The sequence below is a fragment of the Neofelis nebulosa genome, chromosome 13, assembly GCF_028018385.1.
Source record: "Neofelis nebulosa isolate mNeoNeb1 chromosome 13, mNeoNeb1.pri, whole genome shotgun sequence".
NCBI lineage: Eukaryota > Metazoa > Chordata > Mammalia > Carnivora > Felidae > Neofelis > Neofelis nebulosa.
This window is the reverse complement of record NC_080794.1, coordinates 50,815,573-50,942,619: the sequence shown is the minus strand read 5'-3', so window position 1 is coordinate 50,942,619 and position 127,047 is coordinate 50,815,573. Positions and strand designations below refer to the sequence as shown.

At 38.2% G+C, this 127,047-nt stretch overlaps 1 protein-coding gene across 6 annotated transcripts; it reads right to left on the bottom strand.

Annotated features, from left to right (window-relative positions):
* Window positions 1-11,211: 11,211 nt before the first annotated feature.
* On the bottom strand, window positions 11,212-110,256 carry MAPK8 (mitogen-activated protein kinase 8). 6 transcript variants are annotated; one of them, XM_058696978.1, is made up of 13 exons: window positions 110,096-110,256; window positions 108,580-108,733; window positions 52,628-52,798; window positions 47,832-47,961; window positions 41,930-41,988; window positions 41,702-41,840; window positions 27,158-27,323; window positions 22,521-22,592; window positions 20,965-21,147; window positions 20,507-20,631; window positions 19,911-19,974; window positions 16,079-16,156; window positions 11,212-12,233 (listed from the first exon to the last, which is right to left on the bottom strand). In XM_058696978.1, exons 3-13 carry the CDS (start codon window positions 52,747-52,749, stop codon window positions 12,088-12,090), a joined length of 1,284 nt encoding a protein of 427 aa, XP_058552961.1. In that variant the 5' UTR covers window positions 52,750-52,798; window positions 108,580-108,733; window positions 110,096-110,256; the 3' UTR covers window positions 11,212-12,087. The 6 variants fall into 6 exon arrangements, with proteins under 6 accessions (XP_058552961.1, XP_058552960.1, XP_058552959.1 ...); XM_058696977.1 differs by lacking the exons at window positions 22,521-22,592; window positions 108,580-108,733 and adding an exon at window positions 22,969-23,040; XM_058696976.1 differs by lacking the exon at window positions 108,580-108,733.
* Between the last annotated feature and the right edge of the window lie 16,791 nt (window positions 110,257-127,047).

The following is a 127,047-nucleotide window of genomic DNA, read 5'->3' as shown; positions in this document are numbered from 1 at the left end:
CAACCACCCATCTACCTAGAGTCAGGTATAAACTATTGCATGGAGGCTCTAAATGCCAGGGTCTTGGTGTTCCCGAGAAGAGCTCACTTCATACCATGAGATGCAAGCCCACAGGTCCAAGTTAGCTGGTAATTCCTACCGTGGTGAGGCAGGTTGACCACAGGCCGGCTGGGCTGCCCAGGGCCTCACCAGCCAGGAACCCAGGTGCCTGCCAAGGGCACTCAGCAGCATCGGTAGTCAACGAGTTCTCTTGGGGGGACGGGATGCCTGGGTGGCTCAGTCAAGCATCTGACTCTTGGTTTTGGCTCAGGTCATGATCTCGTGGTTTCCTGGGTTTGAGCCCCGCGTCAGGCTCTGCACTGACGTGTGGAGCCTGCTTGGGATTCTCTCCCTCTCTCTCTGCCCCACTCGCACTCACATTGTCTCTGTCTCTCCAGAGACATAAATACATAAACTTTTTAAAAAGTTCTCACGGAACTCTGAGGAGGGCGGGGAGGAGGGGGCAGTCAGTGGACAGCAACACCCGTATCTACTTTCAGGCAATCTACAGCAGATGATCGGGTGACCAGCTTCCCAAGAAGGTAAAATATTGCTCTCCTCCCTATTCAAGGAGAAAGAAAAAAGAAACTGAAGTGATTGATTCCTCAACAAGATAGGAATTGGCCCCATGCTCGGGAAACTGAAGCTAAGAAGAAAGGTGAGAATACCAGTGTATTCTTAGGGTTCTGGGTTCCCTTGCCACAGTTCCTGGAATTCTGCCAACTTTGACTTGAAGAGAAAAACACCACCAGGCTATCAAAGGAGCAGGGAAGACCAAAAGGGCTTCACATGATGAAAAGGGAGGTTGTCTGTCTTCTCTTAACCATTCCTACTGGCAAAGGCTCAGCTTCCGGCCAAGTCCTGGCCAAAACCAGCTCATGAACCCCATCTGCCACCTGCTGGCAAAACTAGGATCTGCAGGTGCAATTTTTCTCTGAGAATTAGTTGGCAATATTAGTTCTGCCCTCCCATTTCCATTGAGCCAGCACTCCTCATTGTGTCTGTAAAACACAGGGACTTCTGCCTGTAAAGTAGGCCAAGCAACAAGGCTGTGGGGGGCTTTGGCCTCTAGTACCCTGTCCCTGTCCACTTAGGTTCTCCCCAAATGAGTTACATTTACAGAACCTATTCTCAAACGTGGATTCAAATTGTACTTATTATTGTAATGACATCATTTAATATTAAGCAAACCGATAAATTATGAATGTGAAAAGATAGAACATTAATGTTTTGAAAACCTTTGATTTTTTAAATGATTTAGAAAGAATAAAGGCAAGTTGCTAACAAAATGGTTAAATTATGGATAAATCAACCAGGCAATAGTGGAAAATCGGCAAAATTCTAGGATTCTGCTCTCAGATTGCTTCAGAAGTGTTATAAATTTGTGTCTGACTTTAAAGTAAAAAGCGGAAATTCTAAGTCTCATATTAAAAAACAAAAAAGGAATTGGCTTAATAAAGACTGACAAGTGTCCTTTTTAAAAAAAAATAGAGTTTTTAGGGTGAGAGAGAGAGAGGCATTCCTTGTTTTACCTGGGTATTGAAAGACAGACTGGGCACGACCACTCCCACTACATACATACTCCACACTGTAAAAGTGCTTCGGATGGAGTCCACATATCCATGTTCCCAGGCCTGTGTGCAAAAAAATGGAGTCAGTAACAATAACATGTCTCGCTGACTCCCCCTCCTTTAGATGCAGGGCCCCAGCCTCCTGGCGAGTTCTCCCTATATCCTACATGTCAGGAAGGGACAGTTTGTCATGTATACGAGCTCATAGCTGAGTTGATAGGACAGTGCTGCTGTGTCTCGTGCCCATGCATTCGCCAAACGCCACCACCTTTGTCAGAAATTGCCACCCTTCCTACCAGCCACGTTGCTGCTACATCCGTGCTCCCCAAGCCCTGTGACAGGTGGACCAGTGAGGTGCCAGGATTGTGTTGTGGTTGGTAAGACAGAAGAGATTCGGCCACAGAAAGCTTGTTGGCACAAAGACCTTGGGCCCGTGCCACCAGAGGACCACAGGGAAGTGAAGCTCTGCGGGTCTGTGCTCCCTCGTGCCCACAATGAGGGTGACCTCAGAGCCCTTGCTGTGTCGGCAGGTCTAAGAACCTCACATGTCATTAGGGGACCTTACTCTCTGCACTTTACAGTCAAGGACTTGGGAAGCACAGAGTACTTGTTCAGGACCTGGCCCACGACCGTACACGAGTCAGGGAAGGAGTCAGGCTTCTGTCCCAGGGAGTCTTAATTAAGGGCCTGTATTCTTATGAGTCGTCTAAGTTCAAAAGATGCTGGCTTGATAGCTTTATAACATCCCCCCAATCATGTTTTGATGAGGTTTGTGCACAGGATGCAAAATGAATGCTGGAAGAGACCTCTAAATCCGATGGAGGGCCGAGGTGAGGGAAGGCACATCCTGTTTTGTATGCTGATGTGTATGCTTTTGCTAGAGCAAAAGGGGTGTATGTGAAACAGAGCGGGGGTGTGGGGGTGCTGTGGGGAGGATGGAGGGCTAGAGAAGGTAGCGAGGATCTGGTCATGGAGGGTGGGATATAAGGTTAGCCTTTACGCTTTAGGAGAAGGCTGCCCCACGGTATATTATGTCCACTGTAGAGATCCACAGGCATTTCATTCGCGTGGGCCTAGAGGGAACAAAACCTAGGTCATGGCTTTCATAGATTTTCTAGTGGGGCAAGGTAGACCGTAAGGAAAGGTTAGGTCCCAAAAGACAGTAGGTCCCAAATGGAGTCACTTATACTAATCCACGTATCACTGAACCAAGACTTACTTACAGTTTGGATTCTCCCAGAGATGGAATCTTAAGCCAGTCCATCGGTAATCACCTGGTCAGTACTAGGTAGGTCATCTGCCTGATAGACTCCAGCCATACTCTGCAGGAAAGTAAGTTTACAATAACCAACCTGCTCTTAGTATAGAGCAGTATACTAGTATAATTTCCTAGTATAATTTCCTGCTCCCTTCTGCTTATAAAAATTTTTCATTTTGTACAGCTCCTCAGAGCTCCTGTCTGCTAGATTTAGGATACTGCCCAATTCATGAATCACTGAATAAAGCCATTAAGATTTAAATTTACTCAGGTGAATTGTGTGTGTGTGTGTGTGTGTGTGTGTGTGTGTGTTAAACAGAAGCACACATAAACAAGATATTCAGGTTGTAATAAGTGCTCTGAAAAAGGTGATCCCAGGGGCCTGTTTTAGACAAGTTGGTCAGGAAGTCCTCTCTGAGGAGGTCAATTTGAACTAAAGACTGAAGGACGGACAGGGCAGCCATGCAACCAGAGAGCTGCAGGCAGAAGGAAAGAGCTGTAGACGTTTGCACGAGTGCCAATGCCACTGTTGGCATGGTGGGTGCCAGGGTAAGAGCCAGGCAAGGCCAGACACTGTAGGGCCCGGTCACCCAAGGTAAAGGTACTTTAAGGGATATAGAAAAGCATTTGAGGGCTTTAAATCAATGGACATGGATTGGCTTGTATTTCAGCAAGGTTCTTGTGGCCACTGGTGGAGGGTGGGTAAATTTGGTGGCAGTGACGGGGAATGGCTGCAGGGAAGCTAGTGCAGGAACTGTGCTCCAGACCAAGTGTAGTAGAGTGACAGGCCAGAAACTAGACAGGAATGGTCTGGAGACTGAATGAGAAGGGAAGGGAAGAAAAACATCACGCCCAGGCCAATCTTTACAGAAGTCCTGACGTGAATGGGAGCAGAGAAATAAAGAGGGTTGCAAGGTGGAAGGGGGTAAGAGAGAGCTTTTTTTAAACATGGAAATTACTAGAGCATGTTTGTATGCTGCTAAGAATGGTTCAGTAGAGGGGGAGAGGCTGGTAATGAAATGAGGGCAGTAACGAGGAGAGAAGTCCAGAAAAAGATGAAAGGCAGTGGAAGGGTTGGCTTCCAAGAAGTTAGGGAGACAGAGCACACCGACAGTTGTGGATAGGTTTGTGGAAACGCATACTGAGGTCTATAAGCAAGTCCTGAAAAATGATGAACATGCTCACAGTTAAGGAGCAGCCCCCTAACTTACTTGAACACAAAAGCCTATGTGCACATAAAACGTCGCAGGCAGAACACCATGTTTAGGAAGGGTGGGGGCATGACATTCACTTTGTACCATCTGCCCTTCCTCCACTTCCTCATCCCTTTCTGTCTTCCCTGAGCAGTGCCCTGGTATCTTTCTGGTTCCCTTCTCTCACAGTAACCACCTGGGGCTTGGCATGCCTCATTCCTGACGCACCCTGCACCCCATCTGTCACTGCTCTCGGTGGAGAGTTGGGTATTTATTTAGGTCTCTAAGGCAGCTGATCACGGATGGAGGGGGGCAGGTCAGAACCGTCTTGGGAAGCTTCTAAGAAAACTATCTCCCTCATGGTTCTAATTCTGTATGAGAATCACCTTCTGCCTCTAACCTCTTCTGAGGAAACAGAGCCGCAGAGAGTTGAGGCAACTTGCTGTAGGTGAGGCAACCAATGTGAAGCCAGGATTCTACTTTAGACATCTGGTATCAGAGCCCATGCTCACATTACTAATCCCGTAGTGCTGTACAGTTTCATTAGGACACAGTTGGAAGGCCATGAATATTGCATTTCAGAGGACAGAAAGGGTATAGATGATGAGTCCTAGTCATTAGCTTATCCAGCCCAACATTTATCAAATGCCTACCTCCCAGGCACGAACTAGGCAGGTATAAGACACTTTCTTCTATCCAAACGTTCCAGAGCGAAGCATCTAGAAGAGAAGACTCACAGAACAACGTGAAGAGGCACACACCACGCTGCTGTCTTACCTCCATGGAACACAGTGAGCAGATGATGGGAGTTAGCGAGTACACTCTGGGTTTGTGAAAGGAAAAGTCATCGCAGCGAAGGCTCATCAGAGAAGTGTTTGAGCTGGATCTTAAGCAATGAGGATTTAAAACAGGCAAACGCAGGAGTAAGCAACCAAAGCATGTGCACAAAGATGTAAGGTATATGCCAGGGAGGAGGTTCATTTGGAATGAATGGTGAGAATGTTGTATGAAATAGAACCAAAATGTTTTAACTGTTCAAATTCTTAAAAAAAAAAAAAAATCAAATCTTGAGTTTGAGCCATTTCTCTCCAATGAGGAATTATTCTTACCAACCAGAGTGGGACTATTCAGGATGGAAAAAATGACTTGAAGGTCAGAGGGTACAGAAGTTCTAAGGTGGGAGACCATGCAAAATTCCTCCTTTGCTCTTTAACATTTCTCCACGTCACACCATTTCTATTCCTTTCCAACGTTAAAGTCTGCAATTACATTTGCTTGCAGACTATTTTTATAAAACTACACTAAATAGTTCATAAGAAAACATGCCATCATCATGGCAGCCCGATAAGAGACTATCTCCCATGCTCACGTAACATAGTGCAAGGCTCAGCAAAATTAAGACCTGTCCAAGATTACCCAAACTCTCCATCTTGAGGTCAGGCTAACCTGGATCCATAGGATTCAATAGATCCCACCCTCTCCAGGACCCTGTCAAGGCACACGTGCTTTTAGTTTCTCCCTTTTAATCTGTGCTGACCCCTCAGTCTTTTTTTTTTTCTTTCTCGACAGTCAGGATTCTTTTATTTCCTGCCAACTTTTCCAAAGCACTCTTTATTGCTGCTTCACCACTCACTCAATCCTTACTAAGCAGAACTATGCTCCCACACCTGTCCAGGGAACGCTAAGTCTTAAATATGTTACACCCAAGAATCCCCTTTTTCTTCTGTCCACAAAATGACACTAATGGAATTGGTGTAAGAGCCATGCAAGCAGATGACACAGACCTCACAATGGAAGAGACTGGAGAGGTGACCGGCAGTAAGGGAGAAATTATTCCTTTCCTCCCTCGCTGAAACATTTAAGTGGCAAGCTGATGCCATACCTGACATGTGTTCTGTCCCGGACTCTTCAATCTGTGATGTACAAACTGGAAAATACCTTGGACGTGTTTTCCCTGCACAACACCTCCTGTGCTGCCCAATCACTAGGGCTCAGCCCCAAATGCTAATTTCAGCTATTTCGCGTAGTTAATGGCAACCTGAGTCTTCTCTCTTCCATTCTCATTGTGCAAATAATGACCTCAGCTCTCAGCTGTGTATCTTTGGCTTCCCAGTCACCAATCTCCACAGCTCCAGTCTAACCAGCTTGCTCCCACTACCAGTGTCCCTCCTAAAAGCAAGGTCTGGTCACATTACTCTTTCTCACAAACTGTAAGTTCCTACTGCCTTTAAAATGAAGACAATTCCTCCAAATGTTTCAGTTCTGATCCCCAGCTTTTCAGACTTCTCTCATTATATTCTCTCCACACCCACTCTCATGTCAGGCCATTCCACATTCCTTGCCCATGCACACACTTTTAAGCCTCCTTGCTTTTCCCTTACCCGGGAATACCATTCCTTATACCAAAGCTCAAAAAATGCCTCTTCTGCAAAACCCTCATTTCCTGACCAATCCCTCCATGTCCCTTCAGCATGGTTCTTGCCCCTCTACACAACAGTATTTCAATCAGGTTGACCAGACCGTCGTCCCATTTGTTATCTTTCCTTACCCCCAGCTTCCAACATAGGACCGTAGACATATATGCATTCGCGAACTGATTATATGTTAGAAGTCTAAAATTAGAAAAGCATATTTGACGTGTTTCAGTTAAAATGAAGTCCAAAGACATATCAGTGTTTAAGCTGTAAAAGCTAAAAAAATTTTAAACCACAAAACTAGTACAAATCAATGTTCATTTACATGAAGTCAATCGACCTTCTAAGGTACAACACTAAAATAGACATAGTACCTAGACTAATAAGGGCGAACTACCCCCTTTCATTTGGTGTCACCAGGGTATCACAACTGGGCAGAAATTACATGGACTCAAAACTTTGATGTCTGCTTTTGCCACCCAGTCTCTCACTGGAGATCTAACGACCGTGACAGAGCAGAGCGCATGCACCAGGCCAGCGACCCTGTAGGCCGATGGAGCTGCAGTGATCAGGTAAAGACTGACCCCATCTCGTCCTTTCCTCAGAGCAGGGAAGTCTGAGTGCAGGTGAATGGGGAAAGCATGGAGAAGATGGTTTTCTGGAGTAAGAGTTGAGCAAGAGAGGGAGTGACCTCATACAGAGGCTGGACGTATACAGTGGGCAACCCTGATACCCATGTAGCAGCCTGCCCAGTTCGGCAAAGAGAAGAGAAGCATGGCAAAGTTGAAAACACACTCAAAACCGAAATCCCCAGTTCGTTTTGAAATAGATCCTTTTAAAATTAAACTTGTTTTTGCCAAGTGGCCGCGATGGCTGCTCTCTTACATGGCTACTGAGAACTAGGTTAAGGGCACTGAAGAAAATTCCTTTTAGATACAGTTCTCCAGAGATTTCAAATACAAGAAAAGCAAGACTAGATAAACCAGAAAAGCAGAGTGGTACTTTAGGCTCTTCACAATCTGTATAAATCCAAATCTAAGAAAGCTGCCCTAGTCCTACTACCCCTTTAATACCAATCCACAGGGAATCTTAAAATTGCCCATAAAAACTTTTTTAGCACAAATTTATATTTCGTTTTCAATGAAAAAACTCTTAATTTCATATTTTTCATACCACTTTTTTCTTTTTTATTTAAAATATTATAACCAATTAACATACTAGGTAACAATGTTTACATTCCAGTGGTGCATGTTTAATGACTAGGGCATGAATGATTAAAAACCACAATAATTATCTCAGCATTCCCTACAAAGTGCCCCATTTTGTTTTGTCTAGAGGAGAGGAGAGGGAATGGAACACAGGGAAGGAACAGGTATGAAGAAGGAATGGCATCATATAGGGAGAAAAGCAAATGTCAATTATCATATGTAGGTTTTCAGGTTTTAAACCTGTTGAACAGGATAAACTGTAATGAGAAAATAGATGTCACAGTCCAAGTAGACAGCTAGTTCAGTTTAACTTCATCATTCAGCTAAAAGATTAAGAGCTTCTCAAAAATATACCAAATATCGGGCCTACAAAAGTAATTTATTTCTTCGTAAAATTTACTAAGATTTATTCCTTTTGTAAAATGTAAAGAATGGACTGATATCACGAGCAGGTTTCTACTTATAAAAACAGACAGTAATAATGTCCAACGAACACATCTAACACAATTTTCCAAGATACACAGTGAAAGATTTTACGCATGAGTCTCTCTTACTGATGCAAGGTATATATTTTACATACTTACTGGTATTGTGTCAACATTGGCTATAAAGTATTTAACACACATTTATAATTCACACTCAGTAAAGAGCTTACAGTAAGGGCAATAGCTTACTTGGGAAAGCATAGAAAATTAGTGTGAGGTAGTTCAATAAAAACCTAGTTTAATTTGTAAATTATTGTGAGAATAGAACATTGTGCAAAACTAATCCACAGATTTCTCAAAAGTCTCAGTAATGAAGAGAATCTAAACTAGAAATGGCCAGAAATTGTTACTCTTACTAGACTCTCCTTAAGAGCACTTAACTAAGAGCAGTTAGTTTGAAATTAATTCGGATTTTTGTTTTCCTTGCGAGTTTTCTAATCGTACCCCAAACTATACATTTCTGCTTCAATGCCCTTTACCTCTTCATCTTGCTATTAAGGAAAAAGTAGTTTCCTCTGATTCAGGAAAAACCTAAGAGAGATCATAGAAACACAATGTACGCTAACACGTAAAGGATATGAAGGCAACATTTAAGAGGGCTGCTAATGACAGAACAGTGGTGTTTGGTTTTTCTACTGGTAAGAGAAGTTTACTGGGGTCATGGGGCTTCATGCATTCACTCTACAGCTAATGTGTGACTAATGAACAACACTCACAAACAAACTACAACAGTATTTTTGAAAATAGACTATGTCTTTACCTCCAAGTGTGGTGCAGGCTTGTGCCTAGGCAACACTGAGTAGTTAAGTCTTCATATGTGTAGCACATACTGGCCGACAGTGTAAACCAAGTCTTATCTGTAACCCTGAAACAGCTTCACGTGCCCTCTTCTGATTTCACTATCAGACACTTACGTCCTTTTCACCTTCATCTTTTTAGACAAAACAGCAGGGTTAACAAGGAACAGAATAATGAAAAGTACAGGCAAGTCTGCTGCTTTGCATACCACCAAGCTTCTCTGTACCGTGAAGGGGGTTGTGTGGTGGCCTCCTCATTTAAAGGCTGGCATTTCTCTTAGTATGTGTGGGGTGAAGCACTGTGCCTTTACCGACCTGGAAGGGTGCATACCAGGAACACCAGCAGCTGAGGGTGTGTGACAAAATGAGAACTGTTCGGCAAGCAGCGTCAAGGAGTTGAGATGCTCTATTCACGTATATTGTAACGAAGCAATCCCAACAACACAATCATTTTACAAATGGTCAGTATACATCAGAGAGTAACAGAGTAGGAAATCAGGAAGAACTATGAGAAAAGAATTAGTGTCTCTTTCCCGTAAAGGTGAATAAAATAATATAAATGTGAACAATAAACCTTAGTCAAAATAATTTTTTGACGGTAAGATGATGGATATATTAAATATATATGAAGTTGAAAAACCAAAGCTCTAAGAGAAGCAAGGTGGCTTTACGGAAGTACTGCTGGACAGAAATCTTACTTGTAATTTCTCTTAAAACACACACAAATGTTTAAGATGTCTTAAAGGTTCAAAAAAGCTGTAAAACAAAAACAATCAGTACTTCTCTAACTTCACAGATTTAAGGGACGAGGGAAAGTTGTATTTAGATATCGCATTTTAAAAACGTAGGGCACACAACATTTAACAAGCAAACTTTGTTTTCAGGATATAGTTTGCCAAGTATTTTAGTCTACATTAATGAATAAGAATTCCTTTTCTCTGAATCAACTGAAACATGCTGGCTGGCAAGGGGGAGCTGGCATTTACAACAGATGATACAGGAAGAACACCTGGTTTTCCTTGCTTAATCAAAATCTGTATCAACAGAGATGGCTTATTAGCAATCAAACATAAAATATGGGGAACTTCTGAAAGCATGTCAGTTGTTAAAGTGCAATAGTGAAATAATCTATCCTAGGGAAAATAAAGTTAATTAACTGCCAAACTAATATAAACTAAGAACACACTCATGCTCAAATTTCTGCTAACATCGTAAATCCAATCCTGTTTCTGCCACTCTAGAGGTGTTACAGTCTCAAAACTCCAATTTGCTTAACAAAATTAATGCACCATGTCGTAGGAGTAGAAAAGGGACTGATAAAAAGGCTGACAACCTCCAGAGGCTAGATATCATGACATAAAACCATCAAAACCAAACTTGCTATTTCAAAGCATATTAAAAAGGCTAATGTATTTTAATCCTGAATATTGCACATTAACAATAACCTAAAATAAGTAACTCAAAAGGCATCTTGCACTAAATACACGAATCACAGGCCAAGCGAACTTTCAGACACTGAATGTTGAGATGCACCAGTTCTTGCTCTTACTGGTCAGTAATTCCCATGGGCTTCCTGCCTAGAACCTTGTCACTGATTTATGTATGCATTTCCCAGTTCATGATATAAAATCCGTCTTGTTCCAAAAATAACAAAAGGTGCCTGGGGCCGTACAGATGATGTATTTCAGAGAAGATGAGACTTCAATGACATTTACTTACGAAAAATTCAGTTGTGGAGAAATAATTCCGCAGATAGAAAATGTAAACAGTTAACATACACTTGTCAGGAGCAGCACCATTCTTACCCTACTCAACATCCACATTGCATGTTTTATTGAAAATCAGGTATAAAAAAAACAAAGACTCAGACTGAATAACCACCACTTATGCCTGCTCTGCTCAATGTGAAGAAACAGTCCTTAGAAAACGATATCCTATATATGGCTGTGTGCTACTATTTTCAGATGAACGGTATATTGCTCATTTGATACATCACCTACAGAAATTGAAGTAGGCTTCGGAACCTCCTGACAGCTAGTATAAATAGATTATGCTACAGGTAGAATCAAATGGCCAGAAACGCCTTGAGAACTGGTGCTCAACTGACTGATATCATGCTAGGAAACCAGAAAGGTCCCAGGTCCAAGGGCCTGAGGCTGCAGGAAAGGGAAAGACCAGACTCTAGACCACAGCTGGGACCTACAGCCTGAGTAGATTAACTCAGTGTATACAAAAACAGGCTCATAGCTAGTAGAAGTGAACCATCTGTTTATTTGCATTGAAATGTATTATTCATGAAGTATCCTCTTGACTTTATGTGATCATAATCTTTGAGCATGCCACAAATTTGCAGAAAATACCATACTCTTTTTACTTGGCTTCTGTTGTGTGGGGTGGGGGGGTGCGGGGAATAGGAGGGTGGTGGTAGACGCCCAGCATCTTCAAAGACATGCTCTGAGTTATTCTGTCATTTAGATGATGGGGCTTTTGCCAAAAAACAATGTAGGATGTAGGATTACCTACCAATTGTTGAAATTAAATTAAGATTGGCAAGTAGCAAATATTGGAGGTTTTTTAACACGTTCATCATTTACAGTAGTTATTCCTGAATACAACTGGCTACAGGTTATTTTCCCTCACTCCTCTGGGGTTATTTCATTGATAAGCACATAACCCTGAAGGATAGCATCATGAACAAAACATTTGAAATAAAATTCTAATAAAAAAAACCTATAAAAATCTTAAATAATTCATGATATAGGCAAGTCACCACATAATAGTTGCTTTGATAAACAAAATCTTACAAATTCAGTAAAAAAAAAAATCAGCAGCATAAGATAAAGCAAATATGCAAAAATTTTAAACCATGATAAAATAATTAGGTTTACATTATACAGTTAATTACAGCAAAAATACAATAGTTTTGTTGCTGTTTTAAAACACAACTTAAGTTTTAAATTACATCACTTGAAATTAAAAAAAATAAACTACTTTACTACAAAATGAATTCTACATTTTTGAAAAATCACTCAAAAATAAGACCACTGAATTGTTTTCAAAGTAGTTCTATCAATGACTAAACGACTCCCCATCCCCCCACCCCCCTGCCAAGGCCCAAGTAGTCATCTACAACAGCCCAGAGGTCCAGCTGATGCTTCCAGACTGCTATCTGTATCTGAGGCCAAAGTCGGATCTGTTGACATTGAAGACACATCATTGACAGACGATGATGACGATGGATGCTGAGAGCCATTGATCACTGCTGCACCTGTGCTATGAGAAACAAAACAGCAAATCAGTTGCAGACAGAGTTGCACACTGAGCTACCTGTACTGTACTGGCTACCTCTAGTAATCAATCATTTTTTTTCTCTTGGCTTTAAAAGGTTTAAAAGTTGTGTGTGTGATAATACATGCAATACTGTCTGTACTGCATTTTTTTTGGACAGAGGTTCCAAAGGGATATGTAACTCAAAAAGTTAAAAACCACCGCCCTAATAAAAATGGCTTATGTTATCTTCTCACTATAAACTCCAAGCAGTATTCTGGCACATCTTGTTTTAAAGAAAAAGCCAAGACAAAGACTAAAATCATTCTCAATGGAAGGGTCCTTAGTTCAACTGTCCCAGTTTAGGTTATAGGACTTGCCAGGGTCACTCAAGAACCCTATTTGGGTAAACTCATGTTCTTGTTATTTTTACTCTAATAAATACTTCATAAATGCTAGCATGGATTTATTAAACAGATAAAGTAGGGGAAGACTGTTTCCTTTACTGAAAGTATAGGTAACAAGCATTTCTTGGATTTTAAAAAGGAACAGGAATACATAACCAATAGTGAAATCCTTTCAAGGGGGCTGGGTTAGGAAAGGGGAAGGAATGTCACTTGGGGGGTGGGAAATATGTTAACGGTGATTCACATTCTTAGGTAAGTACTTCTGAACTATGGGATTACTAAATAAGGGCCATTCCAAACTTGAGCCTATTAAATAATGCAAGTTATACAAACGTTCTTAAGAACTCATTTATGGAATAAAAGCAGTGGTTTCCAAATTGAGCAGTAAGAATTTCTAGGGCTGAGTTTTCAGGCACTCAAAGGATGCTAAAACAAAGCAGGTTGAAAACCACTACTCCAGAACCCAGCATCTCAGTGCTTGAAATCATCCTACCATTCTAATGATGAACCATAAAACACTTTAGAATACAAAAGGTCCTCTGAGAGCTTGTCTTCAAATCTAACAATGAAATAGCCAGGGGAGTGGGGATAGGCAAATCTTTAGGGTGTTGGGCTGGACTGGTCCATTAGGTTCCTAGCCAGAGTGAACCGAAGACATTATATTTTAAATTCAATCCATAGGACACTACAGAATGCACCTGTTCTGACTGAAGAGTACACAATACCACAGCTAGCTTCAAAGACTTGTACCGAAATATTCAAATCATAAAAGGGTTCCAACAAATATACATTTTATGCCTCTATTTTGTAACCCAAACTTCATTTTTATCCAAACTGCTTAATTTGATAAAAATTAACTTTTATTTTCTAATTAAAAAAATTTTTTTTAAGTAATCTCTACACCCAACGTGGAGCTTAAATTTACAACCCTGAGATCAAGAATCATTATGTTCTACCGACTGAGCCAGCCAGGTGCCCCCAAAATTAACTTTTAAATGCATTAAATAGTTAACTTTAAGTGTTGGGTTTTTAAAAATTTTTTAATGTTTGTTTTATTTTTGAGAGACAGAGAGCACAAGCAGGGGAGGGGCAGAGAGACAGGGAGACACAGAATCTGAAGCAGACTCCAGGTTCTGAGCTGTTAGCACAGAGCCCGATGCAGGGCTCGAACTCACAAACCATGAGATCATGACCTGAGCCGAAGTCCGGCACCTACAACTGAGCCACACCCAGGCAACCCTAAATAGTTAACTTTTAAATCTGAAAATCAAATACCTAAGAAAAGTACTTTTTTTCCCCTGAACTTTAAAGCAATCTAGTAAATTCTCAAATATCTGAATTGGCAATAATAGGGAAAATCCTTCATTTTAGGTAGCTGAGTCATTTCCCCCTAAGGTGAGTCTCTACACCCTCAAAGGCATGCAAACTTAGCCAAACCAAAATAAAGATAGGAAAAGTGGGAAAAATAATATATTTAATTTCCAAAATTCAAGGTGAAATGATATTGTGATTATCTGATAGTTTAATCTGTCAAAGACTTTCTTCTCTTTTTCCATATAATCAAGAACTGAATATTTTTATAATGGGTTGAGTTATTAACACTCTTCTCCCTAAGCTATACCTGAGAATCCAGAAAATGTCTAGAAACCTGCAGTCCTGTCCTTACCACTGACTTATTTTATAACCATAGTCAAGTGCTGTTTAAGATCCAGTTTCTTTAAATAAGTTAAAAACAGATAAAACTGCTCTATCTCATGAACTTAAGTTTACTAAAGTATCTGACACTTCCGATGTACCACTCACTAGGAGAGCATTCTGAAATATAAGTCTCCCACATAGTGGATTTTTCAAATCCCACTCAAAGCTCCATCATGAACTAAATTTATTTATAACTACTACTGTACATCAATACAAAGCTAATTAACTCAGCTATTAAAGCATTTATAATATAGCTTTTGTTACAACTAAATTGTAGGTAAAAGCTGTCAAAATCATTTTATGTATTTTTAAAAATTTTTTTTTTTACATTTATTTATTTTTGAGAGACAGAGAGAGAGAGCGTGAGCAGGGGAGGGGCAGAGAGAGACAGACACAGAATCAGAAGCAGGCTCCAGGCTCCGAGCTGTCAGCATAGAGCCCGATGCGGGGCTTGAACTCACGAACCGTGAGATCATGACCTGAGCTGAAGTCAGAAGCTCAACCGACTGAGCCACCCAGGTGCCCCCATTTTCTATTTTCAACAGGATCTATATTATAATTTGTAAGACTGTATTCCTGATCAAGGATTTAAAAAATAAAAAATTTCAAAAACTCACAAATATAACCAAAAGTGCTACAGAAAGCCACAGAAACTAAACAAATATATGTTTATAGTATAACAAAATGGGCATTTGAAACTATAGTTAAAAATCTTACTCATATAATATTTTTATTTTTATTTTTTTTAGAACGTAGAAGAGTTTTAAAGGGATGGTTAAAATGGCATAGTCTTACTCAAATTCAAGACCTATCTCTTAAAACACTACTCAGCCTTCAAGGTTCAGTTCAAATTTCATCTCTTTCATAAAGCTGTTCTAACTTCTGTAGCCAAAAGTCTCTGCTGCCAGCTAAAGGCCACATGGGATGCTAGAAAAACCATGCCATTTGAAGTTACTGATGAACATGGCTGTAAGTATTAGCTTTTCTACATAATACATTTGTAATTTTATGTTCATTTAATTCTTCTGAACTTTAGTTTCCTCATCTGTAAAATGTGCATAATATTCCCTTCAGTGAGGTCTCAGGGGTTGAATGAAATAAAGTACATAAACCACCAGTGCCTGTCATGTAGTTTGTACTGAATATATACATGTTACCTGTCATTTAACTTTTTCCCTCAATGCTTTATGCTTTTGTAAGTGCTAACATTAAATATAGCTTGTGATAAAAGAAAATGTTTAACTCCTGCCAACCAGTTTTCTTTTTAGATGGAACACTTCCTAATGGCAGTTTTAATGTTATTGCCTTGGTTCAACAAATCAATACCAAAATGAGAAAGATGGTAAGACGTACTAAATCTTTCAATGAAGGCTTAGTTTATTTATCCAAAGTAAAGACTATTAAAATCCTGGTAAGTATATTGAATTATGAAAAATTTCTTCTTTAAAGAGAACAATGCCAATACAAAATGGTTTTAAATTTCCGTTTTTCAATAGAATGTCAGTATTATAGAAAAAGATGTGTATTTTATGGAGTCAGTTACCGATATATTAGCATGATGTATTGGGACAACAGTGTACCTACCAGTGGTTTCACCCAAACTACACTCCCTATACTTAAACTTAAAAAATAGTAACAGTGATAAATATGGGAAACAATACGTGATTCATGCAACTGAAGATTACAACACAAGAAGTAACCCTAACCTTATAACCTTAACCAAGCTTATATAGTAACCAACCTAAAGGAGAGGGCTGCCCCCGTATAACTCCATTCTTGGTTCTCTCCTCCAAGTCCATAACTTCTTTGTATATCAACTCTGAAAAAGAGGAACAAAAACAAACTTTTCAAAGTCTGAGAGCCAACCTCACAGATATCTGTTTTAAGTTGAACATTTTTACACATATTAAAGACTTCTAATAGTGTCCTTTCAATGATAAAGTGTCCCTAAGTGTCAGTCTAAGATTCAAAGGTGTTTGTAACAATACCCTGATCCTGAACAATGGACTATACTGAAAGAACAAAATCTCTGGTATAACTAATGTTCCTAAAGTTGGATTAAGGATAGAGCTGGGGTTAGAAGCCTTATCTTTTTTACTCCACCAGAACTCTGTACTATACCATATCATTCTACACATGCTCAGTTCTGTCTCAGTGAGAGCTTAAATCACATTTGTTTCATTCATGTCTTATTTCCTGGTTGTGGCACAGTAACCTAGTACATTGTAGGTGCTTATCCAGATATCTGTTAAAAGACTTAAGTACAGAAGTGCATGGAAGCCTCTTTAATTGGGATGGAATATACATTTTTTTAATATGAAATTGTCAAATTGGTTTCCATACAACACCCAGTGTTCATCCCAAAAGGTGCCCTCCTCGATACTCATCACCCACCCTCCCCTCCCTCCCACCCCCCATCTACCCTCAGTTTGTTCTCAGTTTTTTTTTTTTTTTAATTTTTTTTTTCCAACGTTTTTTATTTATTTTTGGGACAGAGAGAGACAGAGCATGAACGGGGGAGGGGCAGAGAGAGAGGGAGACACAGAATCGGAAACAGGCTCCAGGCTCCGAGCCATCAGCCCAGAGCCTGACGCGGGGCTCGAACTCACGGACCGCGAGATCGTGACCTGGCTGAAGTCGGACGCTTAACCGACTGCGCCACCCAGGCGCCCCTTGTTCTCAGTTTTTAAGAGTCTCTGATGCTTTGGCTCTCTCCCTCTCTAACCTTTTTTTTTTTTTTCTTCCCCTCCCCCACGGACTTCTGTTAAAAAAAAAAGCAGGTAGCTACACTTCAACTCCTTATGATTTGAAGCATAACATGCTATCACAGTCAAGATTTTCCCATGGGAACCTCATTTTTTAACTGGACTTCTGGACAGTGGATGGACTGTGTGAGCACTGTTCCAACTGAAGAGAGATGCCAAATGCTGCCTTGAGGTCCTATGTGCCTCCTGCCCTGCATTCTTCTAAGTGATCCTGAGGTCAAGTGTGATGCACCATAAGGGTAAGAATATCTACTTCAGAAGAGCCTTCTAGTCAATGCTACAATCACCATTATGCATCACCATATTTGAGTCAGGAATCCTTTGAGAACTGCATAAGCACAACAAACCCTCTTCTGAGGAAAATGTACAAGTAGAGAATGTTGCCCAGAATTTCAAGGAGTCTGAATTTCCTTCAACTGATAAGGAATCTCTGATTATAAGGTAAATTGAGTGGATATGTTGAAATGAACAAGAGCTAGAGACACCTAACTTTCCTTGCTATATTAATCTTTTTGGGCTTCGAAGGAGAAAAATAGGATAGAGGAAGGAATGAAAGATGCTTTTCTTTAAAGAAAAAAAGGGGAGAAGAACCAAAGCTACTTAGGAGTACTAAGTAGGCAACGCAACATGTTAAGTTAATGGCTCTGCCAACAGATTTTTCTTTCTGTTGTAATGCTAAACCTCTTAAGCAGATCTTTAAAAAGGCAGTTTGCAGGGCACCCAGGTGGCTCAGTTGGTTAAGCATTCAACTTGGCTTTGGTTCATGTCATGATCTCGTATGGGATGACGGGATCTCCCAATTGGGAGATCGGACCCATGTTGGGCTCTGCACTGGGCATGGAGCCTGCTTGGGATTCTCTCTGACTCTCTCTCTCTCTCTTTCTCTGCCCCTCCCCTGTCCAAACACTCACCCTCTTTAAAAAAAAGAAAAAAGAAAAAAGAAAAAAGAAAAAAAGGCATTTTGTGGTTAATTACTGAGCTACACTTAGACTAGGAGAAAAAGATACAGAATAAATTCCAGATACATCTTTACACACAAACAAAAATACAGTTGACTCTTGAACAACATGGGTTTGAAATGCATGGGTCCACTTATACGTGGACTTTTTTCAACAAATATATATATGCACAGTACTTTAAATTTTCTCTTATGATTTTAATAATTTTTTTTTCTCTAGCATACTTTATTGTAAGAATACAGTATATAATACATATAACATTAAAATCTGTGCTAACCAACCATGTTATTGGTAAAGCTTCCAGAAAACAGCAGGTTATTAGCAGCTGTTTTAGGGGAGTCAAAAATTTTATGTGAATTTTCAAGTGCGTGAGTCAGCACCCTAACCCCTGCATTGCTGGAAGGGTCAACTATACTGTGTTACACTGATTTTAAGATGCACTTTTATCAGTTTATTATCTTGGAAATGGGGCTGCATCTTACAATCAATGGTGCCGTGCCCCTGGCAGTGTTTTCTTAGTGGTATACAGCAGTGTGTTTTACAACTGGTGGCCTATTAAGGTTATAAGAAATACATAAATGCCTATTCTAAATGTAATGGTATATAAAAATATCAGGCAAGATATTTTAGTACACACTTTGATCCACAATTACATCCTTGTACATTACTTATTACATATACAGATATACTAGGTTCTACTCAATTCTATCACTCTGGTGGGCTCTAGAGGGTCTGTGTGTTTCCCTAAAGTCAACTCAGAGAAGACTAATCTCTGGTTATTCCTAAAAAGAAAGGATCAAATTCATTCTTCCCGAACAGGTTTATAGACAGATCACTTGTTTAAGTTTGTATCTCCTCACTACCTTTAGCCCTGCAACCATTTTGGTACTTAGCTCTTAATAAGATGTCCTCTGTCTCCATTTTAAGATAAGGTAAAGAAGGGACCAAGTGACCTGCCCAAAGTCATGCGGCTATAAAAGTCATCAAATTACTAAATGACAACAATGCAAATGGAAGTGAACAGGATCTAAAAATTATCTGGTTCCAGTGTTCCAGGGAATCTTTTAATGAAAGAAACACTTTAACATTTCTGTGACAATCAATGTATTATTAATGTTTCCCCACATACACAAAGTAAAACTACCATATTAGAGTTGCAAAGATTAAAAATTAACTCGGTTGGGGAGGGTGGGGGTAAAACAGACATTCTACACAATGCTGATGGAAGTATAAACTGCTGTAAGTTCTATGGAAAGTAATTTGGGAATATCCTTTGGCCTGACAAATCTCCTTATAGGATTTTTCTTACAGGCCCGTTCTCACGTGTGCGCAACAACACTGCAGAGCTGTCTGTAACAACAACAGCCTGGACACAAAGCTCTTCAAGAGGGAGTTAAATACAGAAATTGTGACACAGTCATACAGCAGAATGCTAACAGCTTTTAAGCCAAATGAGCCAGATATGTGGAACGAGACAGAAGAATCTTGAAGATAAATGATTATATCAACAAAGCAAATGTGAACAGTATACGACCATTTGTGATTAAAACAGGGTGGGAGAGAAAGAGAGGGAGATGGCAAGCACAAGTCTGTGTATCTGTACGCTATGGAAGAACATACAAATTTCAGAAAGCACTGATGTGTCTCTCTGGGGTAGGAAACACGAGAGATTCAGATTAAGTCAGGGATGGAGGAGACTTAATTTCTACCTCTGTAAAAACATTAATAATCCTCTTACCAAATATCAGTTATGAATAACAAGTATCTTTAGTTTTCCTAACATGATTAAATCAACATAAAGATTCAGATGCTCCTTCAGCTTCATCTCTAAGAACTTGGCGAATGTTACCTTTCCACTCTTCTATTGTATGTTCCCTTTCATCTAATTGCTTGTCAGGTATCTTGGGTGGTGGCTGAAAAACACAAGGGCAGTAATAATTGAGTTGCTTTATTGGGAGTACATAAATTCTTTATAATTATTTGAAGTATTAGAGGCTTTCAAAAATACATCATCAGACCAACCTTCTTATGTAGAGAAACTAATTTTGGACAACAAAATGACAAAAAAAAAAAAAAAAAAAAGACGTTGAACTGTCTTTTTCTCTTCCTCCAGTTTTTGAAATTGTCACATTTTATTTATATTACAGAATTGTGCTATGCTTTGGACACAATAATTTGTTTTGCAATTAGTTACAACGTTTTCCCAAAGTGTTCAACATTCTAGCTCATTATGTAAAAGGCAAGGCAAAAAGGTAAGAAACAGTGAGATGTAGCTTTATTTTGTGTCAGGGGTGCTTGGAGATGCTCATTAATTTAAGATACCATTCATGCAAAAACAGAAAAATACCATCATCATTTATCTATACTTTTATTTAAATTTAAAAAGTCTCCTCCAAACCTAACTCTAATTCAGTATATTCTTCAAACATTAAGAAAAGAACTTACAGCTTCTGCTTCAGAAGGATCATACCAGACATTGATATATGGATGCTGGAGGGCTTCATCTACAGAGATCCTTTTAGATGCATCAATTACCAGCATTTTGGATAACAAGTCCCTTGCCTGACTGGCTGTAAAAATAATGATGTTAATGTACATGTAGCTCATAAAAGTTTTTAAATTACCATAAACTTCGGAAACTTGACATTATCATTTATCAAAAAGTATATGTTTTAAAAAGAACAGATTTTACTATAAAATCTGGTCATACATACGGTCAAAAAAAAAAATTTACAAAAAAAAGTAACTAAAGTCTTTCACTTTGTTCCATTACCCAGAGAGGACGCTGGGTTATATCCCGTAAGAACATAAACACACAAACACACACACACACACACACACACACACACACACACACACACACACTCAAAATGGGATTAAATATATGTATTTATAAAAAGTACCTTTAAGTTTGTTGTGTTCCGAGTCAGCTGGGAAAAGTACATCGGGGAAGAGTTTCTCAAAGCTATATCCAGCATATTTAGGTCTGTTTTCAACGTAAGTCCTTACTGTTGGTTGTAGTTTCTTCATGAATTCAGGGCATGGTGTTCCAAGCTGTTCAATAACTTTATTCCACTGATCAATATCTAATATCAAGTAGCTAAGAAAAATACTCTGTATCTAATGTTCAACACATTAGTCATATCTATATTAAAATGACAAGAAAATGGCATTTAAAAAACCCTAAGAAAGAATGTGGCAGTTATATATCTTCTGTCTTATAGCCAGTTTGTAAAAGGCAATGACTGTAGACAGACAGAAAGGATCAATAAACAAGCTTTGTTAACCTTACTTTGTCTGTGTGTGTGTGTGTGTGTGTGTGTGTGTGTGTGTGTGTATGTGTGTGTGTGTGTGTGTCTAATACTGATTTTACCCTAACAATGGAAGCTTAAACCTACAAATTCTATATACAGATGATAGGTGACTGAAGAAATAATGACAATTACTACTCACAGGGAATCTGAATTTAAACTGTGCACAATTCTAGAATACAAAATCTGTCTTTTCTTGCAGCTGATCAGAAAATGTGAAGGATAAGAAATATTTCTTATAATCTGTCCTACATTTTTTAGTTTTCTACACTGACAGAAAATAACCTGTAGCAATAAAAATGATGGGTCTAACAAAAGTGGCATTTTCTTTTGCCACTCTTTGTTTACCTTACATTAATGAAAATGTTTTTAAAGCTCTGAAACTTAAGAAAATGAGTCTGTTTTGGTAAGTTGTGAGGTTAGGATTCCTTGGTCTTTTTCCTCCTAGTCTTTATACTCCAAGTCTTCTCTATACACTAACTCAACTTTTCTTACTGTAACCCAGTGAGTATGGCTTTTTCCACCCCGCCTCCTACAACAACTCTAAGTGTCACTAGCTGATAAACACGTAACAGATCACTGTTAATATGAATACTAAAAGTGGTCAGATGAACAAAAAGAATGAACCCAAATCTACTCATCACCATATAAAACTATTACTGCTAAAATTCTCTGATGAAAATATCAGTATGTTATGTTGAATAATGAGACAGCAACCAAAAAACACAAAACACACAGAACATTAACAAAAGAGGAGGTGGTTGGGGGTAAAAAACCAAAGGATGAACAGAAGCAACAGACATTTCTAAAATTCATATTAAGTCCTAAGGTACTTCTAAGACTTACTCAAGTGTACAATTATTAGAAATTTTAATGCAAGCCATGATTTTTGATTTAGGTTAAATAAATCAACTCAAAGCCAGCAAGTAATTGTGGATAATTAACTTGAGCAGTTGTCAGAATTAACATACAAAACAATAAATGAGGGAAAGGAAAGTCTATGTCAAATAGCAGGTGGTATTTTGAAAGAGTAATTTAACAATACTTTATTATTAGGGAGAGACAAATACATTATACCTGACCAAGCTGAAGTGCTATCATACATTTTGACCTTTAGAAACTACATTTTAGGCCAAAGGTAAGGATACGATCTGTACCTGGGAACAAAACACCACCTTTGATCATTTCTCCCATGATGCACCCAACTGACCAAATGTCAACTGAAAACAAAATGCAATGACATTAACATAAAGATTTTGGTTAAAATAAAAAAAAAATATTTAAACATTAAAAAAAATCACATACACCATGTATACTTTAAAATTATAGAAAGCAGTATAAAATAAAAATGAGTGACAGTGAATGTGCTCTAACTACCAGCAGAGACTGTATGTCCTACTGCCAGATGCAGCCTACAAATATTTCAGCTTCTTTTCTCAACAATTTTTGAACTATAACAGCCACAAACTTTACATCTGTTTACGAAACCCATATATATATGTATATATATATGAATGTACCATGTTTATTTTCATTAGAGAACACAAGGAAGTTCATCACCTAACTAATTAAACTGCTGCAGCAGCACAAGGATACAGTCCCTTCCTGGAAAGAGGATTTTGTGGCAAACCATTTCTCCCATAATGCACCCCACAGACCATAAATCCACTATATGTTTGCAGCACAAAAGAAGGAAAAGCAAAGCAAAAGGTCATTAAAATCAAAGAAGCATAATATGATTGCATTATATAAAAACTGCAAAACATCACAAAAAGAAAAAAGTGATTTTAATTTTAGCTAATGGAATAATTTAAAACACAAAATATTTTTCAAAAGGCTTTGATTCACAAAAGCAAACGTGAAGTATTGCCTTTTAACTACACATCTAATTTTAAAGTGAGAGCTATGCACAGAAATCACATAATTAAGAAACCTATACATTTTGTCTCTAAAAATTTGTTTATAAAACAGGCAGAACAAAACACAGACTTTACAAATAAGGCTGAAAATGAACATGAGGTAGCAAAATTTAAATAAAATTCTGATTCTATTTTGAGGCTCAACTGTGCATTATACTCTCTCTTTAAGTCAAATAAAAGAAAAAAGCATGAGCAGAAATAATCTAGTATACTAAAATAGTTACACAGAAAGAATGTTTCTATGAACAATTACAGTTAAAAAGTTAATCGAAAGCTCTTCAGAAATTTTCAAACTGGATTTCAAACTGGATAAATGCATTAAAGAAATCCTATGTTTATTCTGAATCAGAAGTAATTTGTCTTCTTGGCAATGCCATGTTACATTTACCCTACTATCCCAAAAGGAACAAGTGCTTAGAGAACGAGCAAATAATCAATTAAGAAAACTTAAACTTTTTTCTCCACCTAAAGTTTTTTAAACCCATATAGCCAAACTGCTTTGGTTTAAGTTAGTTTTAGCTGGGTACAGTATGAAAGTTCCTACAGATTTATTATCTACAGAGTCTCCTCAATGACTCACTGACTCTTATCACTCTAATCAATGCTGAAAAGAATCTGCTAGACACAGAAAGGGCAATCTCCACCTGTTTCACTAATACACCCTGACATTTTATATCTTTGGTCTGAAAATTTGGTAAAAACAGGAGAGTACATGGCTAAATTTGTTGTGGTAATCACTTCATAACGTATATAAACACTGAATCACTGTGTTGTACACTTGAAATTAATATAATATTGTACGTTAACTCTACTTCAGTTAAAATAAAAAGGAGAATAGGTGGCTGCAGCTTAATAGAAGAGGGGAAGAATGAGCAATTTAAAAAGAAAGCCTTAGAAACTTGCATTTGTTTTTGAAGTTTCCAGGCCCTTTTTGAGAGCATGAAGAAAAGGGCAAAAGTATTAGGGAGAGGCGCCCATGCTGGTAGACTTATGAAATTAGAAGTCTGTACTTTCTAATACACTCAATAAAGAGACTGCCAGCTCATTACAGAATCTTAGGAACAAAGTTGGTAATAAATTTTGGAAATCCTGTAGAATTAAAGTTTCTCTAAAATGTTATATTAAGGGGCGCCTGGGTGGCTCTGTCGGTTAAGTGTCCGACTTTGGCTCAGGTCATGATCTCGTGGTTCGTGGGTTCGAGCCCCGCGTCAGGCTCTGTGCTGACAGCTCAGAGCCTGGAGCCTGCTTCAGATTCTGTGTCTCCCTCTCTCTCTCTGCCCCTCCCCTGGTCATGCTCTGTCTCTCTCTCAAAATTAAATAAACATTAAAAAAATAAAGAAATAAAATAAAAATAAAATTTCATATTAAAATACATATGAGTTTTGGGGTGCCTGGGTGGCTCAGTCAGTTGAGCGTCTCTGACTCTTGATTTGGGCTCAGGTCATGATCTTGCAGTTCGTGGGATCCTGGGATCAAGGGATTAAGCCCTGCCTTGGGCTCCAAGCTGACACTCTCCCTCTCTCTCTGTCCCACACCTGTGCACATGGGCACACGCACTCTCTCTCAAAAATAAAAATAGAAACAGAAATAGAAATAAATACATATGAATCCTTATGATTCAAAACTTTCAAGAACAGAATTTTAAAGGAAAAAGTAATACTCATAAATCAGTTCAAAGAACAATTTTTTTTCCAGGGTTTTCATTTTATGGAAAAAATCTACAACAATAACTTTTTCCTATAGATTTTTAGAGAATGGCAAACTTTAGTTAAAGATCCAGGACAAAATTTATATAGATAACCTTAAGAAAAACGTTATTTTTAAACAAATTTCAAAAGCTGCAAGCGTGGGAAGATACTGTCTGGGTTAGTGAAGTCTCTCAGAACATAGTGAGCCTAATTCAAACAAAAAACTAGCTTTAAAGGGTCAAACTGCTTAGTCTATTTGGCAGTTTAAATATATTCCATTATATCACAGTTTCCAAAAAGCTTTATGGTAGCTTGCAATAAAAGACAAATAAAGTTGTTAAAACAAATGGCGGTGGGTGTCACTAAAAGAAGGAAGTTCTTATGTTTAATTTTGCTGCTAATGTTATCATGAGTGAGCATTACATTTAACTCTATTTCCTGAGGCAAAAAAAGGCAATAAAGTGATCTCCACAATTCTTATCTAAGACAGGAAAGCATGCCAATTCTTCATAGGATAGTTTCTCTTGATGTTAATTTTTGGTAGGGAGCTATGTCCCAAAATCACATTTACAGGTCACTGAGTGACACAATATCCATGACAACCAATAGTTTTACAGCAAATGCAAAAGCAATCTTCATGCTGATCACTTGAAGTATCAACTCTCAAAAGAAGAGTCTAATATTAAATCCAACTCACCAAATTCTAAGGCATACAACAATTTTAGGTAGAGAGTAAGAAAACAGAACAGCATGCTTACTTAGGAAAGAATAATTGTAGTAAGTGTTTAAAGTGTTTGTTTTTAATTAATTCAGAAAAGCAAAGGAAATTAAGCTAAAACCCTCCGTTCAATATAGTCTTTTATAAAAAAGAAATTTGAAGATTAATATAGTTTCTTGATTCAAAGTAAACTGCTTGCTGTTCTAGATTTCTTGATAGAAAAAACACCTAGGTCCTTTTCTAGGGAGTATTTTGGATGAAATTGCATTTTAAAAGTTATAGTTTAAGTTAATAATAATCCTGTGCAGATTTATTCATCTCCTAAATATCTGAGTGAGATTCAACAATACTTTTTTTTTTTAATTTTTTTTAACGTTTATTCATTTTTGAGAGACAGAGAGACAGAACATGAGGTGCAGAGAGAGCGAGAGGGAGACACAGAATCTGAAGCAGGTTCCAGGCTCTGAGCTGTCAGCACAGAGCCGGAAGTGGGGCTCGAACCATGAACTGTGAGATCATGACCTGAGCCAAAGTCGCACGCTTAACCGAGTGAGCCACCCAGGCGCCCCCAACAAAACTTCTTAAATTCTATATATGTACATATATGTATAAAATTTCTAAAAATGCATGAACTACATGCCTGATAATTTTCAATCTTGATTCTACTGTTGAAATATATAATTGAATATACCCATATACAATAATGCTATTTCTTTAAGGCAGGATACAAGGCTTTGATGAAACACTGTTTTTCCCCAAAGACCACCTTAATTAATTATCCATCAGCTTTGCAGAATGGCCTCAATGTAGCTCTTACAGTTTACACTAAGTGCTAGAACCTTAGTTTCATGGGATTGGAAATATGTTCAAATATCACCAATGCAAAGTAGGATTATTACTAAAAACAAACTGTCAATCTACCACATACTTCCTAAGTCCCTGTTAGAAATGCTCATTTTCTGGGCACCTGGGTGACTTGGTTTAAGCGTCCGACTTCGGCTCAGGTCATGATCTCACATTTTGTGAGTTCAAGCCCCGCATCAGGCTCTGTGCCGACAGCTTGAAGCTCTGCTTCGGATTCTGTGTCTCCCTCTCTCTCTGCCCCTCCCTCGTTTATGCTCTGTCTGTCTCTCTCTCTCAAGAATAAACATAAAAAAATTTAAAAAAAGAAATGCTCATTTTCAAGTTACAGGCAAACAAATGGCATATATTGTTTCAGGGGCAATAGCAACAAACTCTTTATCCAACTGTAGTGTTGACTGTTATGTACTTCTAGTTAAATAAACAGGGGCCCCAAGTTTTTCCAAACATTTATGACAAAATTTATAGTTACTTTCAAACTCCTGATGAACACCTCAGTGGTACATTTAACTCTATGCACTTCCAGCTTAAATATTTACATAATAAATCTGATAAACAAAAGCCAGTAACAGTATTTTGAGTAAATAGTGTTTGCTGACCGTTTTCTTTGTAGCCCATCCCTAGGATGACCTCAGGTGCTCTGTAGTAGCGAGTCACTACGTAAGGCGTCATCATAAAACTAGTTCCTGCAGTCCTGGCCAGTCCAAAGTCAAGAATCTTCAAAGTGCAGTCTGATTTTACCACTATATTACTGGGCTTTAAGTCCTTCAAAATACAAAAATAAAAAATGGCTGCTGTGATATATACAAACATTTTACAGTTCACAAATTGTTAGATCAGTTGTAAAATAATTCATGGTAATTGTTATAATTTATCTCATTACAATCCGTACCACTGCTCAGATTCTTTGTAACAGGTAATTGTGAGACATTAGCTTGATGGCATTTTTCACTTATGAATACATACTTATTACAGAAATTAGCAATGGAAATTATGATTAGCTAGAAATTTTCAATCAAGTGCAATAAAAGCAATTTTGAAAGGTATTTTAAAGCTCACATAAGAACTGTTACAGTAAAATAAAGAGAATAGTTAAAGTAAGCATTTATACTCATTTGTATACTAAATTACCAGATTTTTAAAAATCTCATTTTAAAGTCACAATGAGCTTTATATAGATAAGTCAACAGGCCATTCTATTGACAATCCAAGACCTTTCAAATTGGCAGATTTTCAGGGTGCTTTGGTGGCTCAGTCAGTTAAGTGTCTGACTCTTGGTTTTGGCTCAGGTCATGATCTCACAATTCATGGGTTCAAGTCCCACACTGGGCTCTGTGGCTATAGTGCGGACCCTGCTTGGGACTCTCTCTTTCCTCTCTGCCCCTACCCCACTTGCTCTCTTTGTCAAAATAAATAAATAAACTTTAAAAAAAATAAAAAAAATAAAAAAAAAACACAAACTGGCAGACTTTCATTTGTAAAGGACTGAAATGATCTTTTTTTAAAGTCATTAATTATCAGTTTTTTTCAGCTTAAAAAAATTTTTTTTTAATGTTTTTTTAAATTTGTTTTTGACAGACAGAGAGAGAGAGAGAGAGAGAACAAGTGGTGGAGGGGGCAGAGAAAGAGGGAGACACAGAATCCGAAGCAGGCTGCAGGCTCTGAGCTGTTCACACAGAGCCCAAAGCAGGGCTTGAACCCATGAACCCAGAGATCGTGATCCGAGCTGAAGTCAGACGCTCAACCAACTATGCCACCCAGGCGTCCCATGGACTGAAATGATCATAACCAGTCTTTCCATCACTGGCTTTCCACTTTAAATCACACAAATGTGTTCATAAAATTGTTGTCTGCCCATAGAAGTAGGACACCATTGTCTTGGTGCCACTAATCCATAAAATACTAGCAGTTGATGCTACTAAATAAGGTCCTTGTGAAGAATTTTCTACCTGCCCAACCTTAAGGAATTCTATGCTATGATCATTAAAAGGAAGGCAGCAGCAGCATAAACACTCATGACTTTCAAGTCCAACACACTTTGTCTGTTAGCTCTGATGAATCTTATTATGAACCACGAAACCAAAGAAAGCAAACTCAATGTATCTGCCCACAAACACATTCCATTATGGGTACAGACATGCAGTACGTAACGCTGAATATCAACAATTGATACAAAAGAAAAAAAGCTGGCCTGTAAGACATTGTTTACACTTTTGTAACACCTATATCCAGAAAATCATGTACGTTGTCTTTAGCATATTTTAATAGGCGATCATGAATGGGTTTAGAAGATATGTACTCCAAGGGCTTTTTCAAATTGAAAATAGATATCAACAGGCTTAATGAAATATAAAATGAAAGTTTTCATTACAGCTATTTTGTACATATAATGTCGTACTATTTACAAAACACATTATCTCAGCAAATACAGCCTGCTCAAGAATTACATATTGCAAAACTGAAACTACTTCAGTGTCTACTGTGATGGCTAATGATTAATGGCTCTTTACACTACTACACTCTAGCCTAGAAATAAGATGCCAACCTTAAATACTTTATTTTGGAAAGATTAAGAGCAAAATATAATTTTTTTACAAATATGTTTTGTCAAGAAAAAAGTCAAGAAAATGCTTCAAAGACTATTACCTGAAATTCATCCTTGTATCAACTTACAGCTTTCCACAGATGTAACACTGCTAACTATCCATGAGAAGAACTAAATTTGCATAAATTTGTGGCAGAGGAAGTAGGATTAATCTAATAACCCAGCTTCTCCACAGTATTTTTCAGTCTCCTCACAGACAAGGCCTAACCATGATTAGCTCTAGTCAATGGGCTGTGAGTGGGAGCAAAGAGCAGAAGGGCCAGGGGCGCCTGGGTGGCTCAGTTGGTTAAGCGGCCGACTTCGGCTCAGGTCATGATCTCGCGATCTGTGAGTTCAAGCCCCACATCGGGCTCTGTGCTGACAGCTCAGAGCCTGGAGCCTGCTTCAGATTCTGTGTCTCCCTCTCTCTGACCCTCCCCCGTTCATGCTCTGTCTCTCTGTCTCAAAAATAAATAAACGTTAAAAAAAAAAAAAAAAAAAAGAAAAAATAAAGAACAGAAGGGCCAGTGCACGACACCCTGTTGTCTCTTCCTCGGCTCTGGTGATTAGTACCTTCCAGATAGTGGACCCTCTGTCAAGTGAGCTTGCTGAGCACCTATGTCCTTACCCCACCATGACCTACACTGGATATGTAGTATGGGCCATAAACCTTAGCTGTGTTAAGCTCCTGAGAATTCAGGGTTTATTTGTTACCATGACATAGCCTAGTTGTACCACTGCGATTTGAAATAAGGAATATCTATTTGGTCTCTGTCCCAATTACTGGCACAGAGCTCCTAAAACCCTTGCATTACCTAAAAGAGCACTAAAAGTGAAAGAACTACTTCTTGTTATTCCTAAGAAGTCCCATCCAACCAAACCAGAGTTTATGTTAAGGAGGTGACTTTTGTTAAGTTCCAAAGATGGGGGGCTGGTTGCCAGGGGCAACAACAAAATGATTAGAGGGTCAGAACTCTCAGCATTTCCCACTCAGATCACCAGGGAGAAGAAGGCTAAAGACCAAATTCAACATCAAAGGCTAATGATTTAATCAATCATAACATGTAATGCAGCCTCCATTAAAAAAAAAAAAAAAAAAAAAGGACTGGTAAGGAGAACTTGCAGGCTGGTGAACATGTGGAGGTGCTGGGAGAATAAATCTTGCTCAGTACATCTCTCTATCTGGCTGTTTCTGAGTTATGTCCTTTGTAATAAACTGGTGAGTTCCCTGAGTTCTGTGAGCCGCTCTAGCAAATTAATTGAACCCAAGGAAGGGGTCTTATAAACCTCTGAATTATAGCAGTTCACAAGCACAGGTAACAAGCTGGGTTTGTGACTGGCATCTGAACAGTGGGTACTTCTGGGCCAGATCCCTTAACCTGTTGGATCTGATGCTATCTCCAGGTAGGTAGTATCAGGATTGAGTTAAATTATCAGATACCCAGCTGGTGTCCAGAAAATCTGAGAAGTGTTTGGTGTGGGAAAAACTACCACACATTTGGCGTCAGAAGTAGTACAGCAATAGTGTAAGAGCAAAGGAAACACACAATGCTTTTCTTTTACACTAGTCTATTTTAACACTGAAATTAGTACTAGAAGTGGGGTGTTACTATTATAGACACAGAATCTTGGCTTAGCAGATTGAGCAGCAGGCAGCAGCGAAATTAATATCAGAGGTTGGAAAGGTGATCCAGATTATATAATAGCAATACATTTCAGGATCCTGTCACTTGCAGTAACTTGGAAGGCACAGCACTCGTATACTGAACCTGAAGCTCTAGAACAAGGGTTAACAAATTAAGGCCTATTTTTGTGAAGAAAGTTTTATTAGAACACAGTTCTCTTCATTCAATTACCTACTATATACAGCTGCTTTTGTGTTATTAGCTGTTTTGTGTTAGAGCTAAATAGCTGTGAGAGAGACTCTATCATCTGCAAAGGCTAAAAGATTCTCAAGTCTTTACAGAAAAAGTTTGCTGACCCCTGCTCTAGAAGAGATTGGGAAGCAAAACCTTCATAATGTGTGTTGATGGCCATTGGGCCGCATTTGAAAGAACTGGCCACTTTAAAAGCAAAAATGAAAGGGACCCGGAGTCTAGATTTTCAGGACCGTGCCATTCTAGAAAAGCTAAATGCTACTGAACCCTTAAAAAATGGCAGATTGTCCAGTAACTCTCTCCCCCTCCCAACCCAATATATACATTTTTCTTGACTTCACAGTGGTATTATGTCCCAATAAAACCTCCTAACTTGAAAATATCGTAAGATGAAAATGCATTTAATATATCTAACCTACTGAACATCAGAGCTTAAGGCTACCCTACCTTAAACATGCTCAGAACGCTTACATTAGCCTACGGCTGGGCAAATTACCTAACGCAAAGCCTGTTTTACAAGTCAAGTGTCGAACAGCTCATGTGATTTATTGGTGGTGTCCTGAAAGTGAAAACCAGAATGGCTGTATGCGTAGGGAAAGCTTGCTACGTGCAGCAGCCGTTCACCCTGTGACTGCGTGGCGGCAGGAGCCGCGGCACTGTGACAGAGTGCTGCACCACATTATCGCTAACCTGGGAAAGGATCAAATTCAAAGCACGGTTTCACACCGTACTTTTCACACCACAGTAAAGTGGAAAAATTAGGTGGAGCCCCCATGAGGAAGGGACCATCTGTGCTCCTCCACCTTACTAATGAGCCAAAGTCAGATGACTTGTTTGAGGCAATGGAATGTGAGGGAATATGTTGTACACCAAATCTGAAAAGTTCTCTATATTTTTAAAATTTTTAAAAAAAAAAAGTTTATTTATTTTAAGAGAGAGAGAGAGAGAGAGAGCGCACAAGCATGGGAGGGTCAGAGAGAGGGAGGGAGAAAGAGAGAATCCCAAGCAGGCTCCACACTACCAGCACAGAGCCCGACGCAAGGCTTGAACTCATGAACTGTGAGATCATGACCTGAGCCAAAATCAACAGCCAGACGCTTAACCAACTAAGCCACCCAGGCTCCCCGAAAAGAAGTTTTAAATATGCTTGATTTAGCTTGGCTCTTGCTCCTCCATCTTTCACCAGGAGGAAGGGATGTGCCCCAGGGAGGCACCCTTTCAGCCTGGATGCTGAAACGTGAAGGTGGAACAAACCTGGGATCTGAAGCAGTGCCACACGGCCAACCCTGCAGACCCCTGAACAAGCAATAAACGTTGTCTTATGCTACCAATACCTTGGATTTGTTTTTCATGCATCATTTCCACGTAATAATTCTGAAAACCCTGGAGGGAAAAAGACCAGTAAGATCTTTCAAAAACTTGATGAAAATGCCTCAAACTTGTCAACAGAAGCCTGAAAAGTTAAAGGTAGACATTAAATCCAAGAATGCAGAACCAGTGACTAACAACTGTGCCGTGAAAAGAACTGTAATTAAAAACAAGAAGCCTCCTAAGTTTCTGAGAGAGTTGTATTGTCAAAGAGCCCAGGGGTGCCTGGGTGGTTCAGTCAGTTAAGCACCCAATTTCGTCTCAGGTCATGGTCTCACATGTCGTGCGTTCAAGCCCCATGTCAGGCTCCACAATGACAGTGTACAGGTTACGTGGGATTTTCTCTTCCCCTCTCTCTGTCCTTCTCTCTCTCTCAAAAATAAATAAATAAACTTAAAAACAAAAACAAAAACACCTCCATTAGCCTGTGACTCTTCTGGCTTTAAAACAGTAGCTCTCAATTCAGGGCAATTTTGCCCTCAAGGGATATTTGGCCATGTCTAGAGACAGTTTTGGTTGTCGTAACTGGGAAGTACTGGTGGGATCTAGTGGGTAGAGGCCAGGAATGCTGCTAAACATTCTACGAGGTGCAGGACAGCTCCGCAAATGAAAGAATTCTTCATCCGAAACATCAACAAGGTCCAGGTTGAGAAGGGCTGCCTTAAAATGACACTTGGGCTCCCCAACATTTTACAGAGAGTAAGCTGAGAAGGCTGAACAGCCCCCAAGGAGAACAGTTTTTTTTTTTTTTAAAGTTCATTTATTTACTCTGAGAGAGAGAAAGAGACAGCATGCAGGGGTGAGGGGGAGGGAGAGAATCCCAAGTAGGCTCTGTGCTGTTAGTGAGGAGCCCAATGTAGGGCTTGAAACCATGAATGTGGGATCACGACCTGAGCTGAAATCAAGAGTCAGACGCTCAACCAACAGAGCTACCCCGGTGCCTCCCGAACACATTTTCTAATAAACACTTCCGATATATTTAAAAGGATAGTGGAAAAGAAAGACTCTTCACATAGTAGAGCCAGGTACCTCAGAGAACAGTGTACAGAGTGTTCCTTGCAGAACTAACCAAGGGATATTCCTTATCCCCGAGGGAAGTGACATTCACAATGCCTGCCCAACAGCATTCCAAATTACAAATAATCAGTGTCTGAGTCTTTCAGTTTTCCCAATGGGATTGTTTACTATGGTTACCCTGGCCTGGTGTGACCATCATATCTAGGGGATGGGGGCAGGGGGAGTAAACAGGAGTGGTCAGATAATTTGATCATTTTAGCTTCTGGACTAAAAGGAACAATGTCTTGATCCGAAGTAGAAATTACCATGTATCACTTGGGAAATAAATGTCTTGACAGACTAGGGCTCTGGGTTATCTCCCCTAAGCAAGGGGTGAGTGTACTGTGTGTGGCATAAAGGGGCAAAGAAGTGTTCGACAGCCTGAAGGGTAGTGTACTGCAGAAACTAATGCTCACCACCATTTCGAGCTCTGCCTCTCCACATTTCCCTGTCCCTTATAGTTAAGCAGGTCCTCGTGACTAGTTCTGCCAATGGGCTCAGAACAGAGGTGATGTGTGTCACTTCCAGGCCAAAGCTAGAAAAGCCAGTACACACCACTTGGCTTTCTCTTCACTGGACACAATGACTGGCAACTATGCAGATGGTGAAGCTTGGGTCTCTTGACTATGTGGAAGGAACCCCATTCCTCCCCCTGCCTTGTACTGAAGCCCTAAGAGATGAAAATTCAGATTATTTTACCAAGTAAGCGATTTCAGATCAGGTTGGGGTGAAGGGTATTTAAAAAATTTTTTAATGGCTATTTATTTTTGAAAAAGAGAGCGAGCGAGACAGAGCGTGAGCAGGGGAGGGGCACACAGAGAGGGAGATACAGAATCTGAAACAGCCTTCACGCTCCAGCTGTCAGCACAGAGCCTGACACGAGGCTCAAACCCACGAACTCTGAGATCATGAACTGAGCTGAAGTCAGACACTCAACCGACTGAGCTACCCAGGCGCCCCAGGGTGAAGGGTATTTAAAATTAGTAGCAGAGCAGAGAGATGAGCATCAGTTGTGGCCTCAAGACCAGCTATAGGAGAGGGTGCTGTAGTTTATCCCATGAAACTTCTTATAACTTCCTCAAGGAACAGACGTCAAATAAAATCCTGGAGGAAGAGTCTCCAGAACCTACTGTATGAAGGAAATGGGAACAAGAGGCACCAGAGGTGTCCTACAGTGGGTCCTGTGGTGCCTGTTCTGATTCCTGATTCAGGACTGAGGCACTCATTCTTCTAGCTGCTGCCAGCGTCGGGTGCCGAGTTTGCAGCAACTCTCTCCAGGAACTGCCTTCAGCCACAGAGAGCAACTTTTCCAATGTCATGCTGCTCCCCAGAGCAAAAGTCCAGTTAAGTCAACAGCTGAGGCCTCTGGAGTGACTGCATCCAATTCAATTTCTCCCTCTGTCCAGTTCTACTTCCTTTACTCCCTCAAAGATGCTGATCCCTAGGGGAATCCCCAACGAACTTCTCACATGTGTTATCTGTCCTAGAGATTTGTTTCCCACATAGCCTGACCTAAGATAAAAGCACAGACTTCTTCACAGTATGTCTCTTATTAGCTCAAGCTTATTATGTAAATTTTCTACAGTTGTACTTATTTTTACCACTTTATCTATCCACACTAAGGGAGTATGTTAAAATATCCCAATACTGGGGTGCTCGGGTGGCTCAGTTCGGTGAAGTGTCCAACTTTGGCTCGGGTCATGATCTTGTAGTTTGTGGGTTCCAGCCCCGCGTCGGGGTCGGGGTCTGTGTCTGTGATAGCTCAGAGCCTGGAGCCTGCTTCAGATTCTGTGTGTCCCTCTCTCTCTGCCCCTCCCCTACTCTCACTCTCTTATTCTTTCTCTCAAAAATAAATAAACATTAAACAAAAGTTTTTTAAGAAGTATCCCAATACCGTTGTGTCTGCATAATTTCCTATTTTCCACAGTTTAAACTCTGTGTATTGTAACTCCACTTCATGTATAAAGTTCTTGACAGTTACTAAATAAGTGAATTACACCCTTTATCCTTACAAAGTCACTGAGAAATGCTTTCCCCCTGGCTCCATGATATTCAATTTACCTGACTAAATAGAATTACCCTTGTTTTCATGTTTCATTTTCACAGTACATCTTTGCCAATGCCTTTGCTTTTAGCCTTTGGAAGCTAGTTACAATTGTTTGCATTACAGAAACACACAGTTGTTGTTGGTAGTTTTGTGTGCCGAAACCTGAACTTTGTTCATTAAGGGGTTAATTCCCTTTATCCATTATGTTACCTATTGGTCTTCCGTAATTTAATGTTCCCTTTTTATGTTTCTTGCTATGTCTTTTGTTTCCTATCTTTTGTCATGTGGTCTATGATTTCTGTTACCCCCATTAATCTGAAAATATTCTATTTGGGAGATTTTACTTCACTAAAATCAAATTCATTTCCATGGTGGCACACTACTATCCTAGTCCACAGGGCAAAAGAAACAAGCAGAAACAAAACCCAGAAGTTGAACTCATTCGCCTGTCACAGAATAGGAATATGGGATGAGGAAGATAAAACACCTTCCCATTGAAAGAGGTATCTCCTATGTTGCTTAAAGATGGCATCAGACATAATATTATAGCAGTTGCATATGCAATATACAAAGCAATTCAGTCAGAACGATAATTAAGGATAAGCCTAAAATATGTCACATACATAACGGTCTGAAAATAGTTAATCTGAGAACAAATCTGTTTTCATTTTGAGTCAGATTATTTGACACAAGGTAGCTCAGAGAAAAGACAGAATTCCAATGAATTAAATACTTTTCAAGAAATTTCTCTCAAATTAAATGCTATACTTTTCCAAGAATAAGCTAGAATTAAAACTAAAATACAAAAAACACACGTCCACACGTTCATGTCAGCATTGCTCATGATAACCAAAAAATGGCTAACAACCCAAATGTCCCTCGAGTGATGAATGGATAAACAAAATGTGGTATATATCCATAAAGTGAACTACTGTTTGGCAATAAAAGGAATAAGTACTGATACATAATACATAGAGGGATGAACCTTGAGAACATTACTCTAGGGAATAGAAGCCAGACACAGAAGATCATGTTATATACAATTCCACTTGTAAGAGATGTTCAGAACAGGCATATATATGGAAACAGAAAGTAGGTTAGTAGTTGTGTGGGGCTGGGGGCAAAGGGAACAGGGAATAACAGAAATGGAAGGCTAACAGGTGCAGGATTTCTTTAAGTGGGGTGAAAATGTTCCAAAATTAGATTGTGGTGACAGGTGTGCAACCTTTGAGTATAGTAAATAATTATTATACACTTTATAAATTGTATGGTATGGGAATTACATGTCAATAAATCAGTTAAAAACAGATTACAAAAATATAAAATATTTCTGAACATCTGAGAAACAACTCTGATGAATACTCAGTTTTATATCATTGGTAATGATAGCAGGATATTTATATACTGCCTCATTTCAAAGCGAAACTAAGCTTATTCTACTCCATATAAACCCGTGAAGTACAACGCCCCAAAATATGATTAAAGACAGTGATGTCAGCAAAAATGGAAGAGTAGACTGCTTCACAGAAACGCCAAAAAGCAGAGCAAAATGGATCAGAATACTTTTTCAGAAATCTGGAAAACAGTCAAATGTTCACAACAACCAAGTAAACATAGAATTGAGACAAAGGCAACTTAAAAAACAATAGGCAAGAGTGTGGTGTTTTTACTAGTCCTGTCCTACCCATCTTCCTGGCTGCCCGCATTCTCAGTGTGGGACTCTTGTCTTGGGCTAGAGAGGGGGCATTTCTCAAAAACACTGTAAGACAAGTGAATAAGCTATTCTGCCTGTGACAAAACACTGAAGTTGAAGAAAACAAGATGTGGCATATATTCAAGAATACAACATACACATAATAGAAGTTTCAAATAAGAGGAAAAAGAAAAGGGGGTAGAAAAAAAATTGAAAAAAATGAGTGAAAACATCCAAATTTAATGAAAGTCATAAATCTGCACATCCAAGCTGCTCAATAAACTCCAAGGATAAAAGCAAAGAGATCGTCACTGAGACATATTATAATCAAACCGTTGAAAGCCAAAGACAAAATGAGAACCTTATGAGTCAAGAGGGAAGCAACTTGTCACTTGTAAGAGATCCTCAATGGTATTAACAACTGATTTCTCAAAAGCAATCACAGGTGCCAAAAGGCAGTGAAAAGACACATTTAAACTGCTAAAAGAAAAAAAAATCCAAACAAAAATTCTGTATCTAGCAAAACTATCCTTCAAAAGTAAAGGAGAAACTTAAGACACTCTGAGATACAGCTATGGCAGTTTGTTGTTAGTTACACCTGCCCTATAAGAAATGCTAAAGGGAGTCTTTCAGGTAGAAATAAAAGGACACTAAATAGTAAACTGAAGCTGTAAGAAGAAATAAAGAATACCGGTAAAAGTCGTTACATAGGTAAATAACAAAGGTCAGTATTACTGTGTTTTGGGTTTCTAACTCCTATTCACCCCCACCCCACATATGATTTAAAAGGCAAATGCACTGAACAATAATAACATATCTATCTTATTGGGCACAGTGTATAAATATGTAATTTGTGACAACTACAACATAATGGGGGAAGAACAGACTGTATACAGGAGTAGAGTTTTTGTATGCTATTGTATGCTATTGAGGGTAAGGTGGTAATAATCTAAAACAGATTCTGTTATAAATTGAAGAGACTAAATTTGCAATCCCAATGGTAACCTTTAAGAAAATGACTGAAGATGACACAGAAAAGGAAATGAGTAAAGAATCAAATGGCACACTACTAAAAAAGCAATTAAACACAAAAAAAGCAGCAATGGAAGGACTGAGAAACAAAGAGATACGAAATACAGAAAACAGCATGGTGGCAGAAGTGAATTCTTCCTTATCAATAATTGCATTGCATGTAGATAGATTAAACTCTCCAAGTAAAAACCAGAGAACAGCAGAAGGGATACAAGAAAATTGATCCTATTAAGAGACTCTAAAGGAGACTCACTTTAGATTCAAAGGCACAAAGTGGAAGAACGGAAAAAGATATTTCAAGCCAACAGAAACCAAAAGAGAGGTGGAATAGCTAACCTAGTATCAGACAAAATAGACTATTAGTCAAAACTGTTACAAGGGGCCCGGGGGGGGGGGGGGGGGGGTGCCTGGCTGGCTCAGTAGCAAAAGCATGCAACTCCTGATCTCAGAGTTGTGAGTTCAAGCCCCACGTTGGGTGGAGAGATTACTTAAATAAAAATAAAACTTAAAAACAAAAATTATTACAAGGGGCAATGGAGGACAATAAATTTTAACAGAAACATCAATCCCTCAAGAAGAGACAGCAATTATAAACAACAAAGCTCCAAAATATAGGCACAAATGGACATGACTGAAGGGAGAAACAGATAGTTACACAATAACAGCTGAAGATATCTATACCTACTTTCATTAATGGACAAACAACTATGCAGAAGATAAGGAAATAAAGAATGTGAACAACACTATAAACCCACTAGATGTAACAGACATATATGGGATACTCCCTCCAAAAACACTGCACATGCAACAGTCTCCAGAACAGACTACATGTTAGGTGACAGAACAAGTCTCAATAAATTTTAAAAGACTGAAATCATACAGTGTATCTTCTCTGACCACCATGGAATGAAGCCAGAAATCAAGAAAAAGGAAAACTGGAAAATTCACAAATTTGTGGAAATTAAACAGCATACTCTCAAACAGCCAATGGGGCAAAGAACAATTCACAAGGGAAATTAGAAAATACTTAGAGATGAATGAAAATGAAAACACAACATATAAAAATTTAGGGAATACAGAAAAAGCAGAGCTCAGAGGGCAATTTCATAGCTGCTGTTTAAGCTGCTGAGTCTGTGGTATTTTTTTATGGCAGCCCAAGCAGACTAATACAACCTAAGTAAATGGAAAGATACACATTCAGCGTCCATGAACTGAAATACTAGATATAGCTAAGATGGCAAAACTACCAAAGCAATCTACAGATTCAATGAATGAAATGTTTGGTTTTTTTTGAAAAAAAAATTTTTTTAACGTTTATTTATTTTTGAGACAGAGAGAGACAGAGCATGAATGGGGGAGGGTCAGAGAGAGGGAGACACAGAATCTGAAACGGGCTCCAGGCTCTGAGCTGTCAGCACAGAGCCTGACGCGGGACTTGAACTCATGGACCGCGAGATCATGACCTGAGCTGAAGTCGGCCGCTTAACCAACTGAGCCACCCAGGCGCCCCATGAAATCTCTGTTTTTAAGTTTATTTTTATTTATTTTGAGAGAGAGAGAGAGAATGTGTGCATGTACACGAGCAAGCAGGGGAGGGCAGAGACAGAGAGGGAAGGAGAAAATTCCAAGGAGGCTCCCTGCTGTCAACAAAGAGCCCTATGTGGGGCTCAATCCCATGACCCTGGAATCAAGGGCTGAGTCAAAATCAAGAGTTGGGAGCTTCACCAACTGAGCCACCCAGGTACCCCCAATGAATGAAATCTTTATTAAAACTGCAATGGCTTGGGGTGCCTGGGTGGCTCAGTTGGTTAAGCATCTGACTTTAGCTAATGAGTTTAAGCCCCTGCGCTGTCAGTGCCAGGCCTGCCTGGGATTCTCTCTGCCCACCCCCATCTCAAAAATAAATAAATCTAAAAAAATAAATAAATAAACTTCCAATGACTTTTCTGCAGAAATGGAAAAGCTGATAATCAAATTCAGATGGAATCACAAGGGGTCCTGAAGAGTCAAAACAATATTTAAAAAGACTCACACTTCCCCATTTCAAAACTTACTACAAAATTAGTTTTTTCTTTGGTTGATTGTGCTTTTGGTATCATCTATAAGAATTCATTGCCAAATAATTACCTTTATTTTTGCATTTTCTTCTAAGAATTTTATAGTTTTAGCTCTTATGTTCAGGTTACTGACCCATTTTGAGTTAATTTTTGTGTATGATGTGAGAAAAGGTCCAAAGTCATTCTTTTGCTTGTGGAAATCCAGTTGTCCCAGCATCATTTATTAGAGACTTATTGTTTCCCAACTGGCCTTTTGCACCCTTGTTGAAAATCAGTTGGCAGTAGATATGTGATTTTATTTCTGGACTCTTGGTCCTATTCCATTGGTCTAGGTTTCTGTCCTTACAGCAGTTCCACATAATTCTGATACTTGAATTTCATGAAAATTAAAGAACTTGTGTACATCAAAGGATACCAAGAAAGTGAAAATATACAAAATGGGAGAAAATATTTACAAATCACATATATGAAAAGGGTCTAGTATCTAGGATCCAGAATATATATAAAGAACTTCTGTAACTCAACAATGAAAAGATAACCCCATCAAAATATGGGCAAAGGACTTGAACAGACATTTCTCCCATGAAGATATGCAAATGGCCAACAAGCTTATGAAAACATTCAACATCTTTAGTCATTAGGAAAAGGCAAATCACATGGAGATATCACTTTGTACTCACTAGGATGGTTGGAATAAAAGTCAGTTAAGTACTGGCAAAGATTTGGACAAATCAGAATGTTCACTGCTAGGAACATTCACTACTAGGAATGTTGCTGCTAGGAATGTAAAATGGTATAGCCACTATTGAAAACAGTTTGGCAGTTCTTCTAAAAGTTAAAAAAACAATTACCATATGATCCAATCCTAGGAAGATACCCAAAATAATTGAAAACAGGAACTCAAATACTTGTACATGAATGTTCATAGCAGCACTATCCACAAAAGCCAAAAGGTAAAAATAACCCAAATGTCTATTAATGGATGAATGGATAAATAAAATGTAGTAAATGCATACACTGCAATATTATTCAGTAATAAAAAGGAATGAACTATTGATACATGCCACAACACGAACGAGATTGACAACATTACACTAAGTTAAAGAAGACAAAGGTCACATATTATATGATTCCACTTAATATGAAATACCCAGAAGAGATAAATCCACAGAAAGCAGATTGGTATGAGGCCAGAGGCTGAGGGGTGGGAGGGAGAGACGGAGAGAGGATCTGACTGCTTTACGGGTATGAGGTTTTCTTTTGGGGCAATGAAAATATTTTGAAATATTACATTGGTGGTGGTTGCACAATGTTGTGAATGTACTAAATGTCAATGAATTGAACCCTTTAAAAGATGGTTAATTTTATGCTACATGAATTTCACCTCAATAATTAAAAAAAGAACATGATGATAATTTTTTCTACTAACCCGATGAATAATTCCAGCAGAGTGAAGGTGCTTGATTCCACACAGCATCTGATAGAGAAGGTAGGACATTCTTTCATGATCTAGTTCCATCTGAATCACTTGGCAAAGATTTGCATCCATGAGCTCCATGACTATGTAACTTCATGGGTGAGAAAAGATGACAGCTAAAGTGCACAGCAACAATCTAAGAATAATGTATGAATGTAAACTTTTAATTATCACACTTACACATCTTGAAATTCTTCTAGGGATTTCTGTGGTGTGAAAACATTCAAAAGGCCAATTATCTGTGGCAAAAACAAAGAGACAAAAAAATTAGACACCACTGCTGCTTAATAATATTTTCATTTAGGAACTGCAAATACATGGGTTAAAAAAAAATCTACCAATGGTATAAGAATATTAAAATCTTATGTTCTAAGCCCAAGTAATCTATTTTACCTAATGCAACTTTATGGCCAGGGATTGGGGGTAGGGAGAAAACCAGACCACACAGGATCTTTAGGGGAGTGAAAAATACTCTGCATGATACTATAATGGTAGATGTTATGCCATTACACATTAGTCCAAATCCACAGAATGTACAATACAAAAGAGAACCCTAATGTAAACTATGGACTCTGTGTAATAAGGACACATTACTGTAGGTTCACTGATTATAGTGAATGCACCAGTCTGGTGGGGGATATGAATAATGAGGAAGGCTATGCATGTGTGGGGGCAGAGAGCATATGGGAAATCTCTGTACCTTCCTCTCAATTTTGGCGTCAACCTAAAAATGCTCTTAAAATTGTACCAACACAAGAGCTCCACATATCCATTCCGTTTATGAATACTCAATTATCAAGGATGTATATTATACAATCATCTACATAATTTGTGAGCAAATTAAAAAAAAAATTTTTAACATTTAGTCATTTTTGAAAGAGAGAGAGAGAGAGGGAGCATGAGTAAGGGAGGACCAGAGAGAGAGGGAGACACAGAATCTGAAGCAGGCTCTAGGTTGGTGGAGCAGCTGCTTTGAGCTGTCAGCACAAAGTCCCACGTGGGGCTCGAACTCAGGAACTGCGAGATCATGACCCGAGCCGAAGTCGGACCAACTGAACCACCCAGGTGCCCCAGTTTGTGAGCAAATTTTAAATACCTTCCATCAGCTCTTATCTAACTCCCTCATCGCCCTCAGTTTTTCATAATACTGAACTTTCCCAGTTTTCTTCATTCCCGGTCCATTCTCTGGTTCATCCACAGACATGCCCTCTTTCCCACCATTCTGTCTTTAATCCTTTTCTCCATCTGCACCCTTTCCCTGGGGGCAATATATGTCTTTTTCTCTAAACATCTCTATGTTGGACAGTTTCCAAATATACATTAAAAGGTCCTGCTTAATTTAGAAGTCTCAAATACACATTGCCATGTCACATGAGAGTCTCACAAAGAATACAAAATAGAATTCCTTAGCATTCCTACCCAAACCCTTTACTTTTCCAGAGTGCCTTCTCTTTTACAAAGGTGGCTCAGAGTAATTTTTGACTCCGTTTTCAGTATTTGCACCATAATAAATGTTGAAAAGAATACTATTCCATTCCACTGTCAGTCTGAACTTCAATCTCTTCTTTCCAATTCCCTGCGCTACTATACAGGTAAAGGATTCTGACATCTCATCTAGACTGTTCATGCTGTAATTACTTCTAACATTAGGTTCCCTAACAATGGTTTTCTACAAATCCAGCTACCATTTTACTGCCTATCATATGGTGAAAGAAAGACCTGATCATATTACTCACCTCTTCAAAAACTTACTACCAGCAAAAAAATTTCCCAAACTCCCTTGCAGGAAGTATATTCAGAGCCTTCCATGACAGAATATCAACCCACTTTGTCTCCTGCTAAGCCCTCTATTAAACTTGATCCTTTAGCCATACTAAATTAGTTTAAACAATGATATATTTAAAAACTCTCAATGCCTTTAAACATACTCTTCCCTGTACCTGTCATATTTACCTACTGAATTCTGTTCCTTTCAAAATTGATGTCTTTTGTAGAGTCTAACAACCTCTATCTAGTCCTTGACGGGTTGCTGAATATTCTCTTTACCTTGTTCCCACAATGTCTTATGTGTTAATATGGCATTTAACACACTGTAGTATAGACTCATTTTCATGACAGCCTCATCCCAATCACACCAGGATCCTTGTTGGAAAGAATTATTCCCTCTTACAGCCCTAGCACAGGGAGATAACTGACACACATTTTTAAAATGTTTATTGACAAATACACTTAGGAATGGGAATATTTTTCTAGACAAACTACATGAGGGAGGAATTTATGTCATTCATCTAAGTACAAAGCTTTGCTTATAAAAGGCATTCAAATATTTGTTCAGTGAATAAATTCAGAAACATAATTTTCAGATCAGAAAAGGTCTAACAAATCTGTTCAAGATAGGGAAAGTGATAATAAGAATGCATCTAGCTGCTCTAAATGAATGAATTCCTGGCTCCTAATTAGATGAACTGCACATCTACAGACTTGTAGAAATAGTAAAACTGTTCTTATCTGAGAAATCCTATAGTACAAGAGAAGTGTTAAAGATGAAAAGCATATAAAAACAAGAGATCAGTAGTTGCTTAGAGCTAAGGTGGATGGGAGATAGGAACGTGAGAGCTACACAATACAGAGATTCTTTCTGAGGTGATGAAAACGTTCTAGAACTGCCTGTAGTCATATACATCAGTGAATACACTAATAACCACTTAATTACACACATTAAATGAACTGTACAGCATGTGAATTGTATCTCAATAAAGGTGCTATAAAAGATTAAGGCAGACAGTGGCCCTTTTTTTTCCTTCAAAAAAGAACAGAAGGGAAATTATATCAATCATAGACTGGACAGCAAACAAAAGTCAAGTGCTGATTAAGTGGGTGATACAGAAGTATGTGAAAGAAGTAACACTTACTAGGAGCAGGTAAAAATTCCCCGAGAAACTGTACTTTCTTCTCTGAATAAAACAACAATGACAACAAAGAACAGCAGCAGGTCAGAAATGTGACCAAGTACATATATGGAGATTTCAAAAAGGCATTTTGAAAATGTCTCCAATCATAATACCCATGTGAATGAGATGAAGAATTCAGGAGAGATGGATAATTTTTTAGTTACACACACAATTTCTGCTATATAAACAAAGGTCACTAATGAAGTAATCCAGCTATTATGAAGGCATCCTGAGCAAAACTGATAAGTGAAGCCAGTAAGTGAAAAGTCAGAACAAAGGAAAAAGCAACCCCCAACAGTCTGGGAACAGAAACCAGATTTCATATGTGAAATTCTAGGGATAAACAGAAAGTACTATATACTTAATCTCCAAAAGCAAAAAGTAAAAAGAAAGTGAACGACGGAGGGGCACCTGGCTGGCTCTTGCAACTCTTGATTTCAAGGTTTTAACAAGTTCAAGTGCCATGTTGGGTATAGACAGTACTTAAAAATAAAATCTTTATAAAGAAAAAAAGAAAGTGAAAGGTGGGAAAGATGTGACCTATTAGCAGACTTGTGACAAAGAATAACTTGGTAAGACAACGTGAACCAAACGGTGACCTGATTTCCAAACAGGATTACAATGTCCACGATTAAGAGGAGATGACAAGCCTCAGTTCCTCTTGAAGGATTCGATCAGACATGAAGTACTGTGTGCTATAGGTGACACAACAGTGTGTTCAGAGATAAGTGACCAAGTGGACATACAAAAGCATCTACGGAAATAGTAACAAATGCACAACGATATGAATGCGCTTAGTACCACTGAACTGTATGTTTAAAACGGTTAAGATAGTTTTATACTATGTGTATTTTACCACAAAAAAAGGAGGGTGGGAAAAAACATGTTTAGACCAATGAGGAGATTAATCTGTGTAGAGCATGAAACTGCTGAAAAGGCAAGACATTACAAAAACATCCATCCATCCATCAGGAATGTAAAAATTCCATCATTCCTGGTTTCCCTATACATAGTGACCCTTGAACAACATGGGTTCAAACTAGGAGGGTTCACTTACACATGGATTTTTTTCAATACAGTACAGTACTGCGTAAAAATTTTCTTTATGATTTTCATAACATTTCTTTTCTAGCTTACTTTAAGAATACAATACATGTAGGAGTGGCTGGGGGGCTCAGTCAGTTGATTGTCCGCCTCTTGGTTTCAGCTCAGGTCATGATCTCGTGGTTCACGAGTTTAAGCCCTGCATCAGGTTCCACACTAACAGTGCAGAGCCTGCTTGGGATTTTCTCTCTCTCACCTCTCTCTCTCGCTCTGTGCCCCTCCCCAACTCGTGCTCTCTCTCAAAATTAAAAAAATAAAGGAATACAATACATGCGATGCACAAAATATGTGTTAATCGACTATTTATATTATTGGTAAGGTTTCCAGTCAATAGTAGGCTATTAGCAGTTAAGTTTGGGGTTGTTGAAAGTTATATGTACATCTCAACTACACAGAGGGTCAGCATCCTTAATGCCCACTTTGCTCAAGAGTCAACTGTATTTAGTTTTATATTCATCCTCTGAACAAATATGTTAGGAGCATCTACTCTACGTCAGTCAGCACTCTTCTAGGTGCCAAGGGTATTGCCTGCGTGGATCTTGCCACCCCCAGCAGAGGGTTAACTATGTGAAACAAGCTTTCCATGCCCTCCATTTAGTCGAGGGCTGGCTCAGGAAATAGGGAGTTATTGGCCATGTCCCCAGTGCAAAACTAAGGCAATATCACCACCATCACTGCCACGAAACAGGCTACAAGAGGCATAAGCAGCTCCATCTGAGAGGGAAAACCCAGACAAGCAACATGGCTGGCTCCCACCTAAACAAGAATGGTGACACAACTTCTTCGCTGTCACTGACGGACTTTAAACTGTATCTCTTTTTAAACGCTATTCTTTTTCTCTGGGAGGCTCTTTTTCTTTAACAATCCAATTTTTACCCCATTTTTAAGAATTAGTCTAGGGTCACCCTTCCCCAAAGCATTCCCATTTCATGAAAGCTCACTGCAATCTTCTTTCCCCTGAAATCTCAGCACTTATTTTCCATCCACCATGATATGACAATCAAACCTCTACCGCTTTATCATATTCGGTATTTCACTCTCTGTTGTCTTCAAAATAACACTGTAATAAGCTCCCCCAAATCAGGAGCCTCATCCTTTCCCGACAGTGACTAGTAGCTCCAGTACACAGAAACTTGCACAGTTAGCTCTCAAAATGTGGTAAACTGTGTTATCTGCAATCAGAAAGCATGGAGCTTACTGCATTTTATAAACTCCTTTAGACAAATATACCACAAAACATCTCCAGTCAGATGCTTTTGGTTTAGTACTTCATAAAACCGTCCCTTGCATAACTTACCCCTAGTTTATTTCCTCTTGGCTTATAAAAATCATTCCATTAAAGTAATCATGAAAGTATGCTGAAAGTAAGTTTTACAAAGTGTTAACAATTCTCAAAATGAATGAAAGTTATATGCTTAAGTCTTTATAATCATTAGGAAAAAGAATTAGGAATACTTTCATTCATTTCATTCATTCAAAAGAAGTTTGAAGTTTGGTAAACTTTTGAAGTTTCTGCTAAACTGCTTCATAAAATCACTGACTATCTTCAACTTAAAGTCACCAGTGAGTATCAGCATCACTTAAAAAACCAGGAGTGGGGTAGGGAGAAATGATTTCTATTTTATATCCAATATTAAATAAAATAACTATTGTCAAAGTAAAATGGGAACAATTTCACCTCTGTGCTAAGGCTACAGTTTTCTGAAATGTCAGCCTGCCAGAAAACAAAAAGTAGAAGATGAGACCAAGTCTAAATCAAGTTCTTCTAAAACACCTACCTCTTTTAAAACTCCTTTTGAAAAATAAAAAACTACACAATCTAAATTTCATCAACTGTCTTTCTTTTGATATAATTTAATAAAATTGAGAAAAATTCACACTGTAGACATATATCCCTTTTAGATAATGTTTCAAACCGGAAGAGCATTTAAAGCACCTAATATTTTTAAAAGTTTTGATAGTTATGTATTCATGAACAAATCTTGATTTCATCTATACTTACAACATTTTCTCAAATGTTCACTTACATTTTTGTGATTAACACATTTCATTAGAACTAGCTCTCTGTAAGCCCGTTTAGCATGAGTCTGATTCTGAAACGGCCGGCTCAGCTTCTTGATTGCAACATTTCTTTCAAGAATGGCATCATAAGCTGCACTGTAACAAGAAATTCAAAAACAACAACAAAGCTTTAAAATCTACAAAACTGAATTTATGAAACATTCATGTAGATTCCTTACTCTCGCCAAAGATAAATGCAACTGTATCAATTTCCAGTGTTTGACAGGCAACATGTTTCTTCTCTACCTACTACAGCATATTCCAACAATGTATATAGCATTGTTAACTGCTTCTTAAAACGCTAATGGATTCAAAGAGACAATGGACTGTGAAGGCAGAAACTGTACTTGTTAGTTGGGTGTCCTCCAAGATCTCCCTAGCATACAATGGGCACTCAATGCATAAATGTTTAATGAGTATTCAGGCCCAATACATAGCTTAAAGCCTGATGAATCCTTCACTTTGCACCTACACCAAGGCAGACAGGATTAAAGAATATGTGTGGTCATAAATTCTACCCAAAATGCTTTCTGAAGAATTCTACATAAGTAGATCACTTCCAACTTCTTTGGACACAACAAAATGAATACAGAAAGAGGAAGGAACATACATACAGAGCTATACAAAGGGTTATTTTACAATGTAAAAGTATTCAAAATTTGTTTTGGAGAAGGGAATTAAAAAATCAAGCCTATAGATATGAATGCTAGATTTCAGGACATTAGAAGATGCTTCATAACTGTTACTGAAACACATAATTCTGTGACATACAGCAACACCATACTCATTGCTCTTCATATCTTTACCATATGATACTGACTAAACATCATGTTTTACAAATGACAGACCAGAGACAGTAAAGCACAAATAAGGTAAATTATCTTAAAATTATAGAATGTTATGATCGAAAGAAACTTTTAAAATCATTTGAATTCACCACTTATTCACCAGAGGTTAATAAGTAATTTGCCCAAGGTTAGACAGAAAGTTAAAAGCAAAGCGGAGACCAAAAGACTAAGACATGAGGTTATGCTTTTCATACTGGACTACCTAACATACTTAAAGACTTCTGTTTATATATTTGTCTTTTTTTTTTTTTTTCCCTTCGGGTTTTCTTTTTTTTATTTATTTATTTTTTATTTTTTAATATATGAAATTTACTGTCAAATTGGTTTCCATACAACACCCAGTGCTCATCCCAAAAGGTGCCCTCCTCAATACCCATCACCCACCCTGCCCTCCCTCCCACCCCCCATCAACCCTCAGTTTGTTCTCAGTTTTTTTTTATTTATTTATTTATTTATTTATTTATTTATTTATTTATTTTTTAATATATGAAATTTACTGTCAAATTGGTTTCCATACAACACCCAGTGCTCATCCCAAAAGGTGCCCTCCTCAATACCCATCACCCACCCTGCCCTCCCTCCCACCCCCCATCAACCCTCAGTTTGTTCTCAGTTTTTAACAGTCTCTTATGCTTTGGCTCTCTCCCACTCTAACCTCTTTTTTTTTTTTTTTTTTTTTCCCCCTTCCCCTCCCCCATGGGTTTCTGTTACGTTTCTCAGGATCCACATAAGAGTGAAACCATATGGTATCTGTCTTTCTCTGTATGGCTTATTTCACTTAGCATCACACTCTCCAGTTCCATCCACGTTGCTACAAAAGGCCATATTTCATTTTTTCTCATTGCCACGTAGTATTCCATTGTGTATATAAACCACAATGTCTTTATCCATTCATCAGTTGATGGACATTTAGGCTCTTTCCATAATTTGGCTATTGTTGAGAGTGCTGCTATAAACATTGGGGTACAAGTGCCCCTATGCATCAGTACTCCTGTATCCCTTGGATAAATTCCTAGCAGTGCTATTGCTGGGTCATAGGGTAGGTCTATTTTTAATTTTCTGAGGAACCTCCACACTGCTTTCCAGAGCGGCTGCACCAATTTGCATTCCCACCAACAGTGCAAGAGGGTTCCCGTCTCTCCACATCCTCTCCAGCATCTATAGTCTCCTGATTTCTTCATTTTGGCCACTCTGACTGGCGTGAGGTGGTATCTGAGTGTGGTTTTGATTTGTATTTCCCTGATGTTTATATATTTGGAAAGTTAGCACACTACTGACTAAAATTATTCTCTCATCCAACCTCACTATATCAAATGTACTGAAGAAATATGTATTAAGAAATGAGCACTTTGGCATAAATGGACGCATCTATACATAATATATAGGACATAACTTATTTCCTATATATGTACATATGCATACACATAGCAAAACAGACATAAATATTATACTCTTTAGTTAGAAAATACCATATTTGTGTATATGTTCTCCCCAAATTAAAAAACAACACCCACAACATTAGCGGTCATTAAAGATGATTAAAAGTGTTGACTGTTTCAGATAAAGTATGTTTTACTTTTAACCATTAAATTCATTCCTATTAATTTTTTGTGTTAAATCAAAGTAACATTTTAAACTATAGAGGTTCAAAAGTATCTGAGTAGGTTGTACTATTTTGTATCCAAGGAAGTTAGATTTCTAATTGTTGATACTTAAATGTGTACAAATTAGAGATCAATCCAGATCCCAATGAATCTTACCATCTATCACTGGGGTCCAAAATAATGCCTTAAAAAAAATTAATTTCTTCAGCTGACAGTGATAGTAAACACACACAGTGAGTTTAAAAACTCTTTAGCTTAATATTTGTCTATTTCATAATAATCTTTTGTGAAAGAATAAGCAAAATATTTGAAGACACTTATTCCTTAGGACAAAACAGAGGCTGGTTAAGATGGCTTGAGGTCCCTTCCAAAGCAGTTTTTTTTTTTTTTTTTTTAATTCTGGTACACAAATTTCAAAATGTACTTACCTGAGGATAAGTGAAGGTACAGAAAAAACATTTTTATATATACTTTTATATATATGTTCATGTATTACATATATATGTGTATGTATGTGCATATATATGTATATAAATACCATATTCCTCACAATAATGTAAATCAGGTGAGAAAACAGGCTTAGCAATATTAATTTGCCATGAATCACAAAGTTAGTACATCATAAAGCTAGAATCTGAACCATGAGCTGGCTTTCAGAATCCTTCCTGTATTGGGGCGCCTGGGTGGCGCAGTCGGTTAAGCGTCCGACTCCAGCCAGGTCACGATCTCGCGGTCCGTGAGTTCGAGCCCCGCGTCAGGCTCTGGGCTGATGGCTTGGAGCCTGTTTCCGATTCTCTGTCTCCCTCTCTCTCTGCCCCTCCCCCGTTCATGCTTTGTCTCTCTCTGTCCCAAAAATAAATAAATAAATAAATAAATAAATAAATAAATAAATAAATAAATAAATAAAAAAGAATCCTTCCTGTATTGCCTATACCGCATTATTTTCTTTACAATGAATTTGTGGTTGGTTAAATGTGGTTGGTGAAAATGACAACCTGCCAGCCAATAATACTTTTTAAAGTTACCCAAAATACTAAAAATGAAAAAAAAGTTACCCAAATTCTGTAATTTTTGGTATTATAAATTATTTCGAGAGACAAAAAAGAGAATAAATGCTACTGTTCCTATTACAGAAATGTGAGAGATTTTAGCATTTTACCATAATTGCTCTTAATTTTTAAAAAATTCACAGATAAAGTCCCCTTTCTTTGTCTCTATTTTTGGAAGTAGACATTATTCTGAAGAATTTGGTGTTATTGTTTTTATAGCTTTCTACATACATATACATCCATAAATATATGGTACTATTTTGTATATTTTCAACTATATATAAATGGTATTATAAGGTATATGTATTCCGCATCTTCCTTTTAAACTCAACAACACTACAACTCTGAGACTGTCTTTGTTGAAACACAGCTCCAGTTCATCCTAAATATTGTATAGTATTTTACTGTATGAATATATCACAATTTTTTATTCTCATGGATAGACTCACTGCTATTAAGAATTTTTGCTATTATAAACAGTGTTGCAAAGAAAAGTCTCTTTAGGTACATGTGCAAGTGTTTTTCTGGAACCTGGGGGAGACCTGCGGGGTCATAAACACCTATGATTTTTAATAGATTCTGAGACAAATCTGGTCAAGAAAAGGTAATAAAGATATAATTACGCTAGAGCGAGGCTAAGAATTCCCCAAAGCACTAGATTATGCTAACTTAGTGATCTAAAATCATTAGCAGAACTATCCCAAAAAGTATTCTACACTTCAGTTTATTAAGAATTATGTTGATCTATAAAGCCTACGCCCACTGCAGAAATTAGCTCGTAAATCAGTTTTAAAGATACGTATGAGTTTTTGAAACACACAATGAAAAATGAGCTCACTTCATTCCCCAGTATAAAATAAGATTTCTGAAATTCCAGAGTTTCATTGTAGTGTGAAAATGATGATTAAGTGAAGCTTCTTATTAAACTAGCTATGGGAATAGATGTATACATGGAATTAACAAGCATGCCACTTATTCTTTCCTGATATAGATTATTTGTCTTTACATGGCTTATGACCACGTATTTAATCATAATTTATACTTAAAGATGACAGTGCTGATTTATAAAGTTGTGTTTAATGAATAGTAAAGAACATCAACCCAGAACAAAATTATTACCATGTTATAGCTTTAGTTTAAATAACAGTTTTATTTTAACTTTTTTGAAGCAAGTTAAATATTTACCAAGGTATCTATATTACAAGAGGAGAAAAGATAGCAGTTAATGATTCTCTGCCTAATTTTTGGAAGTAAAACTTACCATACAATTCCTTGAGCTCCTGAGCCTATAGGTTTTAAATTCTGGTATCGTTTCAAAACTGTAAATGTAGAATCTCCAATCTCTACACTATAAAAATTGCTGTCACGCTTGCTTCTGCTCATGATGGCAAACAATTAATTTAATGGCTTCATCCAAATATTCACCGAGAAGCTGCAAAATGGAACAAAATGTGATGTTAACAAAATGAATGTATTTAATCTTAAAATTCGAGTCTTCACTCTGTTCACTGATAGTATAACACAGACTGCTACAGCACGGTAAAAGAGCTACTTCATTAAAATACATTAAAACACAAATAGAAAGAAAAAATACCTCAGAACTTGGTTAGCATCTGCCATACTTAAGGAGAGGATTGATAGTTAAAAACAAAACAAAGCTTTTACAAGGGTAAACAATTTCTTCACTGTAAGTCACTAGTATTAACATGCATACATGTCTTAACTTATTGGAAAACTGTAAAAACATTTTAACAAAAGCAAATAATTGTAACTAAACATGCTTTTAAGGTTAAGGTCACTTCCATAGTTGAAAATTTAAAACCAGTCATTTTATGTATTTATTATAGATTACCGAAAACTTAATTTTTGTGAGAAATTGATACTATCATAATTTGCAAACTCATTTGATGTGACATGGAAGAAACAACCAACTGGCAGGCAAGTAAGCTGGTTAGCATGTATCACCCCTAACTAACAAACACAGTACAGTGCTGTCACCATGCCCCTGACCTCCAACAGCAACACCCAGGGTGTAATGCATATGTTGTTAGAATGGTTGAAAGGATGAGAAGAAGGGTAGAAACTATACGATAAAATAAAAAGATAACAAAATTAAAAATGAGAAAATATATAGAGAAAAGCATTTAGTATATTAGGATATGAAATAAAGCAATATACTGTTATGAATTGTGGGGCCTCAGAAGCATAACCTAAGTTCTGACCACAGTTCTTTGCCACATGACTGATTATAAGCCAAGGAAGTCATTTTCTACTTGTTTGAGCTGTATTTATTGACATACCTATTACTCATTCTAGACAGAAGTGGCCTATTGCAAAATGCATGCAAGACAGCTCCAACCTACTCCCCACATCCCACAATAAGACTAGAAACCAGTTAAGTCTAAAGAATTACTGTTTGTGTGTGTGGTTGCAAGGCAACGCCTACAAAAACAAAAATAAAAACAAAATCCTGATTAGACTTACAATGCAAAGAATCAATTTAACAAATACTAAGAATTACTAAGTGTCTAACCTGCGCCAGGCACTGTATTGCGCCCTAGAGCCAGACTATGTAGAAGCTCATGAACTGGATTCTAACAGTTTAATTCCCAGAGTAGGATAGAAACCACTGAACAGCTCCCTGGCTGCTACCTGGAGATTACACTCCAAGAGGAGGCGGAGCAAGAGTTGGAAAACTAGTAAGGTATTGTACCAATCCAGATAAGAGAAAAAATTAAAATTAATGAGAATTCTTAGATGTGATGGCGTTAAAAATAAACAGAAACTAAACAAAAATGTCCAAACGGTGTAAGCTTTAAAAAAGAAGGTAGGGGCGCCTGGGTGGCGCAGTCGGTTAAGCGTCCGACTTCAGCCAGGTCACGATCTCGCGGTCCGTGAGTTCGAGCCCCGCGTCAGGCTCTGGGCTGATGGCTCGGAGCCTGGAGCCTGTTTCCGATTCTGTGTCTCCCTCTCTCTCTGCCCCTCCCCCGTTCATGCTCTGTCTCTCTCTGTCCCAAAAATAAATAAAAAACGTTGAAAAAAAAATTTTTTTTAAATAAAAAAGAAGGTAAATAAATTGAGAGCAATTGAAAAGTCGGATCAATGATTTGGATAAATTAAAGAGGGGCCAGAGAAACACTTCCAAAATTAGTAACTAAAACTAGTCATGTAACGCTCCAGAGAGAAGTGTCTGAAATGACAAGTGTCATTAATCTACCTAAGTGGAACCAGAGGCTTAAAGGAAAAAGTTTGCTCATGATTTAAACACTTAGATATACCCGTAGGCTGATCAAATATAGGTATTGGTTACCCAGACCAATTTCTTAACTTAACCTGCATTCCTTCTTGTCTACTGGAGTAGGGAAATAGAAGTGAAAAGAGGAAAAGAAGGAAACATTGGATGTCAGGGCCCTCACCAAATATTCTACACATGTATCCTAGAAACTAGGTCTCCCCAGGGCCTGGAGACAGTAATAATGCTCTCTGGTAATTTGCACATATGGCCAGAGGCTGAGCACAGGGCCTCCTTAATGGCAAGGAAAGGCTTCTCTCTATTTTCAGAACAGAAGGGCCCAGGAGCAGGAGTGCCCATGGTATGCACGCAGAAGTCTAGACTAACCTGTGGCAGCAGCTGAGCAATGATAGCTACAACACCCCAGAACAGAGCAGGGATAGCAGACAGAGTACCCAAGGTTAAGTAGGCAGACCCAGCCAGTAGTACCCTCTGTAGAAGCCACAGCTGCCACTCCTACAAAAAGGAAATAGAAAACTCTACTCACTTACATTATCAGCTGTACAATATTTACCGGCACACCTGAGCTATGTTGGGTACCAACACAATAGTAATCAGCATCTGGCCATCCACAGAACTTGCAGTTAAGACAGATAAGGAGACCTTACATTGCTTAGAATCTGCTGGTGTATCACTATGGTTGTGATAAGAGCAGTGAAGGGAAAGGACAGGATGCTGATAGAAGCAAGCCTGCTAGTCTGGGCTCAAGAAAAAATTCCCTTTATGCTGTGATGTTTGAGCAGGATCCGAACACAGATTATGAGTTAACCAGACACGGAAATAAGGGAGTTTTCTAGGCAGAACAATCTATGCTGCATCCCTTTTTACAACCCAATAGTATTCCATTGTGTGGATCTACCATTTGGACATTTGCATTGTTGCCAGTCTGGAGGTTATTACAAATAACGCTAGTATAAACGTTCACACTCCCCCTGCCATTCATCTTGGGTAAATACCTCGGAATGGGGTTTTTGACTCTTACGTTTAATTTTATAAGAAATTGCCAAACTGTTTTCCAAAGTGGCCATACCATTTTTCATTCCTACCAGCAAAGTAAGTAAAAGTAAGCAAAAGTAAGCAAAGTAACCTTCTTGTGATTGCCAATTTCTTGTGACTTTACATTTTACTAGCGGGTGCACAGTGGTATTTCACTGTGGCTTACATTTGCATTTCCTAATAATTAACGATGCTGAACATTTTTTCATGGGCTTATATGCTACATCTTTTTTTTGTGAAGTAGCTAATTAATTCTTTTGCCCATTTAAAAATATAATTGTTTTGGTACTTATTTATATATTCTGGATATACATCCTTTATCAGATGTGCAAGCATTTTTTCCCAGTCTGTGGCTTGCCTTTCTATTTTCTTAACAGTGTCTTTTTCTTAAAACTGTTTACCGTGAAATAATTTTAAACCAACACAGATGTTACAAAAATAGTACAGAGTTCCTAGCAATGCTTCACCCAGCTTCACTCAAATGAGAGCATTTGACATAACCATAGTACAATTATCAAAAATTGATATTTGATAGAGAAAGTTGACATTGGTACATACTATTAGCCAACAAGGAAACAGACATTGTTCAGATTTTACTTGTTTTTATATGCACTTTGTGTGTGTGTGTGTACAGTTCTATGTAAATTTATCACATACACCTATTAGTGTAATCTCTATCACAATCAGAATACAGAAGTGTTTCATCTCACCAAAGAAAATCCTTCATGTTATCCCTGTATATAATCACACTTTCTTGCCAACCCTACCCCTGGCAGTTTGATCTGTTTCCACCACTATCATTTTTTTTTCATTTAAATAACGTTATATAAATGGAATCACATAATATGTAATCCTTTATATACATTACAGTTCCCAATATATAGGCCTTGCAAAATTTTGTTCAGTTTCTCCTTAAGTATTAATATTCTGGGTGCTATTGTAAATGTTTTCATGTTAATTTATTTTTAAATTTTCAATTGTTCATTGCTAGCACATAGAAATACAATTTTCTGTATAATAACTTTGTACAAAGCTCATTTATTAGTCTTAGTAGCCTTTTTTGTGGATTCTTTGAGATGTCCTACATACACAAGCAGTTTCTTTCTTCATTTCCAACTTGGATGCCTCTGACTTCCTTTTCTTGCCCCACTGTACTAACTATAATTTCCATACAATCCAGAATAGAAGTGGCAAGAGCAAACAAACATCATTCCCTTGGTTACTGATCTTAGAGAAAGCATTTAGTCTTTCATCACTAAGTATGATGTAAATGACAGGATTTTACGAGATGCCATTTAACAAGATAAGAAAGTTCTCTTTATGGCCTATTTCACTGAGAGTTTTTAGTATTAATGAGTACTGAATTTTGTCAAATGACTTTTCTGGATCTATTGAGATAATAATATAGTTTTGCCTTCTTAGTTGGTTTATATGATGAATTACACTGATGATTTTCAAATGTTGAACCAACCTGTATTCTTGCAATGAATCCCACTTAGTCAAAAGTATCCTTTTTATTTTAATTCACTTGGCTTAAACTGTGTTGAAGGTTTTTCAATTTATTTTTATAGGGAATACTGATCTGTAGTTTTCTTTCACGGTGAATGTAATGAGTTGGGAAGTGTTCCCTCCTCTTTTTCTGAAAGACTCTGTGTAGAAGTGGTATTATTTGATCTTGGAATGTCTGATAAAATGTCTCTGGAAAGCCTTCAAGGACAAGGGTTTTTTTGTGGAAAGGTTTTCATTGCAAATTAAAAAAAAAAAAAAACTAATACACACATACACAGAGGACTATTCAGGCTTTCGATTTCTTCTTAAACGAGGTTTGGTAGTTCTGTGTTTTTCAAGGAATTTGCTAATTTCATCTAAGTTGTCCAATGTAATCTCTACAGGATCTGTAATCATGTATCCTGTTTCATCCCTGTTATTATAATCCATCTTTTCTCTTTTTTCCTGATTAATCTGGCTAGAATTTTATCACTCTTATTGACCATTTTTAAAAGTTAGAATTTAATTTCTGGTTTTCTGTATTTTTATACTTTTCTATTTCACTACTTCCTGCTCTTGTCTTTATTTCCTTCTTTTTGCTTGTTTTGGGATTGCTCTTCTACTTTCTTATAATGGAAGCTTAAAAGTATTGGTTTGAAAAATTTTTTTAAATAATATAAACATTTAATACCATAATTTGCTCACCACTTTAGCTTCTACCCATAATTTATCATCATATCCATATTCAATAATAAAATAAATACAAACACTTGAATAGGCTTTACTTAATGCCAGGTCCTATTTCAAGTGCTTTATAAATTTCTTTTAATCCTCACAAGAGGCCTATGGATGTTTTCTAGTTGTTTGTGGCTAAGGGTAAATTCAGTTCTTGTTACTACTATTTGGCTGGAAGCATAAATCCGATATACTCATTTTGTCTGATGTTTCCTTATGTTGAAATAGGAATTACTGTTTTTCCATCTTCCAGATGGTGAAATTAAGTCTTAGAAAGGTTAATTGCCTAGGGTTACAAAGTTAGTAAGGAGTAGAAGGAAGATTTGAGTCCTTCACCCATATACTAGAGTCCAAAAAAAAAAAAAAAAAAAATCTTGGTGGTGAAAAAGGATATGAAGGAAGAGGAACAGTTATAAATACACTGAGTCGGAGATATCTCCAAGATATCTAAATGGAAATATCAAGTTGGTAGCCAGATACAGAACTGGACCTCAGAGGAGAGTGTGGGTGAAAGGTACAAATTTAGGAGTTGTTGTTACTGAACCAATGAGAATGATGTTACTCAAAAGGAGTGCAGTAGGAAGGGAAAGAGACCTAAGATTCAGCTTTGTAAACACCGACATTTAATGAGCAATTAAAGATAAGCCAACAAAGAAGTTAGAGAAGAGAACCAGACATAGAAAATGAACAGAACACCTTGGAGAAGCCAAGGGAAGTGTTTTTAAAGAACAGTCAGTGGTCAATAGCTCTGAATGCTACAGAAATATCAAAGAAACCGCTTGAGTTAGAGTAATGAGGGTAGAAGCTAGACTGGAATGAGCTGAGGGGTGAGAAGGATATGATTTTAGACACAGGTTAAGTAGATGTCAGTACTTGTATAGTACTTGTATAGTACTTGTATAGAGAAATTTAGCAAAGAGGAAACTGATAGAGAAAGGTAAATGGTCAAGGGAGGGTGATTAGATTATATAATACATAACATAGTATAGCATAGCATATATAACACAGAGACAACCTGAACATATTTACCTACTAATAGAAAGGATCCAATATATAGAGGAAGGGTGAGAATAGGGGAATGAAAAAAAATGAAGTTTCAGGTAGCACAAGATCTCTGAAAAGGCAGAAAGGAATGGGATCCAGAACACGTGTGGCCATACAGATGGAAATACTGGTGTCGCTCTGCCATCAGAAAATACCATCAAGTGACTGAGACAGAAGGATCAATTTTCAAGATAAGGGCATTAAGGCTACTGGTGACATTTATGGAGGATGCATTTGCTGTCCTGTTCTCTCCATGATGAAGCTGGATGAGCACAAGTGTGAGGAAGAAATGGTATGGACTCTGATTCACTCATGCCCCTACTCAGGAAAGCCTCTTCTTGGATTAAAAACAAAGGAACTACAGTTGTAGAATTTAGATGTGATGGTTTTGAGGCTCACAAGAGTAAGAGAATAGACAGGCATTATTATCCCATCCAACAGATTAGTAAACTGAGGTTCAAAAAAGCTAACATGCAATCAATTGCTGTGGAAAGCTTGAGGTTCAGCTCTAGCCTTCAAATTTCACCTCTCATTATTCCTACAGTTGAGAACACTACAATGTAAACATGGCTAAATTATCAACCCCCAAATCTCTCATGCATCTGAAATTTGCTTATTTTCCCTTTCCTTTTTGTGAAACATTTTCACTTATTTTTTTCCATCCCACTATATCTACCAAAGACCAGTTTAAGTATGATGTTCAGGAACCCTTTGCCACTCAAACCAGCCTGAACCTAATGTCTTATCTAAACCACTTTGTATATTTAGATTTACAGATTTTACTACCAGACTGTGATCTTTTTGAGGGTAAGGATTACTTTCCTAGGTTTTCAGATTTCCAAAACATATCAGCTCTCTGTATAGTTATTATTTAAATAATAATTGCTAAAAAAATTAACCAAGAATATGAAGTCACAAAGTACTTAATAAATCGTTCTGTTTATCTTCACCAATGTTTTCCTTTGTTAGCAGGGGAAAAGGAGATTAAATTAGGTTTTTATGACTCAATTTCTATGACGTCTACACAAGGAACTACTGCTATCAGGCTGGTCCACCTATAAAATGGTTGGTCTGGTAAGCCTGAATGTGGAGACAAACAAGTTAAACTAAATAGTTATATTAGAAGTATTTAGGGGAAAAAAAGAATGAGTTTAATGCAGCCATACAGATAAGCCTCAAAGACAACCGAAGTAACTCTGGTTGCATCACAAATCTATTTAATAGCTAAGCTTAGAATTTAACCAGTTAACTTGAGAAGTTATCCTATAGAAAAGTAAAACTCAACAAGCTAGTATAATCCTCACAGCCAAAAATTATTAGTAAGTATTAAGACTTAAGCTCATTATTAAAACACAATGAAGTAGGGGCACCTGGGTGGCTCAGTTGGTTAAGTGGCTAACTTTGGCTCAGGTCATGATCTCACGGTTCATGGGTTCGAGCCCCCCATTGGGCTCTGTGCTGACAGCTCAGAGCCTGGAGCCTGCTTTGGATTCTGTGTCTCCTTCTCTCTGCCCCTCCCCCACTCACACTCTCTCAAAACTAAATAAAACATTAAAAAAAAATTAAAACAGAATGACATAAAACCAACAGGCAAGAAGAAGCAAAATTATTTACTCATCTACCATCTCCAAAGCCGAATGGGCTGAACATACAGACACTTGTGTACTTTTCTTTTTCCTAGAGTACTTTACTCTAGTTTAGTGATTCTCCAATTTAAAGGTGCATAATAATGTTCAGAAGTGTGTGTGTGTGTGTACGCGCATGCACAGAAGATTTTATATTGTCTTTTATGAGTTAGGGAACTTTCAAGAGTGATTCTGACTTTGGCTTTACACACTGACTTTAAACTCTTAAGTCCAGTGTGCACAAGAGTCCATTCTAAACAACCTGTAAAACTTGTACAAAATCACCCCTAAAAATTATTTAAATCAGCATATACAATAATAATACTTAGTACAATAATTTTTAGGGCTGAATATGAGATGTTCACCCTATGGAAAACATAGGGACTAATTAAAGCAGAACACAGATTCCTGCCTCCAAGGGCATAAGCTCACTGGGATGGGCAGAACTGTCTGTACTATTTAAACTGTCACTGATCTCAGTTTGTTGGTAAGATATACATAGTTGGATATTTAAAAGTTAAACCTGTGTAAGATGAAATATCACTGCCATTAAGCATTAAAATAATGAAGCTTCTAGGGAGAAGTTAGAATCTTAAAAGAATTAATTCACCTTATTCAGACTTTATTAAAAAAAGAGGCTAACTGGGCCTGCCTGAGGGTTGAAATAATGCCCCTCTAAATTTGAGATTTTTTTCAAAAAATTTAAATTCAAGTTAGTTAACATATAGTGTAAAAATGATTTCAGGAAAAGAATTTAGTGATTCATCACTTATATATAACACCCAGTGCTCATCCCAACAAGAGCCCTCCTTTAATGCCCATCACCCATTTAGCCCTTCCCCCCCACCTAACACCCCACCAGCAACCCTCAGTTTGTTCTCTGTATTTAAGAGTCTCTTATGGTTTGTCTCCCTCTCAGTTTTTGTATCTTTGCTTCCCTTCCCTTGTGTTCATCTGTTTTGTAACTTAAATTCCACGTATGAGTGAGGTCATATGATATTTGTCTTTCTCTGACATTCTTTCGCTAAGCGTAACACACTCTAGTCCCATCCACGTTGTTGCAAAAATTTCATTATTTTTGATCGCCGAGTTATATTCCATTGTATATATACAGAACATCTTCTTTATCCATTCATCAGTCAATGGATATTGGGGCTCTTTCCATATTTTGGCTATTGTAGATAGTGCTCCTATAAACACTGGGGTACATGCATGTGCCCCTTCGAAACAGCATTCCTGTATCCTTTGGATAAATACCTAATGGTCCAAATGCTGGGTCACAGGGTAGTTCTATTTTTAATTTCTTGAGGAACCTCCATACTGTTTTCCAGAGTGGGTGTACCAGTCTGCATTCCCATTAGCAATGCAAAAGGGTTCCTCTTTCTCGCCATCCTCACCAACATCTGTTGTTGCCTGAGTTGTTAATTTTAGCCATTCTAACAGGTGTGAGGTGGTATCTCTTCCCTCCTTTTCTGCACTACTCATTTATAAAGAGGATAGGATCTACTCCCACAGATCCTCTGTAAAAAACTAGAAAGTAAATCCTTCAAGCATTAGCTATGTTTCCTTTAAACATGTTATCCTTTAAACATTAATGTGCGTCTTTAGTTACCCATTGAGTGCAGAAAGAAAGTATTCCAGCTAAAAGATAACCTGGATGTCTGGGCCACCAGTGATTCTTTTTACTATATAACAATCATACCTAGTATGCCCTCTTTTCTAGAAAAGTCCCACCCTCCCCCACAAAGGGAGCAGAGGAAATAAGGCTCAGTTTGTACTTCAGCAATCGGCTTTTGTAGGACTTATTTATAAAATAGATATATCTCTTAATTGAGCTTATTTGAGTAGGTTTATTACATTCCTTTTTTTTTTAATATATGAAATTTATTGTCAAATTGGTTTCCATATAACACCCAGTGCTCATCCCAAAAGGTGCCCTCCTCAATACCCATCACCCACCCTCCCCTCCCTCCCACCCCCCCATCAACCCTCAGTTTGTTCTCAGTTTTTAACAGTCTCTTATGCTTTGGCTCTCTCCCACTCTAACCTCTTTTTTTTTAGGTTTATTACATTCCAACCACAAAATAATGCTAACACATCAGTGTCCCTTCACAATTTCTGTATTTTGAGGCAGATGCCTTTAACTAAAATAGCAGCAGCCACATGAACACTAAGCTTCAGAATTAGTTTCCAAGACTTCAGACATTCAAGTTATTTATTAACAATCTCAGGACTTTATAGCAGTGTCCTTAGCAATAAAGTAGGATGCTTCTAAGTACCTTTCAACAACAATAACAACCCAATATATATTCTAATACCATTCACATTTTAGTTAGCTGATATCCAAGGTTCTACAAATTACTTTGTACTCAAAATGGCAAAAATCTCAAAGATATTAAGAAAGCTGGCTCTGGGCTGCTCAACTGTGTGTAGATTGTTTATGTTAGTGGTTAAAATGCAGTGAGAATTTTCTCAATGACATTCATTTCAATAAAAATAACCTAATCTGTAAGAATATACTATTCCTCAAGGTACTCAAAAAATATTTTCATTTTAAAGCTAAAAAAAATTTATACTTGAAAATTCCTGTCACTTTTCTTTTTTTTTTTTAGTTATTAGGCAAGAAAGAATACCTATAGCTTTAAGGGCATCTTTGTACAATGTGGTAGCTTGGGTTAACTGTTCTGCTTTCAAAAAAAACTGATCATACGCAAGAACTCATTCCTTGAGACAGATTCAAATGCCTGACCCTTTCTAATTATAATTTTGCCAAATCTTCTAGTAATAAGATTCTCAGGCTCACAAGAGAAGAAAATGTTGATCACATTCAACCACCACCAGAGACACTTCCTAAAACCACAAATTACAAGTAGCAAATGAGAAGTGTCCCAGATGCATTGTACGAGGAATTTTATTCATATTAGTTAATTCTACATATAATTACCACTAGTTATCTTGCCAGCAGTGTAATTATGATAAGAATTTTGAAAAAGTGCTACGTAGGTGTTACAAGAAAGTGATTCCATTACAAATAGCTTTCTGTAATTAAATATGCCTGCTCCCAGGAGAAAAAAAATAATCATTGAATTTCAGAGTAAATTACACCATGTTTCAAAATCTGAAAGCTCAGCAAGATGGAGGACAAAAGCAGCATTTCCATCTGATTGTGATAACCAGATATAACAAATCTAAGCTGAACATTTGCAAGATTAATAAAAAGGTTTAATAGCCCAGTTACAAACCTATAATCAATCACTCAGAAAGAGCTTCAATTTTAAGCTCTAACTCATCTTCAAAATGCCCTTCACAGAGTAAGATCTATTATCTTGTACCAACCATAAAAATCTCTCTTTTTTCACTAATAACACATTAACAACAACAAAGGCTAAAGACTAAAAACACAGATTTTTTTTTCCCCTGCATAAATTTATAGCAGATACTAAGTACTTCTCCTCTAATCCTCCTTCCCCCATACTTCCCCAAAAGATTTATGACTTGGAGTAGTCCAATAACCTACATGAGGAAAAAGCTCATGGAATCTCTTAAAAAGCAATTTAACATAACATGGGTGTCCCCATGCTAAATGGCAGAAATGATAAAATGGCTTTTCTGGTTTGGAGTTTTTGATTCATGAAAGTCAACAATGCTAGCTAACTTAAGAGCATTTATTTATCCCTAAAGGGGCCTCTAATAATTTTAAACCATAAAACAATGAAGTGCTTTGAAGGAAAAAGATCCTTAAATAATAATGTCAAATGATTTGATGCAACAAATGGCACAGAGGAAACAAAACAAAGCATGCTAGATTCAGTACAAGAATGAATTGATAATAGGGCTCAAAAGGCCCCAGGAGTATTATAGCCCTGAGTAATAATAATTATGATACTCCTGAGGCATTAAGAAATTAAGTGACCAGTGTACTCCATTTCGGAAAGCCAGAACCTGGCCAAAAACTTTTATAAGGAAGTTAATCAAAGTTATGGTTTTTAAATGTTAGTATATTGAGGAGAAAAAAACAATCACATATAATACACATCATTCACTGGCAATAAACATGTTGCAAAAAGTCACAATTACTTCTCAAATCCTTACAATCACCTTTCATGCTTCACTATCTCTTGAACCCCTGGAAAAACCATTCACAAGTTTCCCAAATCCAGGATCTGCTCAGTCAACATTTCTTGAACCACTTTGCAAATTGCTCAAACCTGGCAAGCAACTTTTCTCATCTACTTCCCACTCTTTAAATGCATATAGTACCTAAAAAGACCTTACCTTTCTATATACAGTAAAACCTTGGTTTGCAAGTATAATTTGTTCTGGAAACATGCTTGTAATCCAAAGCACTCGTATATCAAAGCAAATTTCAAGAACCACTGACTCAGTTGTGATCATGTGATATTTGGGATCACAACTACTCATCTTGCAAGACATCACTTGTTTATCAAGTTAAAATTTATTAGAAATGTTTGCTCATCTTGGGACACCTGGGTGGCTCAGTTGGTTAAGCATCTGATTCAGCTCAGATCATGATCTTGTAGTTCGTGATTTGAGCCCCGCACAGGGCTCTGTGCTGACAGCTCAGAGGCTGGAGCCTGCTTCAGATTCTGTGTCTCCCTCTCTCTCTGCCCCTCCCCTGCTCACACTCTGTCTTTCTCAAAAATAAAACATTAAAAAAAAATTTTTTTAAACAATTATTTGCTCATCTTGCAAAACGCTTGCAGATCAAGTTACTCACAATCCACGGTTTAACTGTATTTCTCTTCCTTGGTAAATTCATGGCTTCAATTATGATCTCCCAGTTTTATTTCCAGACCAGAACTCTCTCCTATATATTCAACTGTCTCTTAGTCATCTGAGTATGTTCTATAGGTATTCAAACTATAAATAGTTAAAATCGAACCTTTCTTTCTTCCAAAACTCACTCTTCCTTCTGTATCTATTTCTTTTACCAGCAGTACAATTCTTCTAGAAAAACTATTGGTTCATTTTCCTTTAGTGTCACCTTCACCTTAGGATCAGTCCCTTACAGAGTTATTCTCATTTATTCTTTGCACACACGGACCCTCAGGCTTCTAAAGCTTCTACTTTTTTCCTTCCTCATCTTAAATTCCACAGTCCATTAGTCAGACCACCACTAAGCCAACATCCCTGCTCTGCTCTCTCCTGATGCACTAACTTGGAATAACACAGTGTGGACCAAACTGGCTGTCTCCTGAGTCTATACAGAAGCTGCTGAACAAAAAACACAATGGTGCATACTGGTACTGCTTTTAAATTCAAGGCCTGAAAACTAAGCCAGACAGATAATCCTAGATTTCCCTAGTCAGCTGTCTTTTCTAATTTCTACAATACAGTTGACCAAGGAACAGCACAGGTTTGAATTGTGTAGGTCCACTCATATGTGAATTTTTTTCATAAATATAGCACAGTATTATATAAATCTATTTTCTCTTTCTTCTGATTTTCTAAATAGCATTTTTCTTAGTAACATTTTCTTTTCTCTAGCGTACTTTATTGTAAGAATACAGTATATGATACATATACATAATATGCATTAATCAACTATTCATGTTATCAGTAAAACTTCTCATCAATAGCAGGCTGTAAATAGTTAAGTTCTGGAGAAGTCAAAAGTTAGATGCAGATTTTCCACTGCATGAAGGCTGGCACCCCTAACCCCCACATTATTCAAGGGTCAACAGAATCTATTTCAAATAGTCCCCCTGCTCTTTAAATCTTCAACCTTACCTTACTTGCAGATAATAACAATCTCTTCCTAGAGAAAACCAAAGTCAGAAAATCTCTTGCCGAACTAATATCCATATATTTACTTTTGCTTCATCCTTCATTATTACAATGTAACAGTGCTCTGAATAACTACTATTGCTCAAATAATCATCACTCTTTCTCCTAGCACTCAATAATGAATAAGGCCCTACTATTTAAAAAAAATACATACACACGCTTAAAAAACTATTTCACCATCAAAAGCAATCTCTAGCCATAGGCCCCTCTCTCTCCTTCCATTCAAATTTCTCAAGCACTATTTGCTATTTTGATCTCCACCCCTCAGAGAGTTCTCAACCTTCTGCTTCCATTTTCACCACTTCCATTAAACTCATTCACCAAGGTGATCAACAAACTCCTTGCTCTGCAAGTCAACCTAATTTTACTCAGCAGAATCTGGCACTGTTCACCACATTCTCCTCTTTCCTTGGGTTCCTAAAAACATTGCGTTTTCTGATTTTTCTCACTTATCAGTCTTCCCTTACAAACTCCTTTTCCCTGCCAGCCCTCAAATAGGATTGTCTTCAGCACAGTCCTGGCTTTCTTCTATTGTTATCTCTCCCAGGGCCATCTTATCCATTCTCATGGCTTCAGTTAATACTTAAAACTAGCTTTCAAATATTTAACTACCACTGAGCTTTTTCCTCTGCCCTAGATGCATATATTCAATGGTCTATTAAACATCTCCATTTAGATGTCTCAAAGCTACCTCAAGCTCTGAATGGACAATAAGGAAGAATTCATTCCATCTCCTTCAATCCCACCAAACCTATTTCTGTGTTCTTTCTAGCTCTGGGTGCTATCATGGTGAACTCAGGTATTCAAGTCAGAAACACAGACATTATCCTTGATTCTTTATCCTCCCATATCCAATTTACCATACAGTTCTAGAGATTCAATCTTTACCACAAATTTATTCTCTTCGAACTCACCACTCCAACTCTGGCCAACATCTATTGTCTGAATTATTGTATTCTCCTAAAGAAGACCTCTAGTCTCCCTACCCTCAATTCTTCATTCTACTGTCAGACTGATCTTCTAAATTTGATTAATTCCGAGAAATCTGCCCAGCCCATAACTCACTGCACCCCTTTAATTATGAGAGGGGTGGGCTTTGAAGCAGTTATGCTTCTGCTGTATGCTCTCCTGGCCATAGCTGATTATACCTAGGGGAAACAACTGACTTAATGAGCCAATTGGATTTTCTCTACGCAATCTGGAACTGGGAGAAAAACTAAGAGGCTGTGGGTTAGCTTTGTAGGTAAAAGAAACCGAGAAGCCAGTACAGAAAAAAAAGACAATAAAACAGAAGCTAGAGACAAGACACCTTGCGGTGAAGGTGAGGGAGAAGGAAAGCAAGAGCACCTGATACTAATTCAGGACGTGTTTTTGGTTCCAGACCTTTTTGAGATGTGCTGTACTTCCTTACCCTTGCATACGCTGAATGTCTCTAGGTCACTTTCTTTGTGTTTTGCCAAAGTTTCTTACTTAAAACTAAAGCATCCTTAACAAAAATAATCCTTCTAACATGCAAATTTGATCCGGCATCTCCTTTGCTTAAAATCATACCTTGGTTTCCTTCTGCTCATAGGACAAAGCCCAAACCTTTCATGAGGGTTTTCAGGGCTATGGATGATTTAGCCCTGGCCTCCCCGGCGTCCAGCATACAGCCACAATTAATTTATTTTAGTTCCACAATGTACCACAATCTCTCTCACCTACAAGGTGACACATGGTTTCTTTTTACCTGCAACGTACTTCTCCCCATTCACTTTCCCTGGTCAAGACGTACACAACAGTAAGGTTTCTGAGTTTAGTGGCCAGTGCAGTCACTCTCAGGGCACAGTACCTTTCCTCTATGGCAGCATATGTATTACTGTATTTGTAAATGTTTGGGCTTCCCATTGGACTAATAAAAACCCTGTAAGGACAAATAGCATTTGTTTTGTTCACAGTTGTGTTCTCAGAATCGCACAGCAGATACCTAAATACTTATGAATAAATTAATCTAATACTTATGAATAAATTAATCTAACGAGTTGACAAATCATGTTGATTTTCCTCTGGTATCTTGGATAAATTCTTTATTTCTGTAGACACTATCCTATTCAATCTCATTTCTTCTTCTCTAAACTATTTCAATGAACTTTTTAATCTCTCCGCCTAATTTCACCCCGTTGAAATCCATCCTATCTCCTATAACAACTAGGTATTAAAAAATGTCAATTCTCTCCTCTGCTTAAAAACTACCTCTAGAACAAAGCCTATTCAAGTGTACTTCTTTTTATTTCTTGAACGTATCCAACTTTTCTGCCTTTACGTCTCTGTTCTCTTCTGTGAAACACCTTTCTCCATCATTTCCAAGTGTTTAAATATAAGCCATCACATAAGGCCAGAAAATGGTACTTGTCATCTGAATTTTATCTATACCTTTCATGACACTTAGTATTTTTTATACTGTACTAAAAGTTACCTATATATCCAACTGTAAAATTTTATGTCAACAAAAAATGTCAAGTTTCTTGGTTATGCAAAGATAAAACATGTAAAGCAATTCATTGTAAATGATTTGAATGAGTTATTAATGCTCCCGAATATGATAATGACTACTTATTAGTAATAAAATTCTATTTGTCTACAACATAGACTTTTCATGTTTAAAATGTTTTCGTTACCAAGGGTTGTTGTTTTGTCCTGGTTAATGACATCCCTTTAAAAAACTAACTTGAAACTTACTTTGTATTAACTAAAATGTCTTAATTGTAAAAGTATACAATTAACAAGGGTATTTCAGTCAATATTAAATTTTCCTTTGTGGGCTTGGTATCTCAGATGGTTCTTGGTTTAACACCTTCTAATCATTCAGTTAAATATTCAAGTCCAGAAAAACAAAGTGAAATAACATTTGTGATTATGCAGCAGGGATGAGTCAAGAAAGTAAGATTTTTTTGGTTTTAACACCTTCTGTCACTCAGTTAAATATTCACATCCAGAAAAACAAAGTGAAATAACATTTGTGATTACACAGCAGAGAGGATTCAAGAAAGCAAGATTTTTTTGATTTTTTTTTTTTTTTTTTGAAGCCAGCCATTAAAGTGCAGTAAGAAAGCTTTCCAAATATCCTAGCTGCTTCAGAATAGTTAGCTGCCAATACTTAGGGCGAAAAATTTACTTTTCAATCCTATATGGCATTTTTTTCCCCAACTATGTGTCCCAACCCACTGATGGATCATGAAATCAATTTTGATTAGATTTTTCAAATGAAACAGAAGAGAACAGAGTATCAGAGAGAGAAGCTCATGTGTTAATAATTGTGAAACTTTTACTTTCACACACACACAGTGTATACTGTATCAGTATTTTTGTGATGTTTTTATGGACCAGATATTGGTTATGGACCACAATCAAAAAAGTCAAAATAGCAAACCAATGACATTTAGAAGACACAGGGATATAAAATATACATTAAAAATATTCATTTAAAAAAATCCGTTCATTTCCAACTAACAATACGTTACAATGGGTTAAATATTTGACTATACCTAGGGTTCTCTTTCTTATTACACAAGACATAGACACTTCAAATTATGGAAAACAGATTAGATAAACTGTAGTCTGTAAGAATTCTCATTTTATTTTTTATTTCTTGTGGACTTTACTTGCCAAGAACATTCTACAAGATATGAAGTAGAACATGCTAGCTATTAAATTCTACCTATTGTGACTTCTCCTTGAATCAGGAAGTGACTAAACAATAAAATATGCAATTAAGATTTAGAGTAAGTTGATTCAGCAAGATACAATTGTTATCCAATTGTCATTCCACCACTGTAACTCACTGAACATGCACATTTCTTGACAACTTAGAATTCCTTCCTTATATCTAAAAAATAACTCAGATACATAGCTATCAATAATAAAATGGCTAGAAATTCCACACACTTTTTAAAACACCTTTGCCAAGGCACCTGGGTGGCTGAGTCATTAAGCATCTGACTCTGGCTCAGCTCTAACTTTGCCAAAGTTTCGTTATAGACAGATAATTTTACATTCCCCTTGAAAGATAGAATTAAGACTCTCTTTAGCTTATCATTATCTTGGCTATCAAGAGTTAGCAATGCTTTGGAATTTCCATACAATGCAACATTTTATAAATACAGTAACTGTCAATGACCAATAATACATCAAAAGGAATAAAAATCTCAATGTAAGCAGTGTGTAGGGTAATTTACAAGGTGACAGAGTATAAATTACTCATGGTCATGGGATGACATTGTTTAACTGCAATTTGATGACATAAAATAACATCAATGTGTTCAAGTCAGGAGTTATTTTTGTTTTCATAGTTGTGAAGGTACAATATCAACTTTGAAAACTCTGAAGGATATGTACCTAACGACTGTTTACTAATAAGTGGAAAAGGACGAAGACTACAGAACCAAGAAAAATGATACCACAACCATAGAGAAATTAAATACCTGTTTTATGTAATTTTTTTTTAGTTTGTTTTACTTTATTTCAGTCTTGTTTACTTAAGAACCTTAGACAATGACTATATTTCCTGTTTTACACAGCTACATGACCCTTAAAGAATGGAGAATACAGGGGCACCTGGGTGGCTCAGTCGGTTGAGCGGCCGACTTCGGCTCAGGTCATGATCTCGCGGTCCGTGAGTTCGAGCCCCGCGTCGGGCTCTGTGCTGACAGCTCAGAGCCTGGAGCCTGTTTCAGATTCTGTGTCTCCCTCTCTCTGACCCTCCCCTGTTCATGCTCGGTCTCTCTCTGTCTCAAAAATAAATAAACGTTAAAAAAAAAAAAAAAAAAAAGAATGGAGAATACAAGGGAGTTTTGTGAAAAGAAACAACCTGTTATCTAGTTACAATACTGTTAATATGTTGTGTATTTTTATTTCAGTCACTTGTCATTTTCTTTTAAATCGTATCATTTCAAACTGAATGGAATCAATTCGTAGTTATTACCATGGGTACTAAATATATACATATACAATACCTGAAAAATAAGGTTAGGTACAATTTCTCTGGATAAATCACTTTTTACACAAAGTTTACTATCATTATAAGATTATGTCAAAGATAGTATGAGTGATTGCTCTAGTTTCCCAAACACTTCTTTATAACATCAAAGGTGGCTAAAAGATCAACTGTCAAAGGCCATCAATCCACTGGAGGATCCCCCTTTCTGTCAAACTATGGAAGGATCTAACCAGTTAAACACTAAAATTGGTTCTGATACTTCAGGAAATAATAGCTTTCTCTTGGTCAAAAGAATAAAAGCAACCCTTGACATGCCAGAGTCCCAGGTTCCCTTTCCGGAGGCACAAGGACCATTATTCCAGGAGACAACACAGATGCCTAGAAAGAACAAAAGCCCTGAAGTAGGTCTGGCATGGATCCAAATTTTGCCTCTCCATTTACTAGTTGTTTGATCCTGGGCAATTTACTTAACCCAGTTGATTCCTCTGTTTCTACATCTGTAAAATGGAGATATTTGTACTTATCTTCCAGGCTACTGGGAAATAATCAAATTAAATACTGTACATTAAATAAGAAACTGGAGGAGCGCCTGGGTAGCTCAGACGGTTAAGTCTCTGACTTTGGCTCAGGTCATGATCTCACAGTTTGTGGGTTCAAGCCCCGTGTAGGGCTCTGTGATGACAGCTCAGAGCCTGGAGCCTGCTCTGGATTCTGTCTCCCTTTCTGCCCCTTCCCCACTCGTGCTCTGTCTCTCTCTCTCTCTCTCTCTCTCAAAAATAAAACGTTAAAAAAAATTTTTTTTAAATAAGAAACTGGAACATGATAAGCATCCAACCAATCTTAGTTCCCTTTCCTTTCCACTTAACAACTAAAACAACTAACCATGAACATCAAGTATTTCTAAAAAAATAGTTTTTAAAAATCTTCTACAATATCAACACAGACAATGTCAAAACAAGATAAAATTCTCCTCATGATATACACATGACTGATTACAAACACAACTTCCTTCAGCTATTTCATTCTACCTTACTTGGCTTCAGAAACTCAAGGAAAAAAAACTAATGCAATGGGCTTCTTATTGATAAACATTTCCTGTTTATTCATCTGGTATTTCCCCCTCACTGCCTAGTACAGTGCCAAACACATAAACACTCAATAAATATTACCACTGCACTGAAGCAAATATTCCTAATGTGCCTCAAAACCTTATAAAGTACCACCATATTCTGCAAAATGCCTCAGAAGACTATGAGTCAGGAAGGAAAGGATGAGTTACCAACTGTGTGCCTAGTTTGAGGGAATCTATATACAGACTGTTGGCAAGTGAACTGAGGTCCAGAACAGCTCTTCAAAGTAAAATATAAAATCTTCTAAGAATTGTAAAATATACTTTACCTTCTTTACTTTTATATGAAGGACACTTCAGCTACTTCTCAGATGTTTCTAAATAATAAGAAAATGTGAGGAATTTGCAATTAGGTATAAGTAAAGCACTGGAATAACTGGTCCAGATAAGAGCCCATCCAGACAGCTTAAAAGCAAGCAGTATTCAGAAAACGGAAATCACAGGCGGAGCAGGCAAACATCAGTATGTGCTGCCAAAGTGGTACGCCTGAGCCATCTAGTGGATATGAGAAAAAATAAGTTTATTTCTGTAAGAAAAATGCCTACTGTCCCAATTCTCTTCTATGAAGAAAACAATAAGGTGTATGTTTTGGGGAACAGTAAATGACAATCTAGAAAAGAAAGTAGAGAACTAAGAAGCAGGTACTGAAGAAAGATGAAGAGAATTAAAGGGGTAACAAGTTTATCTGGATGTCATTCAGATTTTATGGATACAGATGATTAACAGAGACAAACACTCATCCTTGAATTTTTCTTAAAACCATATCATCAGAATACATGCAAGTATGTAAAAGATAAAATAAGAAGGATTTCCTCCAGCTACAAAGGTCTGTGGAAAGGCTATAGGCAGTAAAAACAAGATGGCAGCCTCTGGTTGAAAAAAAAAAAGGGGCGGGGGGAACTGGGAACAGAGTAACAGATGATGCCACCTTTCTGCCTGAGGATTCCCATGCTATTAGGGTTATGAGGACCCCAGCTCACTTAGGATCTCCTGGCACTCACTCCCTGCACCGCCTAGCAGAGCAGGAGGCCCTAGGAAAATGTCTAAGACTTAATAAACTCCAGGCCCCAGGAAGGACAAGAGGATTAAACTCTCCCAAGTACTCAAATCAACAGCACTGCTTCTAAAAGTCAGAATGTGAAAATGTAAAAGATTCAGAAGCCACAAATTACTTGAACAGTGTGATACTGGGCAATTCACTTAAATTTGGAATAAGAGGCAAGATTTTAACTCTAAACTTTAATGGGTTTTTAGGTGCCCCCCCCCCGGAGGTTAATTAAAAGAAAATGTGGGGGGTTTTTTTGGTTTGAAATTTTTTCCAATTAACTCACATTTAACAATGGAAACTGTGTTCCAAGCTCCAAAGAGTAAAGATGACTGCCTGACCCCAAGATGCAGAAACACTAGTTAGTAGGAATAAGACACCAACTCAAGTTCATTTTAATGCAAAACAGAAAAACAAGAGTCAGAAAAGATACAAATACAGTGCTACATAAATCTTTGAAGCTAAGAATTTAGCCTGAAAAAAGACAACTTTTACTTATGTATCATTCTTTCTGAGATTTAGGCAGGGAGGGAGAGGAGGTGGAGGGGATGGGTATGTGGGTAAAGAGAATAAATTATAAAAAGAGGCAAAAGAACAAAAAAAGGGGGGGGGGAGGCGAAACCAGCAACTGTAAAGAAAGTAAAAAATAGTCCATTTTGTGGGGCATACAAGCCTCATGAAGGATCTACAGCTGGAAATAAGACTAGAAAGGTGGGATGAGTTTATTTTTGCACTGCAGACCTTGGAGAACCATCTAAGGGCTTTTATGAAAGGCAAATGAACCTGGCCAGGTCAATGGAAATGAGTGAAGACTTAAAGAGTACTAGAAAGAAAATCAATAGGGTTTTTTGTTAACCAGCTGAATATATAGGCATGAGGAAGAGGCTACTGGAATTGAAGACAATCTAATGTGTGTGCCAGGAAATGTACTGGTTATTACTAACCCAAGTAGAAAACACAATTATGTCATGTAACATATTGTTTTACATATGAATTGGTAAGATGAAAAATGCAAGCTAAGAAGTGCTCCTTGGGAAAGACTTACAAGGGTTTTGTTTGTTTTTTGTTTGAAGAGAAAGTTAAGGAAGAAAGTAAAGGAGAATGGGAGAGAGGGAAGGAATAAGGAAGAAACGACAACAGCAATCAGGGTAAGAAGGAAAACGTGGAGAAGTATGAGAGAGCAATGTCAGCAGAGTGGAGTGGCTTGAAAACTGAAAAGGAGATAAAAAAGAGAGTGGTGATATCTCTAATACATTTCCTTTTTGAAAAGGGTAAGCATTATTCTATATGCAATACGGAAACATTTAAGCCTAGGTGGAAGTTGAAAGGATTCATGTTCAGTGGCTTGTTTTGGCACTGAAAACAACATAAGGTCCTGGGTAACAGTAAGAGATTGGGAACAGAGGGGGAAAGCTTGGGAAAGTGAATAAAATGAAAACATTGTAAAGTAAGTTCAGTGGTGATCAGTAGTCAAATAAGGGCAGTCAACGAAAATAAATAAAGAGGCTGGCAACACCAGAAAAGCAGAAAGATGAAAATATTGGTTTTAGAAATGACATTTTTGAGATTTTAGTAATCTGATCAGGTAGTAGTGTCTGAGAGAGTTAGGGAAATACAAAAGCAGACTGCTCTAAAAAGTGGGTCAGGTTCCCATTTCACATATAAAAGTAGCCAGCTTGATATCATTTTCATATTGATCAGTTCAAGTCTTTCACTTCTTCTGATCCCATTTTGGTTATTTATATGTTCTAAAAAAAAAATCAACCATTTCATCAATATAGATTTACTGGTGCATAAATGTAGAAAGAATTCATCTTGTAAAATCTATCACTTATCAAAAGTGTATTACATATATACACACACTTAAAGAATAAAGTGTATGTACATCAGTGTAACCACCACTCATTGCCAGTCCCTTGAAATTCCTCCCCAATGCCATCTCTGCCATCCACAAGAGGTAACCATTTATCCAAGTTTGGAGAATCTTTCCCTTGCTTTTCTTTATAGCTTCACAATCTAGTTATTTATCCCAGTCATATTTTTCAGTTTTGCCTCTTACTGAACTTCATATAAAAGAAATCACAGTCACACATATTGTTTTTTCTTCTTTCATTTGATTTTATAACTATGATATGTGAGAGACAGAGACAGAGACAGAGAGAGGGAGAGGGAGAGAGAGTGCATGTGTTTGTGTACCTGTAGTTCATTGTCCCTGTAGAATGGTATTCCACTACATGAACACACCACAATTTATCCAATTTACTACAATGGAGATTTAGGTTGTTTCCCATTTTGGGCTGTAATGAAAAACAATGCTTTGAACATTCTTGTAGATATCCCCCATACACATTTGCTTATGCTCTTTCTAGGGTATTTACCTAAGAGTTGAGCTGCTGGGTCATAGGATAAGCACATGTTCAGCTTTACTAGGTGATACCAAATTATTTTCCAAAATGGTTAACACCAACTCTTGGAACTGACAAAATTTTTAATGTAAACTAATAGTATCTCATGTAGTTTTAGTTTACATTTCTTTAAAGCTCATGTAACAGGGTTTTTTTTTTAATGATAAAACTAAAATTACCTTAATGGAACAGTAAAGTATAAACAGAAAACTACTGAAAGTGACACCTGGAACTGAATTAATTAAAAAAACATTAAAACTTGAGGGATAAAGTTATGCAGTATAATGATGGAAGGAAATTCACACTTAAGAAAAGTAAAAATTAATAAGCCAAATGTGAACCCAAGAAGGTTAGAAGAAGAGTATCAAAATAAGTCCAAGAAGTACAGTAAAAGGAAGAAAATAATGAAGATGAAAGCACAAATTAATGAAACAAACATTACAGGGATCAGCAAAAAGCTGAATTTTTTTATGAAACACTAAGTTGGGAGATTCACACGTTCTGATTTCAAAATTTACCACAAAATTGTAGTAATCAAAACAGTATGGTATTAGAGTAAGGACTGACAAGTAGATCATAGAGTCCAGAAATACACACACACCAATGGTCAACTGATTTTCAACAAAACGCCAAGATAATTCTATGCACTAATAGTCTCTTCAACAAACAGTGCTAGACAGCTAGATAACAACATGGAAAGGAATGAAACCCTTATCTATACCATATTAAAAAATTAGCTCAAAATGTATCAGAGACCTAAATACAAAAGCCAAAACTCCTGAAAAACTGAGGAGTAAATCTTAACCATGGATTTGGCAATGATTTTTTAGATATGTCCCCAAAACCACACTAAACAAAAGAAAAAAAACGGATGAATTGGACGGACCTCACCAAAATTAAAAACTTTGTACATCAAAGGACATTATCAAGAAAGTGAAAGGCAACCCACAGAATAAGAGAAAATATTTGCAACTCATATTATCTGACAAAGGTCCAGAATTCAGAATATATAAAGAACTCGTACAATTCAGTAACAAAAAGACAATTGCCTCAGTCGGTTAACCAGCTTCGGCTCAGGTCATGATCTCACAGTTGGTGGGTTCAAGCCCATGTTGGGCTCTGCACTGACAGTGTGGAGCCAGCTTGGGATTCTCTCTTCCACTCTCTGCCCCTCCCTGATTCACACTTTCTCGCTCTCTCAAAATAAATAAATAAACCTTAAAATAAATAAATAAATAAATAAATAAATGGCAAAAACATTTCTCCCAAGATTAAATACAAATGGTCAGTAAGCACATGAAAAGATATTCAACATGACTGGCCATCAGGCAAACTCAAATCAAAACCCCGAGATAGCACTTCATATCCACTAGGATGGCTATAACAAAAACACAGACGATAACAAGCACTGGTGAGATGTGGAGAAATTTTAGCCCTTGTATATGGCTAGCAAAAATGTAAAATGGTGCAAATGCTGTGGAAAACAGTTTGGTGGGTGCCTCAATAAGTTAAACATAGAATTAATTAACATATGGCCCAGCAATTCCCCTCCTGGGCATAAATGCAAAAGAAATGAAAATAGGTCCTTCTACCCAAATATTCATGGCAGTACTAGTCACAATTACCAAAGGTAGAAACAACCCAAATGTCTATCAACTGATGAATGAACAAACCAGATGTGGTACATATATACAATAGAATGTTATTCGGACATACAAAGGAAGAAAGTAGTGATGATACATGCTACAACATGAGTGATCTGAACTGAAAAACACTGGTAATAAAGGAAGCCAGACATAAATGGCCACATATTGTATGACTCCATTTATAAGAAATATTGAGAACAGGCAAATCCATAGAGACAATAAGTAGATACGAAGTTGCCAGGGGCTGGAGTTGGGGAAGAAGCGACTACTTAATGCGTACAGGGTCCCCTTTTGGAGTAGTGAAATGTTTGGGAACTATACAGTAGTGTATACTAGAGTATACAGTTGTGCAACACTGTAAATATAGTAAACGTGACCAATGGTAAATTTTATGTGTATTTTAAAAATTGAAAAATTTTAAAAAAGACTAACAAAAATTGATGAATTTCTGGCAAGACTGAGCAAAAGGCAGCACAAGCTCCCCTTAATAAGAGTGGTGAAAAAAAAGGGATGTGACTACAAATTCTACAGACATGCAATAGCTAAAAAGATGCTATAAGGTTTTATGTCAATATTCTGTCTGCTTGTTTTATCAGCCAATGAGAGAAAGCTGAAAACTCTCAAAATTATGCTTATGTCTTTTTTTCCTTCTTGTATTATTTCTGCATTTTTTTGCTTTACATATTTTTGGGGGTCACAGTATGAGGTATCTAACATTTAGAATTAATTTTTGTATTAAACTGTATCTTTTATTAATGTGAAACAACCCAATTTATCTCTAGTAAAGCTTTTCCACTTAAAAATATGTACTAGTATTTGCACGATGTATCCTTTCCACCCTTTTACTGTCAACTTTATTTTGTAGACTGTATAGTAAAAATTTCAAAATCCAGTCCTAAATTAATTGAGACTTAGCCCATTTTATATTTAACATGGTTTACAAATATAGTAGGATTTATGTCCATCATTTTGTTTTCTGCTTATTCTGTAAATTGTTTTTGCCTGTTTCTTTCTTTCTTAGGATTTCATACTCTTCCTTATTCAATTCCCTACCCTATATGTCAAAGTTATTCCTTCTATTTCTTTTAGTTGCTACTCTTTATGTCAACATACATGTTACTTTTTACTTTAATGGTTCTGTTGATTGGGTAGATATATCTCATAATCTTAATTTGTATTTTGCTGATGGCTGGTAGTATTGAACATCTTTTTATATGCTATTTGCCACCCATATATCCTCTTCATTACAATGTTTCTTCACATCTTCTGCCCACTTTCTAACTGGATTGCTTTTTTACTATTGGGATTTAAGAATTTTTTACTTATTTCAGTTATGAGTGCTTTGTCACATAGGTGGGCTGCTAACATTTTCTCCCACTACGTAGTCTGTCTTTTCATCCTTTTAACATGGTCGTTCATGGAGCAAATATTTTTAATTTTTTTGATATTTTTTTTCTTATATCAATTGTGTTTTTGGGGTCATGTCTAGGAACCCTTCACCAAGTCCTAAGTCTCAGAGATTTTCCTGTGTTTCCTTTTTGAAGATTTATGGCTGCAGGATTTACATTTAAATCTATTATCTATTTTGAGTTAATTTTTGCGTCATGTATGAGGTTTAGGTTAAAGTTCATTTGGTTGCCAGCACCAAATGTATACTCCGTTGTGCCAGCACCATTTGTTGTAAAGACTATCCTTCCTCCATTCTCTTTTACACATCTACCAAAAATAAATTGACCTTACTTATGTGGATTTGTTTCTAGTCTGTCCCAGTGACCTATAGGTCTGTCTGACACTACCAAACAGTCATGATTATTCTAGCTACATAATAAGTCTTGAAATCATGTACAGTAACTCTTCCCATTTTATTCTTCCTTTTTCAAAGTTGTTTTAGCTACTCTACTTCCTTTGCCTTTCCATATAAATTTTAGGATGATTTTGTCCATACCCACAAAAATACTTTGCTGAGATTCTGACAGGGCTTTTGTTAAACTTGTATAGCCATTTTGGGAAAACAGACTTCAGTACTTTGTTGAGTCTTCCAACCTATGAACAAAGTATCTCTATTAATTTAGATTTTAGATTTCTTTCATCAGCATCTTATAGTTTTCAGTATACAAGTTTTATACATTTTGTTAGTTTCATATATAAGTATTTCATTTTTTAAAGCAATTACAAATGGTATTGGTATTTTTAAAATATTTTTATTTATTTTTGACAGAGAGCATGAACAGGGGAGATGTAGACAGGGGGACAGAGAATCCAAAGTGGGCTCTGTGCAGCAGAGAGCTTGATGCAGGCTTGAACTCACAAACCATGAGATCATGACCTGAAGTCAGACACTCAACTGACTGAGCCACCCAGGTGCCCCAGTAGTGTTTTTTTTGTTGTTGTTTTTGTTTTTGTTGTTTTGATTTTTTTTTCAGTTTCTACATGTTCATTGCTGGAGTACAGAAACTGCTTTTTGTATGTTAATCTTGTGTCCTGTGATCTTGCTGAACTCACTTGTTAGTTCTACAGGGTTTTTTTGTAGATTATTTGGGATTTTCTACAGACGTGATCATATCACAGGCAAATAGGAACAGTTTCCTCTCTCCCTTCCCAATCTGGATGTACGCCCTTTTTTTCCTTCTTATTGTGCTGCCTGAAACTTCAAACACTAAGCTGAATAAGAGTAGTGAAAATGGACATCCTTGACATATTATTTCCAATAATAAGGGTATTCTTTCTTTAATCAAGTATGACATCAACTGCATGCTTTCTTTATATGTTCTTTATGAATTTGAAGAAGTTTCCCTCTATTCTTAATTTTCTGAAAGTTTTAGTAGTGAATGGTATTCAACTTTGTCAAATGCTTTTTCTACAACAACTGATATGATCATGTGACTTTTCTTCATTATCCTGTTAATATGGGTGATTACACTGGCTGATTTTCAAACACTTAAGCCAACCTTGCATTCCTGGAATAACGCCCACCTGGTCCCAGTGTATAATTTTTTATACACTGCTGAATTATATTTACTTACATTTTGTTTAAAGGTTTTTTGCACGTATTCTTATGAGAGCGATACTGGTGTACAGTTTTGTGGGGTTTTTTTGGTAATGTCTTTGATTTTGGTGGCAAAGTTAATACTAGTTTCATAAAATGAATTAGGAAGGGTTCATTCATCTTATACTTACTGGCAGAGACTGTGTACAAAAAGTATGCATTCTTCAAGCATTTGGTAGAATTCTCCAGTGAAACTATCTGGGTCTAGTTTTCATTTTAAAATTACAAATTTTCTTAAAATTTTCTTTAAAATTACAAAATTTCTTAACAGTTATGGAGCTATTCAAATTATATCATACTGTGTGAGCTGTGGCAGCTTGTGCTTTCTGAGCAGTCAGTTCATTTCATCAAAGTTGCTGACACTTACTCTTTGTTGAGAATTTCTATTTTTTCATTTATTTCAATATGTTTGCAATTGCTTGTTGAAACATTTTCTTGGTGCTGCTTTAAAATCCTGTCTTGATGTTGGCATGTCTTAATTGTCTTTTCTAATTTGAATTAAAACATTTCTGGTTCTTGATATATTTTCAATTGAAACCTGGATATTTGGGGTATTATGTTATGAGACTCTGGATCTTTTTAAATATTGTTATAGCAGGCTTTCTCTAAGAATGCTCTGATGAGGAAAGAATACAGCCTCATTACTGCCTGGCATGGGTGGTAGTCCAGATTATTCATCAGGTTTTTCTTGACCACAAGTGGGCAGGGAGGGAAGGAGGAACTCCTTGCTATTTGAAGGTGGGAGCTCATGATCCTCAATACTGTCCCGGCTAGGAAAAGTGTACAGTCACTGTTCCCCACATTACCACCACTGACACCACTGGGGAGGGGTTGCCTTGTTATGCCCGAGAAGAGTGGAAGTCTAGGTCTCTACTTGGCTTTTGCTAATCAAGGTGGTCTTTCCTGTGTATTTGGCTAGAGCCGAGCAGTTATTGCCTAAAAGTTTTTCCTCCCACTAGGCTATTCCTTTTCTAGTCCTTGGTTAAAAAGAAGATAGACTTTTCTCAGAGTTTTATTGGTCTGTGCCCGACATTTCAGGGTTGCCAACTTCTCCACACTCATTCTAGAATATATGAGGCAATAAGAAAACCCAGGATTTTTACCATCATGTTATTTAGGTCCTGAGGTCCTAAGCCAATCTACCTTCTTCTCTCAACTTTTCAGGACTCTTACATTTGTTTTATCCATAATGTCTAGGGTTTTAGCTGTACTTATTAGGAATAACAGGGAAAAGTGTATCTATTCCATCTTTCTGGAAGCAGAAGTCTATACTGAATCACTTTTAAGTTTACTTTTATATTTTCTTCAGGGTTAAGCTTGGTAAAGAGCGGCAGATTGTGTGTGCATGTGTGTGTGTGTTGGTGTGTAGGGTGCATGTGTGTGTTAAAAAAAATCAGATTTTGAACTCAAAGAGATGATCCTGATTTATTTCATTCATACACTTCCCCTTGACACTACAAATATTTGGTAATTTCACTTATTTCACAAAATATTTAGGATTGGTTTTCTAGCAGAATATAAAAAAGAGCCAAGGCTTGTATACTTGCTGACTCACAAGCCAAATTGAGAAGGCACCCAATAGTTAACAGTGAGTCAACCATAAGGAAATAAAGTGGGGAATTCATAGAAATATTGGATCAAGCCATGAAACTGGGAATCCCTGACAAGTTTATCTGAATCTCTACTATTTCCTATGGTCTTGTTTATTCTCTGTATATTTTACTCTCAGAGATAAGGATGTCAAAGTCTTCCACTATGATTTATCAATAAAAAAAGGCCCGTTTTGTTCTGTTAATGTCTATTCCTCAAATTCTAACGTACCTGATATTATTATTCTTACTTTCCTTTAAAACTTCATAATCTTTTTTAAAAAGTTCATGATTTTTAACCTTTAACCTTCCCGCATCACTTTAAGTGATTTTCTTTTAGGAAGCATTTACCAACCTTTTGTTTTCTGACTCCATCTGGATTTCAGTGGGCAGAGAGGAAAAAATAACTTACTCTTTTCACTCCTAAAGAGCTCGATCATATCACAATCACCTAGAATTCCTGAACTCTACAGCATTTTAACTTTACCTGTCTCATAGCAATTTAACTACACAATTTGGGTATATTTACATACATATTACCTCTCCATGGACTGCAGACATTTGGAGGGTAGAAAAATTTTTGTTACTTTTTTTTAAAGTTTTCCAAAGTAATTAACACATTGCCTTGTTCATAGAAGCTATATAACGTATATTTTGAATTTAATCAGGAAGATTAATCTTACAGCATTATGAGGCTAGAAAATATATCAACAATGAGATCCTAATAAACAGTCTACCAGTTTAGAAATGTACGCTGACAATGGCCACCAAGAAGACGATACCCAACAGTGGCCTGCTGTGAAACTCCCCAACACAGGAATGAACAGAACTGTTTTGGTTAAGTACATGATGAAAAACTAATGACTAGTGGGAAACAACTGCAGATGGCCAATCTGGCAAATCTTAAATGGGGGGAGCTCTTTAGGAATGAAAAGAGTAAGTTATAAATAGTACCATAATCTGTAAACTCAAAAGTAGCTCATAAAATATGTGCAATTTACAAAATGAATATAGAGAAGCAAATCTTTTAGCCTAAACTTTCTAAAATTCATCTGGGCCATATTTCCTTGTAATATTTTCAAAGGTGATGAACTATAGTCGCTTTTAAATTATCTGTGGTCACTGGTGAAACCCATAATTAGAGTCAAAATATCATTGTTTACTCTGACATTGTTCTATATTACCAACTATTTAACTTGCATTCCTTAAGTGTATCTTGGCTAAATGAAAGTGACTGGAGGTACACCAGAAGATACACATGTGCTATGTTCAATGGGTAATCTTTCTAGAATTAAAATACTACAAACCCACATATCAAATAATCCAGGTTTGTAAATAATAAATTTATAGCACATATTTCCATATATTTTTATGGATAGCATCACCTTCTTTTGTCTCCTTCCCTTCTGGCTCCTTGACCTCTACTGCCTTCTCTTGGAAACAGTAGAAATAAAAGCCTACAAAAGCTGAAACACTTGCCTTGTGAAGCAAGTTAAGACTGAGATCAACTGAAGCCTTCACATTAGGTCAATTTTAGTCAATTATTTTGAGAACTGGGCCCAGTGTCCACCATCTCAAAGAAAAAGGTGAAAAAAATCATAATGCCTCTCCTTTCTCATTTCAGCAAAAAACAATTATTTTTAATGCCTAACCAAATGCCCACCATCATCTCCATGGAATTCTATACCTCTGACCTGTGACCAAGACCTCCACTCTTCCTTAACCTTCCCAAACCTTTCTATAAAGCCACTAAATCTGCATCTCCAAATTCCCCTATATTGTCAATCTTTTTTCCAAACATTTGCTTTGTTTGCTTTCAATGAAACCCTGTCTTGTCTCAAACCACCACCCATGCTTTCTCAAATGGTGGTATAGGTATCTTGCTTGCTCCCCACTACTACTATGATTCCCAAACTTCTTAGGAGACATATACACAAAAACTTGCTCCTTTAAAGTTCATGTTTCAGCTGCAACACCTATTCCCATCTTTACTGCTGTGATCTACCAGCCTTTCTCGCACCTCCCTCATTCACTGAGGAGTTTCATGCCTAGTTAAAGTCTTCCCCTTTACCCTAAACCCTATCACCCTCAAAGATTATCAACATCCCTGAGATCACTGTCCAAAACTATGTTCTTTCAGTTTTCTGACATCCTCATCTACAACAATCTATCTCTCTACTTAACCCTAGCTGACTCTTCCCATGGTCACTATCTGGGATCTAGTCATCATCTGAAACTGACCCACTTGTAGAAAACATAGTTCATGTATACCACTCTAACCATAATCTCTTCTCCTGGCAGCCTACTGATAAACCACCCTCGTAATAAGCAATCTTTGAACTCAAATGGTCTTCTAGTACCTTAACTTTCTTCTCCCCATCTATCCTCCTCTTACTATATTCTTTTTGGTTTTGGGCTTTTTTGGCCAACTTAAATTCCATGTTCCATCCTGTTAAAAAAAAACTCTTAGGAATACCTTAAATTCCTGTTTTGCAAAATCCTAAGCCCAGAGGAACCCAAATATCTGCTTTCTCCATACTCACACTCAAGTGCAAGTAGAAAAAGTAACAAAAAATGACGGATACAACTATCATTTCATGATAAACCTCAATGAGTGCACAATGTTTTTAAAATTACTTCCCACTCTTTACAAAATTCATTTCAAAATTTCTCCCTTCTCTTCAACCTGCCAAATCCTAGAACATCCTTCTCTTCACAGAAAAGCTATCAAACAAGAAGTTTTGCAACTTCTAGGTACTAAACAGCCTCCCTACACCCTTAAAACACTCCAATCTGGCTTCTGCTTCCATCAAAGAGGTCTCCGAGACAACCAACAGAATATTGTCAATTCACATTTAACTTGACCTAACATAGCTGATCAACAGAATCCTTGAAGCATTCTCTTCTCCTGTGTGAAAGGTTGAAAAATGCTTCCCCAAAGATACCAGGTCCTAATCCTTGGAACCTGAGAAGGTTATCTTATTTGTTAAATGTGACACAATAAAAAATGTATTGATTCCTGGCACACAGCTCCTAAGATAAAACCTTTGGAATCTCTGCAGTGGTAACAGTGTCTTTTGTATGCTAACTGGATGGCTAGATGGTAGCTAAGGGCCATAGGTAATTTCAAGATGTTTCCTGGTTGCAAGGAAGACCAAAGCATGATTAGAGGGTTGGAACTTTCAGCTCCATCCCCTGACCTTCAAGGAGGGGAAGAGTGGCTGGAGAGTGAGTAAATCACCAACGTCCAATGATTTAATCAATCGTGCCTACATAGTAAAATCCTGAACAATGGGGTTTGGAGAACTTCCAGGTTGGTGTACACATTAAAGTACTTGGGAGGTGACATGCTTGGAGAGGGCATGGAAACTCTTCAAACTCCTCATCCCGTGACTTGTCCAATGCATTTCTTCCACCTGGCTATTCCTGAGTTGCACGCTTTACAATAATCCAGCAATAGTTGCTAAAGTGCTTCTCTAATCTCTGTGAGTCATTTCTTGCAAATTATCAAACCTGAGGTGAGGGGTTATGGGACTCCCCCCACCTCCACTTTACAACCATTTAGTCAGAACTATGGGGTGATCCAGACTTACAACAGACATCTGGAGTGTGGGCAATCTTGAAGTACTGGGCCTTCAACCGGTGGGGTCTGCATTAACTCTGGTAGTTAGTATCAGTATTGAATTGTAGAATACCCATGTAGTGTCCAGAGAATCAGAGAATTGGTTGCTATGAGGAAAAATCCCACACATTTGGTGTCATCAGTGTTGAGTAGGTAAAAACAGCTCAGGGTAAACCTTTGGCAGATGAGATTTCATGATGAGATTATCCAGATAGACCTTAAATGCCACCATAAATATCCTTACAAGGTAGAGGGAGATTAAATAGAAAGGGGGAGGCCATGTGACCACAAGAGGCAGTGACTTAAGTGGCATGGCCACAATTAAGAAATACTGGCAGCCACCAGAAGCTGAAATAGTCTCTAGAAGGAGCATGGCTCTGTCAACACCTTGATTTTGGCCTAGTAATACTGATTTCAGACTTGTGACCTCCAGAATTATAAAAGAATATAAATTTCTACTGGTTCAAGCCACTAAACTTGTGGTGATTCGTTAAATCAGCCACAAAAAACTAATACACTGTAGTTTCTCTAATAATTCACTGTCCTGGTGTGCTGAAATCAGTTCTTCTTGGGCTTTTAAGAACTAGTCATTCTCTCTACCTAGACACTAAAATAAAAAAATTCTTCAAAGGCTAGGACTTCTATTCCTTTGCTCTGATGAATTTCACCCCACATCCACAGCTGTCACCACCTTGATCCAACAATCCAAATGCGTATTTTCAACTCTGATCTCTCTTCTGATTTCAAATCTAACCGCCTACATGATATTTCCATTTGGATGTTCCAAAAGCACCTCCAGTTCAACAACCAAAACCCGGTTCTTCTAAAAACTAAATCTGGTCCTTCCTCCAGTGTTCCTTGTCTCAGCAAATGATATTCTGCCTTTCAATCACCATATTAGCCTTCCCTCATTCCTTGGAATATGTAAGGCTCTCTCCTGATAGCTTCTGCATATGCATTCTCTCAGCCTACACTGCTCTGTCCAAGTTCTACTCAACCTACTTCCTTCCCTCACAATTGAGGAGCATCTGCACACCCTTCAAATCTCAGATTTCAGCTCAGCTGCAAACTTCTCAGGTGGGCTTTCCCTCACTCTCCAATCTAAACTGGGTGTCTTTATATGCTTCCATGACACCAAGTTCTCTTTACTGCATTTATCAGAGTTCTAATTGTTCACTTAGTTTTGTGATTAATGCTATTCTCCACTAGACTATGAGCTCCAAGATGTCAGGGAATGCTTATTTTATTTTCTTCACTCTATATCCTAAAAGCCTAAGCAGAGTGTCTGCTTTGGTATTTAGGAAACACCAAATAATATTTGATAAATAAATGAAAACTGAAATCTTTTGCTTCAAATATGGGTGTCCTGGAAGTCTCCTACACTTTTTACAATTAGTTACTGAGGCTATTACATGTATCTATGCTTTTTTAAAGTTTACATTATGCCAATTCACTTTTAGAAAAGACCTACCTACATTAGTACCTGTTTTCACTAATCAAAAGAAATCCAATAATCTCCATTTTTACAAAAAAGAGGCAAAAAACAAAAATAGCACTCAGCACTTGTTTTGCAGCAAGCCATTATTTTTTTTCAATATATGAAGTTTATTGTCAAATTGGTTTCCATATAACACCCAGTGCTCATCCCAAAAGGTGCCCTCCTCAATACCCATCACCCACCCCCCCCTCCCTCCCACCCCTCATCAACCCTCAGTTTGTTCTCAGTTTTTAAGAGTCTCTTATGCTTTGGCTCTCTTCCATTCTAACCTCTTTTTTTTTTTCCCCCCTTTCCCTCCCCTATGGGTTTCTGTTAAGTTTCTCAGGATCCATATAAGAGTGAAACCATATGGTATCTGTCTTTCTCTGTATGGCTTATTTCACTTAGCATAACACTCTCCAGTTCCATCCACGTTGCTACAAAGGGCCATATTGCATTCTTTCTCATTGCCACGTAATACTCCATTGTGTATATAAACCACAATTTTTTTATCCATTCATCAGTTGATGGACATTTAGGCTCTTTCCATAATTTGGCTATTGTTGAGAGTGCTGCTGTAAACATTGGGGTACAAGTGCCCCTATTGCAGCAAGCCATTATAAAGGCAGTACACACTCCAAGCAGGAAGAGTGCACTGCCAAGCTCCTTCCCAGGAACTACACTCAGTATCTTAGTACCAAACCACCATAGCTTTGAACTCTGCCTGTGAGCATGTGTGCATTAGCTTAATTATTCTGTGCATTTACTAGCAAGCCGTGTCCTAAGGTATCAGAAAAGCCTGAGAGAAGTTATTTTGGGGTCTGGGAATGCTCAAAAAATTGTTCCAATACACTAACGGCGATTGCTTCTTTGCTTAACATCATTTTAGCATACTAAAGGTGAAATAGGAATGTTCTTTCAGATTAGGGGGGTGGGGACCTGTAGTATGTTTTAACCCAGGTAACAGATATTTAGAGCTTCCTAAAGAAAAAAATATTTCATTGTCCAGTATTATCCATTTTATATTAAACATGGATATTTATAAATATTAAATATTTATATTAAATATGATTCAGTTCTTTTAAAACAATCATTCTTGGGGTGCCTGGGTGGTTCAGTCGGTTGAGCACCTAACATTGGCTCAGGTCATGATCTCACAGCTCGAGCCCAGAGAGTTGGGCTCACAGCTCACAGAGTTGGGCTCTGTGCTGACAGCTCATAGCCTGAAGCCTGCTTCAGATCTGTGTCTCCCTCTCTCTCTGCCCCTCCTCTGTTTGTGCTCTCTCAAAAATAAACGTTAAAAAAAAAAAAAAGTTCTTAAAGCAACTCTAAAAATACATATTAATAAAGCTGATTTCTGTGTCTGGCTTGCTTGAGTACTAGCATCAGATTTACCCACTTTCAGTAACTAAAAAGTAGAGAAAATACAACACTGTTATCAGACACTGGACAGAGATTAGGTCTGCAACCTCCCAAGAAAAGGAAAACAAAGTAAGAAAACCCTCTAACTGTCCTACCGTTCTGCCTGGGGGCCCCTTCCAGACCACTGTGTGGAACAGGCCACACTACACAGCACGGCAGCTTCACTGAGTTGAGAAGCCACATCAGGAAGGCAAAGGTATCTAGAATCTTGAGGGTGGAGTAGATAGAAGGGAGATAACTCAGAGCAGAAAGAACTCCAGAAATCACCATGGGGTCCTCTTGTGTCTTTGGCTGAATACTAATCTATACATGCCCAAGGCAAACTCCCCAAGTGAGGTACAGGGAACTGTTAAGATGAACAATTCCCAGAATTCACATAGAAACAGGGATAAAAATGACCACAGGCTTCTCTGAAACTGCGCGAGTCGAGACAAGGAAACTACAACTTTAAAGTTTTGACACTGACACAAATGTCAATCTAGAAATGCAAATCATTTATATTTTTCAATCTCATTCACAAATGTACAGGCATTTTCCAGAGGCTAAAAGACGGTGATTTCATAACAAATACTATTTTTCTTCTGGAAAATAGTTGTTTTTCACAAAAACATTATTCATGTTAAAAAGAAAGCTATTCATGTTAACTTGTAATTGGTTTATCATTTTGTAAATAAACAAACTTCTTAAAGTTAATTTTAGTTTCTAATAAGGTAAACTTTGATACCTATAGTTCATATAAAGGCAATCTCTTTGAGATCCTCAATCATTTTTAAGAACATAAAGACATAAAGACATTTCAAGACTAAATAATTGGGAGAATCACAGCTTTAGGAGTAGTGGCCCCATTGAATTAGTGTTCCTTTGTGATGCCAAAGAGCCCAGGTGAAACTTTTTCATTACAAAATCAATTTTTTTGTAATAAATACACTGCTTTCTTGTAGTGTCAATCTGGGTAATGCATGTCTTTAAAAAGAGTTTTTCCATTCCATCTAAGTTGTTTAATTATTAGTATATATTGTTGATAATATTCCCTTTGTCTGCAGGATATGTTGTCATGTCCCTCTTTTACTTTCGATATTGGTAATTTGAGGCCTTTCTCTTTTTATAGTAACCAGTCTGGCTCCAGATAACAATTTTAATAATTTTTCCCCAAAATTATTAATTATATAAATCTTAGCCCTCAAATACTTGACACAGATGGGGTTTTTGGTGATAGCCCAGTGAGTCCTAAGACACTATGACAATAACAATATACTGAAATATTTCAACATTCAGAAGATCTGCAGACCTGACTGAACCCATATTTATGCATAATCAATTTTATGCAATACCATTTTTACTTGAAAGAATGACTGACAACTATTAATTTGGAGTAGGGTATCTGGAAGACATTTTCTTGAAAATGAACGAAGTCAGTCAATTACTTCAAGGAAAACAAATGACAGCATTTACTGCCAATGATAAAACTCAAGGTTTCAAGCGAAAATTAAAACTCTGGAAAATTTAAACCTGTCCCTGTGAGTCTTGGCAGCTTCCCAAGATATTTCTGATAAAATAAGCAGTCATGTGAACAAATGATTTCTTGATATCCTATAACGCAGCAGCTCTTAAATTTTTTGGTCTCAGGACCCCATATGCTCTTTAAAATTATTGAAGATCCCAAGGGTGCCTAGGTGGCTCAGTGGGTTAAGCGTCTGACTTCAGCTCAGGTCATGATCTCACAGTTCATGAGTTCGAGCCCCACATCGAGCTCTGTGCTGACATCCCAGAGCCTGAAGCCTGCTTCGGATTTTGTGTCTCCCTTTCTCTCTGCCCCTCCCCCGCTGGTACTCTATCTCTCTCTCTCAAAAATAAACATTTAAAAAAAATATTGAAGATCCCAGACAACTTTTATTTATAATTTATATTGGTCATAGCTATTAATATGTACTACATTTGATGCTAAAATTGAACATTTAAAAACTTTAAAGCTTACTTAAATATAATAATAAAACTTATTACATGTTAACATAACTAGCATTTTGGTGGAAAACATTTTTTCTTTTAAACACTATTGAGAAGACTGCCTCTGTTTTACATTTTTACAAATTCCTTTCTTTTTGGCTTAATTTCGGACAGCTGGATTCTCTTATGTGCTTCTGTACTCACTCTGTTGCCACACCACAGGTCTGTCACGTGGCCTCTGGAAAACTTGAGAAGAAGCATGAAAAAGGCAAATAACAACTTAGTATTATTTTTTTAATGTTTATTTATTTTTGAGAGAGAACACAATTGGGAGAGGGGCAGAGAGATGGGACTGAGGAATCTAAGCAGTCTCCATGCTGACAGCAGAGAGCCCAATACGGGGCTGGAACTCACAAACCCTGAGATCATGGCCTAAGCTGAAGTTGGACACTTAACTGAATGAGCCACCTAGGCACCCCACAACTTATTATTATTATCATTATTATAAAAAGTTTCACTTCATGGAACCCTTGAAACCCCTTCCTATATTTTCTACTGTCAAAGAAATATTAATATTAACATAAGAGATGTTAACAAACTTTAGCAGACTAAGGTATGAAAACCAATATTACAAATTTTCTTTTATTTTATAAAAGTTCTTACTCCATTAAGGACACATTTCTTTTAGAGAAAAATCTATTTTTTCAGGCTTTATTCCTAATCAGATCAAAGCACTTATCACCATGATAGTTCCCAATTGATACATGTTAACACTATTCCTGGATCCCTTATAAACATATACTTGATGTGTGAGCTCATGTATATAAATAATGATCTCTCTCACAATACACAAAATATATGGAAAGAAATATACCAAAATATTATTAGCAAGATTATGAGCAGTTTTGATCTTTTTATCTTTACTTTCCCCAATATTCCGTATGTATTTGCATTGAATTTTTAAAAAATAAACAAAAGGGCACCTGGGTGGCTCAAGTTGGTTAAGTATCCAACTCTTGATACCGGCTCAGGTCATGATCTCACAGTGGTGGGATTGAGCCCCACGTCTGGCTCTGCACTGAGCGGGGAGCCTGCTCAGGATTCTCTCTCTCCCTCTGTCCTTCCCCTCCTTGTGCGCTCTCTCTCTCTCTCTCTCTCAAAATAAATAAAAATAAACTTAAAAAAAAATAAACAAATGCCTACTCTTTTCCTCTCATTAGCACTGGATAACATTCTTTCCAAAAGGGGTGCTTCCTAACCTTAGGGAACTAGCAGGCCTTAGTAACTGCAGGGAGGCACAGAAAGAGGAGAAAATTAAAGAGAAAATGGGATGCAGTGGATCCCTTGTTAACATAGCAAAGAAGTGAAACTTAGAATTCTAAGAATCTCAGATTTCCAGTAAGATGTCCTCATAAAATAATAATCCTTTCTATATATACAGTACCGGCCAAACTACGTACACCAATAAACTTGTTACAAATATTCAGCTCTCCATACCTTATGAAGTGTTTTTACTTACTCTCCTTTGATCTTACATCATCACAGAATATAGTACTTCAAAATTCATACTCTAAATGGATTTAGTAAACTTTTTTTTTTTTTTTAAGGAGAATGCAATCTTTTTAGAGATTATCTCTATTAAAGAAAATGTCTTTTGGCCAAAAAGAATTGCAGCAAAGGGCCAATAGTACAAAGCAATGAAATACAAGGCTCTGAATTCTTCCAATTAGGGATCTCAAAACTCTACTGCTTATATAACTGGTGCCTACAATGCCACACCAAGTCATTACAGTAATATGAGTGCCACCCACCACACCATAATTAACAGGAAGAGAAAGGGAGAATGTGATGCAAAATCACAACTCATCCATGTAACTATCACAGGAGAGGCCACACAGAGCAGTGATTAAAACTCAGACTCTAAAACAGATTATCTGGGTCAGATTCTGGCCCCACCACTCTGGGCAATTTACTTAACTTTACCTGCCTCAGTTTCCCCATCTATAAAATGGAAGACAGGGTAGAATAATAACATCTACCTAAAAGGTTGTTAGAAGGATTAAATGGGTTAATTGTGAAGTGCTAGCAGACAGTAAATATTTGGTGAAAAAAAAAATAGCAAAAACCTTGAAAGTTAAAGTTCAAACACTTCAAATATAAATGATGAAACAATTCTAGAGATGCAGAAAAGCCAAATCAAGTAATTCAGAAAATTGCATACTTAATTTTCTACCTTCTTAAGAAACTGTGTTCAGTTATCTCTTAACATAGCAGGAGCTCAAACTGCTGAAGTTCAAGTCACTTTCAGTGACTTATAGAAGAAGTTTGGCTATATGTAAAGTATCATTATGCCTATACATACTGAACAAGAAAATGTTCTGTTTTTTAAAAAAATTTTAAATGTTTTATTTATTTTTGAGAGAGAGAGAGAGAGAGAGAGACAGAGTGCAAGCTGGTGAGGGGCAGAGAGAGAAGGAGACACAGAGTCTGAAGCAGGCTCCAGGCTCTGAGCTGTCAGTAGAGCCCAACACGGGGCTGGAACTCACAAACTGAAAGATGGTGACCTAAGCCGAAGTCAGACGCTTAACCGGCTGGTTGAGCCACCGAGGCACCCCTGTTCTGTTTTTGAAACAAGGAAGAATTCAACAAATACAGGAATGGACAGGATACCTCAGTTGCTCTGTAGCCTACCAAAGAAAAACAAAAGGGCTGATCTTTTGTGGCAGACCTGTTCAAAGTTTAAATGAAAGAAGTAAGCAACCATGTAAAATTAAGGTTAAAACCAATTTCGTAAGGAATGGAGTGTTCCAGGCTGAGGCAGGGTAAGTACAAGTTGAAACGCAGATATCTCGTTCTGCACGAAGCACTCAATGACCAACCAGGTCAGATCAAAACGATAGGGCATTCACTTCAAGAAATTCCCACTGGCCAAATCTGGAACAATGTGAGCATCAAAAAGAATAATGACACTTAAAGCAAGCAGAAGGAAAAACAAAAAACAAAAAACTAGAGCAGAAAGCAATAAAACTAAGAACAGACAAAGAAAACAAATCAACAAAAACAAAAACTGGTTTTTTGAAAATATAAAGAAAATCTAGCCAAACTAAGCAAGAAAAAAGAGAGAGAAAGATGACAAAAATTAGTAATATAAAAAAGGAAAGAGAGGTCATCACTACTGATTTCAAGTACACTAAAAGGATAGTGAAAGAATACTATGAAAAATTCTATACTCACAAATGTGGTAACTGAGATGAAATGGACCAATTCTGTGAAAGATAAAACCCACCAAAATTCACACAGAAACACATAATCTGAATAGGAGTACACTAATTAAAGAAACTGAATCAATATTAATTAACCTTCCCAAACTGTCAGCACCAAGTCTAATTGGTTTCACTGATGAATTCTACCAAACATTTGGGGGGGGGGGGGGGGAATGATACAAATTATTAATTCTCTACAATGTCTTCCAGAAAACAGAAGCAAGGAAACACTCCCTACTTCACTGTATGAGGGCAGCATTATCCTAATAATCAGACAAAAACGTTACAGGAAAGGAAAACTACAGAGCAATATTCTTTATGAACACAGATATAAAAATCCTCAATAAAATATTAGCAATGGAATCCAACAATATGTAAAAAAAATTCTACACCACAACCAAGAAGTATTTACTTCAGGTATGTAAGGCTGGTTCTAAAATCTATTAATGTAACCTACCACGTTAACAGGCTAAAGAAGAAAAATCATATGGTCCTATCACTGGAAAAGAAAACGCATTTGACAAAATCTAACACATATTCGTGATAAAAACTCTCAGCAAACTAGGAATAGAGAGAATTTTCCTCAATTTGATAAAGAAATCTAACAAAACAAAACTCTGTAATTAATATCATACTTAATGGTGAGAAACTGGATACTTTCCCTTTAAGTTCAGGAACAAGACAAGAATGTCCCCTCTCACCACTCCTATTCAGTATCATACCAGAAATTCTAGCTATTGCAGCAAGACAACAAAAGAAAATAAAAGGTATGGGGTGCCTGGGTGGCTCAGTCGGTTAAGTGTCTGACTTAGGCTCAGGTCATGATCTCACGGTCTGTGGGTTCCAGCCACAGCTCGAGCTGTCTGTGCTAAAAGCTCAGGGCCTGGAGTTTGCTCCGAATTCTGTGTCTCCCTTTCTCTCTGCCTATCCCCAGCTTGTGCTCTCTCTCAATACTAAATAAACTTTTAAAAAATTATTAAAAATTAAAGAAAAGGTATATAGATTGTGAAAGAAAAAATAAAACTGTTTTTGTATGTACATGTGATTATATATGTAGTAATTCCTAAAGAATACACAAAAAGCTCCTGGTTGATAAAGTTGTTTCCTTTTGGGTATGGGTTAATAATTCTGATACTGCTCTGCATATATACATACTGGAATTAAACAATTAAGTAAATGAATCCTATATGGTAGGAGGCAGGTTTCTCAGTATGGAAGGAAATTTACTGTCACTAAGGGGAGAATGCCAAAAAGATCCATGTGGTAATGGATTAGAGTTGAAGACAGTAAGAACTCGTTTAGCTTAATATAGACACAGATGGTTACATAAAATATTTATAGATATGTGTACAGACACATATTTATATACGTGTATGTTAATATACGTACACATTCATTTCTTTGCTGAATGCTAAGAGCACCTAAAAGAAATTAGATCCCAGTAGCAATAAGCACACCTAGCACCCAGATCTTGGTTTCTAATTTTCCAACAACATTCTCTAATGAAAGGAAATAGAGCTCCTTGGAGAAGTGGTTGATTTTAGGATTAGAGCAGAAAATATGTAAGATGGGCTGGAACCACCTTGTACTGACAGAAACTAAAGAAGGCCTCAAAAAACAAACTACAACAAAAAACAACCCACTCTGATGGAGGTATGTCAAAGGCACACAGGAGCCAACTGGAAGACCAACTGGAAGGCCAAAGCTGGAACAATTTGAGCAAGAAAATAATTTAGTATTAATGGGTTACAACCTAAAGTATGAAACAAATAATCATGAATCTATATTGATACAAAGTCCTGAATTAGTAAATGAGGAAAAGAGTCAAATCTCTCATGTGAAAGGATTTCAATTAATTTATGTATTCCACTCTTAAGGAGGCAAAACATACCTCTTCACTCTTTAAGTATAGCTGCACATAGTGACTTCTTCCAAATAGTACAATGGGGGGGGGGGGGGGGAGTGGAGTCACTTTATACCAGAGAAATCTTACAAACATTATCTCAGCCAGGTGCTAAAGGCCAACATCAACAGTTACAAATTATGTTAATAGTATGTACCCTTGATATGATGTAATGAAAATGGCACTTTACCCCTATGATCTGCTTCCCCTAAAACCACAATCCCAGTCTAAAAATGAGAAAAACATCAGACAAATTCCAACAGAGGGGAATCTACAAAACACCTGACCAGTGCTCCTCAAAACTGTCAAGGCCTTCAAAAACGTTGAAGGAATGTCTGAGTACCCAATGGCAAGAAGATTCTAAGGGGACATGACAAATAAATGGAATGTGGTATCCTAGATGGGATACCTGGAACAGAAAAAGGACATTAGGTAAACTAAGGAAAGCTGAATAAACTATGGACTTCAGTTAGTAATGATATATTGACATTAGTTTACTAATTATCATAAATGTACCATATTAATGTAGGAGGATGTTGTTAATAGGAGAAATTGGGTGAGGGTATATGGGAAATCTCTGTAATATGTTCTCATTTTTTCTGTAAATCTAAAATTTCTAAAAAAATAAACTTTCTAAAAAAAAGAATAGTGACTGAAATGATTATAAAATACTAACCCCCACCCCCACAAATTTCTGTAATACTGAACGAGAGAAAGAAAGAGGTAAATAAAGTTGTTTGCCACCATCGGAGATAACTAATAACTAATTTTCAGAGTAGAAATCAAGTTCAGAATTCAGAATTCAAGGGAGTTTTCAGAGTTAAAAGATTGATATATCAAAGGAAAATAAACATTTACCTCATCTTTTTAGGAAAAAACTGTGGTTCAATCCTAGTTGACAAGGGAAAAGTCTTTTTAATGGAGGACAGCTGGCTAACAGATCCAGAATAGAAACATTTTGTGAGCCCAAATGAAATAACTGATTTAAAAATTTTTAATGTTTATTTATTTTAGAGAGAGAAACAGAGAGACAGAGCACAAGTGGGGGCAGAGAGGGAGACACAGAATCCGAAGCAGGCTCCAGGCTCCAAGCTGTCAGCACAAAGCCCTGACACAGTGCTCAAAGTCACAAACCTTGAGATCATGACCTGACCAAAGTCAGACAACCTACTGAGCCACCCAGGTGCCCCTGAAATAACTGATTTAGACAACGAAAGGCTTTAAAAACATCAAGCAAAAAGCTTCTGGGAGACAGAATTTTCTCGGTGAGCCAAACTACTGCCTCACTGATCAGCTGCTAATTGCAAAGAGGGGGAAAAAACATCTTTATAATGGATAGATCTATAAAACACCACTTTAACCAAATGATCACACTTTAGGCATACAAAACCCGGTGTTATATGCCTTATATTATGAATGAATACAATGTACACAAGAGCACCTAAGCCAAAAAATCTAAATATAATCCAGCATTTAGACCCAACCTTCTATTTTTAGGAAACACAGTGGCTGCAGATACAAATTAAATACCACAAGGAAACAATCAGACAAATTCAGAATGTGAAACATTCTGTAAGACAACTGTCCTGATCTCTTCCAGAAGCCAGGACCATGGGGAGAGCAAGGGGAGGTAGGACAAATGTAGTACAGTAGTCTCCCCTTATCTGAGGTTTTGCTTTCCATGATTTCAACCACTGGTCCAAAAGCAGATGATGCTCCTTCTGACTCACCGTCAGAAGATCAATAGTAGCCTAACACTACATCACAGTGCCTACATCATTCACCTCATGATGAAGTGAATGAATCACACAAGCATTGTATCATCATCACAAGACGGGTGTACAGTACAATAAGATATATAGGGAGGGACAATTTTCACATAGCCTTTATTATAATATATAGTTATGAACTATTTTATTATTATTGTTATTAATCTCTTGCTGGGCCTAATTTACAAATTAAGCTTTATTACAGATATATATGTATAGGAAAAAGTAGGGTTTGGTACTACCTGCAGTTTCAGGCATCCATTGGGGGTCTTGGAATGTATACTCCACAGAGCGGGGTGGGAGGTGGGAGGGGCACGGATTAAAAGTGTCTAAGGCAACAACAAATGTAACACATGAACTTTGATTGAATCCTGGTTTGAGAAACCCACCTACAAAATGGACAACAGAAGAAACTTGGATACAGAATAAAAATTAAGGTGTTTGGTGTTTTGGGGTTTGTTTTTAGTTCTTGTTTTTGAGAGAGCAAGGAGGGGCAGAGGGAGAGTGAGAGAGAGAATCTTAAGGAGGCTCCATGCCCAGGGAAGAACTGCAGGATGCAGGGTTCCATCTCACCACTGTGAAATCATGACCTGAGCTAAAATCAAAAGTCAGACACTCAACCAACGGAGCCACACAGGCGCCCTAAGTATGGAATTTTCAGAGTGACAAATATGTTCTAAAATTAGGCTGTGGTGATGGCAGTATTATTCCATGAATAACAAGAAGAATTTTTTTTTAACTTGTATATTTGAAATAGGTGAATTGTAATGGCGTATAAATTAAATCTCAATGAAGTTGTTAAAAAATTCTTAGCCCCTTATTACTTGTGATATTACTCTGTGATATTTTCTATTCTGTTTCATTTAAAACCACAACATTAGTTGTGACCTCCTAAATTCATTCTCCACTAATGGGTCATGACTGGCAACTTGAAATACACTGCCATAGAGTCCTCTAACAGTAGAACTGATGCCCACATCTCCTATTATCAGGACCAATCTCATTCATGGTTGATGTCCCAGAAAAAGTCCAACTCTTCCTGGTCATCTTCTCTGAGTTCTTAACTGCCACATCCTCCATGTACATGTACAACGGAGGTTGTGTACATCCTCCATTTTACCGAATCCGTCATCTCTCCTCAGCCCTTCACTGGGCTGAAATTCCTAGTTTGTGACAAACTTAGCTGATTATACGTTTACCATTCCTCATTATCATCTACCCTCCTTCCAATTCTTCTCCACTGATTAAGGATGTTGGCAACTCGTTCACAGTATCCTTACTGCCGTCACCACCTACTGACCACCATTCATGCAGACTGACTGACCCCTTTAATACCTCAGCCTCTTTAATTCATTGGCGTCCTCATTTCCACAGACTTTTCATTCAATGCCACTTTAGCAGTCCATTTTCCAAAGCATCCTGGGTATTATCATTGCCAGAAACGATTATACCTGTTAAATCTCTATTTCAAGCATCCCACTCTGACCAACACACTCAATCCTTCTAGTTCATTACTTTATCCAGTCCCACCCACCCCCAACAATTCTAATTGAAATTTCCAATACATTAATGCTACCACTTCCTTACTATCCATTCTGATTTCACCTCCTTTTCTTGTCCAGTTAAGAGTTCACGATTCATCACCACTCCTGTAAGCACTCCCTTTAAAAAGCCCTTATTTTCCTTGTCCCTTCCTTCTTCCTTATTTTATAGTGACCTAGTTTTATGTGTCACTTTGGTTGTGCGGCAGTCCTGTTATTCAATCAAACACAAATCTAAGTGTTGCTATGACGACATTTTGCAGATGTTGCTAACATCCACAGTCAGTTGACTTTAGGTAAAGGAGATTATCCTCAATAATGTGGGTGAGCCTCATCCAATCTGATGAAATGTCTTAAGGGACAAACTGAGGTTTTCCTGAGAAAGAGGAAATTCTACTTCAGGTCTGTAGCATCAACTCTTGCCCAAGAGTTTCCTGCTAGCCTGCCCTACAGATTTCCAACCTGCCAGCCTCCAACTGTGTAAGCAAATTCCTTGAAATTTCTTTATATATAAATATCTGCTACTGATGCTCTCTCTTTAGAAATCTGATACACCTAGCAAAACCTCACCCCAGAAGTTATCTGCCTATCCGTGTTTGTATCTAACCAGTTAAATAATGCCAGCGGGGTGGGGGGGGGGGGCGGGGGGGGGGCGGGGGGGATCACAAAACCAGGCTGACTAATATCACTTTAAATTCAAGATTTCAAACCTTAAAAGAATAATTAATCAATACTTCCTGGCAAACTGCTTAAAACTTCCCACACTCCCTTCCCCCTCTTGCCCATACCAAACTCATACTTCACTGAGAAAACTGAAACCAGGACAGAAGATAAAGGCTGAACACAAGAAGGATAAGCTTTCATCTTCTAACCACCAAACTTCTTACAAGGGCACACAATTTTTCTGCATTTCCTCCTCTTTGATGGAAGACCTCTAACAAAGACCAATCTCTACTCATGCTCTCCATTCCTTTTCCTGTATATTCTCTTTTTCATTCACTAGACCCTATATTTTACTTTACCTACCCATTCACTCTTCTGTTTCAATTCATGGCTAATCTTTAAAAAGTTTTCTGCATATACTATACCTGCATTTGCTCATTTCTCATTTACTCTTAAAAAAACTTTTCATTCAATGTATTTTGACTGATTTCAATTTGGTTTCTTTCTCTTCACTTCAATAAAACTCATCAACGTCACCAGCAATTTCCCACATAATCTTTCTGTGCCTGCTTCCTCATCTATAAAATGGGAAAAACACTGAACAGAGTCTACCTCATAGGGCTGTTGTGTGATGTTTAAACACTTTAACATAGGTAAAGCACTAGAACAGTGCTTGGTATATGATAAGTATTGAATAAGTATTAGCTATTATTAGAACATTCTGGATTCTTGTTTTCCCTCGGTTTTGATTATTTATTTCTATCTGCTTATTCAACAGTGTGTGAGTCCTGAGTCCCTAAATCACCTCAGATTTTTGTGGGGCAGGGAGAGGTGGAAAGATACAAACCCAACTATGAAATCTCCATTAAACAATTAAATTGAATTGAATTTCAGCCAAATATCTTCAACCACGACATAATTTCACAAGGATGAGATACCTCAAGCCCAATAGTCAAATCAAACCCACTCCTTCTACTCATTCCTCCACCTCCATGCTTTCCAGTCTTGCAGATTTTTGCCAGCATCATTTTTCTAAGTCCTTCCACTCCACATTCATTTGCTGCTCACTTCTATATAGCTTGACTCTCCACTTTGATTATATGTTTCCAGACAGCAGACTAAGTTATACTTCCAGAAACTGCCTCTGGGTGCTATGTACATAGAAAACTATCTATAAGTATTACCAAATAAGAGACAAAAAAGTTATTTACTAATTCTGCATTCACTGTCAAATGATCACTAGCTTGTCTACTTGACGTTTTGGAAACCATGATTCAAGTCTATTTAATGTTAATGTTAAAAAACTACACATTGCCCTAATTACTCTCATAATCCCTCCTGAATTTCACCACTCACATCCTTTAAATACTCAACAGGTATACAGATATTTTGATCTTTGTTTTATACACTGTGGAAGAAAACTATGTTTAAAAATCACTAAAAGTTGGGAGAGGGGAGGTAAACCTGGAGAAAGTAAAAAAGGATACATGGTTTATACCTGATAATAAAAATTTCAACTACAGAATTACTACAAATTACAAGTTTTAAAAGGGAGTTTAACATACAAATTATTATTAAATATACAAATTATTAATTAATGAGCAAAATAAACAGCTTTCTTATATATACAATCAGGTAGAAGATAAAATGAAAGATGCCATTTCTAACAGAGAAAAGAAAGAAAAAAAATTAATAGCAAAGAACCTAAAAATGCTATTAGGAACCCAAAAAGGAACTTGAAGAAATGAAAAGATTAAGGTTTTCCATATTCTTGGATAGAGAGACACAACACTTTCATAAAGCTGCCAATAAATATGAAGAAAACCCTAAACACAAAGTGAATCTATGTGATAGAAGTTAAGGTGGGAGGGGTGGTGCACAGGAAGAGATATTAACTTGAAAAGAGCATAAGAAAACTTTCTGGGTAATGGTAATGTTCCAGATCTCGATCTGGGTGTTGCACAGAATATATACATAGGCAAAATTCACTGGGCTATACATTTAAGGACTGTGCATCTTACTGCAAATTTTACCTTCATAAAATAAAAAAATCAAGTCATCCCAACAGAAATGGTAACTAAACTAAATGGACTGATCGCAAAATTTCATATAAACAAGATGGAAGTCAGAAAAGATTTTGAAGAAGAAAGGGAATTAGCCCTAACAGAAAACACAGTATAAAATACAATAATTAAAACAGGATGGTTTGGTTCCCAAATGGGCAGATAGGTCAGTGGACCAGAAATGGTCCCAAATACACATGGAAATCCAGTAAATTACAAAGGTGGCATTTCAAATCTGTAAGACAAAAACTGTTATTCAATAAATCATGTTGGGACAACTGGATGGTTATGTAGTAACAGAAATAAGGTTGGACCTATGTATCAGACCTTACTCCAGAATAAATTCCAAATAAGTAAAAGAATTAAAAGTACAAAAAGAGAGTGAGAAAAGAACAAAGAAACCATAAAAGTTCTAGAAAAATAACATTTGAGAATTCTTGCATAGTCTTTAGCTTAGCAAAAGACTTTCTAACCATAACATGCAATTTAGAAGTCAGTAAAGATTGGTAAGCATTTTAACTATTGAGGAAAAAAATTCAGAATGATAAAATCACCATAAAGAAACCAAAAAGTGAAGAGCAAATTAGGAAAAATATTTCCAAAAATTAGCATAGAGCTATTTTCCCTAATATAAAAATAAATTCTACAAATCTAAAAAGATGAGTAACAAAGTGATATAAAAATAGGCAAGGATATGGACAGTTCACAATAAAGAAACTATAAATAGCCCTTAAAAGTAAAAATATGTTTAACGTCTCTCATAATGGCAGGGCTGGTGAAACGCAAGTTGGAACAACTTCTACAAATGTTATTTTGGCAATGTCTGTCAAATTTAGAAAGGCACATACGTTCTGATCTAGCAATTCCACTTCTGGATATGTATCCTACACATTTCTATGCAAGTGTTAAATGATGTATATTTAAGGTAATCCACTTGACCGTGGCTTTTGACAGCAAAAGAACAACCTAAAACAACCTAGATGTACATCAAAAAAGGGGCTAGTTAAATCAATGTTACACCTGTAAAATGGTGTTATGATGTGAATTTGTGTCCCCTTTGGAACTTTGGGAGGTAATTAGTACTGTAAGAGCTTGTGAAGATAGGACCTCAATGATGGGATCACTATCATAAAAACAGGAAGAGAAAGCAGACACTCCCTCTCTCCAAGTGAGGACACAATGAGGTGACATCTGCAAGCCAGGAAGAGTCCTCACCAGGAACCAAATCTCTGAACACCTTGATCTTGCACTTCCCAGCCTCTTAGAACTAGAATGCCTATTGTTTAAGCCACCCAGTCTATGATATTTTGTTATAGCTGTCCAAGCTAAGACAAATGACACATTGTGAAGGTGTTTAAAAAATAAATTTGGTATTTACATACTGATATGATTAATAGGAAATCATCTCTAAACTATATTGTTAAGTTAAAAATAAAAGATAAAGGATACTGTGCAAAGTATGCAACAACTCAATGAATAAGGAGGTGAAGTCAGAGGACATACATTACATATGTAAGACACACAATTCCTCATTGGCAATCCTGAAATCTGTCAAGCTCAGAAAAATAAGTTTTTTATAAGCTTAGTACAAACCTACTTGGTGTCAAAATCTGACAAAAATTTCCATAAGACTTTATAATCTTTATTTATCTTTAGTGTACTATTTACGCTTTTGAACAGAAATATTAACATTTAATTACAGGACTCTACACACTTCCCCCCCTCCACTAGGGATTTTGATGAAATGGTAGATGCACTATATTACCTTTCTGCAGCAACCCCCCCCCCCAAAAAAAAAACCCCAAAAAACAACTAATTCTGAAATGCATCTGGATCCAGGGTTTTGGACAAGTAATTGTGTATTTACTTGCACATACATTAACTTCTTTACAGGGATTCACAGGAAACTTAACACTGTTTCCATGTGGAGGAAGAGAATGGGAAGGATATTTTTTACTATATCTTTCTCAATCTTTGGAATTCTGAATCAAAATGAATAAGTTACTTAGTCAAAATATAAATAAAATTACTAAAACTTTTTTAATTCTCAGCCAGATGCTTTGGTTTTTGTTTTGACTAAAAAGTAACCCTTTCTTAAGTCACAGAGAAATCTATACAGTGATGGCTTTCCTTTATTTCATTTTTGGTTGACCCTTATGGCAGCTGCGATTCACTCTGTAAAGAGCAAGTCAGAGAAGGGTGAATATCCATTCCCATTAACAGCTTTTAGAAAACAGCAAGTTCCTGATGTGTTAATGTCTCATGCCAAGCAAAGGCGGTGTGCTTGGCTCTTTTCTTTCCTAGTGACCCTAAAAATATGTTGGGGCTTGAGCCCCTCAGCAACAGGAAGCAGTGAAACCCATACTTCTCTGAGAAAAATTTAAGAAAAATGCTCCTAGCGTAAATCTAGCTTTAAGTCTTCAGAGCTTCAATACTGCAGAGTTTGAGGATTCTGGTTAATATGTGAATAGCATCTTTTCTATCTGCTTTTCATATACTTCTTTTAATATCCTATTGTGCTCCAAAATGCGTTTGAGATGACTATAAAGTTTGTCTTTTCTCATGATTTACATTTTGGCTTATCTGTACCATGTCACAACCTTAACCAGAAATTAGGGAAGAAGACATCTTGCTTTTTGCGGTTTATCTAGTGAGTATATTTTACTTTATTTTTTTAATAAAGTTTATTTTTTTTGTGAGAGAGAGAGAGAGAGAGAGAGAGAGAAAGAAAGCATGTGGGGGAGGGGCAGGGGAGAGGAGAGAATCCCAAGCAGGCACCACAAAACTGTGAGATCATGACCTGTGCCAAAATCAAGAGTCAGACACAACCTACTGAGTCACCCAGGTGCTCCTAGTAAGTATATTTTAAAAGGCAAGGTAAGACATGTATGGTTTGGAAGTCGCCAAATGCTCCACTATCCAGCACTCAGGCCTCAAGATGAAAGAAATTCCCAATGAAATGTCTAACAATATCTGGTTCCTTGAATTAGGACATAAACGTACTTATGTTTGTCCTTATTTCCCATCAAGTTATACTCACTGAAAGGAAAGACTAACTTCTACTTCCTGTTGCCCCCACATCACCTAATTCCTGGATTGGTGTAGATGGTTTCTCAATGAATACTAACATCATTTCATAGTTGCTGTCTTCAAGAAGGAGCAAGAAATTTGATGTACCAATATAACCACAGAAACACTACACAGAAAACAGAAAAACATAGGAAAAATATTTCCAGATGCCACTTATAAATAATTTCCCTCGTTTTTCTAGAGACCTCTAGAAAATGCTTAATGAACTGTTGTGGTTACCCGGTCTCTGACAAATCTGCAATCTTCAGAGTCAAAATTATGATTAAAGATGTAACAGTATTCCATTTGCTTCAAATACGGGTACATGATACAGCTATTCCCAGTTCCTGGATTGCCATTCTTTTAGAAATCTGTCAAAATCAACCTAGGAAAGCTTGGACAATTCTCTGCAGTGGTAAAGGTAAACACGGCAAAATAACTTTGTATCAGAGAACGTGGCAAATAATTTTCTTTTAATATTTGTTTCTGGAACGTTTCTAAATTTTAAAGCAGAGAGGATTACTGGTACAAATGTTAAATCATTTCAGTCAATTCAGATTAGATACTAACACAATCCAATTTTAAACAAACCCCAAAGATGCAGCAGAAAACAATTGGCACTTTGGAGAATTCAAATGTTTACTGTACATGAAATTAGTTTTTAATTTACTTGGCATTTTGCATTTGTTCCAAGTTAAAAATCTTAAGTGTTAATAATAGCTAAAATTTCCTGAATACTTTTATCTAGTATTCCAGGTACTATATTAGTGTCAAGCACTTCACATACAGTACCTTAAATTTATAGCCCTATGAGATTATGTGCTATTATTACTCTCATTTGACAAATAATAAAACAAGCCCAAAGATGTTATATACCCTGAACTAACCTGGCCATATAATTAGATTTGGAGCATGAATGTGAACTCAGAGATGACCCTAAAGCCCATGTTAACAACCACTATTAAGTTTGGGCTCCTTAACTTTCTAAAGAATTGGCAGATTTTAACCAAACCTGATGTATTAGGAGACAGGGTATCAGGAGACAGACATGTATTAACACCACATTAGCTATATTTATGATATAATCCACCACCCTGAAAAAGAATGGCGGCTAGTAAGTTTTCTTACATATTTGCATATAATTTAAAAAACAGATTTCAATGAAATTTAGCCAATCCAGGTATTCGGGGCAGGCTTGTGTTTGGGGAAAGCTCTCATAAATCTTTTAAAAGAACATAAATTCACTGTTTAGATATGCCTTCAGTCCCATGTCTGATCATAAGCTTCTTAAGGCTAATAAACTCTTCATTTTCACATCTTCCACTAACCCTCTGAGAGTAATGGAAGGCTCATTAGTAAGCATGGTGCTGTAAAATGAATAAAATCTATCATTCAAAAACTCTAAGGTTACTGTGAAGCTTTTTTTCTAAAAGAATGGATATTACAGAAAATATTTGACTTAATTTTCTCTGCTTCTGAAAATTACAAAAGTCTAAGTTTCACTGCTGTTCTTGACACAGGATTCTGATTATCACCCAAGGACTCTTTCTGTCCTAGCATGTTTTCTGAAGAAAAACCTATCTGGTAACATTTCTATCAAAAAAGAGTTCCAACAGCTTCAGTTTATAGTTCTAAATCCAAAGAAGCTAAGCAACTTTTCTATGGCTCAAGAACTCAATGACAAAGCCCAGAAGACAGAACTGAGAAGTGAACCCAAGTTTGATTCCTGGACAGGTCTAGTTTCACCTACTGCCCTGAATGATAGGACAGCTCTTATTTCAATACTCCTGTCATCTTTTAGGTAGTAAAGTCTGTTGACTCAGAACTCATTTCTGAAATCAGAGTTCAAGTTAATCTGCATAAGAGTAAGACAAATTTTCTAAATGTTCATGTAAGAGCTTATGACTAAGACAACAAGCATCACAGCTCACTGAAATAGGCAAATGATTCATACCTAGAGTTATGTGGCTATAATGACTTCCTTGCACTACATGAATCAGAAAGGCTACTACCTATACCATTGACTTGACCAGAGACCTCTAGAGAGCTGGCACTTTCATGTCAGACATTATTTGATACTTCTATATTTGCAACACAGCATCTAAACTACCTGGTCGATTCAAATGTGTCCAAATTCACTTCACAGATAAATCAGACTAACATGAACCAGACTTCCCATCCAAGTACTAACCAGGCCCGACCCTGCTTAGCTTCCGAGATCAGACGAGATCGGGCACATTCAGGGTGGTATGGCCGTAGACAACATGAACCAGACTTCTATTCAACAACTTCTTCAACTGCCACTAGGATGATCACTTAAATAATTTCAAGTTGTTTCACTTGAGAATCTTCACAAGGTCATTTCCATAATATTAGGCATTGAGTTAATATTCTAACATCATTAATTTGGGTGGAATTTATTCTTTAATTGCCCAAGTGGCAATTTCCCAGGATCTAAAGGAATTTAAAGGGTATAGTTTCCAACTGTTCCGGGACACTTAAGGAGAGCCCATTTCAGTGGGCTCATCTCTTCCTTTTAACATAATTTAGAGTAGAATGAGGAATGACTACTAATGGGTACAGGGTTTATTCTTGGGGTGATGAAAATGTTCTGGAATTAGATAGTGACCAATGCAAAACTTTGTGAATACACTAAAAACCACTGATGCACACTCTAAATGGTAAGTCCTATGGTACGTGAATTGTATCTCAATAAAGCTGTGATTTTAAAAAACAAAAGAATTTCAAAAACAAAACAAAATAAACTGGTTTGACATGTAACCTGACAGTGAGCTACTGCCAAAGGATTGTATCAGTAAACCTTACTGAAATCTGACATACTAGGCAAAGCAATGAAAGTTTGGGATCTCAAGATTTTAATTCCTTATCTTAATAAAGTATCATTGTCTTTTTATTTGTACTCTACATCAGATATTAATGGGCTCACCTCAAATTCGCTCATATCCAAAACAAATGCTAAAATTTATTAAGCAGTGAGTGGGAAAAAAGATGTAACTTGGGATAAATCGGTATTATTTGGAGTTTTAGGCCCATATGCTTCACCAAGATAGAATTTTAAATTAAATATTTCTAAAAATGCTATTAAAAGTTAAACATTTCTTTTTTTTAGTTTTTTTTTTTTTTTTAATGTTTATTTATTCTTGACAGAGAGACAGAGCATGAGCGAGGGAGGGGCAGAGCAAGAGAGAGACACTGAATCTGAAGCAGGCTCTGAACTGTCAGCACAGAGCCCGACTCGAACTCGCAAACTGTGAGATCACGACCTGGGCTGAAGTCAGATGCTTTAACCAACTGAGCCAATCAGGCACTCCTAGAAATTAAACATTTCTAATAAAACTTTTAGGTAGCCTATTTCCCATATTCTAGCTTTTCTGCTTAGTCATCAGAAACTTCAAAAGCAATAGTCACCAAAAGACAAATGCAATCATTTTTAGACTCCTATTGAAACATCACTGTCTGTGCATGATACACATATTTTAAAAAAAAACATTTTAGACGAGGTTTTATTTTAGGATAGCAAATGGTTTAGAAGGGATAGAAAAAAAATTGATACTGAAATTGATAAACACTGGACTTTAAATCTTATTAACTGTAAAGAGCTTTTCATCAATCAGACTTTTATTGAACACTTACTATATTCCAGGCTAGGTGCTGGAGACACAGATGCAAGACAGGCCTGTCCTCAAGGAGGTCCCATTTTGATTTCTTGCTTGCTTTTGTCAGGCACAGCACTAAACATGTTCACTTAGAGCATCTGACCTCCTAGGTTAACCCACAGCAGGAAAATCTGAGATGGACATTACAAATGACTGTAAGACTGTAAGGCTGTTAAGACTAAAAAGTTAGATTTGGAAATAAATAAAGCTGTTGTACATTTAGACCAACTTCCCAACTCAACTTCCTAATACAACACTGCGCTCTAAGTTCCAGATTGTACTACTAAAAAAAAATAGTGAAATGACCGAGAGTATAACTAATACCTTTTTTAACACTCAGCACTTACATAACTGTATCATTTAAAGGCATATCTATATTTCAAAGCATCCTCTTCCATTAAAAGACATTTCCCTTTACCTTCAAACTCTCCGAGTACAGTACTGAACAGTTGCTGAATGAATGAATGAAATAAACAGATGTTCTAATTGTCAAGAAGGTACTTGCTGGATGCTTGTCTCCAAACACAATGGACTGACAGACCAGAATTCTACCGAAGACTACTGAATTTCAGAGGTAAAAATAGTAACCACTGAACACTGATACCATGCAGTCAACATGTTATTAAGTTCACAGTAAACATCTGATAGGGAACTCTCAGAAATAAAAATCAAAAGCGTTCATCGCAGTACTCTAAACCGGACTTGATCCTACCATCTAAGGATTGGGAACACAAGGGCAAGACAAAGAGAGGAGAGGGTGGGGTGAAAAAGTCAAAAGGTCACCGCCGAGTGACCCTCAAGAGAAATGCCCGCTGACCACTTAAGCTCGCTCACAGCGTGATGGACACCTTCCACGCAAGTCGCGGGCCGGGCTCCCCCTCACAGCCCAGCGCTGAAAGCCACCCCAGCCTTTTTCGAAGCGGCTGCCTGTGTTCGCCCAGAGCCTTAGCACAAAGAAACCACCGAGAAACAAACCACGGACCCCGTGGGCGCCAGGAAGGCGTCCGGACCCGGCAACCGGAGGAGCGCTCTCATCTCCCCATCGCCGGGAGAGGCAGCCAGGGCGCGGCGGGCCGCCCAGGCGCCTCCGTCCGGACCTTCCTCGAAGTGTTTCAGAACTTGCCGCCCGCCGCTTCCCCCTCCCCCCCCGCCCCGCTCCATTTTCCCCTCCCGACGCGGATGCGGGACCCGTGCGAGGAGGGCGCGCGAGGACTGACGGGTGGAACTGGAGTGGCGGGCCGGGGGCTGACGGCCTGGGCGCGCCGGGTCTCGCAGCCCCACGCCCCCTGGCCGGCCCCAGCCTCCCCAGCCCCTATTGTTCCCGCACCGCCCCCGCCCGCCGCGCGCCCCCAGCCGGCGCGCGCTCCCGCCCCCCACTCCCGGGAGGGGGTCAAGGCTGCGGAGAAGGCGGCGGCGGCGGTGGCGGCGGCACAATAACATAAACACGGCGGGGCCGCCGGCCGCCCCGGCCCTGCGGCACCCGCCGCACTCACCCCGCAACGCAGCGAACGGCGACAGGAAAGCCCGCCGGCGGGACTGGCGCCGTCCAGGCGCTCGCCACGGCCGTTACCCAGGGCTGCTCGCTGCTCTGCGTTCCCGGCCGCGTCGTCCGGCCTCGGCCGCTCCGCTGAGTAACAGGGACGCGGGCCGTCACCGCGCACGCCCGCCCACGTCATCGCGCAGGGCCCCACCCCCGCGCCAGGCAAACGGCTCTTGGGGCGGGGCAGCCTCGGGGCCCGGATTGCGGGGGCGGGGCTCGAAGTCTGGGGCGGGGCTACTATAGGGGCCGGGAGGACTTGCGGAGGTCGCCTGGAGGCGGAGCTGCGGGGAGAGCTTTTGAGGGCCAAGTGTGAGGGGCGTGTCGGGGAAATCGGAGGGGGCGGGGCCCTGCTCTTGGCACGTGGCGGCGTGTGGCCGGAACTCTAGGCTGCTGGCCGGGGGCGGTCCACCCGTGGGAGCCAGATCTGCTGGGGCTCCTTGCCTCAGGGTTTGAAAGCAGGGTGTGCTTAGACCAGACCCACGCGGGGAGGAGGCACCCGGATTCTGAGCACATACCCGCGAGACAAAATGTCCATTACATTGACCGACATTACGTTCCATTCTGGGGACATGTGCCCGGGCCCAGCAACCTACAAGAAGGAATTGTTCTTTTCAGCCTCCTTGGAAAAACCTGCCTCCTGTTTTCCCAAAATCCACCTCGTGCCAAATTCAATGCATTACCTGATTTATCTCTCACCCCAGAAGAGACAAATTGGGAAGCCCTTAAATATCCAACAATGGGTGGAAAGGTGTCTAAATTACATACATCTTATGCAATGGAATATATTTTATCAATTTAAATGCCACGTGTTCAAGAAACTCAAGGATGCAGGAAAATGTTCCAATATATCATTAAGAGAAAGAAGGAGGTCTGCCTATATAATGATCCTACCTATATATTATGTGTTCATAGAAAAACCTGGAAAGAAATCTGCCAAATTATTTTAACAGTAGTTTATCATTGGACTGTGGAATGAAAGGTGAATTGGTTCTCTTTTATACTTGGGAATTTTTTTTCCATGGTTTCTAAATGGAACAGTTATGTTCATAATCAGAAAAAAAAAACTACATTAATAATGAATATAAATATTTGTTGAATAAATGAGTGAATTCAGGTACACCATCTTCCCATGTCCTGGTGGGCTGGCCTGTTTCCAATGATTCTGAAATGAAAAATAAATGCGAGCAATCATTCATACATTCTCTTCCCATTTCCTTGTTTCCTTTTAGGCTTCTTTATTTCCTTCCTTCATATTTCCAGTAAATACGTATTTTATACCCATTCTGTGCCAGGCACTGTGCTAGCACTACAATGGAGCTTAAAGATGTAATGAACATAATAAGGAATTAATAACGGTAAACAAATGCAAAATGATCACTGCATTATAATATAAATTGATATGGATATAAGGTATTATGAAACCAATTAATATAATTAATAAGGCTAGGAAAGTCTTCCTTGAGGCACTGCCTCTTAAGCTAAGAGTAGATTTAACTGGGCAGAAAATATTTCAGACAGAAGTAACTTGGTGTGTAAGGGTCCTATGATGGCATATAATTGCTTATAATATTCTCTTATTATTGTTTTTATTTCTGTTATGTTGGTTGTGATCTCTCCTCTTTCATTCTTGATTTTATTTATTTGGGTCCTTTCCTTTTTCTTTTTGATCCAACTGGCTAGTGGTTTATCAATTTTGTTAATTCGTTCAAAGAACCAGCTTCTGGTTTCATCTGTTCTACTGGTTTTTTGGTTTTGATAGCATTAATTTCTGCTCTAATCTTTGTTATTTCCTATCATCTGCTGTTTTTGGGTTTTATTTGCTGTTCTTTTTCCAGCTCCTTAAGGCGTACGGTTAGGTTGTGTATCTGAGATCTTTCTTCCTTCTTTAGGAAGGCCTGGATTGCTATATACTTTCCTCTTATGACTGCCTTTGCTGCATCCCAGAGGTTTTGGGTTGTGGTGTTATCATTTTCATTGACTTCCTTATACTTTTTAATTTCCTCTTTAACTTCTTGGTTAGCCCATTCATTCTTTAGTAGGATGTTCTTTAGTCTCCAAGCATTTGTTACCTTTCCAAATTTTTTCTTGTGGTTGATTTTGAGTTTCATAGCGTTGTGGCCTGAAAATATGCATGGTATGATCTCGATCTTTTTGTACTTACTTAGGGCTGATTTGTGTCCCAGTATATGGTCTATTCTGGAGAACGTTCCATGTGCACTAGAGAAGAATGTATATTCTGCTGCTTTAGGATGAAATGTTCTGAATATACCTGTTAAGTCCATCTGGTCCAGTGTGTCATTCAAAGCCATTGTTTCCTTGTTGATTTTTTTGATCAGATGATCTGTCCATTGCTGTGAGTAGGGTGTTGAAATCCCCTACTATTATGGTATTACTATCAATGAGTTTCTTTATGTTTGTGATTAATTGATTTATATATTTGTGTGCTCTCACATTTGGCGCATAAATGTTTACAATTGTTAGGTCTTCTTGGTGGATAGACCCCTTGATTATGATATAATGCCCTTCTGTATTTCTTGATACAGTCTTTATTTTAAAGTCTAGATTGTCTGATATCAGTATGGCTACACCGGCTTTCTCTCAGTGATAATTAGTATGATAGATGGTTCTCCATCCCCTATTTTCAATCTGAAGGTGTCTTTACATCTAAAGTGGGTCTCTTGGAAACAGCATATAGACAGATCTTGTTTTCTTATCCATTCTGTTACCCTATATGTCTTTTGATTGGAGCACTGAGTCCATTGACATTTAGAGTGAGTACTGAAAGATATGAATTTATTGCCATTATGGTGCTTGTAGGGTTGGAGTTTCTGGTGGTGTTCTCTGGTCCTTTCTAATCTTTGTTGCTTTTGGTACTTATTTCTGTATTTAGTTCTATGTATCTATATATCTATATATATTTTCACCTTTTCTCCCCTCAGAGAGTCCCCCTTAAAATTTCTTGCATGGCTGGTTTAGTGGTCCCAAACTCCTTTAATTTTTGTTTGTCTGGGAAACTTTTTATCTCTCCTATTTTGAATGACAGCCTTGCTGGATAAAGAATTCTTGGCGGCATATTTGTCTGATTCAGCACATTGAATATATCCTGCCACTCCTTTCTGGCCTTCCAAGTTTCTGTGGATAGGTCTGCTGCAAACCTGATCTGTCTTCCCTTGTAGGTTAAGGACTTTCTTTCCCTTGCTGCTTTCATGATTCTCTCCTTGCCTGAGTATTTTGTGAATTTGACTATGATATGCCTTGTTGATGGCCAGTTTTTGTTGAATCTAATGGGAGTCCTCTGTGCTTCCTGGATTTTGATGTCTGTGTCTTTCCCCAGGTTAGGAAAGTTTTCCACTATGATTTGCTCACATAACCCTTCTACCCCTATTTCTCTCTCTTCCTCTTCTGGGACCCCTTTGATTCTGATGTTGTTACTTTTTAATGAGTCACTGATTTCTCTAATTCTTAAATCGTGCTTTTTGGCCTTAATCTCCCTCTTTTTTTCTGCTTCATTGTCCTCTATAAGTTTGTCCTTGATATCTCTGATTCTCTGTTCTGCTTCATCCATCCTTGCCACCGCTGCATCCATCTGTGATTGCAGCTCAGTTATAGCATTTTTAATTTCATTCTGGCTATTTTTGACTTCTTTTATCTCTACAGAAAGGGATTCTAATCTATTTTTGACTCCAGCTTGTATTCTTATTATTGTGATTCTAAATTCTGGTTCAGACATCTTGCTTGTATCTATGTTGGTTAAATCCTTAGCTGTCATTTCTTCGTGCTCTTTCTTTTGGGGTGAATTCCTTCGTTTTGTCATTTTGAAGGGAGAAAAGGAATTAATGAGGAAGAAAAATTAAAATTAAAAATATTAAAATTAAAAAATTAAAAACACAAACACACACAAATGGAATTAATGATGCTAGATTCTAGGTGTGTTTTGTCTGGGTGTTGATAGTGGTTTGACAGATTAGAGAAAAAAAGGGGGGAGAGAAAAACAAAGAAATCGTTTGAGAATTTGAAAAATGAATACACTGATGTAGACTAAAACGAGATGATGGAAGTAAAATAGAATTTGAAAAAATATACACAAAAGTAGAGAATAAAGTAGAAAAAAATTAAAGAAAATTAATAAAAATTAAAAATAAATATGAATATTTTCTTTTTCTGTATTCATGAAAATGAAAAGAAAAAAGAGAAAAAACATTTTTAAAAAATTTAAAAAAAGGAAATTGTTTGAAAATTTGAAAAAGTGAATACACTGTAGTATATTAAAATAAAATGATGGAGGTAAATAGGATTTGAAAATTTTACATAAAAGCAAAAAATATAGTAAAAAAATTAAAGAAAAATATTTTTAGTAGAAATTGAAAGTAAAAATTAAGTTTTTCTCTTTCTGCATTCAAGAAAAAGAAAAGAAATGAAAAAGAGAAAAAAGAAAAAGAAAGAAAAAAAGGAAATCATTTGAAAATTTAAAAAGGTGAATGCCTTGACATAGACTAAAATGATGGAAGTAAAATAGAATTTGAAAAAATTTACACACAAGTAAAAAATATAGTAATAAAATTTAAAGAAAAATATTTTTAATAAAAATTGAAAATAAAAATGAGTTTTTTCTCTTTCTGTATTCAAGAAAAAGAAAAGAAGTGTAACAAAGAAAAAAAAAGGAAGATAGAAAATTGAATAGATGGACCTGCTAACAGATTGAAGTAGGACTGAAATTATTTCGTTTTCCCCTAGAAGTCAGTCTATGTAACGCTTTATAGTCCACAAACTAAGCCGGGGGTGAGACTTGGGTTCTTGAGAGGAAAGTTGGCCCAGTTGGGTGGGGCTCAGTGTAATGGCTCCGTTCTCCACTAGATGGCGCTGCTAGCCTAGTGGGGTGGATTGTTGTGGCACTGGTAGGTGCGTATGCGCATGCGCAGGAGCGGTGAAAATGGCACCACCCAGCCACCCAGTCTGTTCTCCCGGATCAACAATCACTCACCCGTCCTCTGTCCAGCTTTCGTCCACTCCCCACTTTTTCACTGTCCGTGACTAGGCCCCAGGCAGTGCCTGTCTCCTGAGTTTTGTCTCAGATGCGGCTATTTTCCCTGGCCCCTTACTTCCGAAGGACTGTGGCTTTGACCCGTTCTGTCCCTCCGTGGGAGGGTCTCACTGAGCAATGACCAAATGAGCAATGGCTGAATGTGGGCTGCACCCAGGAACGCTTGCTGGACCCTGCTGTTGCTGGTGCCCCGAGACTGCAGCCAGATGCCAGCCTGCCCCAGAAAAAGTTCGCAAGATAGTGTAGCAGCAGTGTTTCAGGGATTATGGGAAATCACAACACACATCTGGCACCAGCTTCACCCTTAATGACCTTGTTCCAGTACCAGCGAATGTGGCCGTTTTCTGGGGTCTGCTGGGATCAGGAGGCTTCAACAGTCTCTATAAAATGTCCTTCCAGCAATGGAACTGCTTTTCCCCCATGTGGCCCGAGAACTTCCCAGACCCCACTCTATTCCTGGGGATTTGCCCTTCCCACCAGAGCACCACCAGGTATCAAGCTGCGGAGTTGCAGACTCTACTCCCCTTGTTTACAGTCTTAATGGAATTTAAACCCACTCCTTTCTCCTTTCTCCCTTTTTAATTTAGTCCCTGCAGCTGTTTCCAATTTTCCACTTTTCTCCAGCTGCTTTTGTGGAGGGGTGCTTTTCCCATATCCTCTCCCCCCCTCCCCAGTCTCCATTCTGTCTCTGCTCACAAAAGCACCTCCCTTCCTGCACCTTCTCCTTCCCCAAGTTCACTTCTCTGCACCACGTACCTGCTGAATTCTGTGGTTCAGGTTGTGCAGATTGTTGTGTTAATCCTCCAGTCAGTTTTCTGGTGCGTAGGATGGTTTAGTGTTGGTCTGGCTGTATTTCATGGATGCAAGACATACAAAAAACTTCCGTGCTATTCTGCCATCTTGGCTCCTCCCTGTTAAAATTCTGCAAGGGTCCTATGATGAAAGGGATCAAGGTGAGTTGGAGAAATTGAGGAAAAGACAGTGTTGCTGGAAAAACAGAGCTATGAGAAGAGGTTGGGAAGACTGAAAAGAGACCAGGTTTAGTGCAGTCATACTACCCATGTTTTTGTTCTAAATGCAATGGGAATCCCTGATATGCTTCAGCAAAGGGAGCAGAATGATCAAAATGGCATCTTGAAAAGATTCCTTGTTTGAAGGAGGTCATGTGGATATAGGTCTAGATGGCAGATGTTAGAAGCTTGTTCTAGGGTGATGGTCATGGAAACAGTAAGAGGAAGGATCTGAGGACCATTTAGGAGATCCAATGCACAGAATTTGGTGACAGATTAGGTGGGTAGTGAAGGAAAGGGAGTCGTCAAGGGAAACTCACAGGTTTCTCGCTTGTGGCCAGAGATGGATATTGGTGCTGGTTCACTGAGATAGCAATCTTGGCAGAGGTTGAAGCTTCAGTCGAAAGACTACATGAGCAGGTAGTTTGAATGCTTTTGATCTGCCCTAAAGAGACCCCACATTGGCAGTTGGATATACAGAGCTGGGCTCAGGCAGAGAAGAGATAAATGTTGAACATTCAACATACATTCATGATAAAAACTCTTAAATATTAAGCATAGAAAGAACATATCTCAACATAATAAAGCCCATATGCTATATATGACAAGCCCATAGCTAAAATCATACTCAGTGTTTGAAAGCTTTTCCCCTAGGATCAGGAACAAGACAAGAGTGCCCACTCTCACTACTATTCAACATAGTTCTGGAAGTCCTACTAGAACAATCAGGCAAGAAAGAAATAAAAGGTATCCAAATTAGAAAGGAAAAACAAAAATGTCTCTGTTTGCATTTGACATGACTTTGTATACAGAAAATCCTGATGATTGAACCAAAACCTCTTAGATTGAATAAATGAGTCAGTAAAATTACAAAGATATAAAATTAACACAAAAAATCAGTAATGTTTCTATACACTAACAATGAATATTCTGAAAAAGAAATAAAGAAATTGATCTCATTGACAATAGTATAAAAAATATTTAGGAATAAATTTAACTGAGGAAATGAAAGATTTCTACTCTGAAAACTACAAGACATTGATGAAAGAAATTGAAGACACAAATAAATGGAAAGGTATCTCATGTTCATGAATTGTAAGAATTAATATTGTTAAGAGATCAATACTACCAAAAGCCATCTATATATTCAATGTAATCCTTATCAAGATTCCAGTGGCATTTTTTGCACAAGTAGAAAAAACATGCTTAAAATTTATATGGAATTACAAAAGACCCTGAACAGCCAAAGAAATCCTGAGAAAGAACAACAAAGCAGGAGGCATCATACTACTTGGTTTCAAGCTATAATATAAAGCTATAATCATCAAAACAATATGGTACCAGCATAAAAATGGGCAAATCAGCCAATGGAACAAAACTGAAAGCCCAGAAATAAACCCAGGCCTATATAGTCAACTAATATTTGACAAGGGAGCTAAGAATACTCAATGGAAAAAAGACAGTCTTTTCAGTAAATGGTGCTGGGATGATTGGATATCCACATGTAAAAGAATAAAACTGGGCCCATAACTTATACCGCTCACAAAAATTAACTCAAAATGGATTAAAGACTTAAATGAAAGACCCAAAACCATGAAATGCTTAGAGGAAAACATAGGAATAAAGCTCCATGGCATGGGTCTCAGTAATGATTTTTTGTATGTGAAACCTAAAGTACAAGCAAAACATGTGGAAGTACAGAACCTAAAAAGTTTCTGCACAGCAAGAGAAACAATCAATAAAGTGAAAAGACAGCATATAGAATGGGAAAAAATTTTCCAAAACCATATAAAGGGTTAATATCTAAAATATGTAAAGAACTTCTATAAGTCAATAGCAAGAAACCAAATAACCCAATCAAAAAATGGGCAAAGGACCTCAATGGATATTTCTCCAAAGAAGATATATGAAAAGCCAATAGGTACATGAAAAGATGCTCAACCTCGCTGGGAAATGCAAATTTATTATCTAAAAAAAATGTTTAATGTTTATTTATTTTTGAGAGAGAGAAGGAGAGTAGGGGACGGGCAGGGAGAGAGGGAGACACTGAATCCAAAGCAGGCTCCAGGCTCTGAGCTGTCAGCACAGAGCTCAACATGGGGCTCGAACTCACGAACTCACAAACCGTGAGATCATGACATGAGCCGAAGTTGGACACTTAACCACCCAGGTGCCCTGTAAATGCAAATTTAAACCACAGTGTTACCTCATATCTGTTAGAATGGCCATCATCAAGAAGAGAAGAGAAAACAAATTCCTGCATGAATGTGGAGAGAAGGGAATCATTGTGCACCATTGGTGGGATTGTGAATTGGTACAACAACCATGAAAAACAGTATGGAGGATCCTCCCACCCCAAATTAAAAATAGACCCACTATATGATCCACCAATTCCACTTCCGGAAATACATCCAAAGAGAATGAAAATACTAACTGGGAAAGTTGTCTGTACTCCTATGTTCATTATTTACAATAGCTAAGACATGGAAACAACGTAAGTGCCCATTAATGGATGAATGGATAAAGACATTGTGGTATATATGTGTATAGTAGAATATTATTCAGCCATAAAAAGGAGGAATCCCATTACTTGCAACAACATGGATGGACCTTGAAGGCAAATGCTAAGTGAAATACATGAGACAGAGAAAGCAAATACTATACGATCTCACTTATATGTGAAATATAAAAAAAACCCAACAACATCAAAGCCAAACTCAGAAAAAGAGATCAGATTTGGGGTTACCAGAGGTTGAGAGTTGGGGGAAGGAGAATTGGTGAAGGTGGTCAAAAGGCGTAAATTTCGGTTATAAGATAAATAAGAACTAGGAACATGAACCACATGATGTCTAGAGCTAATATTGATGTAGGATGTGTAGGAAACCTGTTGAGAGACTAAATTCAGAGTTCTCATTGCAAGGAAAAAAGTTTTTTCCTTCTTTTCTTTTTATTGTCTGTATGACAACATATGAGATATTGGATATCAATATCATACCTCATATCTACATGAGAAAATGGATGTTAGCTGGACCTATTATGGTAATCTTTTCACAATACATGCAAATCAAACCATTATACTGTATGCCTGAAACTTATACAGTGACCTAGATCAATTATTTCCCAATAAAACTGGCGGTGGGGGGAAGAGATTAATGACATTGACAGAGAGTAATGGATTGAAGTCTTGGGTATGGAGGAGTTAGCCTTAGGCCTGAGGGACAGCAGGTAGTGAGGAAGAAGAGAAAAAGACCAGGAGCCAGGCCTGAAGAACTTCAGAATTAAATGACCACAGAGAGTCTGCAAAGGAGCTGCCAAGGAGGTAGAAGGAAAGGGGAATTCAGGAAGAAAGGAGTGTTTAATGGTATCAGTAAAAGAAGAGACTTGAAATCCCAGAGTACTTAGAACCAGGAGTGGATGAAAATGTGCTGAGGAATGAATGGGAGATAGAAAAGGAAGGCAGTGAATATTGATTGAGTTAGGCAGGGAAAGAAGACAAACATATTTTACATCTAATAGGAAGACTGTTGAGAGAGAGAGAAAAGAAGAAATAAGCATGAGTGTTAAGTGTCCTGGGAGAGCATGGGTATGGCTGGACACACAGATGGAATTATTGGCTGGCACCTCCTACTCCCTGCCAGACCCCCAGGTAACAAAAGACAGCATAATCAGAACAGTTGTGAAGTGAGAGGTGTTGCCAGAACAGAGCTCCTGCGAGTTTCATGTCCAGTTCTGTAATGTTATTGACAGCCTCTCTTTCATTCAACAGAGATAGCTTCTGAGTTAGCATCAGCCTACCACTGTCAGCTTCTAATTCCCTACATCTAAAAAGGACATCCCACATGTTTATATATGCATGTGTGCATCTGTGTGATTTCAGAAAGCATTTCAGTACTTGTGATTGAATGTGATCATCTCTGATATTCTACAAATTCAGAATGCTTTTTGTACCCAGATGTGGCTCTGGGCCTCGTTCCTTCTCATGGCATTGTTCTTTGTTAACCCACTATGCTCCCTTGTTAACCTATTGGGGGCTAACTCAGAAAAAGAGGAAGAGCTAAGGAATTCATGTTTTTGACTCTCGCCCCAGGGGAGTTGCCTTGGGGACAGCGGTTTCTTGGCTCCCTCTGAGGCTGAGATGAGGGGAAGGAAAGAGGAGAGGTTACAAGCCCCTTAAACCCAGTCTCTGCTGGAGTCCTGAGAGATGGTCACGAAGAAGTTGCACCCTGTCCAGAGAATCTCTTCCCTTGTCATTTTCACTAGACCACACACATACACTAGACTGTGATGGAGTTGGACCTTTGGCTAATGAGTCAGGTGGATCTCACTAAGCTGTTCAAAGGTACAGAAGCCAAAAGTTGAGACTTGATCTCACTTCCTAGTTCCCTGATTTCAATTCAGGGGTGAAGAGTCAGGGAAAGAGGATTTACTGACTAAGGTCTGTGGAAGGACATCTCCAAGGACACACCTTCTCTCCTAACCCCACCTCTACCACTGTCCTCCTTTACCCTCACTTTCAAACTTCCCAGTCTGGTTTTCCAACCATGCCCCTGATCCTATCTACTCCCTCTGGGAGAGGGAGAGGTTCAGCACCTTGGTCAGTCACCCTCTGGCTCTGGGATGGTCTCTGAAGCTCTTTGGAGGTAGAGGCTGCTGGCTCCAGAAGGGAGAGTTCAGGCCCTGGTTGTGTGAGGAGAGGAAAGATGTCTGTTCACCTTGCCAACTGCTCTGTCCCGACTTCGAGAACGATGGGTCATTTCCTCAGGGGTAAGACAGGACCAAAAATGAACGGAGCTCCTCAGTCACAACTTGAACAAAGCAAAGCAGATTTCTCTGATTTGAACTTACAAAAGAACTTCCCTCTTCACTTGGGCTTCCTCTTTCCCTTTACCTCTATGTGTGCACATGGTTTTCAGATACACACAAGAGACAACACAGCTATGCAAATCTATAGACTGAGTACACACACATGGTCTCATTGAAAAAATGGTAAGCATTTATTCCTCTAAGACACTGGTTCTCAAATTGGGGTCCCCACATCAGCAACATCAACATCACCTGGAGACTTGCTGAAAATTCAGATTCTCAGACCCACTCAAGACAAGCTGAATTAGAAGCCTTAAAGGAGGGCCCCGGCCATCTGTGTTTTAATGAGCCCTCCAACTATTTCTGGTGCCCACTAGGATACTAGCTCTCAAGTCAGCCAGCTTGTTCACATCACCCTGGGAAATTTTAAAACTACTCATGCCTAGATTCCACTTCTGGAGATCCTTCTTCAAAGGTCTATCAGGCTTTTGTAGTTTTTCAGAACCTCTCAGGAAATTTTGATATGCAGCCAAGATTGAGAGCCAGTGCCTTAATTCAACATATTTTCTGTTCTTTAAAATCTCAGAGCAAAATTGATAGGACCACCTGCCCTCCACTAGCGTTTGGGTTTCAATTTCTCTCTTGAGCCTTACTTTCACTAGTGGCTCCCTTTTCCCTAATGTTCTGCCTGCCCCCCTCCCTGCCCCCCCACCCCACCCAACCTTCCACAACTTAGATGTACCTCTGCCAAATTTTCCTCTTTCCATCCACATTCAGATATTGAAGATATTCGGTATTTATTCCCTAGAGATAAAGAGAAAGGGAATTGAATAGGAGAGAAAGAATATATTGTGGAAGTCCTGTAACTAATAAAATCCTTTTTGTTATTTTAAATAAATATGTATTTAGGAAGAAGGCTTTCCACCAGACTTCTCAACAAGAACTCTCGGCCTCAGTCACAACTATTTAGCCTAGAATTTCTACCAGCCCGGTGGAATCTTGCCATTTGTAACTCCTGTACTGCAGAAAACCTGTTCAGACCCTGGCAGAGAGAAGGCAGCACCTCATTACTGGCCTCGCGTCCTTGACATCTTTAGGAAGGACCAGTGTCTATCTCCACCTCCATCTCCCCCTCCATGGCTCCCTCCCTCACCCTTCAGATATAAAACTAGAACTCATGCAGACTGGCATTCTACAAATGACCCTTTGTCAGAGAGACCCCTGTGAATTCCTACCCATTATCAATTAAATGTTAAAAGGCTCTCTGTGGTGGTATTGGGTAATAGGACAGAGATTCTGGCATCCCTGGAGGGTTAAGAGTCATTGCTTGCAAGCGGCAGAATTTTGAGCCCCTTAGAAAGCCAAAGTGATGCTAAGAGAGATGTTTCCCTGCTACTGCCTTTCCAGGGGCCTCTGACAGGACAGGATTTGTCCCATTTTCCTGACTCTGGGGGTAATCTGAGGCCCTTTGATAGTCCTGAGAAGATCTTCTTGCTTCTAGAAAGCAGAGGTCTCTAAGAGACAATCTGATACAGAAGTTTCAACACCCTGTTATCCTGTTCCTGAAGCAGATTTCCATACAAGGCAGCTTTGCTTCTGAGGGTAGGCTCCAGTGCCCCTCATGCCAAAACCAGCAGGATTAGTTCTCAGCTTCAAGTTGACATAGTTGTATCAGGTGGGCCAGCTCAGAGTTTGTTGTGAGATTAAGAAGGCAGAGGAGAGGAGGGTGCCTGTACATGGGAAAAGGCAGGGGAATGTGCCATAACCCTTCAGGGCATGACATTGGAAATGAAGGACAATTACATAGAGAAGTAAGTGAGCATTCTTTCCTGAATCCAAGGCAGTCTACACTCCAACTGTAGCTTGAAAGATACACAATCCAGGGTAAATAGAGGAGAAATTTATTTCTAGGGTTGCTAAGTCGTGATGACTGAATAGGGTCTCAATCCCAGACCCCCGCCTACTTCCACCCACCCCTTCAGTATTCTATTTCCTTATAAAGTCAAGATGAGGTTGGTAACTGTCAGCCTATGCAGAGCAGGAAGCAGGACTTCCCTTGGAATCAGCAGGAAAAGTAGGGATGTCACAAGTACCCTCTTCTCAAAGGTAGGGCCATGGCAAGTGGTTCTCTCTACCACTAAGCAATCAAACAAGGTCTGTATGGGGGTGTCTGTGTAGATACAGGGACCATGCTGTTTGGATTACCTTGTGAGGGCACATACGCACCTATTTAGAGAAGATGGAGTTACACAAAATGACCTCAGATTCAAATACTGGGCTCACTCTGCCCTCACAGCAGGCTGGGGCATCAGGAGGCAGAATTTCCCCATTGTTTCAAAGGTCTACAGCCCCGGGAAGGAAATCGGACAGGGTTGAAAGAGGCAAGCCAAAGAGAAAACCAAATATGGAGAGCTGGCCTCAGAGGCAGAGATATTAACCATAACAAAACAAGACAAAACAAAACAAACCCACACAGATACATAGAGACAAAATCCCCCCGAAGAGGCTAGCCAAGGCACTAGATTTCCCCCTACTCCAAATGGTCCTACAGCTTATAGATCAGAGGGAAGATGCTTAAGAGTGTTGAGTAAACCGTGAAGTCAAGGAGTGTTGAATGGTACTCAGTAGGGATTGAAAAGCTTGGATTCAAAAGGACATAACTGTAGACTTATCTCCAGAATCCTTGTCAACCTGGGGAGAGAAATAGAGACAGCACTTAAAGGAGTGTGGCCAGGAGCTGGGGGTCTCCTGGGCTTCTTGAATGGAAAGATAGAGGACAAGGAGGCTGAAATAAGGACTTCTGGACCCAGGTTGAGCAGGAGGAATAGTGAAGCCAGTAGGGGACAAACAGACGGGGGCAAAATTCATACAGAGAGCAAGCGCTTTCTATTCTTTGGGATGGAGAATGGTTGTCAGTGCACATAAGGAGTGCAAGAGGGAGACAGACAGGAATTGGATGAGATACTGCAGTCTACATCCAACATGGAGCAGCCCCTAGGTATGTTTACAGCTGTGAATGGTTGGCCAGAAGCGGATGTCTCAAAGTGAGTCATCGAGAAACGGTGAGTCTTTTGTGTTGGGCACAGAGTTTGATCAGATGTTCCTGCTTGTGTAGGACGGGCCCATTTTGTACCTGTTGCTCCAGGGTAATTACCAGTAGTGCTTCCCACACTCTCACAAGTATCCAGGTTTGCACGACTACATTCGTTGGTGCGGCAGTAGCAGAAGTAGCGGTCGTGGCCGTGGCCAAAGAAAGAAGAGAGAGGCAGCATGAGGGCGTGCTGGGTCCTCTGCAGCACGCACCTTCCCATCAGTCTCCAGAGACTCTCCCTGGGGCATCTTCACAAATATGAACTCTTTGGCCTGAACTCGAGTCCAGAAACTACCCACACTCAGGCTTCTAATGTCATGGTTCTGGGTAGAGGACTTTCAGCTCAGTACTCAGCCTTGGGGTTAGCTAACTTCTCTCTTCTCCATGCATATCACAGGGTCAAGAGGTGGATAGAGTGAGAAAGGCAATCCCAGGAAAGCGGAGTCAGAGACAATTTGGGTGAGTGGCCCAGCCAGTCACTTCCATTTTCCCTCTAGTGGGCTGACCTTGTCTTCAGCAGCTAGGCACAGTCAGTTTTCCATACCAGTCCAATGTATCTAGCAAATACTGCTTTCCCATCTTCCTGACTGGGGGTCCTTAGATGGAGCACAGATCAGAAAGAGAACATTGGAGGGGCACCTGGGTAGCTCAGTCAGTTGAGTATCTGACTTCAGCTCAGGTCATGATCTCACAGTTCGTGAGTCTGAGCCCTGCATCGGGCTCTCTGCTGTCAGCATGAGGCCTGCTTTGGATCCTCTGTCCCCCTTTCTCTCTGTACCTTCCCTGCTCATGCTCTCTCTCAAAAATAAATAAACATTAAAAAAAAAAAAAAAGAAAGAGAACATTGGAATAAAGTCAGCAGGCCTGTGGAAGTATACAACTCTGTCCATAACCGAGAAAGGTTTTTCCCCTGGTTTGGGCATGTTGGTACCAACAATGGGTACCCTAATTGTCCTGGAACCATTCATACTGTGCCCTTGGATCTCAACATTGTGCCTAGAGAAGATGACCTGCATGAGACCAAAGTACCCCTCAGAGGTGAATTGAAGTCCAAAATTTCATATTGTCCTCATATGACTCCATGAGAAGTAACAGTCAGACTCTTGTTCAGATGAGGAAATCAGTTTAGAGAGGCTGGGTAACTTGCCTAAGGTCACCCAGTTCCTCACCAGAAGAATCTGGAGTTGAAACTCAGGTCTGGCTCCAGTCACTGCCACTGCTGCCTTCCGAAGCATGTGTTGTTTTCCTCTTTAATTTCTAAGAAATGGTTGCCTTAATTAGACAGTGTTGCTCGTCAAGTAGCCCTCAAAGTCATCCTGACAAAGAACCTTGGCATTTCATGGTCAAGGAGGTTGGGTGTGGTTCCAGGGGTGGCCAGCAGGTGTCACGGTCACTGGTCAGATGCAGTGCGCTGAGTCTGCATTGCTGGACATGAGACTGCGCTGTCCATGTTCTTAGAAAGCCTCTCTTTTCAGCAACTTGACAAGGGCAAAGAAAAACATCCTGGACAATGCACGTCACTCCTGTCTTTATGAACTCCTGCCCACGTTCGGATGCACGCTTTATTCCAGGGGAAGAAATCATGTTGACATTGAGCTCATGACCCAAGAGAATGTAAAGAATTCCTAGATTTCTAAAAGAAATGCTTCATTTAAAAATATTTTTTTTCCTACAGATAATGACTATAGAGGCAGCTGCAGAGGGGCAGTGTGGTAGGCTTCTCCAGTACTAAGCCGTTTGTACACAGGCCTCCTTTACCGTCCTCCTTTGCATGCCATGGAGTGTGTCTGTCACAGAGTTGATTTCAGCAAATTACGATGATTAACGTGTATCCGTGTCTGTGCCCATTTAATTCTCACAATCTTTCCATTTTAACAGAGAGGGAAAGCAACTCATCCAAGTTCCTGTGGCCAGCGAGTGTTAGGATTGGTGGATGAGTGAGTGATGGAAAGATGGAGAAGCCTTAGTGTTCTCATGCTTTTCCAGGCCAAGCCTCCACCTGTGGATGGAAAGCTCAGGTCGATCAGAGGGGACAGCAGGTGCTGGGCGCAAGGCCTAGAGAGGCAGACCTCTCTTCCCCAGGGCTGTTTGGGTAGGGGCATATAGCTATGAGAGCGGGACTGCAGAGCAAAGTTGTAGAGCACCGCCTTCCATCTCAGGGACCATCAGCATCACCTTCATCACCAGTGAGTGTGAGCCAAAGCCACTGTGGGCCATTTATGGTTTAGTGCTGTCTCATTCATCAAGGAAAATATTTGGTCAAGAAGTGGTGGGAAAGTAGTGTGCTTGGTCCTTTGATTACTGAGCAAATCCAAGGAGTCTACTGCTCCCTGTGGTATGGCAGGAGCAATGACAAAGGTTCTGCCTGGGCCAACCTCCCCTTGCCAGTGATTGAGAAAGAATCGAAGAATGGATCCCCTTCCTGAATTTCGTGCTTCCTTTTTCAGCTGGGTGCACAAGAGGTTATCCGTCTCTTTCTAGCACCTTGCCAGCAACTGGAATATGTTGCCATGAGAAGAAAGGACACAGGAGCTTGGTGTCTTCAAGCTTCATCTTGGTGGCCTTGACTTGTTTTTGTCTACATCTGCTCTGCCTCCCAAGGGCCTTTGTTCCTCCTCTGTTTGCTGAGCTGGCTTCAGTGGATTCTGGCCCCAAGTCACTGCTGCTTTGTCTCTGAGCTCCAGACTTGTCTTCTTTTCTCCCTGGGCTAGAACATACCATTGAGACCATTGCTCCTGAAAGGAGAGCCACACCAGGTGACATGAGCAGGGAAAAGGTGTCTGCATGCACAGTGTCTGACCCTGAGGTGGCTCATTCTGCTCAGACTGTGAGGACCCTCCCTTTGCCTTCTTCTTGTGACTTACAGAGTTGGCCCGGAGAACCTTGCCATGAGAATCTTATTAAAGTATGTGCCTTCCTTTCACTTATGGTTCACAGAAAAAATAATGCCCAAATTTTAT

Bases quoted from the DNA above. Each gene is read 5' to 3' on its own strand.
- MAPK8 (XM_058696978.1), bottom strand. From the start codon at position 52,749: ATGAGCAGAAGCAAGCGTGACAGCAATTTTTATAGTGTAGAGATTGGA. The intron at 41,841-41,929 runs GTAAGTGTGATA...TCACCCATGAAG, and splicing joins CTAGAAGAATTTCAAGATGT to TTACATAGTCATGGAGCTCA. The intron at 21,148-22,520 runs GTATCCTTACCT...ACTTGATATTAG, and splicing joins TTTGTTCCCAGGTACAGATC to ATATTGATCAGTGGAATAAA.